This window comes from Gymnogyps californianus, chromosome 12 (genome assembly GCF_018139145.2).
Source record: "Gymnogyps californianus isolate 813 chromosome 12, ASM1813914v2, whole genome shotgun sequence".
Taxonomy (NCBI): domain Eukaryota; kingdom Metazoa; phylum Chordata; class Aves; order Accipitriformes; family Cathartidae; genus Gymnogyps; species Gymnogyps californianus.
Window position 1 is genome coordinate 5,764,359 of NC_059482.1, and position 144,179 is coordinate 5,908,537.

The 144,179-nt window shown below is 38.3% G+C and overlaps 1 protein-coding gene and 1 long non-coding RNA gene across 2 annotated transcripts; one reads left to right on the plus strand and one right to left on the minus strand.

The window, feature by feature from the left end:
• Positions 1–24,664: 24,664 nt before the first annotated feature.
• Positions 24,665–82,732, minus strand: CDYL2 (chromodomain Y like 2). Its single transcript, XM_050904001.1, has 7 exons — positions 82,694–82,732; positions 48,894–49,488; positions 40,633–40,850; positions 33,378–33,550; positions 28,467–28,677; positions 27,595–27,738; positions 24,665–25,329 (listed from the first exon to the last, which is right to left on the minus strand). Exons 1-7 carry the CDS (start codon positions 82,715–82,717, stop codon positions 25,171–25,173), a joined length of 1,524 nt encoding a protein of 507 aa, XP_050759958.1. The 5' UTR covers positions 82,718–82,732; the 3' UTR covers positions 24,665–25,170.
• Positions 36,027–50,093, plus strand: LOC127021071 (uncharacterized). The gene is made up of 3 exons (XR_007767156.1): positions 36,027–36,115; positions 39,010–39,146; positions 49,727–50,093. It is a non-coding gene; the product is annotated as an uncharacterized LOC127021071 (long non-coding RNA).
• Positions 82,733–144,179: the final 61,447 nt, after the last annotated feature.

Here is a 144,179-nt window from a genome sequence, read left to right on the forward strand (position 1 = left end):
GGAGATTAGAAGCGTTATTGAAATGGGATAAAAATCAGCTGCATGTTCTGAAATTAGCGACGCTATTTCTTCTGGCTGCTTTGTTTTTTGTAGGGTTCAGTACCTTCTGCAAGGTAGTGCACACTAGAGGACCTTCAAAATGAAAGCATCCTAGATTTGATACTTGTATCATGACCAAGGGAAAAAATATTTCAGTACAAGTATATAATGAGCAAGATTCTCCATGGATGTAAATTATCGCAGCTCCATTGATTTTAGTAGATCATGGTATATAATGTAGAACTTGGGGATCTTGTTCTGAATAAAATTCCTTACAATATTTGATGCCATGAATATTTATGTCTATCTTTCTTGCAGCCATGATAAACTAAACAACTTGCAAATATCTACATTAAAAATAAGACATCCAACCAGAAAAATGGTATTCAGGTGGTTTGTGAGAGGAGACATAGCCAATCCAAGTGTTGTATTTGAGCTTGATGCTTTGTTCATGGTGTGAAAATGACAAAAGTCTTAGCTGGGATCATGTATTGGTTTTAAAACTGAGAAACCTAGTTTGAAAAATTGATGTGATCTCAGCTTCCTGCTGTGTTCACTCACACCTGTAAGAGGGTATTGAGTGTCAACGTGCTTGGATAGATTAGTGTTGGTTTTGGCAGATGATACAGACTGGTAAAAATCTAGTATTGTTTCTTACAGATCAGTAAGAAACAAGAAATTGGGTTAGCAATTTTTTTTTATACGATGCGCTTGGCTTTCGTTGTATAAAAATGTTATGACAAAGTACTGTAATTAATCTCAAATAAACTATAATTTTCTGTAATGTCATTCTCATCTACCCCACCTCTCAAATTCTGAAGTAAGAAGTAAAGAACGACATAAGTGAAATATGTAAACTGAGCTGCATTTGTGATCTTGTAAATGCTACAAACAGCTCAGATTCTTCTCAGTATATCTGTTTTAATATTGGTGCCTCCTAGTAGATCTGATGAAGTGCAACTGACTAACAAGAGGCTTTGGGTTCATTCTATGTACTGCCGAAAAGACCATGAGATTGGAATACAGGAAGCTTTAGGGCATGTCAGAAAGTGAAAGTAAAAATCTTATATTACATGAGGACTACGGAGGCTAAAAAAAAATCAGTTTAATTTTATCTGTGGTTATAGGCTTTGCTACAGTAATCCTTGCACATGAATGCATGCATTCATAGCTGTTTTTTAATGTACATAAGCACTGCACATACTTTTTCTGTTCTGCATTGTGCTGCTTCCTCCTCCTTTCAGCAGCAGTGAAAACTGTTCTTGCAGATGCTGGTAATGCCCATGTGTGAAGACTGTAGTAAAGAAGCTAGGGCTTTCAGTAATAAATACATGCTAATCCGGTAGTTTGTGTGTTTTCTAAAGTACTTATAGTCAGAGTTCAAAAAGAACAAGTTATTTTTGGAGTTTTTGGTGTTGCATCATGGTTAATTTCTTCTCTGTAACAGCAAGAATTCATCTGTAGTTCTTGCTCCACATGTAGTGGAGTGAGAGAAATAGTAAAATAAGCTCTGTTAAGAGAAGTGGTGTCATTGAGGAAGATCTGCTATGTAAAATACTATGCAGCCTATTTTGCTGTGCTCAGAAAATAAGTGAATTTCCATATGTGCATGCCTCCATCAAAAAGCTGAAACTTTGATTGCTGGTTTCCCGTTTATTGTAGGTTTATATGTCAGCTGAGTTTAATGTTGAGCATGGTATCCTTTCCGTAAGTGTTTTATGCAAATTGCTGAAAGCACATTGTCAGATTTGCTAGAAAGGTAGCAATTTCAAGAGTGGAATTTGTGAATGAACTTCCTGTACATTAAACTGGCCAGCAACTTGGTATTTTGTTCTTTTCTGCTTTTTCAGGTGAGTTGTGTGCAGCATTCACACTCAACCATGTAGACAAGAAGATTAATTCCTTCAGAGGCTTTCTTGTGTGTTTGTTCTGTAATCATCAGGTTTTTTCATAACAGTCTGAGAGATGTGTGAGTACTATCCCCATTTTACAGGTAATAAAATGTAGCAAAGGAAAATCAGTGACAGTTTATACTAATGCTGGTTGCCTAAATTGAGACACCTAGGACCTAAGTTACCTTTTTTCAACCACCATGTCGTTCCATTGCAGCTAGTCAGTATTCAGAAATGTTGTACCCAAGGATCTCCAGTGAGAAACTCTGAAATTGTGGAACAAGTTTGATTCAAAAGATTTTCCAACTATGAGAAAGTAAAGCAGAGATGGGGATGAAATCCCATTCCCCTGTGCAATATTCAGGTGTCCTAACACGAGACTGTCTTCTTTTTGCTTGCCTTTCTTTTCCCACTGTCTGCCATTTTGTTTCAAATGTGCTTGTGAACTTCAGCAATAACATGGGAGCCTTTTTCTCTAAACAAAATAAGCCCAGCATGTATCTGTCCTGAGCAATAGGGAGTGTGGAAAAGAATAATACAGAATTACATAATCTAGGGCCATATGATACTACATAATGTATGAGATGTTTCCCCAAATACTAGTTCTGCTGGCACCTTGCATAGCACCTCCCAAGTTCTTTCCTTTCCCTTTCCCCTGCAAAGTCTTATCCTGCCAAATGTGTTTTCATTCTCTTCCCTGTTTATCTGCCATTCTCCATCGAGACAGAGTACTGGCATGAATGTTTAAAGTCTGGCAAAGACATTATCAACTGAAAGCAGAGTTGCTGTGCTAGGCTTTACCTTGGTGGGGCTGCAAGGTCAGGAGGATTTCTGTAGCATAGCTATAGCTTACTGAGCTGCTGCCATGCAATACCCAAGCATGTTTTTGTGAGAGAGGCTTTGTTAGGCTTCATGTGTAATGATTTGTTGACTTAAAGCATAAAGCAAATAATCAGGCTGAGTACCATTCCTAAATGGAATCAGAGTAACCATGTTACTTTTTGTGTAGTTACTACACTGTAACTACTAGTGTAGTAGTACACAGTAACTACTACTTTTTGTGATAAAACCTCTTTAATAGACAGGCTTGCTCTGTGAGATACCTCATTCTAGCGGCTGGCCCTGGAACAGGAACGTTTAACTGCTTAAACAAAGGTGCTCTTACCTTAGAGTGTGGAAGACAAGTTTGATTGCTGTTTCAAGATGTGAAAAATCCAGTCTTCACTGCCAAGTCTGTGTGGTTATATGTCATTGTACATAGTCTCATACATAAAACATGCTACCATGTTGACTCTGCATAAGTGTGTAAAATAAGACAGTTTAGTTTAAGTTTTGACTATACTTATATCCCTCTACTTTCTTCAGTGCATAAGAATAACCAGGCATCCTATCGTTTTATTATTTAACAGCAAGTTCTTTACCCATTCAGAGGTTTTACTGTAAGTTGTGACTGTAAAAAAAAAATACAGCGTATCTGTGGCCACTGTATAGCATTGATGGAAGAGCTGTATTGAAGCCTCACTCAGTGACACAGAGGAGAGAATTTTTCTATACAAATGTCCTTTGGCAATTATTGCTGACAGATGTAACAATAGAAAATAATGATATTTTAATGGAACTTAATATTTCAAATATATTGAGTATATTGTGGCACTAGTGACTTTCTGCAGTTGTCCACAGAACATCCCAAAGGTATATTTAAGGAACATTAAGCAAGAACTATTTAGTGTTTATTTTAAAACACTTATGAAAGGTAGAGCACAATAGAAGAGAACCTTGTCCATGATCTGTGGTTTCGTTTGCAGTATATTCAACAGACAGTCTGTAGTTTGTGTTTCACTTTTCTGGAACAAATTGCCTTTACTTGTGCACTTGCAAAATGTGCAAGTACAGTTGAGCGTCTGTAGTCCTTATGTTTTAATTTGTGGATGTTTCTGCTTGTGCATATAAGCTGGGAGCTGCAAACTAAAACTCAGAGATTCACGTGCCCAGTTTTGAAGACATATATGCAGTTTTGATGGTATGAACACCTGAACCTTTTAAAGGTAACAGAGAGAAGAGGGATGATTTGAAGTTGTTGAAATAGGTTATTGGAAGGGTAGAAAAGTTGAAGGCTGTTAATGGCTTTACTTTCTTTCCCCCATGTGAATTATGTATGTTGTAATAAAAGACCAAGTGTATGTTGGGATGAATGAGTAATTGAATGAACAGTCATATCGCTCTTCCACTCATCAGCTTGTGGAATCCACGGTTAGGGACCGTTAGCAGGGATCTCAGCTGCAGGGCAGTAGATGTGAAGTTCACAGCTAATCTAGCACACTCACAGTTAAAAATGTTTGCTTATTGCTTCAAAGGCATCACTGTGAACTCTCACACTGGGATTCCAGTAGACCTCATAAAAAGTTACTGTTAGTGAATGTGCAAACACAAAAGGGAAAAGGCTCAGTAAATAAAATGGCACTTCAGTCTTGCAAGTAATTCTCAAGATATTCAGTGTTTGGTCTATGCAGTTGATATTTTCAGGTGTATTCTTCTCAAGTGTAACTTCCCTCATAGGTCATACCAAAAAACCTGAAGCTCTTCAGTTCAAAAGTCAAAATAGTTTGATGCAGAAAGGAAGCAAAGTTTTGAGGTTTAGAATGACAGTCTAGATGGAGAAAGTAATTTCTTCTAAAAGTAACCTTCCCCGGGTGTGATGTATTTTAAAGTGTGTTTGGTAATGAATGCTATAGTTAAATTTAGACTTGCACAGTAAGCCTGTTTTATATACTCATTTCTTTTCAGCAGATTTTTTTCTCATCTTAGAAGATGATTTTGTATGATTTTAGATTTTGAGAAAGACTGCAAAATCTTTCTTTTCCTCTCTTCTGTCCAAGCTTCTTATCTACATTCAGACCATATAATAATTTCTGAGTGTTTTTAATATTCATCAGGGTCACAAGCCAAACCACAGTACTGATCTCTTTGGACATTTTGTTCCCCAAAACTTCACCCCCTTTCACTCTTGCGGCCTCCCTCCTTGTCCCTGCTTTCGTTTCTCTTTCCCCAGGGAGGCCTCTCTCTGTCTTGGATACATTTCTTCTAAACTAGGAACTGTTTTTACCCTTCTGCAAAAGAAAAACTGTAGAGAGCTTAGAAATTCCTTAGCTGTGTAAAAATGCAAGCCAAGGTCCAGAATGCCTTCAATGATGTAACTCATGTCATTTGAATCTCTGAAGTTCCCTGACAAGGACAGTGAAATGGGGACTTGGCATGCCAATAATAAAATAAAATCTTTTAGGAAATCTCTGCTTCCCCGTATGCCTTTTTTTTTTTAATCCTTACTTTTCAAGGCACATCCAATATTGTTGAGAAATACTAAAAAGCAAAAAGAAACTTATTCTGTATGATTCAACCTAAAAAAAAAAATCATATTTTAAATTCATAATCCCTGAAAGTAGAAATTGCACTCATTTAGTGCTCATGGAATCACCATTAATAAGAAGAAAATACGTAGCTTTTGTATATCTCAAATGAGCACATAGCTCATATGTTTAGGGTAACGTTTTCGATGTACCTGCGTATATACATTGAAAAAACAAAAAGAAATTTATCCATTAACATTAACAATATTTCATGAACAGAAGTTTGATTAATTTAATACTAATATTTTCTAATTTCCTGCTCTTCTGAGAATCACTTTGAAACAGGATATTGATTCTGTTTACAAAAAAAGAGCCAGTTTAGTAATATAAAATTGGAGTTGTGCCCAGATGGAAATATGTACTCCCTTGCAGCTATCTGCCTTATATTGGAGCTAAATGCTGAGGTTCACCCACCATCCACAAATAGTATCTGACTTTACAGTAAAGGACTGTTGGGACTTCTTTCTAATTTTTCTTTCTGTATATCCTTAGTAGATTTCCTGTAGAGATTACATGACTGATATCTGCTGAGGGTCTGGTCCAGTGCAAGTTAAGATGTCTAGGTTCTCAGTAGGAGGTCCAAGGTCCTGACCTGTGGAAATTAGCCCATGTTTTATCAATGGTCTCAGTCCATATAGAGTTATGTCCTTTCCAAAGAGAGATTTGTTGACACCATTCATGCAATATGTATAATTTATTTACAAATATACTTGTTCAGTGACTAATTTCTTAGTCACTTTATTTTGCATTTACTTAAACTCAGATTTCCAGCTCCACAGTTATCTCATGTGTGGATGATTGGTTAGTCTGTGTGATGTTTATTTTTCAGAGGAACCTTAGTATCTCAGGAAAAGACACTTAACACAAGTGTAGACTGGTGCGCATATATAGAACAAAAATATGTCTCCATTTTCCTCTGGTATCTGAGCTTTTACAAAAAGCTTGTTTTTATTGTCTCTCTTTTGACTTGATCATTTGAGCCCAGTTTTGGATTTTAGCGTGATAATTTGGATGGAAGGGGAAATTGATGGTGGAGTGAGGTGCTTCATTGATACAATCTGGTTTAGGGGATTTCAGTGAAAACTACCTAAATACTTTGCAGATTGAGACCAAAAGCACTTCATATGTCATTGTCGTGGTTTCGGCTGGGATAGAGTTAATTTTCTTCTTAGTAGCGGGTACAGTGCTGTGTTTTGGATTTAGTGTGAGAATAATGTTGATAACACGCTGATGTTTTAGTTGTTGCTAAGTAGCGCTTATCCTAAGTCAAGGATTTTCAGTTTCCCATGCTCTGCCAGCAAGCAGGTGTGCAAGAAGCTGGGAGGGAGCACAGCCAGGGCAGCTGACCCGAACTAGCCAAAGGGATATTCCATACCATAGAATGTCATGCCCAGTATATAAACTGGGGGGAGTTGGCTGTGAGGGGCGGATTGCTGCTGGGGCATCGGTCAGTGGGTGGTGAGCAATTGCATTGTACATCACTTGTCTTTTTTTGGGTTTTATTTCTCTTTTTTTTGTTTGTTTTTGTTATATTCCTTTTCATTACAATTATTATTATTATTATATTTTTTATTATTATCAGTTAGTATTATATTTTATTTTACTTTAGTTATTAAACCGTTCTTATCTCAGCCCATGAGTTTTACTTTTTTTTCCCCGATCCTCCTCCCCATCCCACTGGGAGCGGGGAGGGGTGAGCAGCTGCATGGTGCTTAGTTGCTGGCTGGGGTTAAACCATGACAGTCATACTGCATGTTTTGCTGGAGCAGAGAATTGAACCTGGATTTTGTATAGCTAAACCTACCACCTTAACCTTCTTGCTTGTTTTCTCTCTATAAGCTGGTTGATTCATTTGAATTCATTGAACTTCATTTGAAGTACGAACTGATTCATTTCAATGATTTGAATGTACTGATTCATTTAGAAATGTACATATGACCATGAGAAAAGTAAATAGTAGATTGCAACAAACTTATATTGCAAAGAAGGGAGAGCAAATCTGCTGTGATGTGTCTGAGTTTAGCTGTATTGGCTGGACTTTAATTTGGGGAAAAAATAAATTTCTCGTAAATATGATTAAACAACGCAATAGTGTATCTGATATTTTTCTGGTAAATGACTGGTCAAGTACAAAAACCTCTCAGTCTTCCACCCTCACAAATCATTTAAATTCCATCATTTCTTGGGGTTTTAAAATTACTTCCAGTATTTTTAAAAAGGGCTGTTGACTAGAGATGAGTAAGCAACCCTTCTCTTGAGATAAAATAGACTCTTTGGCTTGCAGTCCCTAATTCATTTGTCTTGCTATTGGTCACAGTGGAAGTATCTTTATATTTTTTGAATCAAATGTTGTTCATAATGAAGTAAAAAATCAATCATGTGATACTCACTAACTCCTCGTTTGCTTGTTAATGTCATTGTGCACTCTGAGAACACTCAATTCTCAGTATCCTTACATTTCTGTGGTTATTCTAACAATTGTTATTTACGGACTTCGAAATACTATGTAAATTAATCAGTGTATTACTCTGTCCCTCATGTTTAAGCTAGTTCCTACTTCCCTTCAAATCACTAAAAGCTCTCTTACCTAATACCTTTCACTATGTGGGCTGACAACAAATCCATAGATGCATTGAGTAATTCCAAGTCTCGATTTTGAGAGAAACATTTTATTTCCCCTAATTACCTTTATAAAAAAAATGCACTCCGCCACCCTCTTTTCTTGTAGTAAAGCCCCATTTTTAACTTTGTCATTTTTTGTGCTTACCCTGTTAGTTTCTTAGCCCTGTGTTCATGATGTTGTTTCACAGTTCTCTCAGAGTTGTAACGATTTGTATCAGCTGCTAACCTGTGCTTCTTCCTACTTGTCTTTTGTCTCATCGTCTCTCAAAACCCATTTTTAAATCTCATACAAACTTACTGTGTCTCTGCTTCGTATTGATCCTGAAGACCTCCCTCTAATGTGACGATTGTAATAAATGAGACTGTGCAAAGGCTAGGTAGAGTCTGATGAGCAAAACTGGCATATCTCCCATCTCTGAGCTTGATCCTATTTCCATTCAAGTTGGTGAAAAATCTCTCATTGATTTTAGTATGGCAATGTCAATATTAAATTTCCATGTATCTGTATTTATAACTCTGCATTTCTGATGGCGAATTTTCCTCCTTCTGGGACAGGAGCTATGTCTTTGTCTGTGTTACCACAGCGTCTTGGCAACTGAGCCAAATCTGAGTTTGGGATCTCATCTCTATTGTAATAGCAACATCAAAGACTGGGAAAGAAAAAGAGAAGGCAAAAGGATTTGGGTGTTACTGATCACCTTGCTGCCACATTGGAACCAGTGAACTTGCCCATTCTGTGTTCAGCTTTATGAATTCTTAAGTGAGAGAAGTTTTCCTTTGTGCTTGGCTATATTATATGTATGAGCACTGTGTCTAATCTCTGACTGTGTGTATACATATTATCACGATCCTTTTGTCAGTTTGTGGTGACAATGCAGTATCATAATGCTCCTACTGTTTTGGTTTTGTTTTAATTATATGACTTAGTGTTATTTACTAATCAGTGTCCTGGTTTCGGCTGGGACAGTTAACTGTCTTCTTAGTAGCTGGTACAGTGCTGTGTTTTGGATTTAGTGTGAGAATGATGTTGATAACATGCTGATGTTTTAGCGCTTATCCTAAGTTAAGGACTTTTCAGTTTCCCATGCTCTGCCAGCAAGCAGGTGTGCAAGAAGCTGGGAGGGAGCACAGCCAGGGCAGCTGACCCAAACTAGCCAAAGGGATATTCCATACCATAGAACGTCATGCCCAGTATATAAACTGGGGGGAGTTGGCTGGGATGCGTGGATCGCTGCTCTGGCATTGGTCAGCGGGTGGTAAGCAATTGCATTGTGCATCACTGGTTTTTTTTTTTTTCCTTTTTTTTCCCCTCTTTTTTGTTATATTCCTTTTCATTATTATTATTATTATTATATTTCATTATTATTATTGTTAGTATTGTATTTTACTTTAGTTATTGAACTGTTCTTTTCTCAACCCACGAGTTCTACCTTCTTTCCCAATTCTCCTCCCCATCCCACTGGGAGCGGAGGCTGGGGGGAGTGAGGGAGCGGCTGCGTGGTACTTGGCTGCTGACTGGGGTTAAACAGCGACAATCAGTCTGGGAAGGTTCCTTGAATTTAACTTACACTGCTGCATGACGTGTAACATCCTGCTTTGTAGCTAAGCAGTGGATATATAGTACCACATGAAGTAAAGGAAGACATAATTCTCCTAAATATATAACATACAATTCTGCAGAAAATGAACTTCTGGATTCTAGGGGCCTATCTTGCAAGAATCTCTTAAATCAAAGCTTCCTTCTGTAAAACTTGAAGAACTGAGTCTGTGGAGTAAATGTACACATAGTTAATTTAGAGCTTATATTGGCCAGCATTGCAACGCCTGAATCTTAAGGTTTATGTGATCCACAGCAAGTTAGGTGCCAAGGTATCTAAACGGGTTAGAGCAGAGGATCCATAACCAAACTGGAAAACTCAAGAAAAATGTAAGAAGGCCAATGAAGAGATACTATCTACTTCCATCCAGTAGCATAGCTTTTTTCCAGAATATGGAATGTGGGAGGTGTAGCTGTCATGCCCTGTGTTGGGTTTGTGTAGCGGGGGAGGGGCTACAGGAGTGGTTCCTGTGAGAAGCTGCTAGAAGCTTCCCCGGCTCCAAACTCAGACCTGCCTCTGGCCAAGGCCAAGCCAGTCAGCGATGGTGGTAGCACCTCTGGGATAGCATAGTTAAGGAGGGGAAAAAGACTCTTGAGGGAGAGAGTAAGATGGGGGAGGACGAAGAGGAAGAAGAACTACAGTAAAAAAAGAGGAGGAGAGGAAGAAGATAGGAGAAGAAGAGGAGCTACAGTGAGGAGAGGAGTGGGATGTGAGAGAAACAACCATGCAGACACCGAGGTCAGTGAAGAAGGAGCGGGAGGAGGTGTGCCGGAGCAGAGATTCCCCTGCAGCCCGTGGAGGGCCCCACGCTGGAGCAGGTGGCCGGGCCCGGAGAAGGCCATGACTCTGTGGGAGAGCCCACACTGGAGCAGTTTGCAGAGGACTGCAGTGTGTGGAAAGGACTTGCGTTGGAGAAACTCATGGAGGGCTGACCCCTGTGAGAGGGACCCCATGCTGGAGCAGGGGAAGAGTGTGAGGAGTCTTCCCCCTGTGGAAGCATCGGCAGAAACAATGTGGGATGAACTGACCGCAACCCCCGTCCCCGGCCCCTGCGCCGCTGGGGGGGGCAGAGGGTAGAGGAATCGGGAGCAAAGCTGAGCCCGGGAAGAAGGGAGGGGTGGGGGGAAGGTCTGTTTTTAAGATATGGTTCTATTTCTCATCATCCTACTCTGATTTCATTGTTAACAAATTAAATTGGTTTATTTTTCCCCCAAATCGAGTCTGTTTTCCCTGTGACCATAATTGGTGAGTGATCCCTCCCTGTCCCTGTCTCGACCCACGAGCTTTTTGTTGCATTTTCTCCTCCCCATCCCGCTGTGGGGAGGAGTGAGCGAGCGGCTGCGTGGTGCTTTGCTGCCGGCTGGGCTTAAACCACGACATGCGCTCATCTACTTCATGGATTTGAGTCTTTCTCCTGCAACATCCAAAAGTATATCCCAAATGATGAACAGGATACTTAGAAGTGAAGGAGGGCTTTCTCAGTGCGTCCCGTTGAAACTGTTCTACTTTGCAAAGAGCAGCTAAATGTTCGGTAGGCCAGTGAGAAAGAGCAAGCATATTGCTGGGACTTACTGGTCAGGGCACTTGTCTGGGAGGGTGGGAATGAGGTTCCTGTTCTGCTTCAGCAGTGTTGCTTTGTGAATGAGCACAACATCTGGAAAACAAGCTGCTGTGCATATTGTACAAGGGGAGTCCTGAATAGAGTGTGGTGACTAAGTACAAATGGGTTTGAGGAAAAGCAAGGTGCAGAATTGAGCAGCAGCAGATGCAATCTAATCTTTATTTCTCGGCTGCTGCTGCTGCTGCTCAGTGGTCTCCTTGATGACTCAGTTACATGGTGAAATCAGCTTTCTGAATCCAAAGAAAAAAAGTGGCTTTTATGACAAGGGAAGGTTCTTTCTTGGTAATCTGTTCACAAAGTAGAACATTAACCCGCTGCAAATCATACTCCCATAATATAAATGTCATCTTCCTTAATGTTCAAAGCACAGGTTTTACACAGTGAAAATTGGGAGGTCTTGCAGAATAGAAATGAGAACATTTTAGAGCATTAATTGACTTAGAGGGCGAGAACCTCACCCCAAGCATGTGGGTTTGGCTTTTTGTTCTTGGTTGGTTATAATTCTTTTTGTATCGGTTGAAGATGACCTATTTTTCTAGTGGTAAGATTTGAATCTCTAAAAAAGGTACCGTTCTTGTCAAATGAACAAGACCTTCCTCCTGTTTTAAAAAGATAATTATTTTTATGTGTATAACCTGTGGTCAGCTGTTTTAATTAAAAAACCAAAGCTGTGATTTAGTGTTTTTGTAGATCATATGCAAGTAATACACAGGCAAAAATAATCCAAGCCTCTGCAAATCCAGTATCTCAGCCCACCTCTGTTTTGTAAGGTGATATGAAGACTTATTTTCAAGAAAGAATGTTTTCAAACCCCCGCCACACAAACCCAACACACAAACATATGGCATTTACACGTGTTAAGAATATGACTGTCTGAAAGCTACGTTACTGAGCACATGCTCAAAATGCTACCTCAGTGGACATACTGGAGTCAGCCAGTGCTCACAAAAGCAGGCACTTTTGTATTTTTAAAGGGACTATTGGCACAATTCTAAGTGAACAAAAACTTTGCCTAAACACTGAAAGCTTGCCAGTGAAGACAGAAAAGACAGGTTCTCAAAAGCAGCTATGTAAATTTGGTATGTAATTTCCATTGATGCAAATTTTGAAAAAATCACATGAGGAGATGCCCTGTTTTCTTTGACTTGGAAGGAGCCCCGTTGCTGCCATGATGTGTAGTACAGTCATTCCACAGGTCATCTTAAAAACAAGTGGAACTGTGGCCTCAGGAAATCTGAGGGGTTTAATGGTGCAGAGATGTACAATGTTAGTTTGGAAATCATAAAATAATTTAGGTTGGAAGGGCCTGCCAAGCTTTAGTTTAACATAGAGTAAAAATGAAATTAAGTTTTCAAAATTATTATGTATATTTATAAACTATTTGTCATCATAGTAATTATATGAATGTTACTTAGATTTGATTTAAGAACAAACAGTACCTTTTCTGGAACTGGGGCTCATGTTCACAGCAGCCTCTCATTAATTAGTCTAAAAGACACCAATGGCTATTACTGAGGAATATAAAGATTTATAAAGAATATAAAGATTCTGCGAGCAACTTTGGGACATGTTAGACTGTCAGCTACTTACTGCATTTATACTAGAAGTAGAGAACTACTGTGTCGTGGTTTAATGCCAGTCAGAAGCCAAGCGCCACACAGCCGCTCCCTCGCTCCCCATCCCCCTCCCCCTGCTCCCAGTGGGATGGGGAGGAGAATTGGGAAAGAAGGCAGAACTTGTGGGTTGAGATAAGAACAGTTTAATAACTAAAGTAAAATATAATACTAACAATAATAATAATGAAATATAATAATACTAATACTACTAATAGTAATGAAAAAGAATATAACAAAAAAAAAAAGGGGGGGGAAGGAAAAAAAACCCGGTGAGGCACAATGCAATTGCTCACCACCCGCTGACCAATGCCAGAGCCGTGATCTGCGCATCCCGGCCAACTCCCCCCAGTTTATATACTGGGCATGACATTCTATGGTATGGAATACCCCTTTGGCTAGTTCAGGTCAGCTGCCCTGGCTGTGCTCCCTCCCAGCTTCTTGCACACCTGCTTGCTGGCAGAGCATGGGAAACTGAAAAGTCCTTAACTTAGGATAAGCGCTACTTAGCAACAACTAAAACATCAGAGTGTTATCAACATTATTCTCACACTAAATCCAAAACACAGCACTGTACCAGCTACTAAGAAGACAGTTAACTGTCCCAGCCGAAACCAGGACATACTGTCATCAGTAAGAAGAGCTGTTAGAATATCAAAATTTCTCTGTACTTGATGTTATTCGTTGTTATCTTCTAAAGATAATAATCAAAATTATATGTAGGTTATAAACATTTTTCTCTCCAGTACATTTTATTTAATTTCTGCTATGATGGCAGTTTTGTGGGACTGCATTTCAACTTCATCCTTATGCTTTTTTCCCCTGAGCCTTTATCTTCATTGACATATTTTTCATGTTTAAATATTTGCATTTTCTTTTGGTTGAAAATCATCCTGGCTGTGCTGAGTTTCTTTTGCCTACTGCACTTTTTGCTTACACACACAGAATTATACCTATCTAACCATACCTAGCTGCAGCAAAACATTTTGGTGCCTCTTCCACCAAGTTGACTTTTGAATTGAATGCCTGACCCTTTGCTATGTGCTGTTGGGGACAGGTTTCTGCTGTGTCACCCATGGTGTGTTCAGCGTGTATTGTGTGCTTCCTGACAGGCTCTTCCTTGGTTTCGTGGCGGTTTTTCATTATGACTGTGCAGAAGACGTGCTGGCCTCACTGCTACTGTGTGTTTATTTGTTCCTGTATGTGTTAAGAATATGATTTTTTTTTTCATTTATGATGTAATTTCAGTCCATTTATGGTGGCATGTCTTTGTGCTTGTGGTGGTCTTTTTCAGTGCTTTGGATATTTCAATTTTTTTTTTTTAAATTTTTTTTCTTTTAACTTCTGTGGCTCCTGTTAGAGAAACTTAAAGTGTGCTTTGAAATAAAAGCCCCTCCTCTGTGACTTAGAGCATAGCTTGCCTGTGCTGGCCACTGTACAGTGGACATTGGAATCCTTTCTGTTTTTAAATGGATTTGCACAGCGCATGAAAACTGAATGCAGTCTATTGCAGAATGTTTTTTGCACTCTTTTTTAGTAATTACATATCATTACAGTGCTATTTAAATGCAACCTGATTAAACATTTTATTAGTACTTTACTACTTAATTAACAACTATTGCTGAAAACAGTCCCCATACTGAGACTTATTTCCACTCAAGCATCCATTTTGATGACATGTAACTTGCCATTTGAAGGAATATATGACATTCTGTGGAATGTTTTTTCTTGGTTGTTTCTTGAAAGTGAGTCACTTATTTAGTGCTGAGTATCTGAAATTATTTAAAACAGTCTCTGCTTATGCTTTCTGCATAAAAATTGCAGAGACTATATAAATAAAATTCTCAACAATAATTCACATTCTTATCTGGGTGAAGAGTCTTCATCCAACGAGCCACCGAGTTGTAAAGTGCTCAGATTTTTCTGCTGCTAAATCAACAACTGTGTTAGTCTTGTGGTGCCACTGCATGTGTCATTTTATTTGGTCTCTTACTCTCCTGCTTTGTTCAATATGTTGCAGGCGGTGTAAACTGGTATAACCTGTAGATGTTAGCATTTCCCAGGTGTGTACACACCGAAGACCAAAAAGGCGTTTGGGTATGGGAGTGCAAGAACGGGCAAATAATTTTCTGTTTGTAACTGGAATTTTTTTTTTAGACGGTTTTTGATGGAGGAGTACTGGCTATATGAAATAGTGCTCTAGAGAGTTCTGGAGCTCTGCAGGATTTCTGGGAATTAGTGCTGGGATAATGATGGAAGATTACTTAGAGCTTTCTGCATACAGGAAAGATGTGTCATGATTTCCTTCCATAAACTGCAAGCTTAATACTGCAAGCTGACAATCTTTTACATTCCTCTTTCTTTATGAATTTCAGCTGGCGGAATTTAGCAGCATACATGGGGAATTTGCTTTCAAAACTGAAGTTCTGCAGGACTTGATTCTGTTCTCACACTTGTGTAAGCCAAGTGCGAGCCATGACAGAATCATTCACAGTGAGTGGCACTGGTTTCTCATCACAGTTATTCTTCGGTCATACTTCTGTATTTCCAGTCTGTAAGATCATGGTGGAGGGGAATGCGGTGTTTGAAGAGATAACCTCCTTCTTGCTGCTGTGTTCCTCTGTGGGAGGTTGCCATCTTTCAAGTGTCCTAGATTTTTGTCAACCATTTGAGCTCATAGTCAGCTCAAATTTATCTTCTTTGGTGCAGATGCCAGCTGTCTAATCTGCAGCCTCTGCTACAGTTGGTAACATCTGGCAGAAGGACAGGGCTGAAGGTTGGAGTAAAAGTCTTTTCAACCACTCCAGTGGGGTTTGGCAGGGCTTGTCTCTTAATGCCGTAGGTGATGGTTTTGTCTAAACTTTGGACTTAGGCTTTACGAGGGCTGTTAGATGGGAGAAAAATTCTTTCATAGATCTGTGCAGGGAAACTATAAATATTTCCACCCTGGTCATACATTAGATGTCTGTACAAACTAATTCTTATCTCTGTAGTTTCACAGCCCAGGCTTAATCCAGGACAGGACAAATAATAACATTAAATGGACATTTCTGGCTATGAGTTGAGTTCCTGTAGAAGATGGCTCAGGCCGTGGAGTTCAGTGGGGCAAGATGTGTCAAAAAAATTACCTCATTTGTGTAGGCGTTTGTAGGATTGAGCAGCGTGAGGTATGGCAGAGCTAGCTGTTCTCAGCCTTTAACTGGAAGCTGTATCTGTCTGTTAATAGGGGTAAGCTGTAAGTTCACAGCTGGTCTATAATTACCCTTAACTAACACTGTGAAGGTAATAACTGGAGTCTTTTTTCTTTTCTTCCCCTTTCCCCTCCTCCGCAGGTGTCCAATGTGGTTATTTACACCTGTGAAGAGTGAGTAAGAAAGTAGGTATAAAATGCTGCCATTCTGGTTTGGCAGTGTTTAACAACCTTGTAAATGAGTGTTCAAATTTTCAGGTGGAAGATTGGGTCCTCTGTCAAATCTTTTTAAATTTTTTTAATCCTCAATCTTTTTATCCTTTTTTGCTATCCTGAATAGAATATCTAGGGCGATCACGCAAAGTGATGCTTCAGTGGGGAATTTCTTAAGAGGGATTAATTTAAAAATGATTTAGGAAATCTCATGATTTCATCAAACACTCCACAAGAACACTGTGAAGCAAAGTAGCATGCACATATACTCCTTTGGGAATATGACAGATCATTTGAACTGTATTTTCATTAGGAAAATGTACTCCTTTTTGTACCTGTGCAAGTACTTAGTATTATCGATTCTAATGCTCTCATGAAACCCTTCTGCACTCAGCCTTGCCAGGATTATCAGTGGGATTTTTGTCAGAGTAAGGATTATAGGACTGGACTGATACGTGTTCATGAACCTCTTTCTCATCAGTTTGCTGATTGCTATTTTCGTAAGCATTTGTCCTAATTTAAAATTTGAGAGCTTCTGTAACTTGGAGGAAAATTGAGATGGTTGCCTGTACTAATAGAGAAAAAATTCCAGTGATTTTTTTCTTTTTATGGAGTGTTTTCATTCTGTTCATAAGAAAAGTGTTCTCTGGAGTGAGGGTTAAATGCATTCTTGACACTTGATTCCCTACCCTGCCTGCTGACTCACCATTTTGTTGGCACACAGCCATGGTACAGTTGTTGAGTGTGTTTACCAAGTGCTTGAATCGCAAATGGAGTGCTGTTGGATTTTCTCATACTTGAAACAGTTGGGAAAAGTTTTAGCCTTTCAAATCAGCTATATTGCAGCCTACTTCTTTAAAGCTCAGTTTAATCTTTCAGTAGATTTTTAGAGAAAGTGGATTTATTTAAGAAACATCATTTAGAGATGGACAGTGTCTTTGTATCCAAACTAGTTACAGCCGTGTATGGAAAATGAATCCTACCAGATCTAGTATGTTTTGGGATATTTCTTTCCAACTGGAATCACATTAGCATCCAGGAAAATAAGTCTATATCTGTTTTATCCTGTTACATGTAAATACATGAAAAGTATAATGTCCTGTTTTTCTGGTCTGATTAACCTAGGCACAGCGTGGTGCTGGGGATGGTACAGGTATTATGATCACCTTGTCCGTTGCTTTTTTCAGATGGACCTGGTCACTGGCGTAAGAAACTTGCAGGTCGCTTTATAGTTAATAACTTACATTGCTTCAGATGTCATTCCAGGGAACAGCCCTGTGCAAAGAAGTGATGAAAGGTCATTATGGCAGGAAAACCCACAGAGGGCTGGACCACTGATATTATTAAGGCTTGCTTTCAGAAATAAAGGGAGGATCAGGGTCGAGTAATTGTTGACTCCAAACCCCGCACTCCAGCCAGTGGGCATGCTGCTGCTGATCAGCAAAGCCGTGCTCATCTGACCTTTACCCTTGAAACAGCAGGGAATCCCTTGGCAGCTCAGCTGGCAGGAGTTTTGAGTTGTTGCTCATTATGAGCCTAATGGGCAAAAAGTGGACTTGGAGGGAATTGTTTGCTGGAGTCTGAGTCCCTGACAAACAACTCGCTGCTGCTGCATACAAAATAAACAAGTGAGAGGCTAAGGTAATGCAGATCTTGAATAATTAGGCATGGGAAGAGTTTTCTGTGAATGCCTTTATCCATTTAATGAACCTCTTGTAGAAAGTGAATACCCTAGAGCCTGGTAGGCAGCATATGTAATCGCTAACCAGAAGGCTGGAAGGACAGCAGTATGAAATTGCTGATCTTTTTGGAGTAGTAGAAATTGTAGCACTTATTTACAGACACATCAGAAACACATTTCTGGATGACTGTGAATAACTTACTTCTAGATGATAGTAATTAACTTAATCCTAACAAGTCAAGATTGCCGCTTAGTGTTTACATCATTTTTCGTTATAGAAACTCTCGTGTTAGATGCAGCTTTTTATCTGACATCTTAGGAGGCAGTGGCAGTTCAACAGCCACTGTTTCAAACATGACTCTTGGTTGCAAAGAGCGTTTTCACTTTTCTCTTTGTAGTTGTTCACCAACATATTTCTGTCTATGACCAATGTAGAAAATAAGTTTCACAGATGTTACATAGTGATCCAGAATCCAAGTTGATAAATGTTACTGAAGAGTTGAGGAAGGTTAAAACACAGCAGAGCATGTCTTTCTACTAACAAGAGTCAGTGATAACATTGAAAACGTTGAATTTTATTCAAAATTTCTTAGACACTGCTGTTAAATTTTGAACTAAGGATATGGAACCCTGCCTTCCGCGCTAATTATGTCTTTCTGATCAGTGCCACATTATTTTTCACGACAAGATATTCCCTGTACTATTACGGTGAAGGAGTTTGCTGTGGTATCTGTCAACCATTGGGGCTGATCTAGAAGCGACTGAAGTCAGTACGATGATCTCCATTGATGTTGGTGGCTTTTGACTTAGATCCACTGAATTTGTTCAAGTGACACCAGTGCCAGGAAGTGATAAAGGAAAGGTGATACAGTTTAGCTTAGGATTTTTAAAGTTACTAAATGATAAACTGTTTCCTTTTCCCAAAATGAAAATTTCCTTCTTTCTCCCATAGTACTTTTGCCAGTTCCAGTTGAAAATTATTGTGTCAAGCCAGATGGACTTAATAATTGGAATTCAACAAAGTTTTTAATGGTTCTATTTTTATTATACATCTGTAATGATCAAATTTTGTAAAACCAAGGAAAGAGTATAAATTAAAGCAAAGTGGTGCTAGCACAATTCAAATGGTTTGAATTCTAGGGTGGGCTGTTAGTCTGGCTTTCTTAGTGATTTGAAACTCTATCCATGCTATGACTGTAGGTTGGTTTTGAGGATAAGTAAGTCAGACATCAGTCATGAACAGATGCGTTATGTTTTATTAAATTTTATAATCTTCTGAGGGAGTTTCATGAAAAATAAGGCACCAGGGAGAGGTGAATTCCTGAAGTTAATAGGCCCAGAATTTCACCCTCTGACTTTTTCCTCCTCAACCAAACTGCCCCCTAGTCCGACTTCTGAGACTTGATTTGCTTTGAACTCCCACAATCTTTAAAATGGTGTCCTGGTTTTCTCACGTGCTTTTGTTTGCTGTTTGTTTGTTTCAGAACCTCTCCTTGTTCTTTCCATATGCAATATTGTTTCTGTTATTCAAAACTCAAAATGAGAAATGGCATGTCTTAGTTTATGTAAAGGTTTGACCTGTGAGTACTGTTTATATCTTAAGTGGGATTAATACCTGCCTGTTCTTTTATACATGCAATTCATAGATGAGTCTTTTGTCTGCTTAAATTTGTAGACCTTCTTTATATCTACTTAATGGGTTCCTCTTCCATGTTCGTAGATTAATTTACAGCAACAAGGACTAACATTTATCTTGCTTTAAAAAACCTTGACTTGACAGAATATTTGGGTGGATTTTTTAATTTTAAAGAATTTTTGCTTTCCTTTAAAAATGAGTTATTTAAAATAAAATTCACATGCTGGCAATCTATGTTAAGACCAAAACTTATCAATAAAACTGTTAGACAAGAAGGGTGTCATACTGTGTTCATCATGTGTACATTGCTTACAGTCCAGTGCAAGCTACGTAAGTTAATTCCTGACAGGAGTCACCGTAATAAATAATTGGATTTGTTGATGGTGAAGCAAGACTAAATTGCTCAATCCTCTGGTCTAAGTAGATGACCACAGTTTTTACTAACAGTGTCTGTCAGTTTAAAGCTAACCAATATAATTGCTAGAACATAATTGTCCTTTGAATCAAGTACAGGTCATTTTTTCAGACCTTGTTGTATAGGTGGTTTGGGTAACACTGGCTCCCTGTAAAAATATCCTTCCTTTTCTGCCCCAGGCAGAAGTAATTTACAGTTACTCTTCTAATCATGGGAGATACATGATTGGAAACAGCATTCATGGATGCTACAGCCAAATGATCACCTTGTGTACAAGAGACCCCATGGAAGGAATGCTGTCTATAACCATGTAGGAGGACCACAGGGTGATCCAGCTTCACACTGCACCAAGGGGGTTCTGGGCTGAATCTTGGCCTCCCTGGCAAATACCACTTCAAAATCAAATTCCCTCATGTGGAGCCGAAATACTGTATGCAGTAGTTGGTTCTGGGCAGATATGCCTTAGGTGATGTGCACATATCAAATAGTGGAAGTGATAATGGTGGAGAAGGTGTCCTAGAAGTGATTTATAAGACAATTCTCGGCAGTTTTCTTGGATTTGATCATGAAATGGTAATTGAGATGGATCATGATGAATGACTTCAGAGAGTTCTTATTGCAGTGTCTTTTAGTGCCCTGGTTTTTGCCATTTGGAAAAAAAAATTTTTTTTTAAGTTTAATTTCTCTTTTAAAAAGCCTGCTGTATGCCTGCTTTCTTTTAAAAGGCAGGAGTCCGTGAATAGCTTTATCATATATAATACAATGGTCTGTGGCTACTACTTATCATCGCATTCATTCTGATTATGTAAAACTGAAAATCACTGCATTGAAATGAAGTTTCAATGTTTTTATTCAAAGCAGCTTCTCACAATGTATAAATACTGCATATTAACACACATGAAAAATACAACTTCTAAGGCACCCAGAAATGTGTCCATACACTAGTTACAGGACCATCAACAAATAAATTGTGTACAATTTGATCTAGACAGTCAATATTTGATATATCAGAAGATACAAGTCCCTCAGTACTGTACCAGTTTCAGAAAATATTTACAACACTGTGATATAGGGGTGCCTGTACCCTTATAATATTATAATATGTACTCATCATTACAAATATTAGAAACTGTTTTAGTCTGTTCCATGGCGTTCTGACAAAATAACTTAAGGGCCTAATTTGCAAAGTTCTACAATTAATTATTTGTGCAAGTTCTGAAAATAAATTTACATTGACATAATTTGTGAATTTTTGGTTCTTTGCTTCATCTCAGAGGTTTGGTAATAAGCCTTACCAATAGACGTGCCATCCTAGCTGAACGTCACTCCTTTCCCAATAGGTCAGTGGATACATCTTTTCCCCTTACACTTGACGTGGATGAGAATGCAGTGTTTGTAGCAGAAAGAGACTATTTGATCTTCAGTACAAATGTCAAACTAGTTCACTGGCAAAGGAACTAATGCTTTGTTAGAATAATGCAATTCTTTGGTCCTTTGTTTTTATGGAAGGCATAATATTTTTATTCACTAAAAATTGAAATCCTGTCTGTGAGTAAGCAAGCTAGTGAATGACTTTCAGTGTAGTATTTAAAGTAGCAGTAAAGAGATTTAATATGGCTTAAAACATACGGTTAATTGGGCAGACACAGATAACACATCTAGGATACCGAGTACCCAAATGTACTATGATTAAGATTGTCTATAAGTCTCTTATGTAAACTTCTTTAGTGTCTCCTAAAGAGCGCTGGCTTTAGCCAGATTTGACTTTTATAGACCCAGCCACACAAAGCCTGAGATTAAACTACTGTGGCTGGGGGCACAAATGCACAGTTTATATATAACAAAGCCCATGCTGACAAGTCTACCTATGTTGTTCAAAAGAAACAACCCGTATTATCCTTTTCACAAGAAAAACTTAAGGCCCTGTACTCTGATTTGCTAACTTTCTTACAGCAATTATTTGGGGAAGTCCTTAGTACTACATAAGCAATTATGTAGCTTTAAAGATTTCTTGTACCTAATGGTAAGGCTTATTCACAAATGCAATACATTTATAAATTACATTTAAAACTGTAAAGGCTGGCAAAATAATAAAAAAAATTAACAAAATAAAACAAACCCCAACCAAAATTGTCTGTTTATCCCTAACATTAAAAGAGCATTTTATTCTAATGAAAAACTATTGGCACAAAACCATTATATTATAGATTAAAAGAACAGTTAGTAGTAGTGAAAAAGATTGCCTAAAACGCATACCCTAACCTACCACAGAAATATAAAAGTTTATAGTCTGAAAATATATACTGTATTAAAGTTTGTAAGCTTATTCATTTAAACAGAAATGTACTGAAATAGTAAACTAAGCAACACTTATCTACAGCAAAAATATACATGCAGGACAACACAAAATAAATTGCTTACCTTTAATATCTACAAATGCAAAACTGTAGATTTTTAAAGATTGTACAAAACAATTTACACAAGAATAAAATAACATACTTAACAACAAATTGCATTTATAATCTTAAATACTGTGAATATTAGTAAAGGTACCCAGACTAATATGTACAGTACATCTAGATATCTGAATACCTAGTAAGGACAGAAACACAAGAGAAAATTGATTCCGATCTTTAAATACTGGAAAAGAAGCTTTTGACATTGTTATTACTCTTTTTTGAAGGGAAAATAGATTCCATGAAAACTAGACTGTAACTGTATAGATATGAATAATTAAAAATGTTAACTATGGTTAGCGCTTGCTTTAATGGAAAAATAATTCTAGAAAATGTATTTCAACCATTCCTTTGTCATAAAAAATGCTAAGATACAGATATCTGAAAATTCAGATGAAATGATGCAGTTTAAAGGTCTAACAACTTATGATTCTTCTCTGTTTGAAAATCTCATATGGAAAGCATACCTTCACATTGCTGAGCAATTTTTCTATATTTATCTACAAAAACAAGTATAGTATTGAAATAAACTTCCTAATATCTTATTAACACATGACTAGGAATTATGGCTCTCTGGACGGGAATAAAGGAAATAAAGGAAATTGAGGAATCATGGTACTTTCCATTGCTTTTTTTTTTTCTTTTTCTTTTTTTTTCTGAAGTCATATGCTGGAGGCCTGATTGTGCAAACACGTATGCATGTGAGTGGTTTTCACTTGAGTAATCCCTCACATTTTAATGAGACTGCCATGCAGGTGACTCCCGTGCGCACACTGGCGTAGTAAGGGGGTCCTGTGGCCTTGATCCAACCAAGTCTTTGCACACGCGCTCTGTGGCATTGCTGGCAGGTTGTGGAAATAAGCAAGTATTAGTATAAAACAAGTGGTGCATCTATCACTTCAAATAGTTATTGAAAGAGTTCTGTTTCAGACATTTAAAAATGAATTACTTGTTTTGATAAGTTTTTTTGAAAACATTTAAAACTGGCTAATTAGAAGCCAGATTTTGTCTTTTTAATGAAGAATTTCCATGAGAACTTCTGCCTTTAGGGTAATGATTTCCTTAAAATTCAGTGGTACAATTAGGCCATAGAAACAGCACTTCTAATTATTTGTGGAAAAAGAAAAGTTATATTAATGTGTTGAAGGCTACTGTTTACTATAATCACCTGTTTGTTCACATTACAAAGGCTTTGTTGAAACTCTTCATGGAAATACTGGGAGGGAGAAAACCTAGCAGCCTCCTTTGCAGAGGTTTAAACCATAAGCAAGTCACTGAGCTGAAGGATGGAGAGCAAGTGCACAAATTACAAAGCAAACAAATGTGCAAAGCTTCTGCTTCAAGAGGTTTTAATTTGGGCATACTAACATGGCAGGTGAAGTCACAGAGCATGGTTGTGTTATTTCCATATTAATTGCCTTACTAGCAAGAAAGAACTGAGAGAGATCCAGTGTTCAGAAGTCAGTCAGTGTCACTGAAAAGTACTAGGATCACATTCTAAAATAGCAGATGATTGGATTTTTGTTGTTTATTGTGGACTGCTTTTATGGATAGCCGTAAGTTCTTGTAACAGATGGTGGGGTGGCCAGATGTGGAGAGCTGGGAGAAGCAAAACAAAACCTCTCCCTCCACTTAATTCAATACCTAGCACCTTGTATAAATTGTTGGCCCACACCCAAAGGCCTCCAGAGCAGAAATTATCTCACACCTGAGGAATCAGGCAACTAGACTAAGGCTCATAAGGATTTGCTTTTAGACTCCAGACCAAAAGGGGATGTTTAAACCTGAAAAACAGTACGATGCCACATAACGGCACCACTCACCCTGTTACTGGTATCCGGCTAACAGGAATATAGTAAACTTAAATAAAGCATCTTGTTGGCAAGCCCTTCAATGCTCCTCAAGAAGGCAGAAAGTGAAGAGAGACTTAAGGGGGACTCACTGTTTCAGAATCCACTTTCTTCCCTTAACCCTGGCAAATGAACCTATTTCATACATTTTTTTGTACAATTTTACACATAGAGGAGCATGCACGTGGCTGTTTCTTTTACTGCCCACAGCATTCTGTGTGTTTTCTATATATTCTTTATTTTTCTACACAACTTGCTGCTAAAAATGTGTTTGCATTCTCATGTGATGCCATTAATTCAGTCAAGGGAAGTATGAAAATAAGATCTGTGATCAATAAACAGCTGAATATGAACACAAAATAAATAAGTTAAATAAATTCAACAAAGAAAAAAATCCTAGTAGTTTTTGTAAAACTAACTTTACATATTATACATATAAATTATCAGATTTTTCCATTACACTGTTAGAACTTAGAAAAAATAATTAAAATATTTCTAAAGTATGGTGTTTGGGTCTACAAAATATTGTGCTGACCCAGTTTTTAGATTGAGCCCTCTGTGTCAGCCCAGATGTGTTGCAACAGCAAGAATAAGTTAAGAAGGACAGACAAAATAAATCATTACAGATGGTGTGCCTTATTGGGCCTCAGTGGTGCTTCTCAGCACATGGAATGTATACTTTTATCTGGATGAGCAATGTGAAAGATGCAGCCCTCTGCAGAGATTATGTGCACTGAACAAGCCTGCCTACTTCTCGGTTACACAAAATCAAACCAGCTACAAGCAGCTGTGTAGCTCACAAGGAAATCGACACAACCATATGTATTAGGATACACTGTCACAAATTCCTCATTGATGCATTGCCTCTGCTTTTCAAACACAGGTAATGTTTGACTCTGTTCACAAGTGGAGCATTTTCTCTTTAAGTTAGGCCAAGACATCAGACTTCGTAAATTTTGTCTTGCAAGTAGCTGAATAATGAATCCAGTCCTTTGGAAGAACTCCACAGCTGTTTTAACATCTGACACTCTTTCTCATTCACATCTTCAAGTCCGGATTTCAGGAAGCTCCGCACGAGACATTTGGACTCTTCCAACACCTAAAGCCAGAATATCACTCAGTATTTTATTTTGATTCTGAAAAAATTATTATGGATAATGGCGTGAACAGCATTTTTACACTACTGACTCTGTTTTACAATCTAAATAATTCCTTTGGGCACAGAAATTAGATTTGATTTACAGCCATAACCCCACTTGCTGATAGTCAGCATCTTTAAGAATTAAGGACTTCTGAGGTTTATGCGTTAGTGCCAACGTTTTTAAAAGGAATAAGGGATTCTGAAGTACCTTAGTTTATTGAAGGTCTGCCATGAAGCACTAGGAGCTGAACTCCCTCCTGTTGAAAATGTGATCCCTTGAAATGAAAATGTGTGAGGCATGATATATTGGCTACCTGTTTTCTGGAAGGTAGTCTTTAAGGTTATAGAGGTTGGAAACCCAAATGTGGATTTCCATCATCTTTAACAATTTTCCCTCATGCATCATTTCCTTATCAAAACAGAAATTAATAGGCAAGGGCCTTTACTGCAAATACCTTTTTAAGTTTACTTCCATTTTTTAAAAATTGAAATATTTTATAAAAGAAGGGTGTTAAGCAAAACAAGCATGCTTTGGCTGTGTTCTGGAGTTAGATTTGCTTAGCATATACAAGTAGTCATAACCAATCACCTAAGGTTTTTGCAACGGAAAGCCCAATCTCAAGCACTTAGTAATTGCTGCAAGTTCTTAAAGGCATGAACAGCAGGTCCATGCTTGCTCCTGTAGTTCAGCTTGTTTTTCCCAGACCCGTTTTTAAACACATTGAGATTGCATCCTTTAAAATTCTTTTTGAAATATATAACACCAGTATGTATCTCACAAGGAACCCAACTGGTCAAACAAAACCATTAATAATTCCTACATTACTGATTTTTTGAGGGCAGAAGATTTAATGTAAACTAATACAGTGTTTATGGTAAGGGAGACGCATACTCTCCACTCAGCTTTGTCAATACCTACATGTTAAGCCCAGTTCCTATCTGTTTTAGGTTACAACACTGCTATTCCAAAGTAGTATTTCTCTTTAACTCAAGTAAAGGGAGTTAATTGCAAATCGTGGGGCCTGTGTATTTTTTTTGGTCTGTTTGTGAACAAGTATCCACAGTGAACTTGGATGAGCTCATCATATTCATTGTCTTTGTGACTTCAGCCTGATTTGCATTTAGGATCTCAGAGAGTAAATCTAGTCTTTGACAGTTTTAACTCTCATCTTTGTCCACAAGTTGCCACCAGTCTTTCTAACAGGTCTCAAGAGAAAATTTCATTGACCGCCAATAACAGTGAAGGAAGGAACAATTCACAGTAAGGCCCAGAGTTTTTCCCAACTTGTATAATACACGTTATATCAGCATGATCAAATAAGCTTATGCTACATTTCCAGAGAGGCTACATTCTGAATGTCTTTTGTGAGATCTAATCTACACTTCATTTAATTAAAAATCTCCTGTGTCTCTACCTTCTCTTTTACAACGGATCTTTTAAATGAAACCGAGGGATGCTAAGACAGTTTCAGGCATAGGAAGTATAGCAAGAAACTGCAACACTTTGCACTTTAGTTAGTGCAGTTTTATTGGGGCCAGTATCACTTTCTTCACTGCAGTTTTTTTAAACAAGGATGTACGCAGAATAGGAGTATATCTGCCTGAAGGGAAAAAACCTTAGGAAGTAAAAATAGGAAAGGATTTTCTTTCAACTTTTATGTACACAAAAGGAAAATTATAATACACTGTGACCAGCCTGTGTTCAAATCCCTCTGTGTCTGGATCTCACCTCTCCTTCACAGCAGAGGTTAGCTGGCACTATCCTACCCTTCTGGCGCACTGTGTAGAACATTTTGCAGAATCAGGAACTATGCAGGTGCAGAAAAGAAGGCAGAGTCAGCTGAAACATAGTAGGCCAGGACAACGTGAAAGGCAAATAGATTTTCTTAGTGGCCCTACAGAGACTTCCCAGTACAGTTGTATAGTTTCAGACTCTTCCACCTTCACGAAGGAAACCTATGCTAAAATCCCCTTTCAAAATCTGGGGCAAGGAGGTTCCACTCATGGTGAATAAATGTAAAGATAGGGAAAGGAAATAACCCTCCCTGCCCCTGAAAAATGAGAAACTCCACGAGCTCACTGATCCCTATCCAGATTTTCTGTTGTTAGCCTTCTTTCACAGGTATGGTTGTGGAAACTGAGGACCCACCATGTGATGAGCCTTGGGAGCACATCTCACCTCTGTGAAATGTAATTTAATCACAAAGGAGTTTGATTTCTTACCACTGCACTGCAGGATGCCATTTCTTTCACTCGTAGCATCACTTCTTGGCTAAATGTTGTTGGCCAAAATACTTGTGACACTAGTCCTCTGCTGCAGGCTTCCTGTGCTGTCAGCTTTCTCCCACAGAATAACATTTCGTTTGCCTGTGAAACCAAAAGATTACTTGCGCTCTTGAGTTATAATTGCCTTAAAAAATTTTCCATGCTTGCCTGCTATTTTCAAGATTAAATTTACAAATGGTCTCCTGTATCTTTCCATACTGCAAAATACTTTAAAAGGAGTTTCGGTAGCTATTTAAGGATTGTGCAGGTGGCTAGAGCACAGCATGGGTTTCATTTAAGAGAAATGTGCTGGCATGCATGATGAATTTGTATTGCTGATTTTACAAGAGTAACTGTCAGTGATACTGTGCCAAGAGTCATGGAACCTAGTATGAAATACTTTGTGGGGCAAATTCTGCTTTGTTATACTGCTAAAAACTAAGCAACCTTACTGGAATTATTATGGATGGTCTTTAGAGAGCAGAGAGCAGTACCTTGCTCTGTTACTGCACAATCCTAACACAACACAGAGAAGTACTCTGCAACATTATTCTGCTAATGCATTTCTTCCCTTTTCTACCATGATCTTGTCAATCTTTGCTTTTTCAACCTGTGTTCAAACTTTCTTGTGTACAGCATATGTAATATATTGAATTTTGAGGTCATTTTGTGATAAGAAATTGGTAGGGATTAGATGAACTTTCCACAGATTTCATTTCCATTCATGACAATTGAGAGAAACAGTTGTTTTCAGTTTTACTTTTTAAAGAGAGAAAGAAGAGCATGAATTTAAGAAAGGTTCTTCAGCAATTTGAGGTGGAAAACCTTACCAGTGCAACACCCAGAATTTGCGGGAATGTGTATGATGAGCAGCCAGCTGGAGTGAGTCGGATTGTAGCATATGGTGTCTGAAACCATGCCTTCTCACTTGCCCAAACGATATCACATAGTGGTAAAATAGAAGCTCCTAACCCAAGAGCAGGGCCGTTGATAGCAACCACAATTGGCTTCTTAAATTGAATAAAAGCTTTTACAAAATCCCTAAAATAAAAAATAAAAGAAGATCTTGAATACAGAAGTAACACTTAGATAAATACCCAAGCTTAAAGTACTTAATCTGAAAACAAATTAGAACCACAGATGAACACAATAAATGCCATGGCCCAGTTTTATGAGGTCAGAATTGCAAGATACTTTCTAGTTTGCACATGGAAAATTTTGCTCATATTTAGTTATTTAATCTTTCTGAGTACCTGGCATATTAAATAGTTTTGCATATGTTGTATATGAATTGATTAATTGGAATGCACTGACTGTTGTACTTTTTGCAGAATGGTTTGGTTAGGTTTAGTTTTACTTCTGGACCAGTAACTCATGAGTTTGTACCCATAGTGCTTCTCAGTTTGTTCCACAATGGCTACTATGCATTCTGATGATCTGGTTTGGCTAACTTGATGAACATATTATAGCGTGAAAGACAGGAAACTCATAGGTGGATTGCTGAATATTTATTTTTTTCAAAAAGTCTCTTAAGATCAAAAGGTTGTCAAAGGTTACTGCAAGTCCCATCAATGGACTGGGAGATAGTAAATGCTTATGGCACACCAGTGGAAAGAACAAGACCCACAAAGGGGAGTCGGAGAGAGAGAGAGAAATGTTTGAACAGGGAAAGAATTAGACGAGTGATCTGTTTGGTCTTCGTTGCAAATGTCTTCGGCAAAGACATAACAAAGTAGATGCCCTTGCCTGCCTACAACAGTAAATGTGAAGCGATGGGAAATAATGGGGAAGGAAATGTGATCGGATTCATCTGGATGAATGAACTAGAACATGTTAAATTCTGTGCAATGAGGAGATATTTTAAATAAGTCACCTACCAGCAACTGTGGAAAGACATCTGTTGAATGGAACAGTCTATACGCCAATTAGGAAAAAGCATGAGTGTAATTGTGGGCAAATTATGGGCTCCAGCAGCTCAGTGCACAGCAGGTATATGGAGGCAAACGAGATGCTCAATTACTTTAGAAAAGAGACATGTATAAATCAAATTCAAAACAAAAGAGGAGATTCTGTTCCTGCACTGGCTATTTATTAGATCCAGAATGCATCTTTGCTGACAGAGTTTAGGAAAGAACATTTTGTCAAATGTGCCCTTTGATGAGTTGCAGCTCTCGCACTGAGGTCAAAAAGACCTAGACTTCTGTATCTGGGAACAAGAGGTGTGCCTTGCAGGCTAGAGTGCCGATTTGGCAAAAAATGGAAAACATACCGAAGATAAGTATTTTATTGGACTGAAGTGGAAGGGCATTGGCTATATTTTAAATGAAAATGAAGAGTCTGAGGTGACCCAGCATTAAATGTTAAATGAATGAGTTCTGTTTTTCAGGCTATCTACTAAGGGGTTGGTTTTTGACCATGGGAAAATAGAGACTCGTGGGAATTGATGCAGCTCTGTTCACACAGTGAGTAATAAAGCAGAAGATCAGTGGCAAGTCAAAGAGAGTGAAATAAAGAACATCACATTTGTCTGTTCAGACCGTTTCTTTCTAGAGGATAGCAGGGTTAAGGAGAGTTGTGGTTCATTTTTGTTTGTAGAAGCAATGCTGTTCCCTTATCTCGTTATTTCTTCAGTTGTTTATGGTTGAGTAACGACTGTGGATCACTGCACCTGATTAATTCCAGAATTTTGAGAACCTTAGTAGTTAAGCAAGTAAGCCTTCCAAGTAGGACTACAGATGGGAACAGGGATGTGACGAATGATAGGTAAAAGGAACAAACTATGGATAAATGGTGGCAGCAGATCTGAGGACCGTGTGGAGGCAGAAGAAAACAGTGCTGTGGAGAAAAGCAGGAAGCATGTGGTGATAAACGGGACTGGAAGTGAATATGGAAAAGCAATTAGGGATGTGGAGAGGAAATGGTTAGATGATGGAGAGGAAGAACAAAGCAGAACACGTTAATGGAGGGGAAGGGTTGAAGGAAATGTGAAATCTTCATATGAGTGAGCAAGGAAGGGTGGACCTCGAGATGGGGAGAGAGTGGAACAGAACATTGAGAAGAAACAATGAGCCTCTGTCATGAGGGAAGGATGGGGAGCACAGAGGATGGTACAATGGATGGGTATCGAACATGCCACCTATAGGATGGAGTGGAAGGCGAAAATACTGGGAGCTTGTGAGGGGAACAAATGCCTGCATTTGCTCTACAGAAGCTGCAGTGTCCAGCACTTCACTTATCTGTGTTCCCTGTTTGGTATGTTATTTGTTTCAGTGAGTTGTCTTTGTACTCAGAACCTGGCATGTTTCTATGTCTCTGGACCAGAAGTTCACACGTATTTTCTGGGCTAGAAGATCCTTGTTTCAATTCAAGGCAGTCTTTGAAAAGGACTTAAAATTGTAACTGTTGTTGCACAGTAGAGCCAGAAGCTAAAAGATGGGAAAAAGTGTCACATGCAGAAGGCTTTTGATTTTGCTGAAGGATATCTGGGAAGTTGACCATCGAATACACTTTGGGATGCTCACATATCTCTGCATTGTTGCAGAGGTCTTGCTGCAGGTCAGGGCTCATAAGTACATCAAAGGCTATAAGAAAGTGGAGCAAGTAAAGTTGTCCTTCTTTGTTTTCTTCTGAGCACACCCAGAATTTGATGTATTGGGTCACATAACGATGCCCAACTGATGATGTGAGACTGATGCTGGGAATGCCTTCCAGTGAGTCCTTTGATCGCAGGGCTCTGTAGGCCACATATGCACTGTTGCAGTGCAGTCTGTCTGTCTGCCTTTTCCTTGCTCCGGGAGTGCAATGCCAGACACACGTCTGGATGATGGCAGCTCAGGCTGATGGATCTATGTTAGTACCTGGAGAGAAGCTACAGTGCCACACATCTGTGAGTTTGCAAGCCTCAAAGGCAGTGGATGAGGACAGGGGCCAAATGAATAAATCGTTCATGTGAGATGAGACTTAACGGGTATTTGAACTTCAGTTTCAACTTGTGATCAGTATATGAGATCCATACTTTAGAAAGTGGAAACACATGGTAATCAAGATTTTAATTTCATTTTGATACAAGTCTAACTTGATGTAAAGCAGTGGAGGCAGAGATCCGTTAATGTGTTTTAGGACATCCTAACCACTGAAAAAGTGAAGTGTACATTTTTTTCTACTCTTATTACAGTATATTTTCCATGAGTTGAGTCCTTTGTTCACAGAAAGCACAGAGAGTGCTAAATGGAAAACGTAGTGTATTGTTTCCAGAAGTACAATAAAAATCTATTTCCAGTGGGCCTGAAGCCGACATTCTTGACAAGGAGCAGTACATTGTACCAGTATTTCAAGAGTGTTCTGTGAGTCCAAGGATGGAAAAACTGAGTATCATAGTCTGGCTTAGGCTCATTTAAGTGTTGAATTGATAAGTATACCTGTATATTAAATGTGTGTAGATAAATGTATACATATATAACAATACCTATCTACACAATATTTACATGAATAATATTAAATTTGTATCTTCTAATGGAGTGTGAGTGTGCCTGTGTTTTCAAACAAGAATAGTGATTTTCTTCCTTCACGTTTTTTTTGGTTCCACATTATTAAAAATCCCTCACATCAAAAAAAATAATAAATTAGGATGTGTCCTTCAAAGGGTTTTTCTTTTTTTAAATATCACTCCATGATATTCAAGCATAGCTAGGGTCTTAAAAACACATCATAATTTATTATATTTAAGAAGTACATTTTAAAATTTTTCAAAATAATTACTACTTTGAGAATTTCAAAAGTATTAAACTGAGAATCCAAACTAATCTGCAGTAGTTGTAACCAAGATAATTGGTGGTTAACACGTCGTGTAATAACTAAACCTGATCTTATGTTATACTAATATATCCAAAATATAGATCTGTTGTAAAACAAATTCTTTAATATTCCTTCATAGAATTGTTCCATAAAGTTTTAAAGCTCTCAGAAGAATAATATTTATTTGGGAAGTGGGGGAAAAAATGAAGGGACGAAACCCTCTCCTAGTACAGACTGGTGAAATACCATTGGCTTTAGTGGAGTAATGTTGATTTATAGTGGAAGATCTGCCAAATATATATAAAGTATACCTTGTGGATAATAGAAATATTTGGTGATGTATTGTGCAGATTGATTTGTAGACTGCATGTCATAAACCCTGGATTCCTATTAAGGTAATGTGATATATATAAGGAAAGTCACATTTTAGTTATGAAAATAAAACTACATTTACATATATATTAAGTAATTTAAGTTTAAGAAAAAGAGTGGAGACCCTTCTAATAAGGTTCTGAAATACAGTGGCAGACTGCTATTTCAACAGAATATGAGTAAGCCATGGATTCCCATTTGTACTGTAATTCATTAAAATGATGAACATTAAAACAAGTAAAATATCTGCCTTTCAGGAACCACTTTAGAACATGAAGCAATAGCTGATTTGGAAAAACAACAACAAAGTTGTATTTGAATTTGGAGGAATGATTGGAAATATTAAATACAGAGAATTGGAATAAAATAAATCCCTATGGATATTAGCACTGGAATAAATGTGCTTTCTTTTCTAATGAGGAAAGGTCCAAGGTTCTTCTTACTAAACAAATTTGTAGGACTATAATTAGAATGCAATCAACGCTTAAATATACAACATTTTTGGACCTGATAAATATCTTTATAATCACACACTGCATTTCATAATTTAGAGATCATAGGTAAGCTTGGGTCACCTTATAGCTTCTGCAATCCTAGTGCTTTCCTTTCTTCTGTCATTGGATAACCTGCCAATTAAATATGAGTAATCTAGGCCACTACAGAATACACTTCCCACTGCGCTGAGAAGTAAGAGTTTACTGTCATCAGCTGATGCATTGCACAATGCTCTCCGAACTTCCTTCATGATCTGTGGATAAAGAAAAGTAAACAATTCGACATGCATGCCGTTGCAATATCATTTCCCTAGTTTTACAAACCTTACCGATTTTGAGAGACTTACATTTTGGGCACTATTAATACTTACATCAATTATATATATTAATATAATTTTAATATACTTAGAATGATAATACTGTGAGTTTTATATTTGGAAGTGCTTTGTAGATGCTTACTAATTCAAAGAGGTTTTAGGACTTGGCTGCTCTTTGCTTATTCTATGGGAAATTCTAGTCAGCTTATGCTATTTGATTGCAATTTAATAATTTCAAATATCACTTTTTTATTTTCATCGTGTATATTCAGTGTACATCACTGTATCCTCAGTAACACAGTTATCACAACAAAGCCTATTAACCTCAACAGGTTGTAAGCAGAATCTATAAATCCCAGTTTTCAGTTCTTCAACTACTTTGGTTTATATGACTTCAACCAGAGCAAAGCAGAACAAGAGGACATCATATACATCAACGTGACAAATATGTTATTCATTTTTCTGTGGTCAGTGATATGGTTAAAGTCTACAAAAGTTAGAGCAAAAAAGCCACTTGAAACAGAGACATTTTGACTCTGATTTACAACTGGATCAAGCTATTAATTGCACCATAAATCAAACCTAATCAAAATCTGTATAGAATTGAGCTGCTGGTATTGTAAGAAAATAGCCTTTCATCTGAGCAGAGAATTGTTTTTCTAAAGATTTTTAAAAGGAAATATTATTTCATAAACTTCTGATGGGTAACTTCTTGTTTGGTCGCAATTCAGTGTAGTTTGTAAGTTGTAATTGATTTCAGCCATTTCAGCTTCCCCTCTTCTCTTTAGTGATTTGCTCCTCACTTCAAGGGCCATGATTTCATCTCGTGTGACACCTCCTATGCTTAAACGTACTCATGTGTCAAAGTACTTCCTATAGACAGGGTCCTGTTGAGTCAAATGTTTCTCTTTTGTACTGAAATATTTGCTGTTAGTGTAGATTTAGGTAAAACATAGCAAAATGTGGTTGGGGGATTAAATATGGTTTCCATGTGAGAGAAAACCAAGATTTTTAGCTTGTGATTATTTTTGTTCACTACTTTCTGTTTCTAAAAATTCTTGAGATCTCTGAAGTGCCTTATTTAAGAAATGTCCCTAAAAACAGAACAGAAGTTTTGTTTATACCATTCTAGGTAGCCTTTTATTAGAAATCCTGTGGCTTGTGAGACCAAACTTGAACTTGTATATTCAAACCATGCAGTGCAATGCTACCTGCCTGCTTTCCATACGTGTTTGCATAAAAATGATTTTTACTGGCTGCTAAGACCAGGACATGAGCAAGCAGGTGGTAAACTTTTAGATGCTTCACTTTTACAAGTGCACTTCAGAACGCCTGTAATACCGAGTATGTGACAGTGGGTGGAAGTGAAGTAATTAAAAGCAGCAGAATTTGGAAGTGTATTTGAAATTCTTGTGCAGGTACAAAATTGTTATCAGCAATTTTACAAGTACTGTTTATTCTCAGAGTCTCAGAGGGTGTCTCAGCCCTCAGTTGGTAAAAATATAGCAAAACTGCACATTTTGTAAAGGGGAAACAAAGGAAAAAAAAACCCTAAAACCCCTGCTGAAAGTTAAAAAAGAAACTTTAGAAGGTGGTAGAATGTTAGAATAAAAAAAGATATATATTTTGATTTTCCTAGTTCCATGTGAATGCAAGATTGTTGTCTTAGTTTATTTTAAATGTTCTCAAAATCTGCTCTTTCTTTGGGAGGATGTATAAATAATATCAGGGAATACCAGTCAAACGTTTTTATATACAATGAGGAGTGTTGCTTTAAATATGATGCCATGATATGATACTCCATTCAGCAAGTTTCTTTACCATTCCCCTTCTTCCAGTGATATTTGCATATGTACCATCTCTTTGATGTTACCAAGTGCTATCCTTCAAACACATCACTACCATTACAAGCCTGTCTCTTTTTTTATCTTACCCCTCACTGATCTGGATGGCTAAAGCCATCTAAAAGTATACCAAACTTTTGAGCAGAGGTTATACTACTTGTGGGAAAAACCAACATTCTTCTATCACTGTTTTTTCAATGTTTTGGAGAGGGTGATATTAAAAGTCCATTATTAGGAATTGATTTCTCAGATATGGTTGAAAATGGGAAGGCTTTAACAGTATTTTGGATAGTATTTTTGAGCAGGAGTGGAAATTTAGTTCCACTGCTCCACTAGTTTCTAGCAAAAGAAAACAGTATCAGAGACCCAGAAACCATAATGTGTCGGTGTTTTCAGGCTCAAAAAAGTTGTGTTTTTTTTTTTTAATATCTCTAAGTTTGTCATTAACTTTATCATCAAAAGGTGCTCGGAGGCTCCTTGGAATACACCAATGCCAGCAAGTCAATTCGCACTCCCTTGTTCTATGCCATGATTCCTGTGCTGGTGCAGTCCAAAATTCACCTGGTCACCCTGTCACTCAGCCTAGTTATAGCCGACCTGCTGTCCACTGTTTCTTCCGAATGCCTTGGCGTCACGGCTTTCCTCATTGATTATCTGGGTATGGGCATTTCTCTACCGATGTTTATATGATTATAGGAAAGCAACTAACAATAAAATAAAGATAAAAAAGATGGTTTCTGTAGGGTTGCAGAACTGTGTATTAAACTGCAGTACTGTAAAGCAAATATAATTTTAGTTCAGAACTTCTGTCTGTTTTTAAGCACAAATTACCATTTAATGTGGTAGTGATTCAGTTTGCAAATATAGCGATACTATGTGTCTTTAGTTACATTCCTTTGTCAGATTCCATATTCTTTTTCTTTCTTCCATAGTTCTTAACCCTTCCCTCATTTTGGTATAACTATGGCATTTGTCCAATTAAATTTTACTTTCTCTAGCGGACCAGATCTAATATTACTATTTACAGGGCTCCACAGCAGTATTCTCCAGTTCCATGCTTTTATTAATTAGCTTTTTTATGGTCTTTTAGTTAATTTTCAGTTGTGGGGACAGTATTTCTATTAGAATGCATTTGACTAAGATTTCTGAGGAAGTATTTACAAAACAGTATGGGCCAGTTATTTAGCTTATGCTAATTGATTGAATTATAGATTTAGACCAGGCCTAATGCTTCACTTATTGTTTTATTGAAACCCAAATATATAATAAAATTATCACTTTCTCAAAACTTGTGTATTTTTTTAATCCTATCAAGAAAATAAGCTAGTTCGTTCTTTAACAGGACACTTTATATTGCAAAATAAACATAAAATGTTTAAAAACTTCATTAAACTTCTAAAAGCTTATTTTAGTGCCTTTCACTGGATGTAGGAAATTTTAAAAGGCATTTGGTGCCCTTTGCTTTCAATATTGCTTACATTCTGGGGAAATCAGAGAGCTGGGAATTTATCACCATAATTACACAAAGTATCTTGAACACAAGTCTCTTGTTCATATAAATAGAAATACTAGTTTAAAAGGTTAACTTCTCTGAATTTCTAAGGATTCACTGTTGATATTCTTAAAGGTAAATATTCTGTAAATATTACAGTAAAACAAAATTTTAAAGCTATTCAGTTGTTCTTAGAACCTCTTCCATACTTGTACCTTTTTACATAAATACACTTTTTGTTACTTACTGACTCTGTGCAAACAGATTCCAAGCCCTTTCTGTTTGATAAATAAAGAACTCAGGAACCTATAAGGCTGGCTTCAGGCAGAAGTACTGGCCAAAACCCACAATTTGTCTTTGTATGAGAGCAAAAATACAGATAACAGTAAACTTGTACCTGCCTTTTTTTTTTTTTTAAAGTTAGGAAAAGTTGTAAGTAAGGAAAAGTGAAGGCAAACCAGTGCTTCAAAATGCACCCGGTAGAACTTCAAATCCTGTAATTCTCATGGCTAGAAATTTGAAACCTGATTCTTTTGTATGAGAAGTGTAACCGAGGTAGTTGTATCAGTCTTCAATGGAAACATTAGCTGTTTAGGGTATGTTTTGCTTTTAGTTCAGGGGAATATTAATTCCTAGCTCTATTAATAGTGTAAAGTAAAAACAGTGGATGGATCCATTTAATCTTAAGTTTGAAACAAAATCTGGATCCTTGAAATGTGCTGAGTTAAAACAGCAACATCATCACTGGAGAAAGAACTTCAGAAGCAGCAAAAGACCCATGAGAGAAAATGCCGTAATGGAATTTATAATGATGAAATATTTTACATATCTATTTTAAAAATGAATTTTAAAAGTAGCAAGCCTAAGCCACTGAAATAAAAACAAGCTGTGCTGTTTCATGACACTGGCTTGGAAGTTTTATAAGGTCTTGTAAAATGTAAGAAAGAATTTCTATAGTGCCCCGAACATTTTTGTAGAAAAAACTCAATTACTAGAGTGGCACTGAGCCAGCTTCAATCAGTGCAAATGCTGCTGGAAGGAGCATTGGCACATTTCATGCTAAAATCACCTGCACAAACCCACAGGTGTGATGTGGTTACCAAAAACGGAGGATGAAGATTCAGGTAGACTTCTCTAAGCTTTTCTTTTTCTTTTTTTTTTTAATAAATAAGTTCTTTGCTATTTTAATTAAATTGGCATAAATAGCAGAGGCCAATGGTTGAACAAAACTATTAAATTTCATCTGAAGATTAAGATAAAGCACAAAGGGAAGCAGGGATGTTTAGGGGTGAGAGTGATTTTGTATAAGCTTAATTTTATAATGATTGTGGGCAGTGCACACCTTTTCTTTTTTTCCTAACATACATGGCCGAGAATAACCAGACCACTATTTTAACCACACCAAGTAGACCTGCTCTGAGTAAATTAATCATTTACTATTTGGCAAACATAATTTACTGAATGTCTAATAAAACTTGAAGTTAGCGTTTCTTTTGACAAAATGAAACACACTTTCTTCATTTTGTAGGAATTGTGTGTTTGTACTTTCTATTCACTGGCGATAAAAGGTGTCAAAACTGAAAATGTTGTAAACGTCCCTAAAATACTCTGTTAGTTTGTCTCACCTATGCCTATGGGTGACAAACTGCAGGGACAAGGCATTCAACATATTCCTTTCAGTTCCTTGGATTTTTGCTGTAATTGCCAGCAAGGTTGTGGAATTGCCAATATTGAAGGTGCTGGATTTTGTGGTGTGAGTGATCATGGGCTGCAGCCTGGACCGAGGCCAAAGAAGTTGTTTCATGTTTGCCAGCAAGCAGCCTTCAGAGGGCAAGAGCTTTCAATTGCTCTCAGCCTGGATGTGTTTTAAACAGACGATCTCAATGTGGAGAACTCATTACCTTGATTAATTCCTGACCATCCAGGTCCTGGTCAGTAATGCAGTTTTCTAAAATGTATTTCCTGGTTTTCAAGTGAGCTCCAATAAAGGTTCTAGAAATAGTCTATGCCGGTGATGCAAGAAGAGGACTATTATATGCTTATCATTTATTCTTCCACAGAGGTGGCTTCCTGGCATATTGAAATTTTTCAAAGAATGAAACGGATTGGTTTGGCAGACCTGAAGAGCCTGAATTAATTCACTGGTTAGAGCATTTGAACACTGCCGAAGTAGGACAGCACAGCCAGCAACGTAAAGGTATGTCTGTTCAGCCTGAACATAGTAAGTCCTTGATTTCACACTTTTTCAGGCCCTTGAGCTCTTCGTTTAAATTACCTGCAGTGTCAATTAGTGGTAATTAATACATGGATGGAATGGATTTGATGCAATATCTAATGCATTTTAAGGACTTAGTATTAAAAGCAGTGTTTGGTGTTCTGTGTCAATTACCAAGACAGTCCTTTTAAATATTATGTAGTTTAAAAACTAGGAGTGATAAATGTATGTGCCATCAGTTTTAACTATTTAGTATCATTCTGTGTATTAATGTCCATGTGTAGGTGTGCATTTGGGAAAGGGAGTCAAATTTAGGGCCCGTCATACCTGCCAGTGGTTTTATCTGAAGCCCATTCTAAGTAATTAATTTCAAAGTTATACAGTTTCTTATTGAATAAAATAATTCCTCAAAGCTACAATTTACTTTTCCCTCAGATGATAGTGCTCAAACTGATATTTCATATATTGTTATCTTGAAGTTACCGTATAAGACAGAGCTGCACTGGTGTGTCTGGAGGGCAGAAAGGGTAGAGATCTGCCACACTGCGGGCAGCTCGTGGCGGAACTCTGCCTGCAGAATGCTCAGACAGGCAAAACTGGTGCTGGGAGGCAGCTCCTGTTGCCTCCTCTCTGATCTATGGTAACCCCTTTCCGTCAGGCCATTACTGCCCACGTGGAACAGGGTTCAAGCGTGTTCTCTGCTCTCCAGGACATGCATCCGGATGCAGGCATTTATTGACACCCCTTTTGTTCTGACATGGCGAAGGTATACTAGGCCATTGCTGCCCACTATGCTGGGATCACAGGGAACGGAAGGAAAAGCTTCTCAGCCCTTCCAGTGACCAATATGTGTACTGGAGTAGTACAAGCTACAAGTCCAAGTCTGACCTTAAGTATACAATGTTTGGAACATGGGAATTCATTAATATCATTTATATGTTGTATGACTTTATGCAATTCAGCTGAGAATAGAGCCCCTAATTAGTTAAGATTTCATAAATAAGGACTCATAAAGTGATTCAGAGAAAAAGCAATTAGGGATCAAGGTATACTTTTAGAATTACTGTCTCAGGATATAGCCTGAAATTCTCCGTATGCAACAACTGGAGCAGTATTTAAATTAATAAAATGAAAGAGACCAGATTTCTCCTAAGGATAGTAAATATCAGTAACTTCAACATGTGAAAAACTGCTTCACACAACTCCATGCTGGAAATACTGATTCTGCCGTTCCTTTCTTTACTTCTAATTTTCGGTTTCAGACATGTAAATTAAAAACTAATTTCCATTGCATTCTTTTTGATAGGAATCCCAAGCATGAAAAAGTTAGATATATCTGAACTCCGTATTTCTTTTCTAAGATAATCAATTAGGAAAAAAAAATATAAAATCCAGTTCAAGTGCAGTGTTTCCAAGATAACCCACACATTAGGATGGCTTTCTTTGGCTTTTATGGCTACATGCTTACCTCTGGGGTCAGTGCATTGTTATCTGAAGTCTGACTCGACAGCAAAATATGTGTGAAACCATCTTCTTTCCGGACTACAATGTCCCTGAACCGGCAGTTACTTTCGTTTTGACGCACGCTGTATCTTAGTCTCTTATCGAAGACATAATCTTTCTCCCCATCTAGTTTCCTTTTCACAGTGCTGTGTAGATTCAAGCTTCCATTGGCCAGAGAAGAACCTTTCAGGTGGAAAGAATCAAAGCATAATTATGTCTATACCTTCAAAGAAATGGAGTGATACTTTCTATTAGCTTAAACATAGCTCAGTATTTACAATAGCCTCTACGTGATAAATTTGTTAAATCAAAAATATGCCTGGCTAGTCAAATGTGGCCTCAAGCCATTCTTATTATTCTGTATTCCAACATGCAGTACTTTTTGTTCTCTGATCAGATAACCTCTAGAGCCAATGAATTGTAGCCTGTAGAACTGGTACTCTTAATGGGATTCAGTTCTGCTTTGAAGATGAAAGCAATTGTATCATAGTCTTTCATAGGAATTTGAGGTGATCTCTGAATTCATAGGAAGATTCTAATTCAGCTTGGGAAAAACTTGACATGACAGGTTTACTCCAAATCCCATCTTTCAAAGTTACATTTTCTTCCTTTTATGGTGACCAAAAAGTCATTATCAGTTTCAAATGACACTCTGAATACACACTTGTTGCACATCTCTATGTGACAGTAAGTTAGGGGAGTTCTTACTAAGCTGACACAACTGGCATTCTCTTCCACATATCCTTGTGGTTAGCGTTAGAAGTAGCAGTTAGCCATCCTCTTTGCTCTGATCCCAAGCTTCTCCTCATTACATTTTACAGTAACAATAATTACTGACTTTTGACTAACAGGTATGATATTAATATTGGACTTTGTACATAAAAAATATTAATGCTGATGCCATTTTGGAGGGTATCCAGCAGTAGGAAAAAAAAGAGAACTATGACAAGAAAGATATAGTTCCTCCTTAAAAACAAACAAGAGTAATAGTACGTCAATTTAAAAGACAGTTTATTCTGACTTACACTGTGTATGAACTGTAAACTATTACTTTGCTTATGTTTACGGTTCCTCTGTAACAGGCAATATATTATGATTGGTAACAATGCTGAGCCAGAATGTTGAAAATAACTTTACATGATTTTTATGCAATACTCCTTTTCTAATTACAGATGTTTCACGCTATTGCCATTAAAAGTAAAGCAGAGACAGGTTGTTGAGGAACAGAGATTAAAGTCACTCTGTTCATTGAAGTAGTTTCCAAATCTGTTTTTTGTTTAAATAGACATGAGCCCACAATACACCATATTTAAGGAAGGCCAAGAAAGAGCTGAATGAAAACACCTTTATTTGTTCCGTTCTTTACTCCTGCCAAAGCTGACCTGTTCCAGCTTCTGGTATCAAATAGCCAGAAATTTTTAAAGGGCAGATGATGTGAATATTAGAACATAGATTTAAATTTTATAGTTTAAATGACCACTATCCAATTAAAAATGCTCTGTTGGAATTGAATTGAATGGTGAATTCTTAACAGATTACTCTCTAAACCAAAAAGTCACCTACCCTCATTCTGGATTAGCTATGTTTCAACTTGATGTTTATGTAGGTAACTGAACTGTCTGATACCTCTCAGTTGGCAATGGCCTGTGGAATTGTTCACAGTGTGTGAAATGCCTGTATATAAACTGCAGTTACTATATGTGATGTTAAAATATATAGAGTGCTTAATAGTATTTAATTGGTGCACCATTTGGCCTCATCATGTAATGTGTGCATGTGCATACACATATATCTACACACAGAAATGCATGTTTGTTGGAAAGTCTGCTATTTCAGTCAATCATAAAACTCTTTTTATTGTCAAATTAAGAGATACCATCTAAAGCATTGCCTGTATCATATTGAATAGAGGATTTAACTGGTGCAATGCAAACACTGACAAATTACATTAGATCATCAATTTGAAAAAAAAATCATTTGAAGCCAGCAGAATTTGAAATTTGTTTTCTTGACAAGAATTATCTACAAGTGTAGAAATCACCATGTGCTTGAATTTTAAAAATTATGAATAATTTCTTATGGCATGTTTCTTCTTTTTCATCAGGTTTTGCTACTGCATATATTTTGACATGTATTCTTACAAACAAAAATCAACTTGTGAAATTACTAATGGAAAACTAATATCATTGGGAATAATATACTGAAACTAATTATTTGACTGAGGCAGACTTTTAAATATTGCATTTTTATCTATTCAATCCTTGCTATGTTGCTTGACCCAGCAATAAGCTACTAAGATGTGAAGAGTTAAATCTCCCCAAAAAGTGTAAAGAACTTATAAAATCAGAGGCACAAATGAACATTGAATGGAAGATGTGTCAGACTAACTGCACCGATTACCTACCTAGTGTTGAAGATTATGCCACATCTATTTTAAATACAGATGGTAAGAGAATAGTAGAAGATTAATTCACACAGATAATCCAGCTCAACAAAAAGCCTCACAGTAATAATTTTATCTTAATTTTTTGTTGTATTCTTCTTTGAGTAATTTATTCAGTTTGTAAATTAAATATATGATGTAAGAAACTATAGATCTTATCACAATATTTTAACTATCTGCACGCCAGCTGACAGAAATTTAACCAGAAGAAAGAAGGATCTAAATTAAATATGAGAGAAACATAAATGGAAAAGTGTAATTTCCAAGAATGGATGATTAACAGAAAAACATATAGTGAGTAAATTGTTGTTTCAGTGTATACAGTGCATCCCTGTAATCTTGTTTAATCTGATAAACTGGAGACAATGATCAGCAAAATCTAAAGACAACACTCATGTGACACCAGGCCAATTTAGCATGTCTGTTGCATGGATGTGTTGGAGCTACTGAAGGTTTGCTCTGGAGCCACTAAAGCATCCAGATTCTCTCTGCATGAGGGTTAATAGTTAGCACCTGCTTAATGCACACACGGGTAACAGTACCTTAATATGTCAAGATGAAAAATGACTGTGACATAGGAAAAAAGAGACATTCTCAAAGCAATCTATACTGCATGTGAAACAAATTAAGGATGTCACAAATTAACTAAGGAAGCTTTAGGTACCTCTAAGTGTGATTTACTGGCTTAGTAGTGAGTATTTGACGCTCAGTCTAAGTACAAAAAGAAAACAGAACAGGAGAAAATATTCCTTCCTTTAGTGGGAGTTTAATCTAATTATTACCTTGTTTTTAATCAGCAGTAGAACTTGTGGAATACCTAAAAACCCACTGATATTTAGAAGAAGTTTCAATATTTTTTAAGGGAATTTAAGATATTCCCAGACCATTGGTGCATCTAGTAATCCTTCTCCAAGAACAGCGGTAAAGGATGCTATTTAAGGAGAAAATGCAAGCTTGGCCACTTTCTGCAGTCCTTTCCCCTAGTATCATCCCTCAGTGTAGTACAGGAATATGAGAGCATTCATCCTTCCTGTTTCCTTCAGTATTTGCTTGTGGACCTTTTCATGGATTTCTCTAATCCCCTTTTGAGCCTGTTGATGCTGTCTGTCTCCACAGCTTCCTGTGGTATGAGTTTGAGAAGTTGTGTAGCCACTGCACAGAGAAGAATTTTCTTTCATCTGCTTTTATCTGATGTTCTACCAGTTTCAGTGAGTGGTCCCTAGTTCTGCTACTGAGGGGTTTAGCGAACAACAGTTCTGCATTCCTCAGTCTTCCCAATAGCCTTTCTCTGCCTCCCTTCTGTCTTTCTTGTGGGTAATAGTTAATACTGTACATACTTAAAAGCAGTGTTATGTTGATAATTTACTAATAATCTCAGACTTCTCCAGCTAAGGGAGCATCTGTAAGATATCTAAAAGCAATGAGTTTTTATCCAAACTGAGAAAGCAAGCATATTTGGTTGTCTTTTACTGCCAGTATTGCTCCAGAATAAATAAAACAGAACAAGCTAAAAAACCAAGAGGAAGCAGTGACTAAGTTCATAGAGAGTATTTAAATTAAGGGCACCATGAGACTACAAAGATTTTCGTAATGGAGAAAAACAATGGTTAGTGATACATGACAAGCAAAAATTCTTTAGCAGATGGTACAGAAATAGAGCAGTATAGAAAAAGGAAAGAGAAAATTAAAAGGGGATGTTTTCTGATGCTGTCAAGAAACTTGACAAAACAATCACTCTCAATTACAATATCTGGAGAGAAACAGAAATGTGATAACAGAAGACAACAAATATCATCAGAAAGAACGGTATTGTTAGCTCCTGGGAGCATCAGTGGATGTTCTCCCGCAGAGTTTTTCAACATTTTCCAATTTGCAGACCCTTAAATAACTGTCAGTAAAGACGACTCTACTCTCTTTATGACGGGATGTATAGAAGGTAGAAGAGAGGTTTTGGTAAGAAAGGTCTGTCCCAACTTCAGCAAGGTTCCAGGCCCCCACTAGGGTGCATATATGATTTTGTGCGTACATCTGTAGGTATACAGTCATCTTTCTGGGGTAAATAGCTTACTGGTGAGAGTTTTATCTGTAAGTTGAGCAGGAAACACTTGTACCCAAGTGGATGTATACACAAAAGCAAACATAGACTGGCGGAAGTCCATTCAAGGAGTCATCAAAAACTAGTTTTCAAATAGCTATTATTTGTTTCAACAGAACTGGCATACCACAGACAAACAAAATAGGTATTTTTGATTAGTTACAGTTTATAAATTACTAATTATATTGCTTGGTTCAATACACTGGTAGTTAAACATTGTTATAATATGAAGGAATACTGGTTCAAGTTGATGGGTTTTGGAGGCCTTCAACTGGTAGCAGAGCTGGGCCTACAGCTGGGTTTTCAAATTCTGGGGAATTTTTGAGTTTTCCAAATCTAGGCTTCATGTCAAGACCAACTTAAAAGTTCTACATACATTTTCTGTGCACTCTTACACTTAGCTGTGAAATGAGTCTGACATTCATTTGGGCTCCATATAGGCAATCTCAAAGCTGACACAAATGTCTGCTTCATCGGATTCTGCATGGGGCTGCCCAGGAGCCACAGCTTCTGGGAGCCAAACCCAAGTCCTCCAGGCTCCCTCTTTGTTCTACATATAGTGCCTGGGAGCCCTGCGAACGTTGACGGGGCATGCCAGGCTTTTGACTTCCAGACTCTGTGGCAGACTGCCTGAAACCTCTGGCATAGCTGGCTGCCTCAAAACTAAACGTGGGAGTCCTGCCAAGCAAACTGCCACATTGCTCCCGGTCTCAAGGGACAAAGCCTTGGGACCTTGGCTCAGATTTGGAGAAAGTTTTGAAACTCAAGATGTTTGGAACAAAACTTCTGTTATTCAACAAACTGGCATTTTTCTCTGAAACTTTCTTCATTTGTAACTTGTAAAATTTCAGACCAGTTTTAGTGTGACATCTATCCTGATTAAAATGAGTTTGTGATACTAACAGGACACATGGCAGAATCACAGTGGCATCTTCTGTGCTACTTCCCTGTGAGTGTGAATACTGAGGGAGTTCAGTAAATTTTTGGACTTGTTGAAGAGTAGTGCAAGTTTCTTCGATTTGACATTTCAAATGATACAAAATCCTGTATCAGAAAATGTGACTTCTTTCAAGCTTGTAGGGCAACATCAGAAAAAAAGCTAGTGTTTTTATTTTGACCCTTCTTCACCAGTTTCTGTCTGGTCTTACTTTGGTAGTCTCATCTCTCCTCTTTGTAGTTTTCTCCACTATGCATGTGCTGGGTATCACAAAGCAAGACTGGAGGGGTTTCTGACCTTGGGAGTGCTGCTGAGTGTGGGTTTTTCAGAGGAGAACCAGGTAGAGATTTAAAGATCTCTTGCTTTTGCCTATGGGGAGGTCAGAATGCAAGGGAGAAAGGAGAGCAAAACACAGAGCAGAAGTGATGGATTTGGAGAATGCAAAAACCATCATAAAGAACTGTTTTAAAGGAGCTGCATACATCAGCTGTTAGGCCAGGAGCCCTCTGTACATGGCAGAACACCTGGCTGCTTAGGCAAAGTAGCCTTCTACTGAAATAGAGCTCTCTCACAGGGATTATTCAAACAGGGGCTAGTGGATGCCATTCATTAGCTCTTGTGGGGACAAACGAAAGGCTCATTTGACCTTACAGTTCTTTGTGGCCCTTTAGTTCTTCATTAAAAAAAAAAAGATTCTAAAGTATGGGAATTAATGCATTTTAAAGATGCATTTTGTATCAGAACTTCCCCAATGAATAACATAAAACAAATGATTAAAATAAATTCATTAGAAACAGTAAGAAAGCAAACAAAAATAACTTTATACACATCTGTAATTATATACGCAAGTCTTTTTAAAGAAGCAGGTAACTTTTTAAACAGTCTTATATGAGCTCAAACTCATCAAAATACAAAAGCCTGGACTCTCAATTTTAAGTGTCATTGACATCATCTGGGCTACTTATGCATTTAGAGCTGACCATACATTTTGCTGGTTTGGGAGTCTTTAACAGGGTATTTGATGCCTGGATTGAAAGATCCCAGTAGTTATAGGATGTAACCAGTAAGACTAGGCGAGGTCAGTTCTACTTCCCAAATCAAGTAGCGTTTGCTAGGTTGCCAGTAGGGTGGAAAATGGAAAGCGGCGTGATATAATTTATGTTGACTTTTGAAAAGTTTTTCGCAGGGCAATTCACAAGAAGCTGTTAAGGAAATGAGTGCTATCATGGGCTATAGAAAGTGGCTAACAAAAACAAATGATTGGAACAAATGGTTACTTTTCATCATGTCAAATGATTAGTAGTTGGCTGCCCCAAGGACCTGCAGAAGGATTAGTTTATTTAATATATGTATTAATGAACTGGGAAGAGAAGTGTGAGAGGAAAATTTGAAGGGAATACAAAATAAGTAGCGTAAAAACTAGGAAAGATTTTGCAGAGCTTCACTGAGTCATAAGAAAAAGGTGAATTGGCAACAGTAAAGCAGATTAAATGCATAATGAAAAGAATCATACATATAGCTGTGTTCTAAATTAACTGTAACCAGCAAGGAAAAAAAACCTAAGAGCAACTGTGTATCACTCAATGAAAACCTTTATGCAGTGTGCAACAGTAGAAAAAATAATTCTCAAAAGGTTGTATCGCCACTATATCAGTAAGCAGTAGGAAATAATTTGGAACAGCTCCTGCTGTTTTTAAAAGGTATTAAAAAAAACCCCCCACACCAAAGGCACAAGAGGATACTGAAGGCTACCAGGAATCTGGAAAGACTTCCATGTGGTAGGAAGGCTAAAAAGGCTGGGGCTGCCTACTGATTGACAGGACGTCTTCCACTTTATCCCTTCATATAAGGACAAGAGCTTATTCAATGAAAGTAAAGGTCAAAAAAACCCAAACAAAACCCCAAACCCAAAAACCTGATCAAATAAAATGTGCATCTCATTGTTAACTCCTGGAAATTACTGCCACAAAGCACCATCGAGGCTTTAAATTTGGCAGGATTAAAAAAAAAAAGGATTGTTGGACACATATAGAAAATGAGAAGCTACTTAGTTGCATTAAGCTGAATCGTATTTATAGAGGACATAAACTGTTATTCTTTGAGAACTAAGCCAGTCAGTAACTATGAGGATTAGAAAGAAATTTCTCCTATTTGTTCTCGTTCATTTCAAGGCTGTTTGTCCCTTCCCGTAAAGTATGTCTTGCGACTTCTGAGTCACTGTCAGAGACAAGGACCTGGTGGTTCTGAGTACTCCTGAATATGACGAGCATTAACACTGAGGAACTTGAATGTTATTCAGCCATACTTACCAGGATACTTTAGCAAGAGTGGTATTAATTCCGTTTCTAAAATAATCCTGATCTTTCTAGACCATTGGGTCTGAACATACATAACTGAGAAGTGATTTGTTACTTGGTGATACACAAAACCAAAGTTGCAGTATTATACATACCTCGGTTGTCTTTCCTACTCCGTGCCTTGTCATCATTTCCCCACAAGCACTTTATACTGCAAAGGCATGTAACAAAGCCCAGACTGCTTCATGTCACTCCGTGGGAAACGGAACGAGAGAAGCCAATTGATAAAAAAATGGTATAATATATGGGGAAAGAGCGTGAAACTTGTTTATGTGCTTCCCACCGTATCACTTGTGTAGCATGACAATGATTTTTCCACGAGTGGACTCTCTATTTGCAGTTGCTGCAATTAACACCCCTCCCCCCAAAGACTGTAGTTGTTTAAATCACATACCAATTCCATTCACAACAGGTGAATCATTACTAGCTTCCAACACGCTGGGCAAATTTTGTTCTCCTTCATGATCATTTAAATCCATGTTTTGCTGTTGTGAGCCATTCCCAAAGTGTCTAGAATCTTTTTCATGACTGCCATCTCCATTCTGCAGACCATTATGTGGCTTTTTCAGTGGCATGATCTGTAAACCGCTGGGAGTAGTTCGGTAAGTCACAGTTTTAGCAGCCCTGTCATTAGCAGATGCTGGCTTTGCTGCGTATCCTCTTTTCTGTTTTTGAAGAGATGGATTAATTCTCTTCCTTTTGTGTGTTGACGCTTTAGACTTCCCAGATTCAGAAGGTCTATGTGATATTTTCTCAACAGATGACCCTCGGCTTTCCCGTAAAAATTTTGGAGCGCTGGCCTGTTTCCCATGTCTTGATCGCTTTTCTCTAGTAACATGTAGTCCATTGAACTCATCAATAAATTCCTCACAATGTAGTAGATGATGTTCAGGTTCCCAGGTGTCCTCATTGCTTCCATAGCCTTTCCACCTGATGAGATATTCCCATTTGCCCTTCTTGTTCTTCCTTTTGTCTACAATCCTCTCTACCTAAAACAAAAACCAAAAATATCATATTAGAAAGAAAAATAGTTTGGTCATGAAAATGATGTTCTTCATTTACAGCTAGGAAGGCCTCCCTGACACTGTAAAGGCACCTTAGTATTCATGAGATTCTCCTAAAATATAGTGCCTAAAATATGAACTGATTCTGACATGGAAAGCCTACCCAGGCTAGCCAAAATGTAGCAACCTATTTTACAGATTTAAATTTACCTTATTTTCGCAGGATGCAGTTCAACACTATATTCCCATTGGATCCTATATAGACCATGCTGGCTGCTGCTGAGAACCTACTTGGTGTGTGTATAAACCGCTTGACATAATGTTTAGGAATCAGTGTTACATGTTTCTGTTTGACAAAGAATTCCCATGAACAGACCTGGCAATACAGGAGAGGAATGCAGTAGCCCCAGCCATATTTTGACAGCAAGGCCATTTCCCCTTCTGAAAACATCAAGAAGAGACATAAACACCTGATCATCTCTGAGCTGGGAACCTGCAATAGCCACAATGTGAAGAAACAAGAGAGAGCCTGAAGATCATTAATGAAAGCATGATTTCTTTGAAAATCTGGTTGTAAAATGAGATTATTATTGTTACATTCCTCAGCAACCTCTTGTTTGAAAGAGCTAAATAAAGCATCTTTTGCTATGTTGTCAGTTACCGATCATTCTCCTGAATCCACGCATGCATTATGTCCCTGTAAACATCCCCATACTTCGTGTCTTGAAACTATCATCTTGAACAGAGAACTGATTATAACAAATTACAACATTTTACACCAAAGATCTTATTTGCAGTAGTGTACATCCACTTTGCTACTTCCAACTTATAAAAATTTGTATTTTTTTACAAATGCAATATTTGAGTAAATACACAAAATTTGTGAGTGCACCAATTTAAAAAAAAAAAGGCAAATGAAAGGCATAAAGGCAGGATTCTTATGTAGAAGTAATGAATTTCATGAACCTATGCTAAAGAATGTCAGTTTAAGGAACATTTCTGCACCAAGGGATAAGGGACTATATTGGGACTGCAAGCTGCATGTGAATTAACAGTATCATGCTGTTGTGGAAAACGGACTGTACAACTGAAGAAATCTTTGTGCTGTCTCAGCATTGGCAAGATTTCAACTAGAGGGAGAGTGCATATGAAAACCCAAGCACAGTCAGTGGACAGCAAGTCATGGGTTTAAATTGCATCAAGTGAAATTTAGATCAAGTCATTAGGAGAAATCTTGTAACGGTAGTAAGAATTAAGCATTCGAACAGGTAACGTGAGGAAGGTATGGAGGGGTTTTAGAACAAACAGGTTTTGTTAGACAAACATCTGCCATGAAGAGTTATTGCTGGAAAATTGGGTTATGATAAGAAAACCTTTTGAAGTCTCTCCCAAGTTTTATTTTCCAATTCTTTATTTTTTTAGTTTTTTTTAAAATGTGGCTTATGAGGGATAAAGATGCCACTAATGAAAAAAAAATCATTATCATTAACCAAAAGCACTATTGTTAATTTAGAAAAATAAATAAGTGGATAGCTAATGTAATAGCTTTCATTGCTCTTCAAAGAAAAATCATCTCATGTGAAGAACAACAGTGGAATCTGTATGGAGAATTTAACCTTGAAGAAGGGCAATCACAGCAGTGTAAGTAATTGTTCTGTTTAGGTCCCCTGTTAGAGCAAACCAATGGATTAATTCTGTCTGTTCACTGGCTGGAACTGTACATTCATAGAAATCTTGGTGGGTTCCCCAAAGGAGTCTAAATGTAATTAGCAACTAAACATTATACTTCTATCTCAATTCACTTACACGGGAACTGTGCTAAGATATCTGTGTCTGAGTCATAGTGGACAGCTTTCCTCCATCTCCAGGGCGCTCAACTGCAGCATCCCAACCAGCTCGTTCCTGTGCTCTGTCTTATCAAATATCTGCATAGAACCACCACAGAAGCAAAGCAAGGCATCCTCTTTACTCTGAATTTAGCACAGTCCCCTTCAGGATTGCTCAGTGTGGCAAAACAATTAACTGAAGCTCAGTCTAGGCAAGTTTGAGATCATTTGTCTGAAAAGAGAGAAAAGTCCTCACAAAAAAAAGAACTGGCTTTTTTTTTTTTTTGTCCTCATTTGGGATGTGTGGCTTTCAATTGTGAAACCAATAGACTTATTATGATCTTGTTGACTTTATAGAGAGCAGCTGTCCAAATTATTCCTGGCTTTAAAATACTTCTCATCCTCCTATCTGGGACTAGCCAGAAAGACTGTACATTGAACCATGGAACTCTGTAGTGGCCTGTGGGTTGCCTGTGGATTTGTTACTTTAATTACTGCAGCTCACTATACCAAGGAGCAAAACATATATATATATATATATATATGTCCTGGGGAAAAAATCAAATTGCTGCTAAACTCAGTAGACCACAGCTATCATTACTGTAGAGAATTTGGTTTAATGCTATTCTGCCTGTACTAGCTAAACAATACACGCATTCCCCTCCCTTTTTAATTCAGGAGTTTGGACTTGGAACACAAACTCTGTGTCAGGTTGATGCTACCTCGGAGTAACTTGTCTTTCTTTTGAGGGATTACACCATTTGCATTCCCCCACTTGCTCGCTGAAGGAAGAATCTCAGAAAGGACGGACAAATATCTTGCCATTTTCAGAATCACGTACAAAAACCATCTCTTCAACCTCACCGTTTTTCACTCATGCACATATCTTTAAATTTAACTATACCGATTTCTCATTTTCACATTGTTGCTCTACTCCAAGGAGGAAAAGTGAAGGGAAGAAGTTTTGTGGAGAGCATTTTTTAATACGGAAAACACTCAAGTATTTTGGTGATGAGGCATTATGCATTTCAATTAAGAGGATAAAAGGAGAAAACATGAGTGGTCTTTGTTCCTGGGAAACAAAATACTGGCAATGGAGAATGTGATTAACCAGTTCAACACATCATGAAGGGAGAATAGAAGTATTTATGAAATTGGGTCAAATTTAATAAATGGTTTCAGAAAAAACATTCAGAAAGCAAATACATTTGGGAAAGACTAAGCATTTCATTACAGCATTTTCAGAACAAAACTATCAATGTGTCACTTCAAATTTAACTAACAAAACTCAAATAAAGAGGGACTAAATAAACTGAAGACAAAATGTTTTGTTTCTGGTCAACCCTCTTTTCAGCTTATTGTTTTGCTGGGGAGAAAATGAAAAAAATGTGGGTTGATCCAAAATTAGTTGTTTTCCTTGAGTTTTTTGGTTCAGCCATCCTACCCACTGGCTTGACTAATGATGCATAAAAAGTCTGAGTACATATTTGCCTCGTCCTCATTACTGCCTCATTGTTCATTACTGAATGCATTTGAGGGTAGCCTCGAACATACTTGACCTCTCAACACGGTCCCTTTTCTTTCTCGGGGCTTTCAGTTCTTCATTGATATTTATCCCCTTCAGAGTGCCACTGTGTTCCTTCCCTGCATAGAGTGAAGCGCTTCAGTGCAGGCATAAATATCAGGTTTTTACCAACACCTGGTACTGTCTGTCCCATTTTCCTTCTATTCACAGTCCACAGTAATAACAAACATCACTACTTTGTTTTTTTAATGATGTACATTTGTTTTAACAGGTAGTATATACAGTAATAATCTTTCTGCATTTACTTAAGGTTACACAAACTCATATGAGTTTTCTTAATGAGAAATAATTCTGTGACAGCTAGTGCTTAACAGAAATAATACTCTCATTCCTTCCCTAGAATACGCAATACACAGTTCTGAGAATATACAGAAAATATCTATGGCTTCAAAGTCTGATTTTCCATTTTCCCCCTCAGTTCTGTCTTTAATGAGAGCTGAATAACATCTTCCCAAAAGTGACCTTAGTAGTTACAGTTTGCCAAATCCTTGAATTCACTATATTTGGGTTGGAAAACGAAGTAGTTAAATTTAATAAAAGTGAAATGACTGCAATCAAAGTTTGCAGGGTTATCACAGTTAAGAGAGTGCTAGAATTGACATATACCATTACTTCCCTGGATTCTCTCTCTCCCTGCCCCTCCTGGCTAATTCTGGATGAACTGAGGTGCTCATATTTTACCATATAAATATGTTTAAAGAGAACAAATAGAATGAGACCATGGCATCTGTGCAAATGCATTTGCAACACACTCTTTAGCTTCCAACTAGCCTTAAATCTAGCTCTATACACAGCTGCACAAACTAGGATGAAAGTCATAAATAAAAGCCTTTTAAAAATATTATATTCTAAACTTAATGTGAAATAAAAAAATGCTAATCAATTACACTACAAATATGTAGAGCTTCATAAACTTAGTGTTGTGATCTGGCGATCAAGCACTTATATATGCAGAGTACCACACACACACATCTTCCTTCACAGAAGATTCAGGGTCAAAATCACTCATTTAACAGCGCAGTGTTATTGTCCACTTATTAAAAAAAAAAAAAATCTAGGCTAAGTTAAAAAAGGGTAATTCCTATTGAATTATTTCTACAGATATAACTGTAAAGTCAGAGCAGAGTATACTCATCTCACAGTTCACAGGAGCTCTAAAGAGCATAAATAAAAATAATTATGCTCCCAGAAAACACCTTCCAGGAGATCAGTAAACTTCCAGAAAGGTTTGGGAGATTGTGTATCTACTTAGTGATTTCCAAAATAAGTACATGTCATCTCCTCTTCTTGCCATGCCTATCTATGTAAACAATTTAAACTGTAATCTGTGATGCTCAGATGGTCTCTGTTAGTGTACTGTACAGAGCAGCAGACCGATTTCATGACATACACTAGAAAAACTGCTTTTCATTACTATAAATTACAGGACTTGTACTGTTTTATGTGTTTTTTTCATTGGAGGTCTTTGTCCCATGTTGTGCCTCAGGGTGTTGGAAGGGTATTTGAAGAAAGTGCCAAGGAAAGAAAGGCAGTAAGATTTCTGAGAGAGATAAAGGCCATCTCATTCAACGTTTGTCTTTTAAAAATTCGATATTGCCCTAACGTCCTCCTTTTTGTTACCTTCGCTTTAAGAAATAATGTATTTCATTAGTTGTAAATCTCTTGCTTGCTTGCATTTGTAACTTATTTGTGTTTCTCTTGCATTTTTATTGAATTTCTCAAAATCTGGTAATTGGAGCATTTGTTCCAGATGTACGAAAAATATGGCACTGTATCTTCTGAAGCAGTCAGTATTCACGTTAGAAAACTAATAGTGGAATGGATGCTGGGTCTCTCTTCAGAATCCGACCCACAGTTTAAAAACAGAGTAGATCCAATCAGTGTGCCAGCTATGAAACGCCCCCAGTAGTAAATTTGTGTAGTTACCTGGAAGGTCAAAATGAAAGCGAAAGGGCTATATAGTCATAAAAATGAAAGGGAAGACATTCCTCATCTTAATTATTCACAGGCAAAACATCAAATGACATCTTCCCAGGAAATTCAGTGAACACCCTGTTAATGTCAAGAAGACACGGCTTTTTATTCAGTTCCTTTTTTCTCTTTTTAAGCCTATGGATTTTTACTTTTCTACAATCTTCTCAGAATCAGAAGAGGTGTTAAACTTGCTAGGGAAATCCTGAAAGTTCTGCATTTTCACTGGAAAAAGCCTATCATCAGCCTCATATTATACATGGTTGCAAACCACTGCGTTAGGTATATGTGTCCTCCAACACGTACACATGAAGACTTACGACAGAAAAAATAAATGCTGTAAAAACTCCTGCTGCTGCCTGTATGTAAGCCTGCATCTTTGATCTTCCTCTCCTGATAGACAGTAACACTGTAGAGGCTTCCTGCTGTGTGATTCGACGGTCCAGGTTTATATAGAAAACCAGAAGCGCGCTACAAGTTAGTTGTATTTTAGAGTAGTGAGGTGGCAATTAGAAATTACTGCTAAAAGTGGTGTTTTCACATTCCTAAGACTTTTCTGGACCCAGCGTTTTGCCTGCGTAAGTACACTCTGTTAGTTACCTTCCCTGGCATCCAGGTATTTTAAAGAAACTGAAAGATAGGCCTTGCTCCGTGCTCACGCAAGCAACATGGTTTCCTCTTTGTGTAAGGAGTCTTCTGGCAGAAGGAGCTTGCCTTTATTACCAGTTTAGATCAAATGAAGCCCTGGCTGATAGCCTGCAGAAAAACAGCCAACCACAGCTTCCATGTAGACTCATATCTCTAGTGACCTTACACCATTTTTCTTGGAAGTCCCACCTTTCTCTGAAATTCAGTCCCATTGAAACTGAAATTCTGGTCTGGTCTCTCAGTTGTTCTTTTCTGGCTCTTTTGAAAAGTGCCCTGGTGCCACATCTCCAGTTCTACACAAGGGCTGTGTTTCCCCCCTTGATGCCATCTGTCCCTGTGGGTGACTCTACTAACAGAACCCATTTTCGTGCCCTTGTCTTCTCTCGTTTTGTTTATGGCAGCTTTCTCCTGGTCAGAACTGACAGTGCTCAAATCTCCCAGTCTGTTAAAGCCATCTCCCTCTCCCACTATAAATTTAAGGATGTAATCTAAATCACTTTCTTTTATTAGGATATTTAAGTGTATGTGTGTAAACAATACCTGTGGGGGAAGTGCCACAATCATTGTGTTTTTTGGAGCAAACAGGAATAATAATATACACAAGAGTCTTGCACTGGAAGAAGGGCATTTTTATATAGACTGATACTGGCCCTTGGGAAAGGGACTGGAAAAGGAAAATTGACAGATGACACAGGGATCAGGAAGGGACTTCTTGGTCAACATGTGTAGTCCCTGTCGTTGTAGGCAATTACATCATATAAACCCTTTCATATCGGATATGTTCATGATACAGAACATATTTCCACCGGGGCTTATTGTTGATAGGTTGCACAGCAAACAGCTGTTAATTCTTAAATGTAACCATTTTGTAAAAAATATTTTAGGTTTTCATTTGGAAAGCAAGACAGTTTTCAAAGGTGCAAGAAAAGTGCACTAAAAAATAAAGATATTCTTTAGCAGTAGGTTAAGGTAACCTTGACAATGTTCTTTATATGGAGGAAGAGCAGGATTTTTTCCTTTGCAGTCCACGTGTGCACCCATGTCATCAAAAGAACTGCCATGCAACGTGGGGGAGATGTCTTTAGGTTTGTTCCTCCATAAATGGTTTAAATCCCTTTCACTTACAAACATTAATCAACACATACAACATATGTGGAAATCCGAAGAACACTGGAGTTTCTATGTATTTTAAAGCATAATGGTGCATTTAATTTATCAAATCCCCGTTTTGTTTTGTACAATAGATCAGTTCATTATTGTATTTCAGTGTTCATATTTCTTAAGGAAAGGAAAGCAAGAAGCAGGGCACACCAAATTATTGATGTCCTTTATGTCAAAAAGTGGTCAGTTCTGAACACACCCTCTACAAACTTGCTAGCACAATTTATTTCAGAATGAATGTGTTAGAATGCTATCATCTAGAACATTTGAATTTGATGATAAATGCTTACTTTTATTTCAGTACAAAAGTACAGCTGGTAATTTTACTATACTGCTAAATTTGTTTTGTACATTATAGTGCACACTTTAAATTTAGAAACAACAGATATTTTCCTGGTTTGTAGACCAACAAAGTAAAAAATAAATGCTGTTCCTCTTTACTATCATAAGAGAGATTTAAAAACACTGTTAGTGTACACTGCTAATCTAAGAGAATTGAGACATGGATGAAGTTTGCTTTAAGCAGAACTGTTCTTGTACAGTCTATTTCTGTGACAAGCACAGATGACTAAAAGATGAATGAGAAATCTAAATTCAAGGAGACAAAATATTTTGCTAAGCTCTACGAAGAGCTGGGTGTTATGGACACAAGTATGGCTCTCAGCTTTCTAATACTGTGGACTACTTCCTCAAATGTTTCTCTGCCAAATTCAATGGGATTCTCCAGTTTTATACCATCTGAGAGTATGTGTATGGGAAATGTGTGTGTTTATCAGAAAAGAAGAGTTCAGCACAACCTAGTACGGACCTGATTCTCCCCGTGCTTCCTTTACAGTACTACAAGTCAGCAGAGTTATGCCCAATTTACTTAGATGCAAGTAAAATCAAAGTAGGAATCCCTGGGATTTAAACCATGAGGTTTTTTACTTTTATTTTAAAAGCAGTTTATAGGAGCAGGACTTGAAGAGACTTCTAGGCAAACCAGTGTTTATGTGAACATATCACAGGTCTTTCAGTAAAACTGCCTGGAATTTGTTAAAAATACTCATGTTTCCAAACAGATGTGGAAATGTGTAAGCAGTAGTTAAAAAATAAAAATATGACTATCACTAAAGGTGCTTGTCACCAACATTAAAGCAAGTCCAGAAACGCAGGAAGCAATTATTAGTTTACATAAAAGCTGCACCTGAAATCATTAGAAAAAAATTAATGCTGTTTTCTGTTACGTTCATTTGCAGTTTGTTCTCCTTTACCTTGTTCAGTTCTAGCTTATTTTAGTGTTCTGTTGTACAGTTCACTCAGTCTTTTTCTCCACCATATGGGCTTCATTCAGATTCAACTCAAGGCCAGGATGTCTGTTCAACACTTTTACATCCATCCCAAAGCTTAGCCAGAAGTGAAGATTCCACATTAAAAAAATACAAAGGTTCAGCCATAATACAGTATAAATAAATATTTGAACTACTCTGCTGTACTACCACTCAGTGACTCATTGCTTTACAAATGCTACTGGTACGACTGTCATAAAATAAACCACATGTTCTTGTGTGGTAGGTAGAAAAATATTTTCTTAGTCCTTTTTTACAGCAAAGTGGTAAACTGGAGCACAAAGAAGTGGAAGCCTAGGTTTTGGGGAGCTGTTCATCACTTGGTGGCTTCCATAGGTGCTGAGGACTTCGGATTTCCATGTAAGCATGAGCTTCAGCTGTTCGGAGAGGCTTTACCAACTTAGTGTGACAACTGAGGAGAATTGTCCGAGGGCAGCTTGCTGGCTTTGCAAAGCTTACATGTCAGGGAGAAGATGAGAGACAACAGGAGGGTACAGCATATTGAGGGGGCTACAAAGTGATACTGGTCAGTCTAACTGGCCATTGTACAACACACTCTCCTTATCAAAGTTTTTGAAGAGAATTTTACAGTGATCTTTGAAAGAGGACAATGTAATAGCTTTGCAGATATTTTCAAGGAACGTGCCCCGAATTGAAATGATAGCTTCGTAAAAATTAAGGCTCTGTGTTGGAAAACAGGACAAATGGACAACTAGAGCATGTATTAGGTAGTGTCGTGGTTTAACCCCAGCCGGCAGCTAAGCACCACGCAGCCGCTCGCTCACTCCCCCCGCACCCCTGGGATGGGGGAGAGAATCGGAATAAAAAACCTCGTGAGTTGAGATAAAGACAGTTTAATAGGACAGAAAGGAATGAAAAACAATGATAATGATAATAATAATATGACCATAGTAATACTAAAAGAATTAAACTATACAAAGCAAGTGGTGCACAATGCAACTGCTCACCACTCATTGACCGATGCCCAGTTAGTTCCTGAGCCGCGATCCCCCCTCCCAGCCAGCTCCCCCAGTTTATATACTGGGCATGATGTCATATGCTATGGAATAGCTCTTTGGCCAGTTTGGGTCAGCTGTCCTGGCGGTGTCCCCTCCCAGCTTCTTGTGCCCCTCCAGCCTTCTTGCTGGCTGGGCATGAGAAGCTGAAAAATCCTTGACTTAGTATGGACGCTACTTAGCAACAACTAAAAACATCAGTGTGTTATCAACATTATTTTCCTACTAAATCCAAAACACAGCACTATACCAGCTACTAGGAAGAAAATTAACTCTGTCCTAGCTGAAACCAGGACAGGTAGTTAGTCCAAGATACGGGATGTGGAATAGCAATTTTTGGGTATGGTGTGTAAAGAATCTCCAGTGACAGTATGTGTTTTCTAGCTGCTGTACACGGGGAGATGCAAGTATTTTTGAAATGATCAATACATATTTGACAGAGCAGCATGTCAAAAAGAATTCCCAGCTTACAGGCCTGAACGTGAAGGAGCATGGTAATCTCTCCCCCATCACTGAGACAGGAGGGAGAAGAAAATGAAGAACTCTGTCCGTGTTATATTAATGGCTGGACAGGGATAAGGAGATGTCAGAAGGATAAATCATATATCCATTTCATGCTTTCTATCCAAACTAGAATAGGAGGCAACTGCTTTGGAGCATCCCTATAGCAAAGGTAGTAACAGTCAAATTTGTGAATAATACCAGGCAGGGATAGGTTTTAGAAGGAAAGGGCTAAAAATAGATAACTTTGTACAATATAGAAGGTTGAGAGGCGATCCTTTGAGTGAAAAGCTGAAGTAGCAGTTTGTAAAGTAGTGGGATAATAAGAGAAGAAAAGTCATGAAACACAAAGGTTTCTTTCAGAATTCAGTAGAATTCTTCATTTTCTTGGTTACACAAATGAAGCTAATGTGATGGCAGAATATAGGAATGAGCCAAAAAGAAAGGTAGAGCAGAAAAAAGGAATAAAGAAACATGCTTTAGGCAACTATAATGGCATGATAGGACCACAGAATTTTACAAGTAAGTATCCAGGATACCAGGGCAACATCACAGAAAAATGGCACATAAAATTTCAAAAATTATCTGTGAAGGAGTAATTGTCAAAAAGGAAGAATAATACATCATTATCCCCTCAGAAATAGCATTCAGATGAGCAGGGTCAGTAGGCCAAGTTCTGGCCCCAATTATTGCATTGGTTCTCACTGCAGATTTAATTTGTGTTCGAGAGCTGAATTCTGTCCAGTGTAAAACCAACTTACTACTGGTGCCTGGAAGGAACAAACTATCTTACGGACAGTAGTAAAGGCAGTTATGAAAGCTGTCAGTGTTCATCAGATGGATGCATTTTAAATCATATGAGAGTGCAGCTAGTTAGAAATCTGCATTTAAAAAGTGGGGACAGTGCTCTAAATGTGGAGATGCAAAGGCATAAAAGCATATTCATTGATTTAACGTAAGAGTGTGTTTTGGAGCAATTAGACGGACTCTGTGTGAGGAGGACGTTTGCTTACTGTGTGGATGAAAGGCACTAACACATCTGTGCCTGTGCAAATGTCTGCAGTGAGTCAGACTGACTGCACCACACCGTGTGGCAGGCTCCGGCCTCATGCTACCATGAAACTCCTCTGGCAATGGCAGAGTCCCCCAGGGAGCTGCTATCAGAGCAGCGTGCTGCGGAGGAGACAATCATAGGTTACCCTTCTGCTGTCCCCAGGCCCTAGATCCTCTTGAAAGCTGACTTTGGCAACAGATGGTCACCATTCCTTGACCTCAGTGAGTCCTGTTTCAGCCTTGGTAATTCACGCGAGCTACGGAAGTGTTAATTGATGAGTCCCAAGTTCTTTTAGATTGTCGTTATTCCTGATGATAAGGTTTCAGCCAAGTGTTGGCAGTACTTCCAGCCGTAGGGGTTGCTATAGACTGGAATCCGTTACTCCTTTCAGGGAGGTCCCAAGGAACAACACCGGAGTTTCTCTGGTGGAGAGGTACAGATCTTGTCATCCTGCTCAAAATGTCAGCCAAATCTCTCCAAGGGTTACTGTGGAGGCATGTGCCGCATCTCCATGCTGACGGCTATCTTCTCTTTCTGTTGATAGATGATGCAGACGTATCAAGCATCAGGGTGAGACTGGAACTCTGATGAAGCTGAGGAACCATTTAGAAATGTCTGTGCTCGAAGCAGTATTGAATATGTAAGTAGTGAATATATTACTGGGGAAATTTTCCATGTATTTGTTAGTCAGATTCCTAACTTGGCGGTTGTGTTAATACCTCAGCTGCTGCTGGATGCATTTACAGCAATGATGTGGCAAAGGGCTTTGTTCCATGTGCCTCCGTAGAATGGGGCACTATATTTTTATAAATGTAGGGTTTCTGAGATTTATTCCCTACGTTTGTCTCACTGGGATTAGGCTAGTGTATGTTCTCTCTGTGGCACTATGCCAGTCACAAACTGAAGCTGTGGAAGGCTGCAGCTGTCTGCTTGTTATTAATTGAGGGTTAGTGCGGAGACCAACATACGCTGGTGCTCCAACACCCATACTGTTTTCCAGATACTTTATGAATGGAAGCTTAAATTCACACTTTAGTATAGGAAACCTTTGAGTCACATTTAATACTAAGATCCCACTTGCAAATGGTTTATGAAATTACAAAAAGGAGTTTTAACAAATGGCTAATAAGTTGTTAGAGACTCTTATGAATCTCGCTCCTAATTAGTCTTCTAATTCTAATGAGCCCATGATAATCTTCTGATGTCCTCGCTGTCAGCCCTAGCACAAACTATACATGTAGTCAAATGCTGGAACAGATGTCCAGAGAGGCTGTGGAATATCCATCCTTGGAGATACTCAGAACTTGACTGAACAAGACCCTGAGTAACCTAATTAAGTTGGTGCTGCTTAAAGCAAGGGGTTGGATCAGATGATCTCCAAAAGTCCCTTCCAACCTACATTATTCTATGATTCTATGATACATAAATTTTGCCTAAAATATTTACTAATAATTTACTAATTCTTTATTAATTCTTTTCCACTTGGAAAAGCAGCTCCATTTGGAAAACTGAGTTCTATGCAATCAGTGGAAGTGGGTGTATGGGTGTATGAACTGACTCAATTAAGCTGAGTTCAGATTTACAAGGCAGCTGGAAGGGAGTTTCCCACAAGCAGCTCTGAACTTCCTTCTTTCCTTGACCTGATACCATCAGGGTTTGTTGACTTTCAGGTCATACGGCAAGAGCCATCTACTCTCTGAGGTGTATAAGGGAGAGATGGGTTGGAAGACCAAGGTCAGCTGATCACAAGGTTAAAAAGATTTTCTTAGTCATTAAATGGACATTTTTTAATACTGACATACATTGTGAAGTAATTATTCAGTGTATTTTCAGTGTTTGTATGAATATTCAGTATTTATGGTACAAGCAGAACAAGGAATGTGCTAAGTTGGGGTGTGAACATAACATGCTCCATGACAGCAGCTATAAATTTGCTCTTCATCCAATATGAAGGAATTAAAGATAGGGATAAGAGGGATAAGTTACCATACATTTACCACAAAGATAAGAGGAAACATGCTAATAAAAATACACTTGTAGTTTTTGTACCTATCCTGGAGGTTTGTGCAGAGATAGTAACAGAATGCTCCACAGGACAGGATGCTTAGATGGGGCTTGAAAGTCTGAGTTTCTGTTTCTAGTCCCTCCTCACCACCTTAGCTGTTCTCTTCATTTTTATGTATGTGCCTTATCTGAAAAGAACACCCTCTCTGTAAAGTGATTTCAGACGTGGTGTTGAAAATGGGAAAGGTGCATTGAAATAATTTTTATGTACAGCAGTCTACAAAATGAAAATTTTGATGAAGCAAATCTGTTTTGAAGCCTAGTGAGCAATACAAAAATAGGAAAAAAACCCAAGATTAACTTGTGCTGAATATCTGCTTTTAGTATTTGTGCTAGCTGCTACTTGTATTCAGCAGTTTTGTAGTAGATTATGCAGTATAATGTCCTGACAAGACCAAGAGGTTCCTAGCATACTTGGAAGCGGTAGAAGACTCGTAAGATGAAGACACATTTCCTTTTGCTAGAAAAAAGAATACACCTGGATTAGATGGCTCTGGAATTACATAAGGAATTTCTGATCACACGTCAACCTTTCTTTTTCTCCAAAGAGCAGTTGTGTACAAAGGCACACATAGAAAAAATAATCTAGAAATAAACAGTAACACACATGATGGAGGAGTGTCATATTCGTACTACTTGAACAGAAATACTGATAAATATTGGGGGAAGTATTGCTTTATTATGCTTGCCAGCTGTAGCCTAATGAAGGAACATAAACCTCATCCTTTTGGACTATTTTTAGGGATATTAACTAAACTTGATAAGGTATCTAGAATGCAACTAAACTTGCCTTCTAGATAAGAAGAAGAAACTATTTTATGTTTCGATGTTTTGAAGATTTCGAGATGATATGCACATAGTTCAAGTTTTTAGTTTAATATCAAGGAAACAAGAAACTTCAGGTGGTCATGGAAGAAGGATTCAAACAAACTGACAGTTTGTCTTTAAAAAATCAGAGAATTTCCCTAGAGATTATGTATTTGCCCAATTACTACTCTGAAATGTTATTTTCATAGTTACAAAGCACCATGCAAATCTATCCTACTAAATGGATACTAATGATCATTACTATTATTTAACAGCATAACAGGTGGAGCTCAGAGCAGTGAGCACTTTCCTTTAATATGTAGTGTGCCATAATGTTTTACTTGTTCTTAAAATTAAATGGTCAGAATATGTTAATCACAAAATCTAGCATAGAGTGTCTGTCAGATCAGTGCTAACGATTGCTTAGTGTGCCCCAAAGACAAAGATGTTAGTTTTGCAGTATAAAAATTCGGTGTTATTCTGGAAAAGACCTTGCCCTTGGCTGTTGAATGTCACATGCAGTATTCAGAATATGCACTGTGCAGTACAGGGCAAATACAACACATGCAGTACCGTATGCTACGTTATCTTTACAATTTCTGCCTTGTTGATTCCGTTAATGCACACAATTACAAACAGTCAGTGCAGATTTTAAAAGGCAAGTTCGCACCTGTGAATTACTTTTAAAGGGAATCTGAGATATTTTACAACACATGTAAGGATATATGCTAGTTAGATGACAGCCACTGGGGAAAAATGAATGGAACGTTCTTCAGTTTCTCTCTAAATGGCTAGAAAGAGTCTTCTGAAGGTGACTGTAAGGGAGAACAAAGTGTATGAATCACCTGTACATCTCCTACGTGAGCACTCTGAGGTGTTTAGTAACTTCCTCTGATGGCCCTATAATATGAAATCATTTTTAGTCAAGATAATCAAAATGTCTGAAATCTTTCCACTTTCAATTGTTTGGTGATGTAGTTTCTTATTTTTTTAAACCCTTCATAATACTATACGTATTAACAGTGGAGAGTTCTGTCCAAGTTAATCAATAAGCCACTTCAGTTTTGTGTAAGGAACATAATTGCATTTTTTCTTCAACATAAAAATCTATTTGGCTTCAGTTTTTTTATGGTAGATATTTAGAGAGCAAAGAGATTTTTCAATCTCTCTTCTACCCCAGAGTTTGTATTTTAGGATCTACGTTCCTTCCCCTGTCTAATGCCTGTCTACTTACAGGACTCATAAGTCAGCAATATGAAATCTAATTATGTAAGTAATTGTAGGCATTGTTCAATGAATGGCATCCTGTAATAATCTAAATTGCTGCATGTACAGTGAGAAAATTTATAATCCTAAAGACTTAGAGTCTGAAATAGTTTGTTATTTGTAATAGTACAAAGTACTGAAAATTTTTGCTACATGAGAGTGATATGCACTTTATAGTTTGTTCACACACTAGAACTCATTCTTGAACAGTTGGTCACCATGCCTTTCTTAAAACTATAGGTTTTTAACCACTGTTTAAAATAAAAGGCTAATAATATCCTGTTCATCAGGTATTCTCATAATAATGGTGAAAGAGACTCTGCATGTTTGAGCTTGAGCTTTCTAGCATTTTTGGTGTTTATTGTGTAGTATAGTCTAAAAATGAAAAATACGAAACTATTAAAGTAATAGTGACCTTCCAGAGTGAATGACATATGACACCACAAAATTTTTTTCAATGTCACTAGATTTTTCTTTTTTTGACAAGTGATTAGTCTGTGGTTATAGAACTTTCAGGGATGTAGTGTCTTGATAACATTTTGGAAAAAACCCCAGAATACAGATCTAGAATAAGTTTTATATACCATGGCACCAAAGAAGTACCAATGCCACTTCCATTTAAGAGGAACCTATGTTCCTCTTCAGTATGATGGCCCAGACTTGATTAGTTAACTGTCATGACATTACTTACAGGCCCACAGATTCACAGATTTGAAGGCCAGAAGGGACAATGATATCCATCTAGCCTGTCTTGGGTTACACAGGAATGTATTTCATTCAGCAGTTCCGCACCAGGTCCCAAATTCTGATTTAGTTAAACAACATCTATTAGAAAATCATTGCATCTTAATTTGAAGTGATTCACAGAAAGTACACCATTGCTGTTAGTGAATCTTTCTAAGTGCTATAAATACAATGCTATAACCTTAATGTTAAAAAGTGCGTCTCATTTCTAATTTATGAAGGGTAAACTTCCAGCCACTGGCGCCTTTTATATCTCTGTTAGCTAATTTCATTTTCCAGACCTTAAATCCTGCAAAGTGGTTTGCAGCTAACTGAACAGATGGTCTCCATATTTCTTTAAGTTTTGTAAAATTTGGGTGCTAATGTGATGGCTCTGTCTAAAATTTTGTAGCTGCTTCAGAAGCCATATTCTAAAATTTCATCAGAAGTGTTAGGGTTCATCACTTGTGTTTAAAGTTCAAGTCCATGTTATTTCATATAATTTTGAGGGATAACATTTTTATGAAGTGCAGGACTATAACTGCATTCACTAGATCAATATAAGTCACTTATTTTCTTTGTTTTATTGCTTAGAAAAATAATGCACCTCTTAAAGATGGCACAATTTTGACTAAAGAAAAAGGAAAAATTAAATGTAAGGAAGATGTGCAGTGTTCAGTTCTGTGCCCCAGTTTTATTCCTGCTATGCAAAAAGTTTACTACTTATTGTCTTAAATCTGTACCCATGTGTTCAGTCATATGGACAAAGAGAACAGTTTTCCCCTGTGCTATACTGGATCATTGCATACAACTATATAATTACCGACATCTGTCTACAAACTGCTTTACATCCGCATAAATCTGTACCCTTTCTGAAACAGGACAACAATATCCTCATTCGTTTGTGAAAAATTCAAGTGCTAAATATTTATTTGAATTTATTTAGACTCATAGTACTACATAAGTGCAAAACCTTAAAAAGAAGTAATATATTAAGGTTACACATGCTGTAAAAATGTAATAATCTACCTTAAAAAAATTACATTTTCAGTATTGGGGTTTTTTAAAACCACATGCTATGAATTCAAAAATACTAATTAAACAAATTTAAACAGAACACTTTAGGAATGTTCTGAAAGCAGGCATATAAAGCACTAATGAAATTTAAGGAAAGAGTTTAAATACTTTGAGTTTACTGGTTTGTATATTTTTTTACCATAGTAAACTACATTCAAGTCTTTTTATCCAAAGGATTAGTATCCTTTGGATACATGTGCCCGAAAATAAGAAAGGAGTTGGTTTTGCTGACCTGAGAAACTGTTCACTAGGCACAAGTGATTCACCATAAACTGCGTTGTGGGAAATGAAGAAGTAACAGCATTTTCTTCTCAACCTCAAACTTATTAAATAGTTTGTTGAGACTGTTGGGTATGTAAAAGAACTGCTGTCACTCTAGAGCAGACAGTGAACCAAAAATTACATGATTTTCTCAAATGAAATTCATGACTAGTGAATCAAAATAACTACTAAAATAACCCAGTTCTGCATTTCAGAGATCAGGGAACTCCATGGGGCAAATTCAGCCAGTAGTTTGCCTTAGTGGTACATGAGCTCACTGGTCCAGGGCAGCTGAATATGAATGAGATTTTCTTTCCCGGTTGAAAGTGCATAAACTACACTTCCCTGTCCTTGTCATACTTTTGTAGCCTACATGAAAGCTGTACATATTGAGCTTAATTTTGAAGCCAAGTTTTCTGTGGACTCAGCTGTGGACAACCTGTCTTACCTTCCAGGCTTTCCTATGCGTGGAGGCAGCAGAGAGAGGCAGTGGGGTGCCAGAGAGCTGGAGATGGGCAGGAGGGGTTGCAGGGCTGCCGGATGACTTCCCAAAGACAAGGCCAGCAGCATCCAGGGAAATTCCACTAGCAGCACAGAGGGAAGGGATGGGATGGGAAGAGCATGGAGCAGGCCTGAGCACAGAATAAGTGCCTTAAAGCCTTCAGAGTAGAACAAGCGGTTTGGGATTAGGAATGATCTTGAAATCACTGTATATATTGCCTAAACTATATGTCCCTGCTGGTAAAGTGACTGCCTTATCCATACGTCACAGGAGAGCTTTACTACTTTCTTGAGCTACACACACACAAAAATGAGCAGCACAGATCTATCATAAGGAAAGGTACAGCAGTCCTGTTGTGTTCTAGGTTGCCTTCAGTTTCCTGAAAGAGAGCCACAACCTTTCGCACCATGAGCATTCTGGAAAGTTGTGAATATCTTCACTTAAGGGCCAGACCCTCAGGTATCTTTTGGTTTTAGATACCTGAAAACCTTTTCAAAAGGCTTCATAAAAAGGGAAGGGAAAGATAGCTTTACCAAATAGTAGGACAGCATTAATTTTTTTAATAGACATAAATAATGTTCCTGTAAGTGACAGTAGAACCTAGCATATCAGACATTTCCCTAATCATCTGAGTCAAAAGCTATAGATTTTGTCTCAGTAGAAGTCACAAAGCATTACACCACTGGTAGATTCTGATATGTTATTTGAAGTGCTATACTCATGGCTATGCACAACCAAATCTCTCCAGCACTGTAACGAGCAAGGTCAACTTGGTTAGTTGAAGTTCTGTTTTTTAAATGACTTGTGAAAATATTCAGCCCTAGGGCTTTTAATTTTCTTGGTATATCTACCATATTTCTCAGCTTTTGGTATTAAAGCACCCTGGACTAATTTTATAAAAGTAATTTTTTAGTTTGAGTGTTCCAAAGTAGACTGTCCAAGAATATATAATTTACAATACACGTCCATTAATAAAACCGTACTGTAGCCAGAAAATAGGTGTGATAGTACTTTTCTTTTAAAATGATACCAGTTCATCACCCTGAGTCATTTTTAGGTTTCTATGGTGAATGTTTTTTTGCAGAGGAGGCCTGGGAGTTTGCTGGCTGAGTGAGTCTTTCCTCCGGTGCATTTTCAGTCCTAACCACTACGGGCGACAGGTGTTAGAAATCCTTTCCAGAAGCAACCTTTAACTCTAGGAGGAGAGGGTGAGAACACTGCTCATTGTAAGACAGAGTCTGATCCAGATATCAATTTCTTTTGATGACAGTGATTATATGACGTGGCTGACTGTGATGAGGAGTTGATAGCCAGGACTGTAGAATTAATAACTTAAGAGATCTCCTTCCATCCTGCTTTGCTGAAAGTGAGATAAACGGTGCTGCAATGAATTTTGCCCTTTGAAGGTCAGTGTCCATACTGCACATGAAAAAAATCTTTGCCATTTATGTTTTACAAGAACAATATTAACATTCATGAACGTTTCAGCTTTAATCATGTGATGAGTTTGTTTAACAAAAATGCCAGCTCCTTCTCTTCTGTGGGTACTGATTTCACAAAGCAAATCAGTTTGTTTCTACATGAGTATGGACCTCCTGGACTTCTGTGAACCTCTGTGAACATGGTTACCTGGGGCAGTGGAAGCCATTTGCAGTACAATGTCATTTAAGCTCCGTTCAGAGAAGTCCGATCAACTTGATGCTGAAAACAGCTGCTAAAGTGGGTGAGCTACTTACACTAGGGTTGCTGATGTTGCTGAAATTGGTGCAGCATAGAACTGGTGCCGTTTTTTAGAGCTCTACAGTGTACAAGGCTCAAAAGTCAGCCTGAGAGCACTGCTTTGCAGGACTGAGAACTCCAAAGAAACTCTCAGTCCTATATAGGATTTATTAAGCTCATTAAAATAACACCCAGTCCTAAATGAGCCACAGCTTTACTTACTCTCCGTTGTGGCTCTTGAAACTCAGAGAGTGTGATTCTCTCACACAATAGCAGCGAGAAGCCACAGATCGAAAGCAGCTGCCACCATGTTTGCAAAGGGGAACGTGCTCCTAACAGTCTGCAGTTTCTGTCCCAGAAGTGCTGCAGCTACCGGTTTACCCCATTCAGAGACATCTCTGTTTGAGTCAGAGGTTCAAGTAACCTTCTCAGAAATGGAGCTAAAGACTAGTCACTTCAAAAGAAAAAAAAAAACCAAAACTGACTGTAAAACAGCCTTGGTTCATCCTCTGTCTCCCTCAGTTACACTCTATCTGTCACTGCAAAGCCCTATTACACTACTGTATAATCAGAAGGGGAATGAAAAGGTAGGTCTTGCTATCAGTTCTTCTGTGAGATCTAAGGCTTATCACGCAGTTCCTCTGCTAACCCTGAGGCTTACTACTCAAGTACTTTCCAAATCTCGAATAAGTGATGTATCAAATACTAAATATCTGTAGGCAATCCCCAGATATCCCCTCGATGCCTGTAAAAGTGTATGCATTTAGATACACATCCAAAACATACCTTTGTGATTCTCAGTACTAAACAACATCCTCAGTGCGTAACCCTGCCCTTTGAAAGATCACCTGCCATTAGACTGCAACTTTTGATTACCAGAGATGCTTGTGATCTTGGAATGGCTGCCTTTTGGTGGTAACAGGAGCAACAGCAGCCGGACATGAAGTAAGAAAGATGTTTAGGGAAAGTTCTGTTAGAGCTGTTCTGAGCTTCACAAAAACCTAGAATTAATAAGGGAATCTAGAAATTTTACAGAAGTGTTATGTTAAGGCAGAAATTATTTCAGTTACCTAAGGAATTCTGCCTTGTGGCTTGGGGATAAAACAGCATTAAAGAATGCTGTCCTTGGTTTGTCAACTGTACTTTGGACACATATCTTGAGACAGACCATAGAAAATCAAGGGGTGTATACTCTAAGATATAACAGCAATGCAGATTCCATATCCAAAATAAAAGAGTAGTTTACACATCTTAATTGATCAGTAAGCAAGACTTTCTTCCCCGTATACTAAATAGGCTACAAGAGCAGCAGTTAATAGCAGGGGAGGAAAACTGCATCATTCATGGTACACATAGAAGGTCCAGTTCACGTTAAAAGGAGACTTCCCTTTGTCTTCTCAACAGAGCAGGTTGTCAGTGGTATTTGATATGAGTGGATGAAGCACAAAAAATAACAGCAGCACAGTTGCAGAACAATTCACATCACAGCCCACAGTAGCTTGTCAATAAGTGGTAACCATGCACACACTGCAATACTTGATACCACTTCTAAGAGTGAGAAATGTGGTATCACTGGCACTCACTAGAAATACTGTAAGTAATGTCATGTCAGAAAGCCAAAGCGTAGGATGGTCAAACAATGCAGGAAAAAGATCCGGCATCCTTTGTGGTGCTCATGACAAAGCTAGGGGACATGTTATTCAATTGGGAGAAACAGCAGTCTTCCATCAATTCTTCTAGCAATTCCTTGAAGCTTTCTGAGACAGAAAGAACAACAGTTCATACAAGATTATAAACTACAACAGGCAGTCCACGTGTTGAGCCATGCTGTTCCTCGATGAAAATGCATTCTATCAGTGTAACGAAAGATTGATGAGAATAATAATCCAAAGCTTGTGATGTGTACAATGAAAAAAATAAAAGGGTGTCTTCCTTGGAGCTTGGAATTTTTGTTATCTTGATCCACCTGATAAATGCCATACAACATACTGTTTGCATAGGCCTTAGTCAGCAGGGAGAGATGACAAGGCCGCCTTGGCACTCCTGCTTTAATCTGTCATCTGATGCAAGTGCATGCCAGTGCATGGGAAAGGCACTGGAAGTCATTCGCTGCTGGTGAGAAGGCAGCGGGGAAGATGGCAGGAGAGCGGTGGACGAGTCTCCTTCCAATGGCCTCCAAACGGTCTTTGCTGAGGGAGGACACGGGAGGAGCAGAGCACTCCTATACTCCTTAGCTGCTGTCAGGTCACACAGGCAGCCTGCCCGCTGCGTACTCTGATGGTGTATTTATACTTCAGCTTCCCTAAAAGTACTAACACATCAGTATTATGTACAAAACGCTACAGCAGGTCCTAAACCAAGGGAAAGTCAGAGGAAGGAGCTGATCCAAATCACCTGGGCTCTGAAGGCATTGCTCAGCCCTGTGATGCCGAACAATTTTGCTCTGAGAGACCCACGATTCCCACAGTTAATTGATGATTGCCATTCTTGACACCAAGAGGCAAATAAAATGCAGCAGTGAGAAAGCCATAAAAGCTGGCCAAGGGCCTCACCCTTTTTATTTTATTAAGAAACGTAAGTGTTTCTGTGGGTGTAAAGTAAAAGAGCTGCTATTTTCCCGGTATATGTAAAAATACATTATCAAACACAGCTTTCTCCAGTGTTTCTGTTGCATCTTTTGTGCATCATCATCAGTGCACAGATGATTAGGGCTTCTATTGTATGTAAGACATTATCAGGCCATAAAGGTAAGTAACAGGAACATTCAGTGTTACTAAGTTTTGCAGCCTGAATTGTCTATTTTTTATTTCATTGCCTGTCTCATACTTTGTTTTTATATATAAAGACAGAAAAGCAGCCATTTTGCATTTCCACTGTAAAAAGTAAAAAAAAAATAAAAAAAAAAAAAAAATCACCTCTTCTGCTGCCAAAAAGCCGAAGCTGATACCTATTGCTTCTTTCAGTTTCCTGTTACTTTTATCACTGTTTCCATACTATGGTGTATTTTGCTGACTACACAAACACTGTATACTATTATGTATTAATCTGCAGCATATAGTAGTATTAGGTATATAATAGTGACTACTTGGATAAAACATCGTCAAGTTCCTTATCATCCCTACCATCTCCTCTTCTGACTGTTATAGTACATCAGTTCTGACATTTCAGCACATAAGAAAATTCTGAACCAGTGCTAATGTTTAATTACACAAGAGTGGAAGCTGCTTTTCAACTTTTCACATTTTTGGATTGTGAAAAGCTTGAGTTTGTGCACCCAGACTCTATTACAGTCTCGCTTCCAGTTACTGCAGTCAAATCGCAAAGTTTTAATTGCCCCTCATCAGCCAGTATTTATTCCTTCAAGAACTTCCAGGTTATTTCCCCTGGAGTCATGTGAAGGCATTTTAGTACACAAATGTAGTTCCCCTATAATTCCTAGTACTTAATTTGGGATCTAGAAAGTCTCCATCCTCCTGCTGTATGGATTTTGATACTTGAGTCATATTCCTATTTAATTTGAAGGTATACTGTTATGTCGTACCACTGCTGAACCTAAAAGGTTGCTACTTCCTCTGCTTAGGTAGAGATAAGTTCAATCACTTCTCATCAAAGAAGGTCGTCTCATGCTGTGTCATCCCAAATTCATGCATTCACGTTTGCACTGGAGTCTGCTATTCCTCCCTTACATTAATCACCAAAAAACTTTGTGATCAACATCTTTGCAGTATGAGTCTCAGAATCCATTTATGAGCCCAGTAAGCGTTACTGTGCATTTTCTTTCCATGTGAACCGTATTTAGCAGGAATTCCCCAGCACCTTTCCTGTCAGCTTTCCTGTGCTAAAACACTTGAAACCTATCGCAAAAAGATTTCTGAAAGACAAATTCATCAGGTGTATTAACGTGATAATGTGATTTTATATTTTGCAAAACAGTCCCTTCTCCAAAAAGGGAAATGATTTAATGGTTTCAAAAATATTATTAGAGCAAATTTCAACTGCATAACATTTAAAGGGAAGTCCATTAGCATAGTCAAACAAATTTTACAAAGTAGTGTTTTAAAAAACTATGTAATGTCACACTTTATTTTGTAATATCTCTCTTATTACTAATAAGATACATAAGCAAAGCTCTCTCCTTTGTAGTTAGCCTGACATCTGAGAACAGTTTACAATACCACTGCTCATTGCGGTGACTGCGAAGTGATGTCAAAAAGAAGTTAGTCTTGTATGTGTGAAAGAATTTGACAAGTTGAGCTGGTCAGTTAGAAATTAGACTGTTTATATTTCAGCATGTCAGTAACCACCATTTCTGGAAAAAACCCAACACAACAGCAACTTCATGGGTTTGTTAAAAGTTAGTGGCTTTTTAATGTATATTCAGGTAAGGCCTTTAAAGGTTGATAAATGTGTATTAACAACTCTGCACAGCATTAAGGAAGCCTATGAAGACCATCCAAAAATGTAAATACAGAAAAGTTGTGGATAAACCCTTTTAGATGCTGAAATGCTTTGCTCATAGAAGTAGCAGTAAGCTGATTTTGTTCATTAGAAACATTTTATTACATTAATATAACTTTCTAATAATACTGACTCGATCATTTGCCTCATTCCATGCATTTACTCAAATGTTTTCTAGTTTACCTTTATCCCTTTTACCCCAGTTATTAGCCAGAGCTACGGCAATGAGCCAAAACTTCATTTTTATTATGCATGTTTGATTCAATGTTACTTCATCACCTCCTCCCTTCTTCTACTCTTTTGTTTGCTTCTACCGCCTGTTGCATCTTGTTAGAAGTCTAGACTGTGAGGTCTCCAAAACAGAAACTGACTTCTTCTGTGTCGGAAACTATCCTGATTTGTCCTTTAGTTTGCAAGGATACTAATTGACAATGATTAGCAATTACAATATCAGAATACAACTTGTAAGGCAAGTATGTTTGTGGTCTCTGCAGACTGTATCAACATCTTAGTCAATACCTATGTTTGTTTAATGACTGTAGTAAGTACAAAACTAAGAACTGCCATACGAGGTCAGACTAAAGGTCCATTTAGCTCAACATGTTGTATATTCTAATAGAAATTAGTACTGGATGCTTAGGAAACAGCATCTGTAGAGCAAGTGCTGCCCTTGCTCTACCCTCCTAGCTTCTGGTGATTAGCAGTTTAAAGATTTTTTTTGTGCTGAAAGGTATAAAGGGATCTATCCTCCAAGAAGCTGCTTTACCATTCTTTGAAACCATTTACAGTTCTGACTTCCACAACATCCCATGGCAATGAGTTCCAAGATTTAAATACTGTGAAGAAGTACTTCCTTTGTCTCAGTCATTTGCCTAATCATTTCATTTGCTGCATGCCTTTTCTTGTGCAATGAGAAACAGCATTCATCACTGAATTAACTAATCATCCCCCATTTGTCTTTTCCATACCATTCATATCTTCCTCGATCACTTCTTCTGCCAGCCAGAAAGTTGTCATAAGGTGTTTTTTCACTGACAGCCATTCCATACCGTGCAACACCCTGTTGGCTCTCCTCTGCGTTATTTCTAGTTCTGTGTTCTTCTTGAAGCGGGTGCAGTACTGCAGATGCGGAAGCACAATGGTATTCCCCAGTGACACGACAGTGATCATCTCCTGTTTCATTCTCAATTGCTTTTTTAATAACACCCCAAATTCTCTTTGCCTGAGGTTTACCTCTGACAAACAGTAGTCTGGTCCAATGGACCGGACACCCATTAGGAGCTGGAACACATTTTCTGGTTTAGTTTCATCTGAAGGGAGCGCGGTCACTGCTCTCCAAGACAGTCCTGTGATGCAAATGAAGGTGTGGTAAACGGGGATTGCAGGGAGATTCACTTCAAAAGCACGCACCTGATCCAAATTAAAATACTAATGTAGACACACCCAAAAACTTTCCACAATGATTCCAAGATCTCTCCTGAATAGTAACGGCTTCTTCAGGGCTCATTGTTATGCATGTATAGTCAGGATTATCTTTCCTTTGATCATTACCTTGCATTTATAAACACTGTATTTCAGCTGCTCTCATCCAGCTCTTGTCAACCTTTCTCTTGACGATGCTAATAATAATCTATAAGTTATCAGGAGTAAATGTGATTCTTTTCAAATAATTGATGATTCTGTTGTGCAACACAGGTCCCAGTACTGATGTTTGGACACTCTACCATAACTACCCTTCATTGCTTCCTCTCTGTGAACCAGGTAGTCTACGAGATGACCAACCCTTCTGGACCACAGCTTTGTTTCATTAGCAGCTGCTCCTGTACCAGAAGGTTTTTTGAAAATCCATTTACACCAGCCAGAGCCATTCTTACCCACATATTGACTAAGAGTTCTGTGAGATGTGACTTTCTTCTAAAAATTCATGTTAACTCTTCTCCAAACCAAGACACGTTCACATATATCTGCTGATTCTATTTCTTTTTATAGGTGCTACTAATTTGTGTGCAATGGAGCTCAGACTTAGTGGTGTATAGTCCCTTGTATCCCTTCTTTATCCATTGGGTGCTGAGCATATGTAAGTGATTACATTATTATAAGATGATTTCAAATAAACCCCACAAAATCTAAATAAATGCAGCAAAGTGCCTTATGGAAGAAAATATCCTCATTGTTCCTGTTTTGCCCCTCTGAAGGAGTGGGTTGCGAGTTTTGTGGGTGGTCTGTGAGAAATCTAGCAAAGCCCAAGTGGGGCAACTGCTATTTTCAGAGAGAAGTGTCTTTCTGACAGATGTTTTCAATACTGTTTTTGCTTTAGTGTTTTGTTGTAGTCTACCGATCATGCTGCTACCGTTTACAATTCTACAAGAGTCAACCTATTTCCCCTTCTTTGGTAAGCCACAACAAGAATCATTTTTTCCTACACAGGTCAATCATATCAACTTATTGTGAAAGTTTTTAGAAACCTAATAGATTTGCAACAATATTTTATATTATGAATGATAATGAGATAGTATTGAAATAGTATTGGAATCTACATTTTCTCTGTGTAATAGAAGAAAACAGACTGAAGTGTATTTCCCTTCAGCTTTGCAATATTGCCAGTCTAAAGTTTTGATAATAAACAGTGTGACATTGTTATTCAACACGCCAAAAGGACGATTTTCCTTTTGTCAAAAACAGAATACTGTTATTTGCACGAATGTGAAGCAAGCCAGCATTCGCATACCCCACTACTAGTTGCCCTACATTGCAAATATTTCACTTTAAATTGTTTGATGTATTATATTGTTCTAATAGTTTAAACACAAGGAACAGTTAACTATTTAATTAATCTTTTTTGCCAGTGTCAGGATGCCAGTGTCATAAAACATGCTGCAGAAATTGTCTGAAAAATATATGGGCAAGGAGGAACAACAAAAAGGGATTGCACTGATGAAAATGTACAGAGCCAAGAAACTGTAATACTGCTAAAAGTCAAATGAATGGACAAAGAAATGCTATTTACAGCATAGCTGGCCATCACAATTACTCCATTGATTTTAAAAAAATAATTAGCCAATTTCTTTCAATATTAGATCACATTTAAATTTTGCCATTGTTTGAACTGTTGCTCTCTAAATATTTTAACTTTCAGAAACAATTACTAAACAATGAGTTTATTGCTGGATTTTAATTTTGAATCAAAGACCAACCCAAAGTAAAGCACTGTATTTGTCATTCAGAAAGTGTTACAAAAATTTATGTCATTTTAATCTTCGGATAGGTATGACCACTGAACCTGGACAACGAAGGGAAGCATGTTCAGTTCAGTGTCTTTGGTGGTGGGAAAATCTTCACTGCATGTGTTTAGATTTTAGAGAGTGATACAGAGTAAATTTTCAGTAGCCCTTCCAAGCAGGAGTATGCTTATGACGTGTATCTTGAGATAAACTACACTTAATCCAGATAAAACACTTCATCAAGATTGTAACAAAATGGTAACATACATAAGAAATCAATTGGTTTTCAGTATCCCAAAATATGCCAAGCAGTTTACAATGTAATGAGGAAGTTGGAATCGTGGTAACAGAGTGACGTTGTAGGTAAACAAGACGGTCATTATGTGCATTGTAATGTTCCATATGTGGCTCGACACTGGAATTTCTTAGTAAGATAATGAATATTGCCAGAGTTACCCAGTTACGCTTTTGAAACTCACTCAGTATCTTTAATTTAGAGAACTACAAGACCCCAGCAGAAGGGACCTTAGGTTAACTCTTTGTTATTGGCTTTATACCTCAGTTTAACCTATTGTCCGGATGATTGCCCACTTTAGGATTGAAGAATACTGTCTGCACTGCAAGTCACACCTAATTTGGAATAGAGGTCTGAAAACTTTCATCAGGCAGCAAGACTTCTAGATTTCTACCGACTGAGGGTAACATTGCTCATAGTTACCTTATTTTGAGGACAGTTGTATTCTAAAAACTGATTTCGATAATAGATCAATGACAATGTATAGAGAAATTGCTGATTCTTCAAAACAGTTGTTAGTAAAGCTTTTCCACTAAAAAAACCCCATAAGGTGTTACTTACAGATGACCAGATGCTTAGCTGGTGGGAACAAGCCCAGTATTACTGAAGTCAGCATTGCACCCATAGCTTGCCATTCTACAGGAGTAGGTGCTTAACTCTGTTCTATATTCCCCAGATCCTACTTCAAGTCACTGTTTTCTGCTTGTGAAATCAGTCTTGTTCTTTCAACACGGAACTGTTATATCAATAAAGAGGTTGATTTAAGTTGAGAAATAATAACGTTTACTTAAATATACCATCTTCTTGCAAGTCACCTCTGCCTTAGAAGATACATGTGTGAAATACTTCAAAAACAGATTTCTGCTTTCCAGTTCAATAAGAAGGTTTAAGTATGTATCTCTCCTAAAAAGTGACTCCATTGAAAGAGATGCAAGATGGAAAGCCACAATGCTCAAAAACTTGCATTTCCTCACTTTGTAAAACAAAGATTATTTTGTCTGCATCTGCAAACCAAACCTAGCATCCAAAAGTTCAGCCGTGTTCTCTCCAATTTGCATGTCTCCACATGTAATAAAGATGCAGCAGGCCAAACAGTGCCATTATTATCTTCGAGTCTTGACTTTGCTGGTACCTGAGTGCAGGTGTAAGTGGGAGATGTTGTAACTCATCTGGAAATACATTATCTTTCTGGTGGATCACATGAGCTAAAATAAACTGCAGCTCATTCTTACACAGCTGCATAAACAGACTAAGATTTAATTGAAACCTGTCACTATGGTGGACAAGACTCCTATCCATGGGCATTGTATCATTTCAGTGAGAAGATGCCATTTTTTAAAACATCACTTTTCCACAAAGAGCAACACTTTAATGCAAAAACTACTGAGTTTTAAAGACTGATTTTATTATTGTGATCCAGAAATATATGCATGTGACAGTCCCCTTCAGAGATTTAGCTATAATCTTTAGATCACTTACCTAAGGTGCTGTAATATAATCTGACACAATGTTAAAGTAAGACTTTAGATTTCAACATCATCGTCCCTGAATTTCTAATTGTGTTCATTGTATATAAACCCCCAAAATATTAAATAAAAAAAAGCATCAGTCAGCTTCATGAGCATCTCCGTGATACTGATAACTGATTCATATATTCACCAATGAAGTGGAATTTTATTGCAGTAAACGGGATGCTCTGTGCTACGAAAAATAAAGTTAGGTGCACTGTTCATACTGAATTTTTTTCCCCTCTAAAGCCATCTCATATACTTTTAATACCAGAGCCTTTGAGCGTGAACTATTTGGGTTCAGATAACGTGAGAACTAAATTGTACATGGAAAATACAAAATATTACTTCAAATTACTGACAACAACTTTAATGTGCATCAACAAACTTGGTATTTAACAGTAAATACATTACCCTTTCTGTTTGTTACCAAAATGAATGAGGATTTCCTATCAACGCATCCAACAGTGTATTTGAATCATAAAGCAAAATAGGGCTGCCTTACTGAAGGCCACTGTGAATACCCTTTTGTCAAGTCCTTTATTTTCAGTTTGATATTTCTAAGGAATATCCACATAGTTCTTTAATATTTAACAGGTTACCTCTTATGAGAAAGAGCAAAAAAAAAAGGAATATTCTATGACTCTTTCACCCACTCAGAAAAGCTTGAAGTCATAAGCACATGGAAGTCAAGCAAAGCCAAACTAGTATTTTATGTAGCCTGAGAATTACACTAAAATATATACAGCATTCCTTACTGTTAAAGGAAAAAAAAAATTTACTTAAAAATAAAGCTTCAAAACTAACACCTACCTTCTATCATATAATGGAAGTAACTCTCTTTTGATGTAAAGTGTCTTGGTTCTAATACACAAATCTAGAACTGAGTACCAGTAAACACAGAATTCCCAATGGGTGTTCTTTTGCTTCTAGAATAAACTGGTACCTGTTTCACAGTCCTAAAGGAAATATAACAGGAGGTATTTCAGGTGATTAGAAGCCGTTTCTAACTAGAAAAAGGCACCTAGTTAGCCAAACACTGAGGTTATTTTGTCTGTGATCTTATTTTGCTTCAATATAAAGTTATTAGTTGAATTTATCTTTAAGTTTAAAAGGTTGAAAAGCCTTTTAAAATAACATGAAAGTAGAAAATGAATGAACTGACAGGATAAATATGCACATCTATTTCCAAAACTTAAAATTTTATACTTAAGTTTCTTGAATGCCACCAAAATATGAGAAGTAAGTATAGGTAATATAGGCTGTACTTTTTAATGTGCTTTATCGTGGCTCCTAGATCATGACTGGCTTTAACAAAAATAATTTTGCAGCCAGTATTAAATACTCCCAATTGCAGAGGTAATTATTGTCTTACTTGCTGAAGTTCAGTAAGAATCCTTGAAGGACTCAGATATTACTAATGGAGTCAAAGGGGAATCAGGAGTGTAGTATACTTTTGGAATGTCACCATAAGCCCCAAATTATTTATTTACACCAATAGCCCCAACGTATTTCAAGCTAAAATCCTGAAACTGTTTAATGGTCATCCTGCCATCCACATAAAGTTTTACTTGTTCAGAAGGACAGAAAAGAATGATGTATCCAAGCAAGAACGGAGATGTCAACTCTGAAGGCACAAAGCGCTTCATCTCACGGGCTAACTGGTGTGGGACATCACAGCTGTACGAGCTTCCTTCTGGTGAGTCCCTTTGATGCGGTTGGTTTTCTGGGACGGGAAGGAGCAGGGAGGCAAGGCTGAGTCTTTTTTAAATGAAGCTACTACCATCTACACACTTGCTACCTACTAGACATACAAACTCTTCAGCTTTCTAGACATTTCTTCTGACCCCCGTCATGGAGAACTTCACAGTGGAGATGCAAAATGTAGATGGATTGATAATCGAAGCACTGCACATACTTTTTCCCACATGTCCGACAAGTAGATGAAGATTTTACACCACGACCAGCTGAGAAGGTCATATTCCAAGCACCTCACACAATAAGGAATGAATAGCCATACTTCCACTTACCTGTTCTGGTGGATACAATTCTTCCATATTATACAATGATAAGCAAAAGTAGTTCAAATGGAGTAACAAAGAAAGGAAGTGATTCAGAGGCTTTGAACCACAGTACTAACAATTCACATTCATCTATGCAAATGCCTGCAAAGTGACTGCGCCTAAAATTGACTGCAAACTGGGTTATAAGTCTGCTCTCTCACAGAACACCTCCATGCCAGGTTACTACTTGAGCAGCATCACTCATATGCCATGCAGTAGTACTCAACGCGCCGCCCACATCCAACTGCCAAATGCCGTCGTCTTATAATAACACAAAGATCATGAAAAAGCAGAATTTTTTAATGATGAGTAGAAGCTAAACCAGCATGGCTACCATTAGCCTAAGAGGTACTGGTTTTATTTCTTTCCAGAACTAATCCAAACATGTGAAGAAAACTTAGACAAGACCAGGCAAAGATCCTCTACGCATCTCAGAAGTTACCAATACAAAATTTTATCACTAACTTTTTCGGGTCAAAGTTGTTCTTCACAGAACTCCCACTGGCTACGCCAGAGTCACGACAGCAATACAGTTGACATGCAATATCCTTAAAATTGCAAAGTAATATGACAGATATCGCAAAATGGTGGGGAAAAGGTCAATGATACTATTCAAATCATCATGTACTTCTGATAATTTAACACCACATAGGAGAGCGTAAGTGCTGTTCACTTCAAAGGAGGTCTGTGTCCCACTCAGCAAAATAAAGTCCTAATGGAGCAATGTCATCCCTTAACTATGACCTTTGTTAAAGACTTTGAAAGACCATGACAAAGTAAAAACCGCCTATGTGAAACCTGCCAGATCCTCCACTTCTTGCACTTAAGACCCTACAGCTGATCATCAAGATCATCAAACGGAGAGTAAGTCCAACCATGTCCAACGAACCGCAGCAGCAATTCCACACCCAAGCACACCCTGACGTTTGAGCAGCGCCTAATCATCGTCACACAGTTCCAACTGGAAGGTGATCGTTTCCGTCCTAGCCCTTAAACTGTGCGCTCCAGACAACCACAACACAAACGGCCATTTCACCAGGAAACGCGGAGCCTGAGGAGGTGCTCCAGACCAAGAACTGGTGTAGGACGTCCAGTCTTGTTTGGTTTTTTTAGATGGCGGACTTCCACCTTGGTTCCACTCACTGGAGCTGGATATTTAAAGCACCTGGGTCCAGTCTTTCTTATTTTTAATTTCTGCCTTCTCCCTTCTTCTTCTCTGGCACGGGAAGAGTGGCTAGACTTGTTCTCAGTTTGGGCATTAGAACTGGGTGCCTGAGGTCAAAATTTGGCTGGGTCTCGCCGCCCGCCTGCCTGCCAGCTCCTTTTTCTCTCCCTCCCCCCCGACCGGGAAACCGGGCGGCCGTCGCCCGATGCATCGCCGCCGCTCTCCCCGCCGCTGCGGCCGAGGGGCGACCGCATGCCGGGCTGCGGGGGGCCGGGGGCCGGCCCGGCGACGCCGCCCGCCCCACCTCGCACCCCGGGCCGCCCGGCCCCGCCGGAGCGGGGCCCCCGCCAAACTTTGCAGCCCGCCATGGTGCTGGGGGCGCAGCGCGGCGCGGCCCCCCGCGCCCGCCCGGCCGCCGCCCCGCCGCCCCCGCAGCACCCCGGGCGCGAGGTGAAGCAACCTGGCGCCGGCTCCTGCACTTTGCACAGCGGGCGCAGAGCCGCCTCCATCCCTGCGCCTCCCGGCAGCGCTAAGGCGCATTTTTTCGCACTAATCTGCACATTCAGCACGTCCAGAGCGCCTATGACTTTACCTGGACTTTCTCCACTCTCCGGGCTCATCACACTGCGATCGCCTCCCCATCCTACCGCTAACTCTCGCTCTCCTTCACTCCTTCCTCCTTCTCTCTTGCAAGGCCTGCTAAGATCAAGCCCGATGGAAAGTAGAGAGAGAAAGAGAAAGAGGGAAGGGAGGGGAGCCGCTCCATCCCTCCCTCCCCCCCCCCCGGCACACACGCCAGCCCTTTTCCCCTCACCCCAGCCCTTCCCTCGGCGATTTCCTCCGCTCTTCGGCAACTAAGAGGGCTCCGCGGAGCGGCTCCCAAACGCGCCACCGCTGCCCTCCGCGGCGCCCCGGCCGGCGCCCCCCCCCGCCGCCCTCCCGCCCCGCGGCGCCCCGCGGCCCCCCGCTACCTCGTAAAGGTCCCCTGAAGCCATGCTGGGTTGCGGGACTGGGCTCCTCCGCGCCGTCTCCCTCTCTCCACCTCTCCCGCTCCCCCACTCGCTCTCTCTGTTGAGTAAACTGTGTTTTGCAGAATGACAGGCTTTGGGGCTGGCTGTGCGCAGAATCAGAGGCGAGGAGAGGCAGAGAGGCAGGCGGCGGGGCTGGCGTAACCAGCAGCAGCTCGGGCGCACAGCGCCGGGAGCCGCGTCTCCCCCGCGGCGGCGGGGCCGGCGCCCCCCCACCCCCCGCCCTCCCCGCCCGCCCGCCGCCACCCTCCCCGCCCCGGGGGGGGGGGGGGAGGGAGGACGGGGACCGGGACGGGTCCCCCCGCGCCCTCCGGCAGGGAAAGTCCCGGGGCCGCTCGGAGGGCGGCCTCCTCTTCTTCCCCGACTCCGAGCCGGGAGCGCTTCAAACTCTTTCCGCGGCCAAAATAAATAAATAAATAAAAATAAATTAAAAAAAAAATAAAAAAGAGGGGAAGGAGCGGCCGCGCGGCGGGGAGGGCCGCGGCGCCCGCCCAAGGTCACCGCGGGGAGAGGCGGGCGCGGGGCCGGCTCCCCGCCGCCGGCCTCGGGCGGCCCTGCCGGCCACCTTCCCGCCCCCTCGGCGCCGCATGGCCGCCCCACCCACCCCATGGCCATCGCCGGGGAAATGGAGGTGGCGGGAGCCCTTCCGTGAGCCCCCCGAGGAGGGGCAGCCTGGGCAGGGCGGCGGGTTTCGGGGCCACCTCTCGCCTCCACTGGCACCCACCCCCCGCCAGGCAAGGGGAGGCCTCTCCCCCTCCCTTGCAGCCATTTTGCAAATTAGCCAGCCCTCTCCAGGAAATGGAAGCCATAGACCTCCCGCCACCTGGTCTTCACGTGGAGGCACTGGGCGGCCGGCCTTTTGAAGCAGCTGTGGGACACGGGGTGGCACGAGGCTGTTGGCAGTTGCCACGTTAGAGCTTTCTGGGCCTTTCCTCTGAGGAAAAGGGCCACCCCATGGCCACTGGCACCCTCGTGGCCCAGCGCGGCGGCTTACCTGAGTGAGGGATCCCCGTGAAGATGGCGCCAAGCAAGCCGGGCAGCATCTTGACCTCCTGCCTGCCTTATCCGCCATTACCGCCAAACACCTCCTGCTCGGAGATTTCCAGGTTGAGGAGGTTTTCTCACACCAGCTTGGCCATGAGTGAAGACAAACTAGCTCGTCACGAGAGGAAGCCCCGCTTTCCACCAGACATGATGGAGTCTTGAGGAGACAGGAGCTGGTGTGCGGCAAAGGCCCCTTAGCATGACGCTGCGGCCACCATGAAGCAAAAGGCTGTGCTTCTGTGGAGGCTGCTTGAGTATCTAGTCGTGTTCCTGCAGCTTCACGCTATGAAGGATTTGTTTTTCCAGGTAAAGTGTTGAGCATCCTCTTGATGTTATCTTTCTTGATACAAAAGAGCACCGTTACAGTTTGCTCTGACCAGTTCTTCACACCTTGACTTTGTAGCCAGCCTGCTGTAGTTGTTACCGGCTTTCAGACCCCATATTCTCATAGCTGACCTCTGGTAGTCATTGCCTTGGAGTCTGGGAGTGACGCTGAGTGCTGCGCGGTCTGGCTTTGCCATGGTCGTGGCTTTCGTTCGTCTTCATTGTGTTGGCATTTCTCATCTTTTGATTTCAGTCCTTTGTGTAACGCTGCACTCCATGTTAATGTGGGACTTGGTACTGCCCAGACTATTATCTGAGCGGCAGATTGGAGCTGGTTATTGAGTATAATACAGTAAGTCTCAGCATGGTTAATAAATGTTGCTGGTATTGAGCGCTGAATTATTTCTGAAATTTCATTCGTGACCAAAAATCCCGGTGCGGTCCAAGTGGGGTGAAGCCGAAGACTCTTCCGACTGAGAGGATTCCTCTTTGAAATATCGATATTGGGTATTTTGAACGTTGTCACCTTTTATCATGAAAGTAGGAAATAACACATGCACATCCAGCTCTTGATTGACCCCATCTCCTGAACTGTGAATATTACCTCTGGTGATTATGAACTTGCCAGCTAACCAGTTTAGTATTGACTTACAGTTCAATAAAAACTATCTTATGGTAGTTTGGAGCTCAAAGATGTTTATGGTTTGTGTGGTCTGCTGGGTGGTGTGATAATGTTGAATTCCTAAGGACAAGCCACTCTGCTTATGTAAAATTTAGCTTTTTTTTATCTTAACTGAAGTAACTGGAGGGTTGTTCTCTGCTTTCCAATTTGCCAGTGATATATGGATTGCTGGGATTTGATATCTGAAGAGTAAAATGTTGAAAGGATTAAGAAATACTGTAAACTACCCATGCCTTTAGCAATTTTAGTAATTAGTGCAGCAAAAATTTCTTAATTCCCAAGAAGTGCATTACTGAATAATCACACTCCATGGTTTCTTCTTGATAAATCAATTATTTTGTCTTATTGTAAAGTGACTTTTGTTGTTTACAGTAGCGAATCAGCTCTTCGGAGTGCTCATTGAGCGGAATATTCCATCGATAAGTAGACATTTTAATATATTTCTCTTCCAAGTCTGCTTTATTACACCTACTACTTTGCTGCTTTCCACAGCAGTAAACAAAATGGCAGTCAAATCCAGTGAGTCATTTTTCAGATGCATTCTAAAATATTCCTTCTCTGAAACTGTTGGCTTTCTTCATAGTATCAACTCTCTCCAAAGATGTCCTGAATGAATTAAAAAATGTCCCTTCCCAAGCTGTAGAAGAATATACATCTTTTCTTTTGAGACAGGTCTAATAATCAGAGTGTTCTTTCTGGTCTTCACTGTTACTCTGCTCTCAGACAGCTTAAATTAGAACAATCCACCCTGCACCATATTGGAAGAAATCTCCATGACCTGGTCTATATTTTAGAAAGTTTCATTTACATTGTACAGTGTTTAGAACACATTAACACTGTCAATATTGTTGCCATAAGATTTACAACCCAAACAAATATTAGTTTGGAAGTTTTGAAAGGATGAATGCTTTAGTGAATACTTTGAAGAGGGGAAACATCTTTTTCCTGATTACTTGTTCCCCGTTTTAGAGTACACAGTCCCTTGGGATGCAGTAGTGTGTGAGTCAGTAGTGAGGAGTAGAAAGAGGACTTTTGTGATTGTCAAACTCAGGAAAAGTTGATTGTGGTTTCAGTGTATTTCCCTGTCATTTAGCAGAAAACAAGGTTTTAAGTTTTAAAAAATCCAAGTGACCTTCATTTGCCCAGCAGGTCTCTATTGTAACTAGTCAAGTCATGCGGTATACCACTGAGTCTTTTGGAAAAAATAGAAATATTTAAACTTACTACCATTTTTTAAAAAGTTTCTGATAGCAGATTTTCTGGAAATACATATTTTCCAATTTTAATTGCCTTTAAATGGAAATATCTTTACTCTGAAATGAAATTGCTGCAAAATCCAGATTTTTGTACAAATTACAAACTCTAAACTGAATGTTTTTGCTAAATATGTGATTATTCATTACTCTTATTGTTTCGCCGCCTTCTCCTATTTCCCATCCCAAGAGAGCAATGCAAGCAAGGGAGGCATTCCAAGTGCGATACGTCACATTTGAACACTTCTTTTGGTTTGGTGGATGCTCTGGTTTCCACTACTTTAATTACAGGAATTATCTCTCAGGCTGAATAAACTTAAAAACAAAACTATTATATTCCAGAAAGCTAAAATACTGTTGTCATGGCTGTGCCGTTGATTTGTTATTGATTGTTTAGTCAGTCTGTCCAGTGCTATGCAAATACTGTAGATAGTGTACAGTCACTAATACAGTTCCCCCAAAAGTGTACAGTCAAACAGTGCATTTTGGCAGCAAGCTCTGTGAAAAGTCGCTGTAAAGGGCTGCATTGTCTCTTGAAGAGGAAGCTGAATGATGGGCGAGAATCATTTGGTAAATGAAGAAATTGAGAGAATTCCTGTACGAAGGTATGAAAATTAAATGAGAAAAGGGTGAAAACAAGGCATGAGTGAGAGGAAGGAGAGAAGGACAAGGAACCAAAGCGGAATGCAAGGAGAAGGCTCTGCAAAGCCGTGGCTCTGTGAAAAAATGGGAGGCAAAAGGGAATGTTTTAGCAGCAGCAACTGGAAGTGAAAGCAGGGAACAAGGTAACAAGATGTCTATCTCTAACCAAAGAACGGAGGACGACCAGAACATGGAAAAAGTCAGTGAGGGTGAAAACGAAAGAAAGTGTATTAGTGACTTCATAAAGGAAGAGTTGACAGGAAATGGTGAGTAGCTACAGCAGGAAGAGGAGAGTCATTTATGACACCACTGTTCTGGCTGGGTGATAGGCAGGATAATGGATTTCCTAGGGCTTGGTACCATGATGGCTGTATACTCACCTGTTAGGTCTGAGGGCGAGCTAAAATACCCCAGGAAGCTTGTCAGAAAAATTATCCAAGAGATGAAGTCAAATAGGAGTTGCAAAACAAGATGAGGATGTTCTTAGTGTACATATAGCATCTAAAAATTAGAGAATAGATGAACGTGAAAGGAAAATAGGAAGGTGCCATTTTTTTTGAATAATAATTGATTTACATTATTTTGTGACAAGAAGAAGTAGACTTGGGAAAAGCCCAATATACTTTGCCCTGTGCCATGCTGTCTTTAAAAGCAAACAAGTAGTTGTGATCGTTTGATTCTGATGCTAAATTAATGTCTTCCTCCAAACCCTTCTTCGGATCTTGTAACAGGCAATTACTTATCATCAAGAGGAAGCATTTGAAATAGAATCTGAAATACCACAGTATAATGAAACAAACAATAATATATAGACAACAAAGTAATGTTTATTTGGTGGTGTACAGCATATGCCATGGAACAGAACTTTTCTAGGGTTAAAAGTATATTTTAATGGCAGCTGTTCTGAAAACCGTCTTTACTTCTTACAACTTTATGATTCTGTTCTGTTCTATTAAGTATGGCCAATATAGTTTTGCCTTATTTTGGGAAGGGGAAAAATGAAACTTTGACCAAGGGTACATGAAAAAATGGATGCCACCTAAGATATATGGAAGAAGATGTTAATACATTAATACTTCATATGGGAATCCATATTATGCAGTTGTATATACTTGTCACTATTCATCTAGACTTAGAAAATAAAGAAGTCCCATTGCTTAGCACATATTTGCTTGTCAGTTACTTTCAATGGGAAATATTTCATATTAAGTATAATGTGTGCCACGATTCCGTGAGCTGATTCGTGCGATCTATTGATTTTAACAGATCTCCATGCAAGTATGAGGATCAACTCATTGCAGTCATTTTAACAGACTGACGTCATGTGAGAAAGAGAGATGGAGAAAAAACTGCCTTAAAAATTGAAGCACGGAATGGTGTGTCACAGGAGAAGGAAACAGAGATCATGTACACCATTGCAAGAAAAAAAGGCGAGTACAGAAATTACCCTGCTAGAGGAGACTTCACTGTCAAAACAATGTTTCCGTAAACCAGTACAAGCAGTGTTCCATAACAGCAGTCACTGAAGAAAACCTGGTAGTAAGACTTTGCCTCAGATAGAAGTGGCTCAGAGTTGGTTTCTGGTGTGAGTCAGCAAAGGTGTGTTTTCCATGGATTATTATCACAGCCACCTAACAGCCATTGTAGAAGATGCTTTACCAGGACACATGCTTGTTCTGGAACATAAATGATTATGTAGGGCCTCATTCAAAAAACATGGGAATGAGTGAAAGTATTCTTTTAACCTCTGTGAATTTAGGTGCCTTCCACACCTGTTCATCTCTCCTTTTTCTGGTTCCCCTTGCTATACAGTTGTATCATTCACCGTCTTATTTTATGAAACTAGAACCATGTCTGGCAACAAGGATTGAAGCTAATCATTGTTGCGTCTTTTCTTATGTTGAAAATTAAGATAGCTTTGTCTTTGAACACATTGATTCTTTTGCCAGTACCTCCCGATGACACCAAAAATAACATCTTCCGATATTCTGCTCCCTCTTGTTTGCAAATGCCGTTTTTCCACCTGACGTTGTCATAGATAACAGGAAGGTGCCAAAACATTCCTGTTGAAAGATTTGCTAACTTTCCGACTGAGGCAAAAAAAATGGGAAAGCGTAGATCATGTGGAAGTCAATGTCACATGGAAACTCTTGTGTATACAGAGCTTTCAAAATTGATGGCTCAACAGTTGAATTTTCAATGGATTTAGGAAATCATGATATACATCAAGCAGCAGCAAATGGCACACATTATTTTCTTATATTCCTGTATATCCTGAACATCAGGTAAGAGTCCAGTATTAGAGACTTTGGTTTATAGCCTTATTTTTATGTGGGTAGAAATAGAAGTGTGAAGTGGATAGCTCAAGTGGTTTCTTCTGTTAAGCAACAAGTGACGGTGTGTAAACACCTAAGAATGCTATAAGTTGTAATGCAACATGGGATTTGAAACTTGCCAACTTGAAAGTGGCAATTAAAGGAAGTCGGAATAAGTTTTATTCATACTATCTGGACAAGATGTATTAAAATCATTATAAAGAATCCATAAATAGCAAGACGATAGAAAACACTGTTAGATTTAGCTGACTTAAAGATTCTTTTAAGGGAAGACATCTGAAAAATTCAGTATGGTTTACACATAGAGTATATGTAATATTCAGAGTGATCACAGTGTATTACAGCACATTAGTAAGCTAATGGATTTTTTCCCTGAAACTTGGCTCTATACAAATTGCACTGAACTAGCGATATCTACTAATACACAAATATGCAGGGTTTTAACATCTAGGTGTATAATTTTATATGTTAAGCAATACTGTGTTTTGTGATTTTTAATCACGGACTCAGCTTGTATCTCTCTATTTGCCACTCACGAAACACCCTCTGTATAGCTAGGCTACTCACGAAGGTCGCACAATGAAAAGGAATATCACTGCATGATTGTAACAATAACTCTGAAACTGTGCAAGGACACATAACATTTTAGAAAACTAAAAAAATCATTCCTTACTAATGAGAGACAATACGGAGCCTGATCCATCTATGAAAAGGATTACATAACGTCAGTACTTGTGAGGATGGAGAGCCTGAAGCCAGAAGGTGCCTCCAAGTCTGTTTTTCTGGGCTTACAAGCAAAAACCCCATAATACACCAAAAATGTTTAAAAAATACATACAATTATTAGAAAAGCACAGAATAGTGGTGGTTGGAGAAGACCTCTCTAGATCATCCAGTCCAACCCTGCAGCTCAAAGCAGAGTCATCTAGAGCACATTTGCTCATGACCATCTCCAGTTGGGTTTTGAGTATCTCCAAAGATGGAGATTCCACAACGTCTCTGAGCAACCTGTTTCAGTGTTCAACCACCCTCACAGTAAAAACAGTTTTTCGTATGTTTAAATGGATTTTTAAATTAGATTTCATAAAGCTAAATTTAATCAGTTTATTTTTTATGAGATTTTCAAAATACTTACGAGAAATGTATTAGTGTCTTGAACATGATGATCTGAAAACTGCAATGTATCATGACTTGATGATTCTCAAGATCATGGCAAGTTGCATAGTCAGGGATGAAATCCATATCCCAACTCTCAGGCCCTTGCTCCAGCAATTAATTGGATTATCTGTGGCATTGTTTCTGATTACTTCTTTTTGCAGTTATAGGATTCTTGGCCCTGGAAAAATATGTTAGATTTCACTCAAGAAAATGCATATATGTTGTATTTGAGTATCGTAACACAGCTCAAAATATTATTATGAGCTAGTAAAGGATTAGCTACTCTTTGCCTGGAAATTTAAAAAAAAGAGCTTTTAGACCTTGACAAAATGGGAAAAACCTATTGTAGTCCAGGGAGAAGTAGCATTAATTTTGTCTGGTGGGCATTCAGAAATTCTTTCTATGCCTAGTTAGCTAGAGTTACTAATGGCACACTTTTTAAAAGATGTATGTATTTACAGGGGTTTTGTTTAGGAGCATGGAAGCTAAATTTTAAAGGAATATTTTTCTTTTTTTATTTTGCTAAGATGTTTTATGTCTTGAAATAATATATGTTATATGGTGCCTTACCATACAGTCTGCACTTTAAAAATATGTAACTATATCATGCATGTTAATTATTTGTTATTATAGATGCCTTTAAATACAAGCTAGTGGCACTCTCCATTTACATACAAGGGCTGTTGCTGGGTTTGGTAACGTCTCTAAGAAGAGAATTATACCCACTGCGAATGAATATACTACAGGCTCTACATTACAGTACATGCTTAACTATGCTAATCCTTCGGACTACTTTTTAGGGTAAGGGCTCTAAACTAGGCCTTATGGGACCTAGTATTTGCATTGCATTTATTTGCGGGAAAAGTACGCTTCAAAAGCATACTTATGCAGTTTTTGACAAAGAACTTGCAAAACAGTAATCTTAGACATTATTCTAATTTTTTATACTCTCATTTTTATTTTTAGACATTAAACATTCTCAACTTTAGAATTGTCATGAATTTAACTCTATTTAGTTTTTGCACCAGGGTGACTTTTAAATATTTTAAATCCATTTGCAATACTGATTTACAAATAATGAACCATTTGACTTTTCTTTAGTGTCCCTAACAGAGTGTATCAGTATAGATGAGATGGCAGCCAGCTCACTTGTGGTAGGCATGGACTGGTTCACAGTCTCCATAATAGGGCTTTCTTAAACCAAAATGGACTGACTTAGAGTGAGAGTTAAAAGAACTAAATGAAAAAGCCTAGTTTTAATTTGAAAGACTAATTCATTTATCAGTGTGAATCGAGAGTAATTCTTGAAAAATCAGGGAATGTAAAACCTGAGTAGAGATGAGAAAGTACCTGAGAAGGTCATGTACATGAGAAGGTCTGTACCTTTACACTCAAACCCAAATTTCCTGCACAGTCTGGTTGGAACAAAGCAAGTTGGAGCATATTAAAAGCCACAACCTGAAAGCTGGACTTTCAGTGAATTTAAAGTAATGACTTCAGTATAGCAACAGCAATTCACCTTCCCTGAAATTCTGGCCTGGAGTCTTTAACTGGAGGTAAATCACATATTGGTAGGAACCAAAGGACTTGCTCCCGGCTCACCTCTCAACCACTTAGTCTTGCTCCATGTTATTTTAGTTCTATAATAGTGCATTAATTTTACTTCTTCATCTGCTCTCTTGGCAACATGTTACTTCTGGTTCAGAGTTTCCTGAAAGCAGAAGTTTTGTTTTTGTTTCAGCTTGGCATTCTGGTCAGTTGTAGTTGTAATTCTCATTGACTTGTATTACTGTGTGTTCCCTCTATTGTTAAACAGTTAGACCAAACCAAATAAGCCTATCTAAACTTACTGTATGGAAATAAGAGCTGAGTTTTGTTTATTTGTGAGCTCATGCAACATATTATTTGTAAGTATGTGATACGGATCATTTTTCATACAAGACATAGTGCAGAATATTAGTACTGATATCATCAGATAACAATCTTGGTTTGTTTTTTGTTATCTTGGACAGCCTCTCAGTTACACTTTTTTTGTGCGCAAACCAGTCCATTCTCATTCTAATTCTGGGTAATGAAACATATAATTTTCTGTTCTAGTTTTAATAACACAGTTTCAGAGCACATGCCAACTAAGTATCCCTGTGAAAATGGCTACCCAATTCCTTGTCACTGTTTTCGTTCATTTTTCCTCTCTAATGCAGAAATCTTTGACACGTGTTCTCCACGCTGTTAGTCCCCTGAACTGAATTTTAGTTCTGTTCCAGCAGTAAGGGCAGATGTCTTAGGTGAGCATCTGGCCTCACTGAGGTTAGTGCAGATTTTAAATTGACTTAGAGACTGGGATGTCACACCTGATGTCACTATGCTATGTAGGGATAATTTTCAACCCTTTCAACCTTGTTGATGCGAAGCAGTACAGTATGTCTACATGCTAAGGGATACGCTGTGATAGCAGTTGGGCTATTAAGGTGGTTGGGGGACTGAGAAGCTCATGGAAGAAGGGGCTGAGGGACAAGGGTTTGTTTAGTCCAGAGAAGAGAAGCCTAAGGTGGATCTAATAGTGGTCCTAAGAGGTGGTAATAGGGAGGACGTGCCAGACTTTTCTGAGAGATGCACAGCAAAAGGATGAGGGGCAATGGTCACAAGTTGCAAGAAGGGAAACTTTGATAGGATAGAAGGAAAAAAAAAAATCATAATGAGAGAGGTTAAGCACTGGAACAGATGCCCAGAGAGGTTGTGGAATCTCCATCTTTGGAGATTTTCAGGACTTATCTGGACAAGGCCCTGGGCTACCTTATCTAACTTTGAAATTAGCCCTTTTTTGAGAAAGAAGTTGGACTGGATGACCTCCAGAGGGTCCTTTTCATGCTCAGCTATTCTGTGATTCTGTGAAACTAGAGGGAAAGATTTGATTTTTCTGCTTGATCTGTAACTGCAGTTCTAAGGATTTTACTCCTTGAAATTGCAACTGTTAACATCATGTCAGTACATACTCATACAAAATAAAAGTGTTCAAATTACCTTGTGTGGGTGGAGGTAATCTGTGCAGCCTTGAACTGCAAATAGTAATTAAAAAGGGTGGTAGCAGAATGTATCCTGTGCTAGAGCTCCTGCTATCTGCATTGCTGTCTGCTCTTTCTTCACTGCGTTGCGTACAAGTACCAGTGCAGCTTCAGCTGAAGGAAGGCAGGAAGCAAGTGAACTTATGAGACAATCATGGACTGCCTGTGGTTGATATGATACTGATGTACTATTCAAATGTGATTTGCAGCTAGTAAAACACACCTACAGTTGGGCATTTGTCATTTCTAAGAGGCCAGAGTCTGTTTTCTACATCTTTGTGTTCATTCATATGCCTTTATATTTAGGTTTCAGGCTATTGCAAAGTCTGACTCTTGAACTTTTCCAGAATGTTAGCAATACAAGTCCATTACAGGGCAATGTAACCCAAGGACATGATCGTTTGATGGCTGCTTGATGATTCTTGTGTATACCTGCCAACATTTGACATTCAGAAAGTGGTAGAGTGGGCTAATGTGCCTGGTCACTCTTTCTGCCTTAGCAATCTTGGTGCTGTTTGGTTACCAGTAGCTGCAATCTGAACAAGAGTTTCTTGGAGGGTTCAGTACTCGGTAGGCCTGTTACAAGGGGTAGTTTCCTTGGTTCCTCAAAGCAGCAGAGACAGTGCTTGAACTGAGAGCTGTACTTATTGTCCCACACAACCTGTACCATACTGTGTGCCACCTTCCCATGCATCTGCACAAGGGTTAAGTCGTAGTCATATGCCAAGAGCCAGGACTGATTCAGCCATACCTATAGCAAAGATGCTGCTTTGCTTCTGGGTCAGGGTCATAGCTGTGCACAGTGTCTAGCAGCAGCGGGCAAAACGTGGTTGTCTCTTCATGCACATACCATCTGCCCCAAACCACCTCCTTTCCTGTCCACAAGTATCATCACCTTCCTGCCCTGTCTGTAAACCCTGCGCTGACCCACCCATTATGTCTCACCACGGCCAGCAGTACGTGTGGGTGTGGTGCTGGCTGCTGTGATGTACTTCTCGGAGGTCATGGACGAGCTGGGCCGTGGACTCAGCTTAACTCGTGTGATTGGTTCAGTGGCTCTGCTGTAACATGGTGGTGGCAGCAGCAGAGGCAGAACTGCCTTTGCTTCCTTCTGATGCAGCCACTTGTGCTCAGTAGCTGCCTCCTTGCTGACTCTATCCATGCAATCAATCGAAAGACTGAAAAAGCAGTTAACGTGGAGGAAGACTCATAAAAAAAGTAGTCTGCTCCCAACTAGAAAAGGAAAATATGCCTGTGAAATACGTTTGGAGTCTTGAGTTTCAGGTCTAGATGAACTGTTACCCATGTCAGAAAACCAGCCACTTTTTCTGGCAGTCTCAAAAGACAAATACTAGTGGATATAAAAACAGAACTTCTCTGTCATCTTAAGTGGTGGTCTGCTTAGCCTGAAGGTTATGTGTATCAGCTGTCTACTCTTGAGAAATCCATGAATATGCCTCAGTCCTTATGGTTATTAACTGTCACCTTTCCTGGATAGTAAAATTCCTAAAGGGGCAGATCTTGCCCCTACTTTCACAAGATTAATAGGATAGAAGTAACTCAGTTCATGAGCTGGCTTTAACAGAACACTGAGAATACGCTACTGATTTTAACTGTGTTGGAAGGTGGCACCCTTAAAAGCAGTATTTCCACCTGGCAGTTAGAAAACTTACTTCTACAAAAACGTAGTGAGGAAGATTCATTTCAAATGTAGTAGATATATTGAGCTATCTCCCCTCAGATCAAAGAATATTCTTTTCTCTCAATAGTGTCTCATGAGTGAAGGCAGACGTGGAGGAAATTTCATATATGGACAGAGAACATGTGAAGTTACAAAAGAGACTGTATTTCTTGTTAGAGGACAGAGACCACAGATAGCAGGAGCCACTGAGTAGTCACTGTTGGGGCCTACAGCAAAACTGAGCAATAACAGATAAAACTTCTAACTCAGGAGGACTTCTGAATCAAATGACTAATCAGTTACGTTAGCAACTGCTCCTTTGACCTGTGATTGGTCTTGAAAGCTGTGCAAGACCTGGTGGCCTTAAAGGCTCTTGTTATATACTCTCAGCTCTCTTTTCAGTAGAAATTACTCTTTTTCTATTTTTTTATTAAGAGGTAGTTCATTGCTGCAGATTTCAGAACTACCCAAGGAGGGAAGAAAAGTGGGTATATAATGTTGAAGAGATGGACCAACCTTATCTTTCACCAAGGTTAGTCTTGGAACGTAATATTTAAGCAACAAGTCTCTTGCTAGGTAAAATGTATTGCTGTTGTCCTACTGTGGTGTCTTCAGAATGTATTTTGTAAAGTTAGGCTGAACCACAGCAGTGACACGTTGTACTTGATAAAGCTAGATATAAAGGATTAATTTTCTAGTTTATGTGTTTTTTCTTTGTGTGTGTCCGTGATAGATTACATGACAAGAGAGTCCCAAGTGCACTCTGAATACTAAATCATTCATAAATGCTGTTGATGAGTATTCACCTTTCAGGCTGGCAAATGCACTGATTCCCTTGATCTCACTGTCTTTCTCCAATGCTTTTCAGCAATGGACTTAGATGAGAAATGGTGGAATGGCATTGCGGCTCCTCTCCCTGCTCCAGGGCATCAGATGTGTTCACTATATGAGAAAGAGATGTGGTGCCTTTCTGATCTATCATGCTGAAATTCCTTTACAGAGAGAAATTCAGGGTAGAATTTATAGGGAAATTTATTGGGTAGAATACAAAAAGACCCACCTCAAACCCTGAGAAATGAAAGATATAGAATTAAAATTCCTTCTTTCAGATCAACACTAGTTTGTTCATCCAGTGCTTTGTGTTACTAACTTTCAGACGTTCACTGTTTTGCAGTTTCCAGGCTCTAGCAAATAAGGAGCTTTTTCTAATACTCAAGCTAATTTTCCTTGTGTGTTTTTTTGCATCAAAATCAACATTGACTCACCAAATGTGATTATATACTCTCTGTTTTTTTCTTTCCCACCATTGATGCTGTATTTTTCTCACTTCTTTTCCCAGAGGTATGTTTATTGTATCCATCATGAAGTCCATGGGCAATATAATTACACCAATCTTTGTGTAATATGTTGTTGTATGGACCTATGTCCCATTACTTCTGTTGTATAGGCTGTCACTAAACTTTTAAAACCTAACCCCCCATTGGACTTGGTTAAAGCCTTTTGAGAGCTTCTGGAAAATTCAGACTGATTTCAGTGGCTTTTTATTGCACATTTAAGAACCCTTCTTGATGTTTTCTGGTTTTGTTCTTAGATCAAATACTTCAAGAGTTATCAATTCCAAAAGTACCTGAGAAATAAAAAATCTAAGCTTGCACCAGTGCTGTCCTCCTTCTGTTCCCTGGTGCCGGTGAGCTCCAAAAACAGGTGCATCTGCAGGACTTTTGCTTTTTCCTTTTCTTAACTGAAATTATCGATGAATGCTCGATGATTGGGGTTAGGGAAGAGTGGTGTGGCAGCTCTAGGTTAGTCATGGGTCCCCAGTAGGTTGCAGGAGTTCCCAGTGTGTCATGTGCCTTTACTTTTGCAGCGATGCAGACTTGGCCCTTTAGGATGCCCATGGACAGTTAATTTTTGCTGTGCTCCAGAAGCTCGTGAGGGGAGTGGAGGACCTATTTTAGGATAAGGAACTAAAAAAGACTTGGCTTGTTCAGTATAGGAAGAGGAAAACTGAGAGACAATATGAATACTGAGGGAATAAATACAAGGCATGGAGAAGAGGTATTTAAGCTAAACGGTAGTATTTGCTTATCAAAAAAATGGATCTAAACTGGCCATAAGTATATTCTGGCTGGAAATCAGAAGGAGGTTTTTTAATTATATGAGGTTCTGGAACAGCCTACAAATGAGGTAGTGGGTTCAGAAAAAGAACAGCTGCTTTTAAGGTGGAGCTCAATACTTTTATGAAAAGGATTGTATAACATGGTGCCTACGGACCGCATCTGATGACTCAGGAGATCCCTTCCAGTCCTGTGTTCCTAAATTTTCCTGAGCAATTCAAGTAAAAGAAGAAAATGTCAATTTTAAACAATTTGTAACTCGGCTCAGCCTGAGTACAATTCAATGGGATAAAGAAAACACATTTTTTTAGCTTAAGGGCATTCTGCCTTCTGCATTTCAAAGGCCTGTGGCAACCATAGTAGCTTGTCAAAATAGTCATAAGAATCTTTTAAAATACAAGGTTTTAGACATTATAAATCTGGGACCTGCCAATAGCAATAATTTTTAATGTCTTTTTAAAACTTTCTGAATCCTCGCCCCAAACCTAGAGGAGGAGGAAGAACAAGCTCCATTTTCATCATGTGTAGAGGGAAGGATTGGTATAATCCATTTAAGGGAAAATTATTGTGCTAATGAGCATTATCTGTGGCCCAAGACTGGTCTGTAGCAATTACATGTGAAGTACACAAGCGTTGTGGAGGCACATAACTGGACAAGGAGTTGTAAGAAATGTTCTTCTTCATTAATTTGTTGGTAAAATGCTTCGTATATGTTACTGAGAAATTTTGTTATGTTTACTATGTCCAGACCATTGGTTCAGTAACTAAATGCTCCATGCCCATTATGCAAACTTCCTTTATTGACACATGCAGCTTGTTACTGATTGGAAATGCTGTAGAACTCTATAATACTTAGTCTATAGTAAGGCTGCAAAAACTGGGAGACGATAAGATATGTATTAAACCATGTTCTTGTTTGCAAGCTTTTCTTTCAGTATTTGGGATTTTCTTGTGCACTAGGCTTACTAGAAACTCTTGCTTTGGCCTAGATTAATCCCTACAAGCAGAATACAAATTACTTTATACTTCTGGATTAAGAGTCAGTTAATGAGGACAGTTGGTATTGCCTCTTCAGTTTGGCTGAGTTTCTTAATGAGCCAAAAGCCTCTCCAAGATTGCAGTTCTCACCTGCAATCTTAGCAGCGAAACCTATGTGAGAAATAACTAATCAGTGCATTTTCTTCCTGGCCTAATTGCATTTCTCATGAATCAGCTAAACCCACTCTGGGACTTCAGCAGCTATTTCTGGGTCCCTGAAGGGAGGTGGGGATTGCAGGAAGCTTGCAGCATTGCTCTGCTACTGCTAGCAAATTTATCAGTGTCAATGGTTTCCAGACTCTTAGTCTGAACATTAAAACTAGTAGTTGCAAGTAGGACATTTTTCATCAAAACTTTTTTGCTGGAAAGAAAATGGCTTTTCAATTAAATAGCCCTTTTGGGATGGAAGAAGAAGAACTTTTGTTGGTACATTTATTTCTTTACTTAAAATCTGAAAACATACAAATGTTCTCAATTCTGTTAATCAAAAACATGTTTTATACAGACCCCCTCCCCGAATTTAATAAAATATTTTTGATTCTGATTAAAACTTTCCATGAAAGAAGAAATATGGCTTCCCAGCTGCCTCTGCTCTCTGCTGTTTGGGTTTTCACAGGTGGAGTTTGTCTGGGAGAGTTTTGAATCCCTTACAGCTGCAATAAATAGGGTAAAAAGTACTTGTAATATTTGCTGAGTGTCTATCCTTGCTCAGTGTTAGCCAACACTTACAAAGTAGCATTTCAAAAAAAGCAATAGAAATTTAATGTTTCTGTTGTTCTGTAGTGTAGTACTGGCATTTTCTATAGTGAAAAGGTTACCTTTTTTGTATGTTACATTTCTATGTGAAGAATATTCCAATTTTCAGCTAAAATGTGCTGAAAGAACTCTGGCTTGTCTTTTAACGTCCATTACTAAATATTCGAATTCTCCAAAGTGCAGGAGGATACTTTATGCTGCTAATGACTGACTGACCTTTATATTAACACCACTTCGAAGACAGTTTAGTGGCTTACCTCTTTAGCAAAATTAATAAATTCAGGGGTTCCATTAATAAGTATTTTGATTCATAGTTCTTTAAAACATAATTATACGTTACTCATAATGTTGCTTATACTCCACTATATTCTGTCTCTTCATTCAAAAGCTGGCCTGTGATGTAGTTGCATTTCCATTCTTTCTTTTATCCCTAAAGCCACATCTTGAAATCAGTGGGGCCACATCATTGCAATAGAAAAGTATTTGGCACTGCATCGTCTGAGAGTCTCGTCTCTCCGCACATTGTTCTTATTGTAACTGGAAAACATATGTCCCGTTACATCTGTTGTGGAAATACCAAGTAAGATGTAGAACGTCAACTACAGTTGTTGGGGGAGAGCGTAATGGCCGGGGAGGCCTCTGGAATAAATGCTGGAACCTGAAAAACAGCTCTCCACATTGCTTGCTCCAACTTTCCAAATGGTGGTAAAATTCTGAGACCAAATACATGGTAGACATTGGTTGTTTCCTGATACAAAACTTAACACTTTCCGTTCTGAAATTGTGAGATTCATCTCACCTTTTCTGTTTTAGAAGACTGTTGTTTGAGAATATGCTGAATACCTTTCCTTTTTTTTCCTGTTAGCAAATAGATCTCTCATTGAGCTTTCGGGCAAGCAAGAAGGTAGTTACGCACTTAAATATTATCATTATTTTTATGTGAGTAGTACCGGGATAGAAAATTTTAATTCAGCTGCAGCTACTTAACCAAAACAATTTCTGTCAGGTCTTTCTTTCGTACAACTGAACTGAAACAGTCATGAGTCAGCAGTGCATCCTGAATGACTCAGCAGTTTATCTGATTAGGGGTATTCTAGCATAACTGGTGCAATTAAGAAGAAACGGCAGCAGAAATGAAAGTATATGACTACATTATTAGCACTCATTTCCTCAGTGCAGGCAAAATGTCATCCATAAGTTGTTATGTCCTCTGCATTCACAAAATACCGAGAGGAATCAGTTATTTGGATGTTTCCAGCTCCGATCTCACCATACTGAATCTTTGATTGCAATCTGCCATGTTGTATCTCTGCTGACGCTTCCTGCAGCACTGATTTCTGCCAAACAGCTCAACCTGGTTCACACGCACAATTTCTCACAAACAAATATCAGTCATGTATTTGTGAGCATTATCGTTCATTTGTCTGCACAAGACGGGAAGACTCGTGCGCCCAAATGGATTTCATGCCTGTCAGTTTAATCACTTGTGTGTGGAGGTTCCAGCACTCCTAGCTTGAAGTGATTTGGCTATGAGATGTGTGTATACTGGAATACATTGGTATGTGGTGTATACAATCTGGTATGGCCTAGTTGGAAGTTGAAAACTAATTTCATTACTAATTTCATGTATTTTAATCATTGGTTCCAACAAAGACGTAATTTATTTTAGATGTATCCTAGTATTTTCTATTTAGGGTTACTTCTCATTATGCAGGCTGAACCAATGATTCTGATCCATGTTGCCTCTCTTTCCTCTTGTGCTTGCTGTGATTATACTACTTGGCATCCAACATCACAAACACTTGCTCTGGAAGCTATAACAATGTCACAAGAAAGGCCAACTGCATTAATCTGTTATGGAACAGAGTTTTTGTTTAAGTCCACGCCTTTTCATTTTAAAGGTCACATGATGACATCAAAGATCAATAAATGGTTACTGTGTTATATTTCTGTGGTGAGGAAAGAGCAGATTAAGAACTGCTATAAAAAGCCATTGTACTTTTTCAATGGTTACAGCTTTGCATTTTGACTTGGGGTGCTTATGCAATTGCCATATTCCCGTGACTCCATCATAAATGAGTTGTGAAATTCAATAGTGTATCCTGGCCAGATAAATAAATGGGGATGAAATATTATAATGGCTTTCACATTTTGTATCCTATGTGTTTTATCTCCGATAAATAGACTCAATAAATGTTACATTATATGTACTTGTGCCACAAATATTACATTCGATTCCTAATGGGTCATAAAGTGCCTTTTGCAAACCTTCAAAGAAATGTCAGTCAGTTCTATGGAAAATGTATTTCAGTACTTAATTTACTTTATACTCTTTTGCCCTACTGAACTTATTCCTGTCTTACGTTTCTAAACTATGTAGATAGTAAAATTTATGTTTTGGGTTTGATCTGCCTCTTGGTTACAAAGATCTTAATTCCACTGAAGTGAAGTGGTACGAGCTGGATTCTTTGCATTCTGTTGTGTTTTAATGTGTTCAATACTATAGTAACATAAGAATAATAATATCAAACCCTATTATAAGCTACATGAATTTTATTTGAACATATAAAACAGAAGTAATTTACAGTATTGCATCAGGTCTGTATTATATAGAATGGATCCTCCATCATGTTTAACACAGTTTGACCTTAAGTGATGTGACTGATGGTATAAACTGAAATGATGATGCTAAAATAAAGGATAGATGCAGCATCAGCTATAGTCTTGTGCCTTTTGATCACTTGAATGAAAACTCAATTAAAATTTTGTGTTAATATGAGAGTAATCTTTAGCTAAAGTAGGTTTAGGTCAATTATCTGACCATAGTCACAATTTAATGCATTAATGCTTAAGTCTACTTGGGAAGTTACAGGAAAGCTGAAAATCTAACTTTATAAAGTAATATTCCATAACTGATAACTTTGAAATAAGCTTGTTTCATCTAAGACCAGAATTTTATAGATGTGGCTCATGAAAAGAGAAGAGCTATTTATTCTAAGTAGAATATGGCCCATATTGATATAGCCAAATGTAGAGTTACATCTAGATGATAGTGTTAGTTCCACATTTATTTTAGTATTTAGGATGATGCAGTCCCAGATGATTCCATTTATGTATAATGGGAAGTTCTTGTACGTTGCAGAGACAAGGCTAATATATTATTTCTCTTAGTTGTTCCATACAGGCTAGTACAAGAATAACTAGTTAATGGGTGCAAGATGTCAGTAAATCTTGGCTGCAGAATATTGAAATTGTAGAATCTAAGTTAATTAAGATTCATCATATTTATATTGTTAGATATATGTTACTAAGGATTACGTGTGCATTATAGCTATGGTCTTTGAATCGTTTCTGATCATCATAAATCTTTTAGCTAAAGAAAACGGATGGCTAAAATGGCAGCATAGTGAGGCTGGAGCTGAAGTCTTCAGTTGCACTCCATCCAAAATGCCAGAAAACTCCAAGGAAGTTTTCTTTAACTTGTATTAGTTTGTAGAAAGTTATTTAATGTTCAGGGTTTGTTGACACTGAGGAAGAATATAAGACATGTAGTGGTACTTGGCTAAATATTTGTGAAAAAAAGTGAAATGACAGCCAGTCAGCATTACCATGGCTGCCCCTCAGACCTGGTGTTAGTTCAGGGAACCGTTAGGAACCCATCCACTTCAAGCAAAGTCTTTGAAAGACTTCCCATCAAATGAGATGGGATTGAGCCAGATCCTTTGGCTGAAATATTTAAGTGTATTCTTCAAGCAGTAAATTTCCATAAGTGGCAGGAGAATTACATAGAAAAAAGGCATGGGAATATGCTTGGGCAGATAAATGTATTCACCTTCAAATTAAAATTTTTGATCAGAAAACTAAAGTCTAAATGACTTAATTATCTTGTTGAATCAGCTCAGGTATCCAAAAGACTCTCCAACAAAATCTGTTGAGCAATAAAATTGAAACAGTAAAAAAGATCCATAAGCAAACACTGACAACTGAGCCTACCTTGAACCTGTTCACCTGTTTTCTGTTCCCCAGGAGCTCTCAAAAGAAGGTTTACAAGGTAGCTGCCCTCACTATTGCTCCTGAGGCAGAATGGTGATTTACTACTGGACTGGTTGTTGCTAGATGTGATCTGTTCCACCACACAAGAGTAATTTGTTTAAAGCCTGTCAGAAGTTCACCATTTTAATAAGAGGGAGATTCCTGTAATCTGCAATAATAGTAATTAAAGATTTAAGTGTTACACACTTTTATGTGTCTTACATACATATTCTAGAAATAATTTATGTACAAAAAAGTGTCTCAAACTGACTCCCCTGAGGCCAGTGACGTATGTCCCATTCCCTTAGTGAGGTTAAGACTCGGTAAGACAGAGTGATTAAAATTGGAATTAAAATGTGAATTGTAGGGAGGCTTGTGTCCTCTCCAGAGATCATGAAGTAACCGTTGCTCTGTGAAAGGAAGAATAAAATGATCCTCAGAGACACTGATATTTTTCTAAAAAGTGGAAGTAACAATTTTTTTTCCTGTTTAAAATTAAAGAACTTTTTTCAGTTGTGAAGTGTTGGAGAGACTCTGTTGCTTTTTCTTCCGAAAACAAACAAGTCTCTCACCTTAGTCTACATGCCTCTGCATGTGATGCTCCACAAAACATCATGTACATATGTGTCCAAATGGACACTGTGCCTGGGAAGAAGAGGAGGTCTTACACAAAGCTGTTTATGAGTAGGCATAAGCCATCTGAATGGAGTGGCAGACCTTTCATCACGGCAGCAATCAACCAGACATGCTTTTATGTTCTTAACAAGTCCTGAAAAAGTCAGTGACTCAAAATCTTTTGTGTAGAATACTCTGACTAAAAGAGTTTATGAGCTGTATAATGTCCCATGCTCTGTACTTCCTAACTCTGCACTAATCTGCAAACTACCAGATTGAGTTTTGCAGCTCAAATAAAATCTGACATGCTGGGTCTTCTGACACATCAGCAGCTAAACATCTTTTAACAGCTGAGACCAATGGGTTTCCCAATTCTGCCCCACCTTTGTATAGCTTAAATGCATAATGAACAGGGAGGTCAGGGAACACAAAGTTTTGAAAAGCAAGTTTAGAAGCCTGTTCAGTTTGGTTAATTTGATCATACTTTCTTCTTCTGTTTTCATAGGCAAAATACAAGCTGTTGTCTCGAATTTTCTGACCTGATAGACAAGCAATTTGTTGGTATTTCCAGTCATTAATAAGGGACTTTATGTGAGGTAATAGAACAATTGCTGCTTTAGTGCTGTAAACATTTGTCACATCTCCTTAGAAAGAGTTAGCAACTGTGATTTCTAAGAAGTCGTTAATCGCTTTTTCCAGGAGCTGTATTTCTCTGGGCTTGCCTTTCTTTTTCAGTATAGGCAGTTCTGAGAGTTTTGAAGTTTTTCCTCATTAAATTGTTAAGAGTTTTATCCAGAATTGGTGGAAAGCCTATCTCTTATTTGTTGCTATAGCTAATAGTTTCAAACTGCATATATTGCATTTGAGATAGACGTAGATGGAGAGATTTCAAGTGTCGTATTCCATTACAGTGTGAAATTCCATGAAAGCTAAAGCACATTGAAAAATTGCATTGTCTTCCCCGTCATTTAGTTTCAAGAAAGAAAGAGCTCACAAAAATGTCAAAACTCAGTAAACTCCATATTAAATATAATGAGCTTTTGGCTTTGGTACTGCCAGAATCACTGGCAGATGGAAATGTTGTTTAAAACCTTCATAGAATCTTTCTCCTATTTTCTAACTTGAATTTTTTCAAGAATGGTTAATACACCTGGACAGTTTGTTGTTAATTCAATGCTGTCATATAGCTTAAATAGACATTCACCATATTTAGCTCTCTAATGTACTTCAGACATCAATCATAAACCTTTTCAGGCTTCAGTCTGCTAGGCTGAACCTAAGTTCATTTAGTTTTCTTGTGGAAGATAAGCTCTGCCTTTCCCATTCATCTTAGTAATGATTTTCTGTGCTTGATCCAGTTTGCGTTCATTTTTCTTGAATGGGGGTTGCTGAGGCTGTGCATAACACTGGGACAGGAGTGATTCCAGTATCTTGTACAGTGGCAAAATAGAAATATTTCACCTGCTGTCCCCTAAGCTTGAATCACGGACTCACTGAATTGTTGAAATTGGAAGAGACGTCTGGAGAAATTATACTCCAATCCCCCTGCTCAAAGCAGGGTCAGATTATCAGTCAGTTGAATATCAGTCCACTCAGTATGTCAGCTTAATACTCAGTAGTGGTCCAAAAAAAAGAGAAAATTGAATATTGAGAAAAATCAGGAAAAAATATAAACAAACCAGAAAGCATTATAATGGCACTGCGTGTTGTGCACTTTAATCCATAACACTGTATATAAAGTTTTGGTTCTATGCCTCAAAGGAAATGCAGTAGAACTCCAGAAGGTGGAAAATCATGGAAACAGCATGCCAAATCAAAGGAATGAAACTGCTTCTTCTTGGAGAATGAATGAAGAGTAGGACTTTTTAGCCTGTAAATGAAGGATACAATAGAAATCCATAAAATCAGAGTGACATGGAAAAAGTGAGGAGACGATTGCTCACTGTCTCTTCCAACAAGATCTGGGGCATGAAATGAAAGTAGCGGCAGGCAGGTTCAGAAAAGCAAAAGGAGATGCTCCTTTAAACCCGTGGGATTCAGCTGTGGAACTCTCTGCCACAGGATGCTGTGGATAACAAAAGTTTTCATAAGTTCAAAAGCAACTGGACAAATTTATGAAAGAAAAATCAATTAACAGCTATTTAATAAGAGACACAATCTCTGGCTTAGGAGTCTGAAAGAGTATTCTGGGGAAATATTCCCTACTAGCCTTGTTCTTTGCAGTCTTTGTGTGATAGTGTGCACAGCTTTTAAAAGCTTTTTTTTTAAATTTAAATGAAGTTAAATTTCAAAATCTTGAAATCCTGTGTAAATATTATTTCTCCTTAGAACTCTAATTTCTGGAGACCAGTCACAGTGAAAAGTTCTATTGAAGAATAACATTTTTATGTAATGCAAGAGTATAATGGGCCTGCTACTTGTTCTTTTTCACCATTGTTATTTTATTGAGTTAATAAGGGTACTTCTAATTTACATCAGGGGAAAAGAAAGAGACCACTATTATTTCTTAAGAGGGTGAAATTATGAAGACATCAGTATGCACAAGAAATGTGTATTTCCACCAAAAGATAAATGTTTTCAGAGATGCTTCAGTTTGCTCAGATCTGTGTCATCCATAAGAAATGGGAAAATTGTACGTGCTGGTAGTGTTCTGAGTTGGCCTGAAAAAACAGAATAAAAGCTAATTAAGTTAATGGCTGAGGGCTAAATTCTCCTTCACTTGAGTATGTCTTCATGGGTGTTACAAAGGCTGAATATTGTAATATTTAATGACCACCCAGAAGTCAGACTTGCCAAGAGTGAGGACCGAATATTTTTATTAATTGCACAAGCGTTCAGATATACCTCTGGTCACTCAGTCTTTTCAAAGAAAGAGTTCACTCGGAGCACGCTCTGAGGCTGGACAGGAGCGCTGGCTTGCTCATTCACATTGCAATAGCTTCTAATCATAGCCATTTTCCTACTAGTAACTTGATATCTAACTTCACAGAAATGATATTTTCAGCAAAAGTTTATGCGTTATACTTTTGTAAATATAGTGGAGTAATGTCTTCAGCTTTAACCTCTTGATAATCTTGTGGGAGAGAATTACATTTTTTTTACTAAAACCAGTATAATACAATCTGATTCTCTTGCTCTTTCTCAAAGAAATGTCCTACTCAACTGTACTTATAATTATCAAGCTAAGTAAATATCTACTTCTCTTTAAAGACAGCTATTCTAAAAGTTTGCCTTTAAAGCTAATGGGAATATTTTTTGATTTTATTTTGTAAAAAATTAAAAAGTAAACAGTGAAAAACCCAAAAATGTTCAGTCAAAAGTTTTTGTTTTAAAACCTCAAGTTTTGAATTTGGAAATGTTTCCAGGGTACCTTATTTCTGCTATTGCCTTAGAGTTATGCTCCAGTTTTCCCCTCATGGAAGTACAAGACTCTTAAACTACAGCTCTGATCCAGAACCATAATAAAACTTAAAGCCCTCTGTGTATTTCTCAGTGATAAGGTTTTTTTTTTTTTAAATGAATCAGCGTTTTTCCAAGGAAAGCCAACACTTTGTGGAAAACTTCTTTTTTTTAGTAGGAAAAAAAGTACTCCTTTTAAAACCAAATGCAGCCATCCACTTTATGGAAGGATGGAGGAAAGAAATCTTTTGCTTCCATTCTAGATATTTTAATGTCACCCTTCAACTTAGGCAGATTCATTCTTACCAAGTTAATTTGTGATTCTTTGAGTGCAGTGTTTCCTGTAGCTTATCAGATCAGACCATTGTAGTATTACGTCTCACAATGAGCAAGGGTCTGTTCCTTAACTCCTGTTTTCACTGTTTTCTGTTAACCTGCATCATCGATGGAAATTGTCCGGAGCCAGTCCAGCAGCTTCTCCCAAGTCATCTTGCTTGTTTCCTGCCGAGGGTCTTATAATAATGGCTTTTCACTGTTTGCCTGTTCCAGCAATTATTTCCTGGTGTCTAGCCAAACAGTGATTCACACAGCATATAAAGGTTTCATTCCACTTCTGTTTTCAGTTTCCAGCTTTCTGGTGTTTTCCTGCAATTTCACTTCCAGAAGACATACTACCTTTTTTCATCCCTTATAACCTCCTACTTCATTCAATTTACCGTCATTTGTCTACTCCACCTCTTCCTTTCATGCTGTTAGAACAGAGTTTTGCTGCAGAGTTTAGAGGCTGCAGCAGCTTGCATTTAATTCTTCTTTACTCTTGAAGATTTTTCACATTTATCGTGGAGTTTTAAGCTTCCTGTATTCTCTTCTGTATGGAAAAGAATTTTTTCTTCCAGCAGAAGATATTCTGACATGGAACTGTCTTTTGATGCATGGTCTTAACTGTGCAGAAGAACACAAAGAATAGCTCAGCTTTGCAAGATCTCTTTTATGAGGCCTTCTACCCAGCAATGAAGGTTGGATTTGGTGTTCACAACTAACAATGCTATGTACTTTTTTCCTTCTTTCCTTTGTTTAAGAAGCAGGACTCCACTCATGCAAATAGCAGCAAGGTGTTTGCAAGTAAAAAGCAGTGAATAATGATGCTGTTCTGTTCAGGAAACAAAATTGTTTTCTAGAATTGATAATGAATATTGATAATGAAGATATCTTAATAAACACATGTGCTTTAGTGTAAGGCCAGAGCTTTTAAAGGCATGACCTTGCACTCAGAAGTAACATTTGATTGTTAAACACAATTTTTACCATGAGCTAATTTTGTCACACTTCCTTGATGACTCAAAAATGCAATATCAATCTCCCTTCCACAACCTGTGAGAAACACAATATAAGTAAACTGATTAGAAGTGCTTATTTATACCAAACCATCTGGCATTAAATTGCACAGTCTATGGCCAAATATCTGAACTTGACTCATTCTGAGTCTGTAAAATATTGAAAGAGATAGGTAGAGAAACAGCATGAAAACTTTAATCTACAGTTTATATCCAGTGCTGGGGAGAAAAGACATTTAAATAAGTTAGTGAATGAAGGAGAAACAGTAGTTTACATTGCTGTATTAACAGGAAAAAAGGTGTTATTATTCATGATACTTCTTGCAATTTTGTGTTTCACCAAACAATATTTTTGTATTTTGTATTTTTTTTACTGTTGAAGGTTTAAATTCCACATACAAATGACAATGAAGGAGGAAGGAGGGAGGGAAAACTAGAATTTATTATGAAAATATTTTTATATTTGTGTATCTGCTGTCCAAATGTGCTCTGATCTGCAGACCAAGCACAATGACTCAGTTCTAATTGATGTTCTAGACTTCTAGTTGGGTTTCCACACTTCATAAGCATAAGATTTTTTTAAGAAGCCAGATATCTTCCTAGAGACATATATAAAGCAGAATTTATTTACTCTTCAGAGGTTTTTGGGTTACGGTTTTCAAAATCCTCTTCAAAGGATTTTTTATGTAGGCTCCCATATCAGTGTGCATGAATGATTGTGCGTAGTTGTTGCATGCATATTAAACTGGAGTCTCTTTGAGTAGTGGTACCCTTAAAGGTTGCATTCCTTTAGCTTTTTTCACCTCCAGCGTAGTTGTAATATGTGATAATTTTTCACCCCCTTGTCTAATAAATATACAATATGCATGTACAAATATATATCCAGTTGTATATATTATAGTTCATGACTCTTCTCTCCAGTCTTAGAGAGACAAAACCCATAGCAAAATCCAGATCCCCAGGACCCAGCAGTTACCTGTCGTGTGACTGGGCTTTCTTGCTGTTTTGTGTCATTGGGAGAAAGTAAGTAGCAGAATGTTGCTCTGCCCATCGCCATTTCTTGAAACTAGGAATTCTTAAAACCAAAATCTTGTTCTGGAGAAGTACCACATCTCTGTGATTTCACAGACATCTGGAGTGATTTCTTTCCCCCACTTCAGAAATTTTGGTAGTGGCACTGGCTTTCAGTGGACCCCACTTCATTGCTGCCCAAGTAACTTTTGAGGGGAGGAAGAAACATCACTAAAAAGTGGGTCTAGATGAGCACTGCCTCTTCTGAGTGAGAGGGTCACAACTTTGAGTCTTATTTACCAAAGCTCACAGTATTGAGGCCTGTTCTTGTACTCCAGCATTAATTAAAAAAATGACAACCCCCTGCTGTTGCATCAGTGCCCCTGCTTGTCTCATCTTACTGTAATGACTCACCTCAATTCTTATCGTTCTAGTCAGATTGCATCACGGGATGTGCGAGAATCAGATATTGCAACACGTGGGCTGACTGATAACAGAAATTAGCCCTACTTTACCTACGGTAGCTGGATAGTCAATAACAAAACTTGTTAGTACCTTTGGTGCTTTTGCAATTACTTATTTCTTCGCAGTAAATATTTTTATTTTCAGCTGAGTTAGAACCTAATGAAACAACTGGTGTTGCTGAAAGACATTTTTTAGGGCCTTGGTAAGCAGTAGCAGTTCATCAGCCAGAGCAAGTGATAGCGTGAATTCAGTCCTTCACAGAATGACAGCAAACCAACCATAGGCAAGGATCCCTTTGATGCAGGAGCTCTCCTTCCCTTACTGTGAATCCCCTTCCTTTTGTGTGCAGGAGTCTGGACTGAAAATACAGCATTTAATGAATTTTTAAACAATGCTTTTCTTTTTGGATTGAAAAGAGTCGTAGCAAAACTGACTTGCATATGATGAAAACCATTGGAATTATTTCCTTCCAAGGGGGATAAAAGCAATGCACAAGTACAGCCTGTGAGTTTACTGGCATTAATTATATGGTAGTGATATTTTGTGTGTGACAGAAGAATGAAGTCATGCTTTTATCAGTGGCATTTATATTAGTATTCTTTTTCATGGGAGATACATGGGTGACAAAATGTTGATGTTCCTTAAGCTATTATTGTTTTATTATGCCATTGATGTTATTAATATACTGTTGTTATGCTAATGAGTTACTAGGGTTTGTGTCTCAGAGGTTTGTCCACAAAATATACACTGAATGGAGAAAATGTATGAAGTACAAAATTGTTATATTCACTTCTGTATCATATATGTAAAAGGTTGCTTTCCTTATATATCGATATATATAGATATGTAAAAAATTAAGAAAAGTATCATGAAGTGCCTACTCAACCAGTGAACTTTTCTTGGGAAATGGAAAGCCGAATACATGTGGGATTTGTCAGTAACAGAACTTCCTCCAGTTTGCCATTGCTTGTTATTTTGCAGTAAATATGTTTATTTTCAGCAGAGTAAGAAGTTAATGAAAGAAACTGGGTGTCACTAAAAGACTTTCTGTTGATTTCCATGAGCAGTTTCTTGAAGTCTTTCCTCATTTTGTGTTGTAAAGGGCCAGACTTTGCAGGAAAGTTTCTACAGCAATGTCTCCTACAAAACACTGCTGTTCCATATTCTGGTAGACTGCTGCAGATGGTCTTATTTGTAGATGGAGATACGGGATATGGCCTGCCTTGAGTGTAGTAACTTCAGTAAAATATTTACATTGCAGGCCACTTCTTGTTTTGATTTCTTACTACCTTTGGAAGCCGTGATCCTGATATCTAAAGAAGAGTACCGTAAATCAGCAGTCACTGTCATCATATTTTCATTTAAATGCTTATTGGAAATGTTGAATATATATGTTCAGCATCCAAAATCTGTCATTTATACTACACGTGGTGGCATTCCTGGGTTATTTTGCTGTAGGTGGCTGCCTTCTGTGATCACTGCAAAGCAGATTACGTATAATGCCTGTAAGTTGGGCTTTATCTAGTTACTTTACTGTTAATATCAATAATAATGAATGTATACGAATTTTTCCTTCACTTCTTGAAGTAGTGAGTTACTTCAAAATGTGAATCCTGAGTTCACTTTCATAACCTCTTGCTGCTTGTCACAGTATTTTCACAGTATCTTCCCACCTGCCATTTGAGACTCTTTGCATCAGTCCCCTTACGATGGTCATACGCCAGGGAAGAGAATCCTATAAATGCTCTTGAGGCAGGGATGGAGCTGATTAAACAATGATTAACAACCTGATCAAAGAGCCTGGAAAAGATTTTAAATATTCTCATCAAATATACAGCCATCTACATAAAGGGGAGCAAGCACAGAGGAGATATGACTTTTCTCATCTGCGACATACTTTTTAAAAGGCTCACAGTCCAACATAAGCCTGGTGAATTGCAATCAGCAGGTATACTTCTCTCACTCTTTGAGAAGATGTTCATTGTGAAGTTGCCTGAAATGCAAAGCAATGGTGATAGAATAATGCTGTAACGGAAGATCAAACTCATTCTTTCTGCTACATTAGTCTAATTTTTGTAATGCCCTCCCATGAGCATGTAAGATCCTTGATGCATGGAGCAATGCTGGCATAAGTTATTAGCTCTCTGTCCCAATTTGTTTATTCATCCTAGTAGTCATAAAACGTGTTTGTTTCAAACTAAAGTCTCTGCTTTCCAATTAGATAACAGTAAACTATTGTCTGTTTGCTTGGGTTTTTGTATAAGAATATTTGAGGGAAGAGGCTAAATTATTTGGACTTTTAAAATTATCTTTTCAAGAATAAGGGTTTAAAATCCATTGCAGATACCTAGCTGTCTACATTAGCACGAAATTGTTGAGATTGCTTGTTTGTGATAGCAAACCAGTTAGTAAAAGACTCGGAGCATAAGCTTTGTGATAGATATCTCCAAAATTATGGTGATCAGTATTTACTGTTAAGTCTAGCAATGTGTTATAAATTAATGATGACTCAATTTTTCCCTCTAAATTCATTCATCAGAATGTCCAAATTAGATTATACTGACTCCAGACTTTTGCTTTAACAGTCTGTGCAAACCCCTGTGGAAAAATGCTATGAAATTTAATAGGAACAAGAATAGTAGGATTCTACAAGAATTTAGTAAAGTCCCACGGAAACTTTTAAAATTACCCCTAGAACTAAACAGTAAGTGATACCTTAGATAGATTTTTGAAGTAGCTCATAAAATTGTATAGCAGTGATATAACTTTCTAGAAAATTACGTAGGATTTGGGGCGAAAAAAGCTCTCATAGCATCAAAAGACTACCATTTTTTAATTTCCAAAAGAATGTTTCCATACAGGAATATTCCAGTGTAACGTATCATTAAGATGTCAGATCTGTAATGGAAAAAACCCAGGTAGAATACAGCGTCTTTTAGTCTGCGTCAGTTATTTTTACATTCCAAGCATTGCCATCTAGTTTAAAATGGGTGCCACACCTTGTGGCCAGCTGTAAACGTTGAACTAACTTCTGGCTTCAGCTGAGCCCTCAGAAAAAAATTTTGATGCTTATCACTTCTGTTTGAGATATTTCCCCGTATGCAGGAAGATTCCATTACCCAGCTCATCCTTTACATACGATTGGGACAATTAATTTAGAAATTGTTCAAGGAGTAAGGGTTCAATAGGAAAAGAAAGAAGGAGCTGCACTGTGAGAAAGTTACTTACCTAGAAAGGGTCAGCTCCAAAGAAAGACGGAAAAACGTTTGTACCTTCCTTTGTGGGGCAGCTTACAGTGCAGGCTACACCAGTACAATGATGTTTAGTCCGGATGACAGTGTTCCACTCCTCAGCTGAAATCTAGTACAATAAAGAATCACTTCTCTCTAGCTGAGCATATATCGCACATTGTGATATGAGAAGCAATGAAGACATGAATAAGAAAGCAAAACAAAAAACTTTCTATTGCCTGGTGGAGCTGGGATGAATCACACAGCTGGGTGTGGAAAGCTGCCTCTGACCTTACACCCAAGCACAATTTCTGATGAACTGAGCAGCTCTGTGAAGTTGTTTCTATAAGTGAATTACAGAGTTCGATCACGCAAAACACTTTCGATACATTAAGAGTCATTTTGAACTTGACTTCTAAAATCTTGCTTTCAGCGTTTGATGGGAATGATTGTTAATATGTTTTGGGTTTTGATTTAAGGTGTCTTTTTGGCATTACAGGAATCATAAATGCACTGATTTTTTTTAGCTTCATCTCCTGAGTTTTGCATACTAACATTGCTCATATGAGATGAATTTTGCCATCGTGTTTTTAGCTTGTAAGATGATTACACTGTGTTCTAGAACATGAATTTTATTTCCCATTTTGTTCGATATCCCTACTTTGAAAGGTGTTTGAACAACTGTTCCTGAACTCCTTTTTGTATAACCCTAATCACCTTTTCCTTTCCCTTGGTATGATTTTTGGATTTTTCCACTCTTTCTGTGAACGGTTTGAATTCTGAGGAGGTGTTAGTGCGTTTTAATTTGCCCATGTTATTTTTATATTGGAGTACTTCAATAGTGCTGCGGTTTTTTGATTTTTAAATACCCACTATTTCTATTGTTAATATTCAGGGAAGATGGTTTGACCTACAAGCTTGACTTTTGTGATCATTTCTGGAAACTTGTGAGCCATCTGCTAGGTATTTTAAAGAAAAGTAGATGTCCATAAATCTTGGGGAGGCATCACTGATGTGTGCAAGTCTGTTCCTTAACTTTTCTACCTTAAAGAAAAAATGATTCAATATTCTGTATTTCCTAAAAAAGAAGCTATACCTGCACTTAAAATTTAACTTATAGCAAATTCAGCAAAAATTCATGAGGTTCATTATGAAAACAGAAGGTGTTTTGATAAAATCACTGTGTTGCCAACTGGAATGTGATTGAGTTACTTTAAGAAAGGTCAGCCTTTGGTACAGTTGGTTTTAAAGGGGAGCTCTTACTTTGCAGACTCTGGTAGCAATAAAAGCTATTCTCATCTCTTTTGCCTAATGCTTTTATACTTTGGAGAACGTTACACCGTAACCACGGTTTATGCAGTAATTGCCTTCCTTGGGATACTCCCAGTATATGAAGCACATTGCTCACAAATAAGGGTTTTCACATGCTGAGAGGAAATTGGCAAATAGTTTGAATACATAATAGGAACTATACTAAGGTTTCCATTAACTACTCCAGTAGAAAAATGTTGCAGTGGTCAAATATTTTGCTATTAAAGAGCTGGCTAACAACAAGGAAAGTGATTCTACTAGATATGACATCTATTTATAACCGATAAAAAAAATGAGATGCCGGCTCAAAACCAAGCGTAGGGGATGGCATTTGCCAAAAATATTGTTTTTGGTTTAATTTTCCCCATCTAAGTCAGTGGTAGAATAGACAGTGACTTCAGTGTTAGCAGAATGCATCCAAACACAGAATTCCTTTAAAAAAGTTACCAAGAGAAAACGTTAACTCCCCCAAAATATGCTGCCAGTCTAAAATAACTTTTAATATTAGGCTAACTTTGTGAGGAAAATTATTCAGCTTAAGAAAAATAATATGTAGATAATCTATTAATTATAAAAGGTGAAAATAAATTTGAATTATTGAAAATATCACTAAGAGGTTAGTGTAAGTAAAACACTCCAGAGAAAAGTGGTGAAATAGTCAAGTTTGGACACATACTGAGAATAATATTATTGGCATTTCTAAAAACTTGGTAGAAATTAATATTTAATTATGCATGACCTACTCTTTTATCTTAACTCTGCTGCAGTCCTGTTGCTTGGAACTAGAAAAGCAACCTCAGTGGAGGAAGTAAAGTAGGCTCTTTCATACTTATTATCCAGTAAAGCCCAAAGCCTTCATATAAATGCCATCAGCATTTATAAAACATGTAAAAATGAGTCTCCTTGTTAACTGATATCTGGCACAATTCTTGGAATGGATTCTGACATTCTGGTCTGTATGTTCCATTATACAAAGGGCATGGGGTTTGGCCACAGCCGGCTAGCAGAGAAATCCTTTACTGTAGGAGGACTCCCTGCTGGGGCTTCAAAGCTGGACCTCAGCCCAGGAGCTCTGTCTTACTAATATCTGCTCTGTCTTCTACACCAAGCAGAGCTCTAATGAAGGAGAGGATCTGTTTCTGTCCAGTAGTTTCCTTACTGTGTTTCTAGGTCCCCAATACAATTGCAAATCTATACAAAGGGAAAAGCAGGGTTCAGAACAGTATGTCTCCTATGACCTTATTTCTTTGTCCAGTTGTGAGTATTAAATATCTTATCCAGAATTCTAATGCCAAGGTTAAAATAATTTCTTCTTGAACTAGTTCACTATGATGAAGTAGAATTGTTCAGGAGACAGATTGCTCTGAGAGCGGACGATTATTAAGTGCAATTCACTTTGTTAAACTGAGCAATATGCATTGCTAAATCGAGCTTTTCTCAGTGCTGGGTGGTCATTCTTCTAGTTGCATGGTGAAGTGAGGACATTGGAACCAAATTCCCTGCTTGGATCTGATCATCATACCAGTTCCCGACATCTGAGCTCCTAATTATGATTTATTAAGAAGTTGGCATGAAGCCCAAATCTGTTAAGGAACCAGAATTCAGTGTCCCCACTGGAATCATGACAATTCGCATGTCAGACCACGTAGCAGTTGTGGATCCCAGGGTGTCAGCCTGCTGGGTTATGTGACAACACCGCTTAATCACATGATGACCAACCCTGGCTATGCCAAGTGGCATGGCAGGGAAGGCCTACACCAACAGCCTATTGCTAGGATGTATGGTACCCTGCTTGGGTGCACTGCCATGGCCACTCTCCTGCTCCAGAATCCCATAGAGCAAATGTGGCTGATTGATAACTAAAAAAAGATCCAGCCATTTGTGACTGAATTATGGGATCCTGGAGCAGGAAAGGGGCAGTGACATCAACTTGAAAGTGCATGTAGTAGTGAGGTTGCAACAAGGAAGCATGAGACAAAGCTCCAAAGGTGAACTTTATATTCAGTGCATGAAAATTGATGTCTGAAAATATTGTAACAAGACTAGTTTCTGCTGTTTGTACTAGTGATGGAAATGTTTGTCTAAGTATTTCATTTTAGCAGCTTTCTGGAAAAATGAGAGAGAACACTAGATTGTATTACATTATCTTGTAATAATATTGATGTCCAGTCAGCTTGTCATTGTTCTTCCCAGTAAACTGAAGCAACATGGTATTTTTTGGAGAATTTTTTGTTGTAGTTAATTGTAAACAGCAAGGTAGGATGGTTTTCAAAATATTGCTCAGTTAGATACGTAGCAGCTCATAGAACTAAAGAGTCATTGTCTCCATTACTTATTAAATACTCAGTTACTATATTTTAAAAAGCAGATAAAAATTCCTTCCTTCACTGGTATAATGCTGTTCACCTAAGTTCTCTGGAGCTTATTTTGTTGACAGCACCATTAATGTGAATCTTCCAACCTGTATTAAGCTATCAGTTTCTCCAGTTAAACATGCTTTAAAGTTTCTGACTGCACTATTAGCATGTATTTGGAGAGAGAAAGACACAAAACTTACCTTAATATCCCTTATCAGAAAGAAATATCAGAGTTCATTTCGGCCTGGTGTCGGCAGAATGAGATGACTCCATTTGAAGGAGTGACTCCTTTGGAGTCAGTCTCATCATTTATACCAGTAGAAGATGTATCCTTTTGCACGGCTATTTGCTATTGTAAATATTAACCTACAAGAATTTGGCAGCACAATGAGACCGTTCAGCTGACTGATGCAGGACTGGTATCCTGCATATATGAACACTGAACATATGGAGAATCATCATGTATTTGAGGCATCTGTCTCATGGCTTTTGCCATCATTTAACTTCATCAACCTTTAAGATAATGAAATAATTCTACTTGCCAGAAAACATCTGTATGGACAAAGTTTGGTAACATTTCTAAATGTCTGCCTTCTTTTATGGTTATATATTAGTTCTTCTGGAAGACTGTCTATTCAAAGACTGGGCCCTTCAGATTTATAAACTTATGGAATAACTTCAGTATAATCATGTACTAAGTATCTAGAAGCTGAGGAAAAATCGGATTAAATGTTAGAGGTATTTTCTTTTCCTACCACAGGGCCAGTTCTGCCCTTTATATGAAATGCAGGTGACCCCTATGCAGCTGCAGAGGAATGTGACCTTCAAACAGTATTTTCTCAGCAATGACTAGGCACCTTCTTTTGTTTTCAATACAGTCATATAAAATTATCACCTTAATTAAAAGGAAAACTGTAAGCACTTGGCCTTCTGCTTGAATTTCAGGATGCTCTTGTTCCTTGGTTTGTTGAATGAAGATAGATACTGTGTTTTCTTTCATAGTGCAATATACTCTATTTAGTAACCCCTCCCGTTCCTTCAGACTGGAATTATTCATCACAGTCAGAATTAGGGCTCACTCATCAGTAAACATGAATTTTATAAATTCATTACACTTCTTTCCTCTAGATATGATTGTATACTTCTTTCTTAATGAAGAATTGGCTTCAAATTCCATCTATAGAAAAGGTTTCAATTGTAATCTGTAACAGACAGCTATACAAAAAGCAACATTTACCATGATTGTAAAAGTCCCAGGATGCCATAAGTCAGGAAAAAATAGTCCTGGGAAAGGTTAGTGATGATGCCTACAAAAAAGATACCAAAACTGCACGGTACTTTTGCTGTAAATAATTACCAGCCTTTTTGTAGAAAATTCATTTAACCAGACCTTTCTCTCTGTTGCCCTTGTGAGAGTAAAACGTGGTAAATGGACTGAAGTTAAAAGATTAGCTAACAGAAGTAGACTAAATTTTTAGCAAATAAAGCTTAGCAAATGAAAAATAGAAGGTGAATTGTATTGACACTACTAACAATGACATTTTGGGCATTGGCTGCTAAAGAAGCTATAATTTAATATTTCAATTTCTGCACAAGAAACTTAAGGAGTTTCCTCATTCTTAAATGCAGAGCCATCTTAAATGACGGCTTAAATGAAAATCTTAAATTTTCAGAGCCATACTCCTCTTTTACAAAATGCTGTCCTCCTCCTACACAATTTAGTTGTTTCACAATTGTATTGCACAGCAGACAAATTTCCTGTAAATTGACAAATAATGCAGGTCTTTGCTGTAATTTAGAAAGCAGTCTTGAAGTCTGAACTTTTAGTCCCTGGGAAGATTTGACTTTTTGTGGATGAAAATTGTTTGTGGACTTTTCCCTTATTTGGCAATGAGTGATCAAGTAGATGGTGTTAAAAAACCAGCAACCCTAGAAATAGTTTATTTCACACATTTAATTGCATTTCTTTAAACGTATTTTTGGGGAAAGTCTGCATTTGAGGCTTTGAATAGGCAAAGATTAAAATCATGCAGAATGATCATACAGTTCCCATATTTCTTTTCCTTTTTTTTTTTTTTTTTTTTTTTTTTTTTTTTTGGAGCAGGGGTGTACAGAAATGTCAACACTTGAAATCAGACATGAACGTACCTCCTTTTCTGACCAGGAGTGGAGTCATGGCCTCTGCCAGGTGGAGAGCCTGTATCAGGCTGTAGACTTTCCCCCCTCTTCACCGCACTGACTCAGCTGTGGGCTGGTGAGCTGGAGGAAGCAGGCAGAGCCAGCGGCGTGACCCAGCCTTCTATAATTAGATCCTGATGTAAACGACGGAGTTAAGCCGTAACTACTCAACTTTCATAAAACTGCTTTTGTCATTGCTTGATGCGTGCTGGTCTATTGAGCAAGCAGGTATCAGAGCTAATCCTAAAAATGCATTGTTATTTTTACAGTGACCTTTCTAAATAACCTGAAAGTGGTGTCATTTGGATCAAATCAGAGCTGTTGGTAGTTCATTAGGCTAGTGTCACTGTGCATTTGCCTCCAGAACATTTAATCAAATATCCCCCGTACTCGTTTAATGCACTTAATCTAACATGAGACTATCTTCTTTCCCATTTAAAATAAAATCATAGTATGTTTTGGCTTTGGCATGAAAAAAAAGAAAGGAAATGTTTAGCTATTTTGCTTTTTTAAGGGTTGAAATGACAAGGTCTGTCTTCATCAGAATGGAAAAATCACTGTTTAGTTGTCACTTAAACTTCATCCTTTAAACTTTAAATGTCCCACTGTTACTTTTTCTGATGCTGTAGTTATTTTCAAATTAGTTTGGTGGGAGTTGAAAAGTATGTAGTAAAAACATGTATTAGTTACAGAAATAACTTAAAACTAATAGTATTCTGAAAAAAACCCAAGCTACCTTGTACCTGAAAGTGGTTTGATAATTAAACTGAACAATTTAAAAAGTAAAAAAAGCAAAGCAATTTGGAAAGGAAGTAATTTGTATAACTAGCAAATATTTAAATGGAACAGGACTATTTCCTGCAGTGTAGGATTCTTTGCAGAGTGTTTCTAACAGTTGAACTCACAACAGGAAGTAATTTGCTGTTGAAAATAAGATCACATGAAACTCACTGCCTATAGTGATAAAAGGGAAGTACTTCACTTGGTAAAACTGCTAGTTAATGTGAAGGCATCAGAGCAATTTAATGACACTGGGTGTTCTAAATTAGTTTGGAATGTTAGAAACAGGAGTAGAGAAGACATGACACTCACATGTAACAAGCATTAAATGAACACAGGTCCCACCGGACATCAGATTACATGAAATGGCTGTTTGAAAACATCAAAATCTTTATCATAGGTGCCTGGAAGTGTGAAACCAATTAAAAAAGGATGTTTTAGATCTCTGCACTGTCACACACACAGAAAGAATTTATGACAGTGGATAAAATTCTTTCTAAATTCCTATGCAGGCCAAGGTGTAAGTATGGACCTGTAAGCAGAAAATTAAGCACCTTGAAAACTACTTTGCATATTTCCTCTAAAGTGACCACAGGAAGGATGATGTTTGACGATATCTGATTATGCACTTGGAGACAGTAAACCATGATACTTTTCATTTTGAAGTATTGCCCTTTCAGGTGGCAACGGGGCAATCTTTTTCAGAGGTTGAGGAAAAAAATCAATTCTTAGTATTAAACAATGCAGGATTAAAAATTTTCTGGAGTTGATGCACAAAATCACTCCTGTCAGCTCTTATCAGCTACTACCTGTGTCCAATTTATGAATGACTTTGATAAACCAGAGTGTTTTTATAGACCTCTTTGTATTTGATTTTGTGCCTGTTTTGTGGTTTTTTTACCATGTTGTCACCCTTGAAGGACGCCTGAGACTTTCAAGACTGAATCTACTGCTTGACCCGCCGTCGTTATATTCCTAAAATACTTAAGGCAGGGCTACCACTTTTCCAAAGCAACCTCTTTTCTTAGGGCCTAATGCCAAAATTAATAGGAATCGTTCAGTTGACTTTGGTAGCCCTTGCATCTAGTTTTAGAAACATTAGATCTGTTGAGTACATCTTTGTAAGGAATCATTCTTAGAAAGTATTTACCCTTACTTATTCATTCTCTGGTACTGCCAGACAGCATTCACTGTATTTGGATGGTAGCTTGGCCATTCAATAGCAATATGATCATCTGCTCTAATCTGTACTTAATTCACAAATGTGATAGTGTGGCATATTCCTGACACATGTATCTGTGCTAATGTACCCTTTTTAATTTATAACAAAAGAAATTTAGTTCTGCACTTCAGTGTTAAATTATTATAATCTGAATTTTAATTAAATCTTTGCTATATAAACATGGCATTTTAATGCTCTCAGTAATAAAATAGTATTTTATTTTAAGTAAGTCACTAGAAAGTTGTTATAATAGTTGAGATCAAATATATTTGCACTCATTCTAGGGGGCAGAAATTATCTTGTTTTCAGGTATAACACAGTGGCATGATTTGTCGGTTTTTCTGTACTATGTCCAAGTATGCCCATACATATGTAAAAATAATTTGCCATTCTAAATTAGTCACAAGTGCTTTCTCAGTGGAAGTGTTGTTGCTTATTGTCATGTGTTTCGTTTTGCCAGGAGTCACGTGGTGTCTTCCTTTCTCTCGCTGAGATCAATTGGACTTTGGTAATGAAGTCAGTTGGAATTACTTGACCCTTGATTAGTTGCTCCCTGTATTTGTACAGGGTGTTATGACTGGAGGGAGATTCATCTGCTTTCTTGGGATATTGCACTGTAAACATCCCGTATACCCAGTGCAGTGCAGGATTGCACTGCTAGGAACTGTGGCTGCTCTAAACGATGAGTCCGCGGTGTAAGTGGACTGCAGGCCGGATGTGAATAGTTTGTGCAGTTTAAGAAGTTTGGCTCTTTTTGTTGCTTTGCCCCAGAATCACAAAGCAACAGGCTTGGATTCTGCTACTGAAATGAGCTCAAAATACGCATGATATAATTATTTCATTCCCCAAGTTCCTGTACAGCTGGACTCTCATCAAGGTGAAGGTTACTAGTAGAGGGAAACTAGTTGAAGTTTTATTTCCCACAACACTTGTTAATTTTGCAGTTTCTGCTCAAAATCATAGTTTTCCAAATACTCTCCTTTAATCACAACATGCCATGTTGACACAAGTTATTTACTTAGTAAGCATGTAATACCTCAACATCTATGCATATTCATGGAAACGCAGAAAAAATTGTGGTATAAGCGTTGCTTCAGACCCAATGCAATCACATACACACTGATAATTTACATGTGTATTACACAACTATTTTTTCAGCCTTTAAAAGGGGAAAAATCAGTTACCAAAGCAACTGCTATATTGTGTGATACTAATGCTATTTTTAAGATAAAGAACATTGGTAAGGCACACATATCAGTATCTCTTAGGAACAAGTACACACTTTGCAAAGGGGAAAAACACTAGAACTATTATAATCACTGAATTTGTAAAAAAAGAAGTTCAGACCTGTTTGCTAAGTATTTCCTTATAATTGGGTTTTATCACCATTTTTACAGCATTGTAAAGTATTCTTACAAGACTTTTAGGTAATATTCAGGAAAAAACCAAAGGGAAATAATAATATGGGACAGCAAGGGCTAAGTGAAATATGTTTGCGTTCAGGAGGAGTCTGGTAGATCAAGCAGCATTTGCAATCCAAAGTGTGCAGCCGAACGCGCAACATTTATATCATTAGAGAAGACGACTCTATATAAATACAAGCTACTGATGATAGTTTTCTTCCTTCCTTTTCTGCTCAGCCAGCAGAATACTCCCCTATCGTTGCTCTGAGAGCTGAGAACATAATGTGCTTTGTATTCCTTGCCACAGAGCAAATGCTTGGGACAGAAGATGTTTGCATATCACTATTATGGGCCGAACAACTATGATTCTGTGTCATAGTGGAAAATAATAGCACATGACGTAAGCTTCAGTAAATAATTTTTGTCCTAAGTGCACTCATAACCAAGTTACAGACTTTTAAAATGCCTGTGTCTACTTTTTGTTCTGGCAGTCCAAAGGGCGCAGAAGAATATGGTCGGTTTAGGAAGAGCTGGGTTTTATTAATCATATTTCAACTTTTTCTGTTAACAGCCTGTTCATAAATAGACTGACATTTCCTTGATTCTAGTTACACTTCAGAATTGTTTACAAGATAATAGTTTCAAAAAAAATCCTGGTCCATGGCTCACTATAGCCAATGCATTGTGAGTGCCTAATGTTGATCAAAGTCCTTCAGATGGGATAAGTCAAGTGATCCTATCCTGAATATTATGGTATGTTTCAAATGCTTTTTGTAAACCTGTAGCGTTATGAATGTGAATATAGCTTTCTGTCAGTATTAGACAAAGATCTATTTTCAGAAACCCTGGAAAACTTAATTTGAAGAATGCCTGCGACATCACTTGTTCCCTGCAAAACCTTACGTCTTTGACCAGCCAAGATAAAGCAATAGTGAAACTGGAACTAGTGGAGCTACTCTGGTGGTCTAAATGAAAATTAAGATGTTCTGGAACAAGTATTTTGCTTATGGAGAAAAAAGGAGTTATGTACCATTTGCCCAAAGTCAGTCCTGCTTCCTATTTGCAGAAAGTGCTGATGCACCTCTTTGAAAGACCAGACCATTCAGACTCTGGATTACTCACTTAAATAAAGTTACTTGTGTGATTTTGTAGCTGAAGAGCAGGGACCAAAATGAGCACCCAAGAAATGTTGAAGTGATGCAACGCAGGGACCCCCCTCCCCGCCCAAAGGAAGTTTTCTGGATTTTATTGTAAAGGAGCATTTGCCCAGCTCTGGGTCAGATCTTCAGAGTTGTGTAAATAAGACAACTTGCAATGAAAGAAGTGCAGCTGGATTTTCCTACAACTCATGGTGATCTAGTCTGTTCACTTAGAAAAAGAGTTGATTTATGTGGTATTATTAATCTATCCAGTAACTTCTTCCGTCATTTATGTTGCTGGATGAATAAGGCTTCAAATTGTCTGCTGTCCTATTTGATGAATAACAGCAATGTCTGAGTCCATTGCTAATCCAGTCTTAGTCATTTTGCCGCTCAGGTGCAGTATCGGTGTCTCGGTTACTTGATTCAGGGGTAATCATCTGTGGATAGGTATTTTGGGAGAAGCACGAGCCATGGATCAGTGCATGCATCCTCTTTGTGGCTCAGCTCTGCAGAATACTGCAGGAGAACTTTTGTCTCTGATATTAGGATTGAAGTGCACAGCAGGCAGGTCATCCAACTCCATGCAGAGCTCTCCATTTTCTCTATAAATTGTATAAATCCTGTTGGTCTGTGATGGAAAGTAAGTCTGAAACATTTAAAGATACTTCATTGCATTTAGTATGCCTCTGCAGGAGTGGAAATGGATAATCTGTATCAGGAATCCCAAGTGTGTCACTTTCAACAAAGAGATAAAGATGGGAGAAAAGATGTGAAAAAAGATGCATCTGTTTTAATTTGTCTTTATTCTCCAACTCTGGATACTAAGGGCTTTTCCTGGCTCCCTCTGCTGGCTATGAAGCTGGCTTAGCATTTTTTTTCCACTGTGGTATTATTTTTGCTGATTAAAATAGCTATGGCAGCTTTGTGTCTATCTCAGCCTCCCACCCCCCACTATCATGCTCTACACATTCTTCTGTGCTTAAATACACAATTGTTTTTATGACTAATTCCTCTTCTCCCTTGTAAGATTACTGTGTGATTCATATTTAAAAATGAATCCATCCTTTTAAAAAGCAATCGGTTACTCCAAGTATATAAACAAAGGAGCAAAAAAAGAGGAAAAAACCGTGAAGTTCCTAAAATATTAAGCAGTAATTTCCAGCATGAACTAACTTTTTATCAACACTGAATTTAAATAATGAAAGAAAATACTAACAACAGCATACCAGCAGAAGCCCCAGCCATGAAATGTTTGTATTATGCTTTATACAGTGCCTCTTTTCTAGTCACCTGAGATTTGAAATGCTGCACCTGCTTTATAGTACTTAAGCAATAGTAGTACTTTGGCCTGACATAGAATTTCCATCTCTAGAACATTTAAGTATAAACTGATTAAATCTGACAGTTCTCCTGTAGAGCAGGTAATAACTACCATCGCAGATATATCCCAGAACATCCCCAATTCACAGAAAGGGATGCTAATCTGTTAAGATTAAGCAAAATATCAAGTCAAAGCAAAAAACAACCCTTATTCAGATATTCATTTTTAACTGTGAATTCCACCATCTAGATCTAGTTTTCTACTGCATCTGCGACTGATCACAGTTATTAGTATCTAGCTGGTCATTAGCACACCTAGAGTCATGATAGGTATGCATGATTTTGGTATTTGCACGAGCAAAATAACAGACCCATTTTAAAGGGCTGTTGAAAGAGCAGCTACATCGGCTGATCTTGCCTCCAGGCATTGAAAAACAATGAGCACTGTGGCCACTGCAGCAAGAACTGCATTAGCAGAGCAAGACAACGCAGCTGAATACACCAACTGCCTCTCTGCTCCGTTCTGGAGTTGGGCAACGGTATCTTTTAGTTAATCTAAACCCTTCTCTTCTGAGAGTCACCAAGTCCCTCCCAAGAGACGTACTCCTGTCTGTCTGTGTCTTTTCTGGGCTGGAACCCAGCTGAAGTCCTTTGTGTGGGAAACAAGCTCCTGGGCTAAATTTTTTGTATGCAATTTTTAACGCTCCTTACTGACTCAGCCCAAATCCTGTGGGAATTCCTAAACCACTTTGAGGGTTTTGAAAATATTGCCCTGTACCTGTGGGGCTCACTGCATTCCCAGAGTTAATGGTTAAATATGTTGGTGGTAGGCAGAAAATTCTATTAAGATTCTTGTATTACTCTTGCTGCTATAATATATGGATGCTGCAGGATCTTGACTGTTTCTATCCTCCCAGCTTCCTGCTGAGATGATATTATTGCTTGGGTTAAAAGCTAAGTGGCTTTGTGTATGTACACACTCCAGTCAAATATATGATTGCTAATAATCTGCATAGCATGAATGGAAAAGCATTTCAGATGCGGTAACACAGAACTTCACTTAAGCTTACATTTGGTTTGAGGTGAGCTGCTGCAATCTGGGTTGAAGATTGCACTTTCTTCTTAAATTTAGGCTGTCGTTCTCCTAGGACTTTTTTGGTTGTTTTTATCCTCATTAACGAGTGAATATAAACTTACCTTGAAAGTGCTTCTTGAAAATTTTATATAAAAAACTTTTCTAGATATAAAATTGAAGTTTTTACTAAGTGAAAATTTCAGTTTTTTCATGCAGTAAAATGATTGCAATCAAAATTATCAAAACACATAAAATTAAGGAAATAACTTGAGAGTTCTCATTTTTTTGGACAAAAAGTCTAAATTTTTAGTGTTCAGGGTAGAGAGAGAGAAGATAGCAATTCTGACATGTTCTAACTAACTTCTCTTTGAAGAATACTTAATATTCTGAGCCAGAAGTTCTCATGGTGTTATCAGCCATGTAAACTGATACATGCAGTTTTGAACCAGTCATAAAATCCGAGATCCTGACCTGATCCTGCAGCCCTTATTTAGAGAGCTGGGGTGGAGTCAGCGGTGGACTGCAGGCCAAATTCCCCCAGAAGAGTTTTGAAAAAATGCATGGCGATCTTGACACCTTTACAGGTTTTGCTTTCTAAAAAAGAACTTGATTTCTAGATTTTCAACTGAGAGGACAGTGCCATCAGACCTTAATAATCACTATCCTTACTAATTGAGTGTAAACTTCCCTTATCTGACCCTTCACAGCAACAGATCACATAGTAGAGGAGGTGACTTTATACAGTCATGTCTCCTAGGTGTAGAATAAATGTCCCAAATTAACAGCTGCTTGCACACAAGGAATGATTTTAACACCTCATTTGGAATTTGGTAATAATTCATATACATCACGCCACAAATCAGTTTTAAAATATCAAAACAAAACCAAAGTTGAATCAGTGAAGTTACGTAGATGAGTTGTTACTGCTGTACAAATACTCATTGTTTCATAAGATGTCACCACCCTACCGGGTTGCCTTTGCCTGTTTATTTCAGTCATTTGCTGCAATGACTTTTGCTGGAAGAGCTCCTGTGTTTCCAGAGTCTAGGGTAACAGGATACCGTCTACTTAGGTAATGAAAAGCTGCAACTTGATGACAATTTACATATAGGCCGTTCACATCAGTCTGTTTGGTTAAAACATCATAAATGTAATGACCTCCATACAATTTTTTTCCTGCAAAGGTGAATAAAGAGAGACTTAACATGAAGGCTGGTCATATTTCGGAGAGTGTTTCTAATGCATCTTTCCCCTGAATATGCTTACAGACTTTCAAACCCTTACCATTCCGGTTTTTGTTAAAACCGATGTAAGGAGCACAGCCTGTTATTTGGTTGAAGATTTGCATCTAATTCCTTGCATTTTTTGAACTTCTTATCATATTAAGAGCATTTCTGATGGAAACAAGATGGCTGATAGAGATCAAGGGTAAGAATAGGCCATCTCTTAGTAAAGTGACTTTGTCTATATGCATGTGTGTGATTTTGCCTTGTAATTAATTTTCATTCAGAAAGGGAATCTTTTAAATATTAAACTACAGTTCCTCCAGCCGCTGGGCTTTTTCTGCTCTTCATGGTTTTTGTGTATGATAGAGCTGTCTTTTCACCAAAGCTTCTCGTGTGACAGATGATATCTATGTATTGCCCTGCTGTTTAATATGTGAAGCAAATGGAATAGCTTATCTAATGTGACAGGTACAGTCGTCTGTTGTCAAAGCTGTGATAGTACTGACCAGGATTATCTGGATGAGCGGTCATCTTGATGTTGCAGCATGGAAGGTGTGGGCCTCGTGGATAAACTGCAACAGTACAATGAGTTATACAGCTGCTGAAGTGGAAAAGATGAGGCAGACTAGATGCTAATGTGATATATAAAGACATCAGAAGCTGATGAGTGAAATTAGGATAAAGGTTTTGGGGGTGTAGGTAAGTGTAGTGGAGGATGTATGAAACACATACCTCTTGGAGAATCTGGTAGACATTATTTGCAATAAAATAGGATATAAGTTCATTTTTATGCTGTTAGGCAGATGTCTGTACAGACTGCTATTCAGCGTTATTTGTGAATCAGTGGAGAATTCTCCCAGTGCTAAGACTAATAAGGTGTAGAGGCAAGTGACTGAGCAGCCAACAGTATGAGATATTTTCCTAAATATAATTGCAAGCAAATGAACCAAGCATGTAAATAGTTTAAAAGTTGGTTTATTATGTGGCTATAGTGAGTGCAGCACTGTCCAACTTGAAATGAGAGTATCATTACAGTAGCTTTGATGATAGAACATAAAATTTTGCTGTTACAGCTGTGATTTTCAAAGGGGCCTACAAGTGCCACATTTATGGATGTCCACTGGAGAATTAGCTATCTTAGGAAAGGCAGGGCCTACTGCAAAGAACGAGTAACTAGTATCAGAACTTTTAAAATGTCCGTATAATGAACCTCAATGTATAATTTGTAAAAAATGTCTATGTGGGGCCAAGCTGATGGAATTTTTAATACTATGGTGAATGAGCTTTTTAATCACAGAAAAGGCAACTGATGGTTGCTTAAAAAGTTAAGAGTGACTTTCTTCCAGGAAGAGGATCAGAGAGAAACAGAAAATCATCTGTGATCTATGTTTCAACAATAGAAATCAGCAGAAAGAAGGAGCTGAACATGCTCGTAGATCTACTGCTGCACAGCAGAATACGCTCAAGAGCATGCGAATATGACAGCCTAGCAGGCTGCAAAGTTTTATCATCAGGTGTTTCACAGTGTTTTCTTAAATCCTCATCTTCCAAATTCATACAGATATACAAGAACCAAAGCTTTCGTCTACAGGAAAGTAAGCTAAGTTCTTCTGTAGAAAAACTTCCAGTGTTCAACCCATCACATACCTGTCATGGGACTTAAGCCAGTCCAATGATCCTGGCAAGCCTGTCTCATACTTTTTCCAGTGGGTGGGATTGGCAGTGCTGCTGTAATGGTGCGGTTGGAAGAGTACGTTTTAGTTTCTTTCCAAAGAGCATCACTATATAACAATGTAGAGACTTCCGTGGTTTGTAAAAATGAAAAGTGTGTGTGGGTTATTCAGAGAAATGGTATTTCTGCCTACCCTTACTGGCCTATAAGAATTTACCTACATCACATGCCACTCAGCTTTTCTTGGGAAATGAAGACCTAAGAAGTAGCCCCAGTGGTTCCATCCCAGTGCTTCTCTCTCAGTCTGAATCATCAAGCCTTGTCTTTAGTAGCTGCTATTTCAGTGTAGGCAAGGTCCTGGGCAGTAGGAAACTGCGGGTTGCAGTCAATGCCAGCTTGCTGTTCTGCTAGTTAGCTAACTTTCCAATAAAAACAATGTGATCATTAAATACGACTTCCTTATACCTTAGTGACTAGAACATTGTCAACATGCTGTGATTATATACAGGAGCATCTGTGGGGTCTGAGAAAGAGAGATGAGATGTCTCTCTGCTATTTTTGGCACCGATTCTTGGTATTTCTTCCATTTGCAGACCCTCTGTGCCATTTTCTGATGACAAAACTGATCCCTGAGGACACAATTGATATTAATGAGATGTAAATGACAGATGAGGTGACAGATGACAGTGTCATCAACCAAAGAAATAAAGAACAGTATCATGAATAAGCACAAAACATTCACAGGACAGAAATGAACTGTATATAGTATTGTTGAACAGGTTGGTTTTTTTTTTAAAGGTAATGCATTGGAAAAAAAGATAATCAGAGCATGAAATATTAGCATGAAATGGCTCTGACTATTGTAGCTCTTAGCAAACTTTTTTCCAGGGTATGTATTGTAGGGGATTGAGGAAGAGAAAGATGATTCATTTATTTATTTACGAGTGACAGTGAAAGAAGACATGCATGGCAATGGAAAGCAGCAGGTATTATGCACTTGCTGTTTACGAAAGAAAGGTTTGATGTTTTCATGGGTCACCACATGAATAAAGGAAGAGAATGGAAGATGATATTTAGCAAAGGTCACGAAAGCTTTAATCTGGAAGCCTATGACATATGTCTTGGTATGTTAAATAATCTTGAAGCCTGGCAGAATACGAGATTTTCACCAGAATTTTTTCTTGATATTTACAGACTGATTCATACCTGTCCAGCCACTGACAATCCATCTAATTTTTTAATCACTAAAACATGTAAAAGCTGCTGTCCAACTTACTAGTGCCTGTAGGAGCCCAGACTTGAAGAATGGGCTGAGCTTATGAGGATTGGCACATGGATAATTCATTTCCCCTCTCATTCTGTCCTAGATTTTCCACACATTTTGTCACAGTGGTTTTTGGTCTTTTTTGTGGCTGATACCCCTTCGGGTTTCTACAGATTACTGGCTTCAACTCTGTCTGGCCAGAGTTGCTGTTAACCCTCCCTCCTCCCCTTGCCATGGTACTGTTGTCTGCAGGGAGTGTTATTTTGGAAGCACTGCTGCAAAAACCTAACAGAAATTTAACTTGGCCCCACGCTTTATTTAAAATGTGCTGTTCTGCATCACTAGGCCACAAGAATCACTTCTCTAGAGTGATGTGGAGTAAGGCTTACCAGCTCAGCATAACCTCTGCAAGAATAGCTCCATGGCTTTGTCATGAAAGCGGGCTTAGGTCTGATCTGTTTAGAGCATAGGTGGTGGTTGCTCATATGTGTCTGTTTGCATCCTCGTAAGCTGCCCTTAACTACAGCTGCCACCAATGATATCAATGTATGATGGGGCTGTGATTCATCTGACATCATCGATAAGTTCCCACTGGCTGTAATGGGATTCTTGCTCCCCTCCCACTACATGGAAATCTAGTCAGTAGTTAAAACTAGAGAGCAAAAATAAATTAATAAAAACAACCAAAAAAGGAATTCCTTTTTCCCTTCTCTGTCTTCTTCTCCTCTTGTTGTTTTTCCTCTCATCTTGACTTTGGAGGAGAGCACTTTCCATGAGCTATACAGTAACTTAATGGTCTTGGCTGTACATGATAAAATAGTAAGTCATTATTATTAACAGGAGTGGTATCAAGCTTATAATATGTTCTTGTATCAATTGTACAATGTATGGAAATATTATTATGTTCTGCATACATGTTCTCTTAATTATTTTCTTAATTAGTAATGACTGTCTTCAGTGCCTCATTGATGCTTTTGTAATAGCTCCCTGGTTTTAGATGCTTAGCATTCTTTATTAAATTCCTCTTCAGCTGAAACTTCTGCGTGGTATAACCTAAAAGGTGAATTGTTTGAGCAACATCTGGTTAATATATATTTTTTGTAGCATATGATACACAATAATTTTCTGTTGCAAAAATAACTTGCAAAGTTCAAAATGGGGAAAAATTGATACACATGCTATCATGTAAGTGTATGACTCAGTAGGATTTATTAAGGCCTAGTGAAGTTTGGACACCATTTGTGGCTCAGTAGAACGAAAAAAAATCCCTGTTACTGGATTTAGCTGAGGAGCTGCAGTTCTGTTATTTCTCCAAGAATGCTATCAGCTGGATCCCCCTCCTCTTCAGTCAGCTGGCTTGAATCAGCTGGATCAACTTCTTTTGGTGCATGTAAGTAGGAGTTAGAGTGGGTTGGAGTTGCATAAATTGCTACATGTGGATGACAGTGGAGGATAGAATTTTAATTCTCTTTGTATTATTTTCTCCTGAAAACTAAATAAAAAGATTAAAAAATACTATGCCATTAAAATTCAAATATTTTAGTGTCAGGAAAAATGCAAGCCATGTCTCATTAATTCTTGGTGTGATGCTTGTCAGGATTCATTGTTCTTGTTTGGCATTTGAAATTAAAACTGTATTACTTGCACTCACAGGTCACATCAAATGTCTATCTGATTGGAAGACCAAAAACTTATAGAGACTTGTTTTTGATGTGAATACTTAAATTAAAAATTCACAGTTCACTTTCCTCAGATACTGTGCAACATTCCTTTAAAATTCAGTGTTCCAGTGAGCAATCTTCATTTGATACAATATTCATGGAAAGCAATCACAGAAGGTTGCAATGCAGTCAGAGCAGATTTGTTTGAAAGTTCAGTGGCGTTTGTTTGGGAGTCTTTGCTGAGTGCTTGTTCCTCACTCAGCGATGCACTGTGGTAAATTCCCTCATTCTGCTATTCTTTGGCATGTTGAGTTACTCTTAGGCTGCTTATTCTGGTGTTAACATGTGTTACTCAGCATCCTGAAAATCAGTCCTTTAAAACTTGTTAGCTGAAGTAGTTTGGCTTTGCTTATAGTGTATGTAATAAAACCTGTTTGCTTTGATTCGATAGCACAATTTTGCACTAGATAATCTGGTTCCTGATTCAGTTCATGCATCTGTTACTGTGTGGATAGCAAAATTACTTGATTTAGTTGTCACAGGTTGGATTAATTCAACGGGCTTTGGCATAAGTAATCTATTCAGGTGCAACAATTTATCTAACTTGTATTCTCTGGAAATCACTTTTGGCACAAGTGGAAAGAGAAGAATACAACAAAGTACTCTGCTTTTTCAAAACATCCCTTGATCTTATGATTTGACAGAATTAGTTTTGAGGGAGTTTTGTTGCGAGCCTACAGAATGAAATTGGCAACTCATCCTCAGTTCCCTTAGGGTGATATGTTCAGTGATTTATGTAAAAGTCTGTAGCTGAATATGTGGGGAGATTGTTTTTGACATTCCTGGCTTGGAGAAATGATGCCTTTTGAATGGCTGGATACACTAGTTCTCAGGTGGCACTGATTTTTCCCATGTAAAAAATAATGATAGTTAATACATGTTTTCACATTTAATTATTTTAATTGTATTTCAATTTAGTTTTCTAATCAGAAGTATCATTTTCTTGCTACTTGAATTTAAGTGATTGTGAGAAGTTTCAATCACAGGTGTTTAAAGAACCGGGTAAGGTTGAAATAAATGAATAAAATTGAAAGATTTATTCTGTTTTCCCTTCTGTTCTGTAGGAACTCACCTGCCTCAAGTGCTGGAGTTGAAGATTCGGTTGGGAGAGTCTGGCAGGACACTCAGGTACAGACCTGGTAAGTATCTAGAAATCACAGTGTGGTTGCCTAAAACTTCCTAAACCAAGGCTGAACTCAAGGGCATTTTTATCTCTAGATATGCTTTCCTCTCTAAAACTATGAATAGGCTTATTTATTTGAAGCCAATATTTACCCATAGTCTAGTTCTAATTTTTTTAAATTAGTTGTTCCTTTTCTATTTCCTTTTGAAATAAGTAGCATGGAAGTCTCACCTTGACCATCACCGGTGATTCAGCATTTCAAAGCAGTCAGGGTTTTCATTGATACCACTACATGTGGTACACACAGGCCTCTAGAAACTCTTACCACTCTGCCTGTTCTCTTTTGAATTTGTCTTGGAGCCTTTTCTTACTGGCTTGCTAGCTAAATCAGCCCTGTCCCTGATTCCTCAGAGACTCCTGTGCCCTCATAGGATTGATTTCTTTGATCCCAATTTGTGGAATTTCCAATAATGTCATTTAATTTTGGGTCCCAGTACCATGTTCCTTTCCCTCTGACACTCTCATTTAATTTCCTTCTCACCACTGTGTCATGAACGGGGTCTCGTAGCTGAGGACCAGCCAACTCCATTTCCTGTCCTCAGTGTGTATTCAAGATAGCTCTTTGGTTTTCTTTGACACCCACATACTACTCCCACTCCTTCACTGTGGTTCCCTCATCATGGAAATGTCTGCTCGGATTGAGTACGCAAATGTACTCCAGGAGCTCTGCTCTCATGGAGGAAAATAGCTGTAGCAGGGACGTGAATAAAACAGGCTCCGAGTTGAATGGAGTGGCTGCTTTTAGGAAAAAGAAGCATTGCAGTGCATTGCAGAATAGCGCAATTTGGATGAAGTATAAATGAGTCATTTAAAGCCATTCCTTGTTTTTTTCTGTGAACCAAATGTGTTTCTGAGCTGAGAGAATAAATGTGACATAAACCTGGAAAGGAGACTCCAGATCATTGTGGCATTGCATGGTTTCGTTAGTGTGGCAGACTGCTTATGATATGGTTGCGTGACAGTTAGGAATAGGTTTTTGGTTTGCCTACACACTTGAAACTGAACCAAGTGACTTTCCTGTTTTCTTAACACATGATCAGCAAACATAACTCTTGTTACACTACATACGTAATTCCCATAATATTGTCAGTTGTGCCCTGACATAATGTGTAAAGACACAGAGGATCATTTCTTCAGTAGATGTAAGCTGGTGAGGATGAGAGGTATTCTGACAGCCAGGGACTGGCATACCAGATCTCTTTTCCCCACCCTTGAAAGAGAAGAAGCTGCGCTTGTGCGAGTGTTCTGGATGGGTAGTTTTTAGGCAGGGTAGAAAGCCAGAGGAGATGCTGTTCTCCATCTCAGAACAGAGGAAGCATGTATGGAGGCAACAGAGAGACTTCCAAGGAAATGCTTCAGATGGAGTTGCATAATACTTATTATTGGGGAAAAAAAAGTCATAATGTTTCTTGCTCTTTCTCTTCAGCTGGGATAGTTTTAGCTTTCCAGTATCAATTGCACTGACCAGACAGTAATGGATCAGCATTAGTGTACCTGTCAGAGGCATGCAGGATACAAGCAGCATTTGCTAGGTGGACTATAACAGTTTATACAGATAATAAGACAGTTAGCAGAGTCTCCATCCATAATTGTGCTAGGCACTGCACAAAAGGCCAAGTTGAAGTAAAACGCGCTGTTTCACACAACATGCCAGGGACAGAACTGAAAAGAGAAAGCAGGCTTTTTGGCTCACGTCGCCCTTGAACCACGCTATCTTTGCATGTAAACAGTGGCTGCAGAAATGAACGTTTGAAAAATATGTGGTTCCCATGCTTACATCTTTAGAACTGTTTGCAAAATAAGTATTTTTGAGATGCTAGTAGACATACACACTCTTAATCTTAAAAAAGAAACAGTTAAGGCTCATTCCGTTGGTAGATTATCTGAGGGGATTATTTCACTGTGAGTATCCTGGTTAGCAGTGAGGGCTGCAGCAATGCCTTTGAGCTGTGTCGGGATGTGTGTATGTGCTGACTGGACAGCTTGGTCGGGATTTGTTGGCTTTTTGTGAGTGTGTATAAAGTCCTAAACCACTTACCGCAATTGGTTTGTTTATGTAGTGTCTACAAGAAATAAATCTATTACACCACAGTGATTATTTACTGATTTTTTAAATATTGGGGTCCTGGTATTCCCTTGCTTAGAAAGTTCAAGAAGGCATAATGTGCACTTCTGACATCGTTTTCTAATTTGTAGAAAAGAGACTAATGAAAATGAGTGGTATCTGGTGATAATAGAAATATTAGTGTGTTGTTCAAGACAAGTTAAAACAGGGAAAGGCAAATGATAGCAGTGAGTCAGCCTTTCAGAGCAAATAACTAGTACAGACCCTTGCTCTGGGTGACACTATCACAACGCACTTGACTAGAAAAGTACTCTACCAGAGGCCTTTTCTGAAGATGTCAGAGAGACAAAAATACTGAATGTAGTAGCCATATATACTGAGAAGGATCAAGGGAAGATTTAGGAAAAACTAAAGAGCTGAAAATCTAATTTCAGATGTGAGGAAAATGTTGGACCCATAAATAAATTATAGCTATGGAACATTTAGAACTGCAGAATTAATTATAGCCTTAATAGAAGGCTGAGAGCAAGAGCCCGCTGTGAAGGCATTACAGGGCTGATTAAGGCCAGTCTTGGAAACAGAACACTTAACAAAAAAAAATTTTTTTTTTTGAATGACACATGAAAATGCTGGTGCAGAAACCTAGCACAGAGTTATGCAACCACATATACAAAGGAAGGGTGTTTGCCAGAGGCCAGGTAGATTTCTGGCTTGCAATTGATACTTGAATTTTACTTTCTGTGTTAAGATCAGTTAATCACACCAGTTTTATACACTACTATCTTAAAAATCAGGCCTATTTCTATGGAAATGTTAAGGTCAGTTTTGTTTTTCTGACATGTTTTCGTATTTTTACTGTCTCCTTTAGTCAAAATTGTTCTTCAGATTGGTCATTACGAAACTAGTGTGGATTTATGGTATATATGAACAAACTGCATTTGGAATATACCACCAAATAGCTGGGAAATAAATTTAAAAGCTGATCTGTTTCAACCTGTCTGAAGAAAGGAGTCATAATTTTTTGAGTTAATTATTTTCTATGAATAGGAGAAGAACTATTAAAATAGAAATTACACTAGGTTTTGCAAACTGGGTAACAGGGAGTGTTTTTCCAAAGTGTGAATTCAATTATGGGCTGTAGTAAGAAGTGTGATGTTACAAATCTAATTGATAGGCAATTTGTCGAGGATATAGTATTCATAGATTTGCCGAGTGCTTTTTTTCATCCTGCAAGTACAATATGTTCTTGTGTAATGTTACTCAAGTGATCAATTTAAATTATAAGAGTAGGAAGAAGTAGACATCTGTGGACAGTATTGCTGTGTCATACTCCCAAACCTGACATCAAGGATGGGATGGTGGTAATGATGGTTAGTATAATTATGATTCAGTTCTGCTTGTTTATTTGTGATGAGGTTAAAGGATCATAGACTGGCTGGAGTCCAGTGAAATGGGTGAAGCAAGGATAGATGTGGAACAGACTCATCAGTAAATTTACAAATAAATTTAAAAATAAATTTAGGATTTAGTTGAGCATACTGAAGATGGTATTAAGGCTGATGTAACTCAGTTGCCCTCTTCCAATATTCATAAACATCCTGTGTTCGTCTGAAACCATTGTTGTGGTGCTATGACAAACTGACATGCAGAAAATGCTGTAGACTTTGTCTCTGCAGATAATTGGAACTGTGCCACAGTGTTTTTTCCTTTCTTTTTGTTTGAGAGTTTAGAATCTCCATGTCAGGAATATTAGAATATTTGGACAGCAGTTGCTGAGAGTAAGTGCTGTTGCTCACAGCAAAAGCTGAAAATTAGTAGAAAACATTTCCGGTTCTAATTACAGGAGAACACTTACTCTGAGATACAGAGTTGCGGACGCTACCCTGCTCTGCGGGTTTCCCATTTTCTCAGCTAACATCTGTAAATAACTTTCAGCTTGTCCCTATTGATTCCCCAGCTGCTCTATCTATCTCCCTTGTTGCTGATGTCAGAGACAGATGAGTCTCGAGGGGAGTGCGAGAAGGCTGGAACAGAACTACTGCAAACGCCCACAGAGCAGTCAGGATGTTCCAGTTGGTCACCAGCATCCTTCTGGCACCCAGAGAGTCTGGAAGTTCATTGAGGTCATACAGGTTTTCTGAATATCCATCCTGAACATTTACACATGAACAGAGGAAAAACTAAGGGTTTACTATGCGTTCAATGGTAAATTGTCTTCCTCTTCCTTCTTCTATTGTGTTCCCTCTCTGGGTTTTATCTTCCACTCGTTGAATTCAATAGCAAAACTCAAATTGGCTTAAGTGGGACAAGATCAGTTCTCATGCCAGGAGGAATTATTATAATAGGGTAATGATAATCTGACATTTGGTGTTTTATGTAATGATAGCATGGTATTTTCAGGACTGTATTTACCTATGAGTTCTGCCTGAGGTTATGAAGCTACTGCCTGGTAATATTTTCCCCTGTGGATGTGTAATCGTCCACAGGCTACGCATTTTACAGGCTGGTGATATTGGAGGGTCAGTAAACATTAGAACCTATTCCAGTCTGAGCAATGGACAGTGCAATAGCTGATCGTTAAATAAACATGACTGTCAGCTTTGTCCTCGGCTATTTAGAAGGCGGTAATTTCCCTGGAAACTGGATTACAAGACTGTGTGCTAAGACTGGGTCTTCAGTACCACAGATGCCTCCTAGGTAGGAATGCAAATAATCTCTGAGAAAGGGAGCCGACACAGAGGGCTTTACCTTGTTGATAGGAGGGGTATTTTTAGCTGTAGGACCAGCTGAAAAAGAGGGAAAATGCTTGCCTAGAAAGGACAGCAGAAGAAAGGGAGGGTTTGTGAATCAGAGATGAAAGTATATACAGGAGAGGAGAGTCACGTGCTAGAGGAAGGCCAAGGTAAAAGCAATGCCGGAGCCCTCTTAGGCCAAGCAAAGCTTAGATGTACCTACCAACACTGGCAGGTCCAAAAGCATTAGGTTCAGTGACGGTTGCTGCACAGCTGATGTATCTATGCAGAGTAAATCTGACACATCCCAGCTGGGTCAGACATACTGCACATTTGCACACAGACTCCGTAACGTATGGGCAATGAAGTTGATGCAGCAGTCTCTCTGCATATGTGATTCAGCATTCTTGTGAAATGGCCATTTGTTCAGGATATCCAGACATCCAGCATTTGGACAAATCTATTCAGTCACTGCTCAAAGCAGCAGAGAGAGAGATTTCCTGCTGTAAGCAACAGACTAGTATCCACGCTGGGAGAGCTGGCAGGTCTGCTAAACATGCCTGGATCCAATGCAGTTGGGACCCAAACACAGCTGTGTGTGAGCTCTACCAGGAAGATACAACAATTGAACTACTCCCAAAGTTTTCAACCTGCATAGCATAACAAGATTGGGTTCACAAAGCCTAGTCCTATTAGCTGAGGGGGGGAAGAAAAAGACGTTTGGATGAAGGTCAAACTGAGTAATACTCCATGCAGGTACCTTTTGCTCATTCACCTTCAGTCCCTACCTTCTCTCTCAAATTTGTCTATTCATCACTTCCAGCCCGCCTACTCCAGCTTTGCTCTTTCTTTTTCCTTTCTGGTTTCCCTTTCCTCTGTGTATATGTAGACTCCAGCTTCTCCTTTATACTCCTATCCCATGAGGCAGTATTTCTGCAAGCTGCATTCCTTACTTAACAGGAATTTTTTTTTTTAACAATCATACTAGGAAGGTGGGTCCCAATGCAATTAGGGATACACATGTCAACAACTGGCTTTCATGAAAACTGCAGAGCTGAAAGTTTGCTGCATCTGTGTTTTATTTTATTTTAAGCAGTTTAGTATCTTGTACAAGTTCCTGTGAAAAGTCAGGGTGTCAGTTCTTGTCTTTGAGTTTCATGGACACCTGGAGTTGTTTGTGAGACTGAATTCTGTAGTTAAAGTTCCTGGGTGAATGAATGATATGCAGTTTACTAAAAGGTGAAGCAACATGGATAGTACCAAAAATAACAGCACAGAGCAGTTTTCCTGGCCTTCATCCAGTGTGGAGTCAATGGGAATTTCTCCATTGGCTTCAGTGGGATTTTCGTCAAGCCTATTGAGAATACTGTACACAACCCCCACTTCAGACAGCAAGCTTTCTAATATGCAGTACGTAACATGAAGTAATAATCATCAGAAAAAAATATTGGGCTGAAGCCAAAGGCCAGTGGAAATCAGCTGCCATGGAAGGCTCAAAGTTTATTTAGGTACTGCGTAACTGTTCCGTGTGTCTGATAAAGGTACCTGGTGGTACAAGTTACCCATAAGACGCTACCTGTTTAGCTGGGGTGGGTGCATTTCACAGAGTACTCGTGGGATTGCAGTATTTCCTCAAGAATGTCGAGGTGTGATGAGTTCTCCAAATGTGAACTCAAATGGAAGGTGCTTTAGGTGACATAGCACTGCCAGTGACATTGAAAAGATGCCCTTGTTTTCTAGCATCAATGTTCATTAATGGAGACAAACCAAAAAATCTGTCTGAATCATTAGCAACAAATTATTTTCCAAAGCATTTGCAAGATGCTAAATGTCTTGAGATGTTTGTAGAAGCAGAAGCAAATACTGAAAGCAAAATAATGAAAATTAAACGTTTCCTTGCTCATTCAAGATTAATGATGTCAGGGTTAATCACTGCCATATAAATACCCAAATAAATAAAATAGATTAGGCAAGTATTATCTGAGTATTTGCCTGGCTATCTGGCTTTCTCAGGATCATTAATTATTGACTTTTCAAAACTTGTTTCTAATTGACTTTAAATTCACAGTGTCATAGAAAAATTTAAGTTGCAAGGAATGTCTAGAATTTTTTGAATCACTTATCAAGTTTCTTTCCACCAAATGCATATGTAACACAGAATAATCGCCCTCAGATCTGACATGCAAGAAATATGAAGTAAAAATTGAGAAGTTGTGATTAGATCAATTAGTTTAGAAACACTGCCTCTAAATTATTCCCATATCTGTTCTTGAGAAAAGGTAAGAGTTTAATGCAGCATCTGTTCTCTAACCTCTTCTACAAGTTGGAAAACAGCATCGCCAATGAATGAAATATTTAGCCTGAAAAAAGGGTTAATTACTTTTTAAAAAAAGAAGTAGCCAGTGGTAACCATAATTCTCCTACTGAATATTTTGCATAAAATTTCTATTTATATGAAGCTGAGAGACTAAATGTGGTACTCTGTCTTCAGAGTGACGAGAGGCATACATAACATGATGTTATATTTAACAAAAATGTTACATGTATGATTAGTTAGATCTGAATATACCTCATATTCTAGTCACTTTTGTATTTAAACTAATGTTTAAATAACCTTTCTCTTAGCTTAGAATCTGATGATGCTTTTGAAAGGTCAGACCACTGCTATTGGACAACTTTTCAGTATATGGAAAAGTGTGCCAAGAAGTTTAAAATATTGCATTCATTGTAAAATGCTGACGCTAGGATCTCAACATGCAAGACATGCTAAAAAAACCCTCTTTAAGTGGTAAAAGTGTGTGCATGTGTTTGTGTATACACATGTGTATAAAGGAGTTTATTGCTATTTTGCAATTGAGAAAACTGAAGTACAGACAAAACTAAATTAATTTCCCACAGTCAGACAATGAGTCAGTGACAGAACTGATAAAAGAAACCACCAGTCCTGATGAGATACACTGAGCAAAAGCTGTGGCTCAGGACTTTTACAGGCGTAACACCAAACACAGCACAGATGCAGATTACTTCAATGCGCTAGTCTGGTCACTGCTTCTCCAGCCAACTTCAGCTGGGACTCATGCACGTAGCAGAAGCTGTTGCTAGCCAAATCTGATCGCTGCTTCTAGCCATCAGCCTGTGTGGCTGTTTAGAATTGGTATCCACGAGTCATTGAGTCACCTCTCTGCATATAACCTATCCTGTACTACCCTTTCTGTATGTGTGCATAACTGGATGATGGGAGAAGGGAAGAGATGGAGGAGGGAATGAGTGTCAAGGACAAGCCTGTTGCTGTCTGAAGGAGGTTGGTGCCCTGTGCAACATACTTAAAAAAACCTAAGCTACTATGTAATTTCTTTACTTTTAATTATACAAAACTGCAGTGTTTACTGATCGTTACTCATATTGACATTATAACAGGAAATCTTGTTTCAAACTACATTACAGATTTACTTGGCTTTTAGTTGACACTTGGAAGCATCAGGTACAATTTTGTAAACAGAGCAGTTCAGATTTTTGCAATGATGAGAAGTAATTCGCACAGCACATCTTTTTGTCCTGCAGAGATTTTGCTATAATTCATTTCACAAGGTCTGTAAAAAGTCAGTAATAAAGCACTGGGATGGTGAGTTAAAATTGGAATTTTGAAGAATGAACTCAGTAACAATTACTACTACCACTGAATTAATTCATATTAATATTTTATTAAAAGAAATTCTCTGCCTTTCTTCTAGCTCCAGGTAACTTCTGTCATGAGGTGCTAAGTGGAAATAGCAGATCTTAATCAGCAGATGCAAGTGTTTCTTGTGGCATAAAATTAAACTGTTCAGATAATATGGTTAGTGGTAACTTACTAAATTTTATTGTTCTGACAAGTGGACTGTATTTAATAAGAAGCTAAAAAAATTGAACAAGTATCTCTTTTTTTTTTTTTTCCCATGAAAAAACAATTTCATTTGCTACTGGGCAGGACCAGGCTATAGCTTTACAGTCTGTCCCAGTGTAAGTGCTGCTCCAGGCACAGGATTGAATCCTGATTCCTTCCCTTCTCCCAGGGAAGAAGTAAAATACTTCACCCCTTCTTTATCAAGCAATGGATTTTCTTCTGGGCAGCTAGCTTAGATAACGAGTGGAAATTTTGTTTTCCCCATTGCAGAGTAAGTTGCAGCAGGACACTTTTGGATGCATACCCTGTACTCTCCCTCCACAGCTGTGGTTACCAACTGAGTAGAGCTAACCAAAACGGGTGACCAGTTTTGTCCTCCTTCTTTGGCATTGTGTGGCAGCCTTGTGAAAGCCAGTGTGGATGCTCCTGCAGTAAGATACTGACTCAGGCTGAGTCAGGATGGCCGAGCGTTATTGAAAGATCTATCAAATTACCTCTCCATGGACTTTGTCGTTTGATTGATATAATGCAAAATTAATTGTTAAAAACCTATTTTCTTTCTCTCCCAAACCAAACAAACATACTGACAATCAGTACATAGTAATAGAGTGGTAGGCTTGCTGCCTCCTTTCATATGTCACCAAACCTTGCAGCAAATTGTCCTGTCACCCTCTCAGATGTCTTGTCATGCCTTTCACCCATCTCTTTTGCTTTATCTGCTCGATAACATCTCACCTGTCTTAAGCACTTAGGCTGCAGCCTTTCCTGCCAGTTGTGCCTCCTGCTTTTTGAACTTCCCTCTGCACATAACTTCAGTCTGAGTCTCTTCTGTCCTCCAGTAGAGCTGATGTTTTATACATACTATAACTCTTTAAAAAAAAAAATCTATCCCTGATTGTCTTTCACACTTCTTCACCCACTTCCATTGCCCCTTTAATGTTTTATTCTTGCCATATTTATTACAAGATGGCATACAGATGCTCTAGTCCTGCATATATTATTCTGCCCATTCTATTGCTTCTTTATTCTACTGGATTTAATCAAGTATTGCTCCATTATTTATTCATATTTTTCTCTGGTAAAATATAACTGCCTTTGTAAAATAAATTGTCTCATTTTTTTAAATGTCTTGTATTATCCTGCTGAAAATTCACCTCTTACTTGATGGAGAATTTTCTTGTTTTGTGAACTTTCTGCAGTTTCTTTAAATTTTCATGAAAAAAAATCCAATACATTTCAGTAAAAAGAACCTTCCTTTACAGACAACAATGTGCCTAATTCAGTAACATTATTTTATGGCATCTTATATAGAAAGATTTCATGTCAATTCAGTAAATAGATGTTGATTAATTGCACATTGTGAAACCATCCCTTTTCCCACAAAGTTTAAATTAAGAATGGCTGCTTGGATCAGCAAGTTTAATCTCCTGCATAACACAGGTCATACAACTCCCTTCTATTTCGCTTCATATCCACTAACTTTGCTTATTGTTGGAACGAGACCATATGCTTTAGAAAAACAGTGCATGTTGTTTTTTAAATTATCCAATGTTGGGAAATCCACCACAACATGGGTAAGTTTCTCCCACGATTAATTAACCTCACTGTTAATAGCATGTGCCTTATTTCTAATCTGAATTTGTATAGCTTCGTCTTTAACAATTGGTTCTTTCTTTTCCTCCTCTTTTTAGCATAAAGCCCTTGACAAAAGTCTTCTTTGGACAGCTGGAAATCTCTTTGTGACTGTCTGGTGTTTTGCAAGTCAGCCTGAGCAGCCATCCCCAAGAACATTTTAGCATTTTCCATTTTGTTACAATAGCTGGACCTTCCAAGCTGTTACCTCTCATTGTGCTGAGAGCTGATGTTTCTGGCAGGATGGAACTGCAGCTCCTCCTCTCTGAGCACTCGAACCTGTACGCTCTTGGTGCCTTCAGTCATCAGAGTGTCACCAGGTCCCCTTGGCTTGGGTGCCTGCCACCCACTCACCCTGCTCCTTTCCTCCCCTCTCTGCGGCTCTGGGATGGCACATTTCTTTCTGTGTTGAATCTGGACTGGCCAAGCTAAAAGAATTACGTTCCCAAAATGCTTTTCAGTGCTTCAAATGCAGGTCAGCTCAGAATGGTGGAGAATGGTAACGGAGCAATCAATCTCTCCTCATTTGGTTTGAGACCAACATCATACCAAAAGCAGTCCTCAGAGAGAGCAAAGAATGGATGGTACAGGCAGTCCACAAGCCTGCCTTTAGCTCAGTTTTTGAGCTTCCTTGTAGCTGCTGTAATATGTACATATACGTATGCATGGGGGATGTATGACTCATATATATGTGTTTTTAATATATATGTATTATACACATACAAGTATATATGTATGTTAGATATGCACACGTGTGCATGCATATATATGGCAAAACAGCCATTTATGGTAGAAGCAGATTAAAAACCAGTTTGATTTCTTGGAACAGATCATACTTAAAATCTTTGAGGATTCATTTTTCAGGGAAAGCGGGTATGCCGTGTACTATAGGATCATCACGGGGGAAGCTATAAAGGCCTCATTCTTGTGAACTCTTCAGAGTGGAAAGGTGGCTGGTTGGGAAAGCTGTGGATGGTTCTTTAACTTGCCTTTGATAACATGAACATATAATAATCACTTAAAAAATGGAGAAACAAACCTACAGCAAACCTTGTCAAAAGGAAACACACACAGATACACATTT

Bases quoted from the DNA above. Each gene is read 5' to 3' on its own strand.
- CDYL2 (XM_050904001.1), bottom strand. From the start codon at position 82,717: ATGGCTTCAGGGGACCTTTACGAG. The intron at 49,489-82,693 runs GTAGCGGGGGGC...TTTTTGTTTTAG, and splicing joins CTTCAGGGGACCTTTACGAG to GTAGAGAGGATTGTAGACAA. The intron at 33,551-40,632 runs GTAAGCATGTAG...CTTTATCCACAG, and splicing joins ACAATGCACTGACCCCAGAG to ATCATGAAGGAAGTTCGGAG.